The sequence below is a fragment of the Culex quinquefasciatus genome, chromosome 3, assembly GCF_015732765.1.
Source record: "Culex quinquefasciatus strain JHB chromosome 3, VPISU_Cqui_1.0_pri_paternal, whole genome shotgun sequence".
Lineage (NCBI taxonomy): Eukaryota > Metazoa > Arthropoda > Insecta > Diptera > Culicidae > Culex > Culex quinquefasciatus.
The window spans coordinates 83284735-83428913 of record NC_051863.1 but is presented as its reverse complement, the minus strand read 5'-3'; the positions used below and the strand labels follow the sequence as shown (position 1 = coordinate 83428913).

General features: G+C 37.4%; 3 protein-coding genes across 5 annotated transcripts; 1 reads left to right on the top strand and 2 right to left on the bottom strand.

Moving 5' to 3' along the window:
* Positions 1–11156: 11156 nt before the first annotated feature.
* On the bottom strand, positions 11157–12245 carry LOC119770094. The gene is made up of 2 exons (XM_038264321.1): positions 12126–12245; positions 11157–12061 (listed from the first exon to the last, which is right to left on the bottom strand). The coding sequence occupies exons 1-2, from the start codon at positions 12201–12203 to the stop codon at positions 11477–11479; spliced, it is 663 nt and encodes a 220-aa protein (XP_038120249.1). The 5' UTR covers positions 12204–12245; the 3' UTR covers positions 11157–11476.
* Positions 12246–29375: 17130 nt separating this feature from the next.
* On the bottom strand, positions 29376–51943 carry LOC6034023 (mitogen-activated protein kinase kinase kinase 11). 3 transcript variants are annotated; one of them, XM_038264295.1, is made up of 11 exons: positions 51009–51943; positions 49385–49547; positions 49142–49308; positions 48810–48985; positions 48538–48558; positions 45153–45350; positions 44936–45083; positions 41912–42094; positions 36160–36631; positions 35729–36084; positions 29376–32488 (listed from the first exon to the last, which is right to left on the bottom strand). In XM_038264295.1, exons 1-11 carry the CDS (start codon positions 51691–51693, stop codon positions 31539–31541), a joined length of 3519 nt encoding a protein of 1172 aa, XP_038120223.1. In that variant the 5' UTR covers positions 51694–51943; the 3' UTR covers positions 29376–31538. The 3 variants fall into 3 exon arrangements, with proteins under 3 accessions (XP_038120223.1, XP_038120225.1, XP_038120224.1); XM_038264297.1 differs by lacking the exon at positions 41912–42094; XM_038264296.1 differs by lacking the exon at positions 48538–48558 and having other exon boundaries at positions 29377–32488.
* A 1767-nt stretch (positions 51944–53710) lies between these two features.
* Positions 53711–135983, top strand: LOC6034019. The gene is given in 19 exon segments (XM_038266161.1): positions 53711–54518; positions 64678–64857; positions 64926–64983; positions 78416–78546; positions 82348–83073; positions 83192–83313; positions 107749–107879; positions 107944–108506; positions 110883–111089; positions 131641–131785; positions 131788–131826; positions 131887–132101; positions 132162–132461; positions 132526–132940; positions 132943–133170; positions 133173–133400; positions 133464–133595; positions 133658–133839; positions 134762–135983. Coding segments are annotated over 19 exon segments (4236 nt in total). The 5' UTR covers positions 53711–54464; the 3' UTR covers positions 134942–135983.
* Positions 135984–144179: the final 8196 nt, after the last annotated feature.

Below are 144179 nucleotides of genomic sequence, written 5' to 3'. Positions count from 1 at the left end.
TCCACACAGGCACCGCACTACTGATGCCATTATTTAATTATAGTGACCAATCACCCCATGCACTCGAACAGCGACATAAAAGAGACGGAAAATAACACGAAAAACAGGACTGCGTGTCCACACAGGCACCGCACTACTGATGCCATTATTTAATTATAATGACCAATCACCCCATGCACTCGAACAGCGACACAAAAGAGACGGAAAATAACACGAAAAACAGGACTGCGTGTCCACACAGGCACCGCACTACTGATGCCATTATTTAATTATAATGACCAATCACCCCATGCACTCGAACAGCGACATAAAAGAGACGGAAAATAACACGAAAAAACAGGACTGCGTGTCCACACAGGCACCGCACTACTGATGCCATTATTTAATTATAATGACCAATCACCCCATGCACTCGAACAGCGACATAAAAGAGCAGGAAAATAACACGAAAAAACAGGACTGCGTGTCCACACAGGCACCGCACTACTGATGCCATTATTTAATTATAGTGACCAATCACCCCATGCACTCGAACAGCGACATAAAAGAGACGGAAAATAACACGAAAAAACAGGACTGAGCGTCCACACAGGCACCGCACTACTGATGCCATTATTTAATTATAGTGACCAATCACCCCATGCACTCGAACAGCGACATAAAAGAGACGGAAAATAACACGAAAAAACAGGACTGCGTGTCCACACAGGCACCGCACTACTGATGCCATTATTTAATTATAGTGACCAATCACCCCATGCACTCGAACAGCGACATAAAAGAGACGGAAAATAACACGAAAAAACAGGACTGCGTGTCCACACAGGCACCGCACTACTGATGCCATTATTTAATTATAGTGACCAATCACCCCATGCACTCGAACAGCGACATAAAAGAGACGGAAAATAACACGAAAAAACAGGACTGAGCGTCCACACAGGCACCGCACTACTGATGCCATTATTTAATTATAGTGACCAACATAAAAAAAAAAAAAAAAAAAAAAAAAAAAAAAAAACAAAATATATATTAAAAAGATAAATTTAATATTAAAAATATAGATACATTGAAAAAATAAAATATAATTTAAATTTTAATATTTATTTTTAGGTGAGAATATTTATGAAATAGTTGTGTTTGATATAAATAAAAATATTAATATCATATAAACCATTGTTTTCTTCTGCCTGCATATCTCTTGGATAATACCTAATTTGATCTTTGATTATTCTTAAGTATAAGTAATTTTCGATCCCTCACTTTTCTAGAAAATACCTCAAATTTAGGTATTTATGCCTAGAAATAAGGAATAATCATGGTCCGCCATCTTGGATTATACCTAAATATTAGTAATTTTGGATCCCTTTTCCAGAAAATACCTCAAATTTAGGTATTTATACCTAGAAATAAGGAATAATCATGGTCCGCCATCTTGGATTATACCTAAATATCAGTAATTTTGGATCCCTTACTTTTCCAGAAAATACCTCAAATTTAGGTATATATACCTAGAAATAAGGAATAATCATGGTCCGCCATCTTGGATTATACCTGCATGTCAGTAATTTTGGATCCCTCACTTTTCCAGAAAATACCTCAAATTTAGGTATTTATTCCTAAAAATTAGGAATAATTATGGTCCGCCATCTTGGATTATACCTGAATATCAGTAATTTTGGATCCCTCACTTTTCCAGAAAATACCTTAAATTTAGGTATTTATACCTAGAAATAAGGAATAATCATGGTCCGCCATCTTGGATTATACCTAAATATCAGTAATTTTGGATCCCTCACTTTTCCAGAAAATACTTCAAATTTAGGTATTTATTCCTAAAATTAGGAATAATTATGGTCCGCCATCTTGGATTAAACCTGAATATCAGTAATTTTGGATCCCTCACTTTTCCAGAAAATACCTCAAATTTAGGTATTTATGCCTAGAAATAAGGAATAATCATGGTCCACCATCTTGGATTATACCTAAATATTAGTAATTTTGGATCCCTCACTTTTCCAGAAAATACCTCAAATTTAGGTATTTATACCTAGAAATAAGGAATAATCATGGTCCGCCATCTTGGATTATACCTAAATATCAGTAATTTTGGATCCCTCACTTTTCCAGAAAATACCTCAAATTAAGGTATATATACCTAGAAATAAGGAATAATTATGGTCCGCCATCTTGGATTATACCTGAATATAAGTAATTTTGGATCCCTCACTTTTCCAGAAAATACCTCAAATTTAGGTATTTATACCTAGAAATTAGGAATAATCATGGTCCGCCATCTTGGATTATACCTAAATATCAGTAATTTTGGATCCATCTTGGATTATACCTGAATATCAGTAATTTTGGATCCCTCACTTTTCCAGAAAATACCTTAAATTTAGGTATTTATACCTAGAAATAAGGAATAATCATGGTCCGCCATCTTGGATTATACCTAAATATCAGTAATTTTGGATCCCTCACTTTTTCTGAAAATACTTCAAATTTAGGTATTTATTCCTAAAAATTAGGAATAATTATGGCCCGCCATCTTGGATTAAACCTGAATATCAGTAATTTTCCAGAAAATACCTCAAATTTAGGTATTTATACCTAGAAATAAGAAATAATCATGATCCGCCATCTTGGATTATACCTGAATGTCAGTAATTTTGGATCCCTCACTTTTCCAGAAAATACCTCAAATTTAGGTATTTATACCTAAAAATTAGGAATAATTATGATCCGCCATCTTGGATTATACCTAAATATCAGTAATTTTGGATCCCTCACTTTTCCAGAAAATACCTCAAATTTAGGTATATATACCTAGAAATAAGGAATAATCATGGTCCGCCATCTTGGATTATACCTAAATATTAGTAATTTTGGATCCCTCACTTTTTCTGAAAATACCTCAAATTTAGGTATTGATTCCTAAAAATTAGGAATAATAATGGTCCGCCATCTTGGATTATACCTAAATATTAGTAATTTTGGTTCCCTCACTTTTCCAGAAAATACCTAAAATTAAGGTATTTTGGTTCTACAATTATACCTAAAATATAGGAATTCTCGTACTAAAACGCTATTAGTAATTTTATTACTAATAGCCGATTAGTAATAAAATACCTTATTGCAGTCAGGTTCGATTATACCTAAAAATTAGGAATTTATACCTAATGTCCGTTTTGCGTGTGGGTCCTGCCTCGGTGGAGTCGCTGGTAGGCAGTTGGGCTCACAATCCAAAGGTCGTCAGTTCGAATCCCGGGGTGGATGGAAGCTAAGGTGTAAAAAGAGGTTTGCAATTGCCTCAACAATCAATCCTTCGGACACCTAGTTTCGAGTAGGAATCTCGTAATCGAGAACGCCAAGGCAGTAGAGCGAATAATTTGATTTGATTTGAATGAAGAAAAATCAAAGTGTCTCATTGTTACCCATGGGCTGAAAAGAGAGGGGAGCAATGAGACAGCTCTGGATTCTGGGTGTAGGGTACGTTATCCATTAGTAGACCCCTTTACCACTGGAGGGGTTTTGATGAAAAATTCAATAAAATCACAATTTCAAGCATGTTGTTGTCTACAAATCTTTAATTTGGGATGTTCAGCATCATTTAAAACAATGTTGTCTGACATTGAATTGCCCTTTTCACCTAAATAAGTGTTTTGAGTTCGACATCTGTCAAATCAGCCATGGTCACTAGCATTTTCACAACAAAACTGCATTTAGATTTTATGATTGAATTAACTATCCAATCATTGTTTGACTGATTACTACACCCAAACGAAAAATATATCTCAAAATCTGCAACAGTGAATTTGCTGCAGAAAATGTTATATTTTATTACATTTGTTGCAGCAAGCCCATAGATCATTTTTGCCCGCGTGTAAACACGTCAGCGATCTGCAGTTCTCACCAACACATAGAATGCTGGCGCGTCCCCGAGCAACAATCTAGAGAGAACATTATGTTCGCGCTCTGTCCCTCACCATTTATCAAGCGTCCATGGCGCGGTGGTAGCGTGTCGGATCAGCAACCTAGAAGTTGATGGTTCAATCCTCGTTCTGTTAAGATTTTTTTTTCTGCAATACAATCAATCTGCCGTCGGTAATGTCAATAATTGTCGGTAACGGGCAAAAATGTCATACCCCTATATCGCAAAAAATGCATGAGGACAGTTTTCATGCAGATTCTGATATACTTTCATGCCGCCATGCATCAAAATCATGCGATCGCCGTTTGGGTGTAAACTACAGCAAGTCGAAATAATGTAAGTTTAAGGAACTTCACGAAGAACTGCTCATTTTCATCCATTTATGTAAATAATATAGAAAATAATTGCATCAAAATTACTTTTTTTTAAATTATTTTTATGTTTACAGTGGTTTTTGAAACGTTTTCTCTGATCTTTTTCAGAAATAAATGTGTTTAAATATCTGTTAGTTTTTGTTGTTGTTTAAAGCCAAATTTGTTAACAAAACATATTTATTTATGATGAAAAGTGAGCAAAATCAATCTTTTATTCATTATATCTATCATTATACCTACACCATGCATCAAAACATCAAATATCGGTTAAATTTGGTCGACCCCCGGGTCTTTTGTGGTCTCTGTTGCAAGTTTCTGCTCATTTCTAGGTTATGTGTGGTGAGTCACCCAAAACATCTTTTACGCAAATGGACCGACGTTTTACTTCCCCATCCGATAGAAGACCAGGAGGATAAGGCGGGAATCGAACCCGCGCACCATAGCAACATAGGGATCGGCAGCCGAAGCCGCTAACCACCGCGCCACGAGGCCCTCCTCATGCCCTATGAAATGGCGAAAGAAATTTGGAGCAATATTAGTTTTTGTGTTAATGACCTATGTGCGAAAATGTAATTTTTAGTCATAATTTACTATTACACAGTTACACCCAAGAATCAAACATTTATGAATAAAAATATTGGTATCATTGTACCCCGTGTCTCATTGATAACTACTCTACCATACTCTAGAAAATTTAATATAAAATAGGTAAACGCCTTCTATCGGATGTGGAAGTAAAACGTCGGTCCATTTGCGCAAAAAAGATTTTGGGTGACTCACCACACATAACCTTCGGACGCCTAGAAATGAGCAGAAACTTGCAACAGAGACCACAAAAGACCCGGGGGGTCGTTAAAGTGGATTGCTCTGCTTTGCTTAGGTAAACTATTGTTTCCTTATTTATTCAAAAAAAAAAAGAAATTATTCAATGATTTGACGCATTTGTGCTTAAGAAAGAGTAATGTTTTCATAGAAAATTGATGTGCACAGTTCATTTTTATAATGTACGATTCAAATGAATCGATTACATTATTATTACTTTATCTTTTTGAAAATTCACTGGCACCTAAAATTCAAACTCAACTGTGAACTAGCCAATTGTTCAGATGTAAATAAACCAAGTGCATGCGCTTCGTTCAAAATCATTTTGTTCAGTGCGTTGAATTTGTCAGTTGGTAACGTAAGATGGGGTAACTTACGTTAGATCATTTATTGCGAACGCATTAAAAATCAACTGATTTTTACAATTATTTTAACCAATTTAGAATTAGTCATATTAATTTTTTCATGGATTGTTTAATCCAGATTTGTATTGAATTGTGAATGGCTTTTTAAAAATGTGTTCATCATCCACAACTGTATTTTTTAAAGCTTTGAATGTATGTAAACATGCTACACGCTCAAAGCAATCACACTCAACTGTGCCGGTCTCGTACACGATTGAATCGCAGTAGCCACATCAACTCGTCATCATACTACATCGATGGGTGAAGTTGGGAAAGTAGTTTCTCCTCTGACCAACATGGGCGGAACTATTGCTCCAGCTGAAAATATGCAATTTTCGTTACTCGCCGTTTGCAGTTGACAAGGAGGGGTTTCCATTTTGGTCCTGCTAATTTTATCGCACTAAAATATGCAGCTTAGATGCGCGTGCGATAGTGGAAAACGGGACTCGGTTGAGGTTTGCCCACGCGTGAGTGCCCGCTGCACGTGTCGACCACACATGGACGAATAAATTTGCATTGCGTTACAGCAGCATCAAGAGTATTTTCATGGAATATTTGTTTCTGCGAGCGGCCATGTAAAATTGGTCGAGTTGATTCAGAACGAATGCTTTCGGTGCAACGATTAGGATGAAGCTAATTTTGCATTGCGATAGCTAATAAACGTTAAACAAGTGTTTCTGCTTTGTGTTATGATTTGGTACGAGTGGAGCACAGAAAATGATAGACCGATGTACATTTGAACCATTAATCAATCACTGAAGATTAGCTTGATGATGATTTAAAAAAAGTATTAACTCGGAACTATTACTGTTTCAAGGACTACGGAATTTTGTTAGTCAAAAACATTTTTCTTTTTTAACTTAAAATCATTTCTAGCTTCAGGCAGAGGAGAATGTAAGTTCCACTCTTCCTTTTGGAAGATTTGCCAATTATTCCGAATGTCCTCGTGGGTCAAAAAGGGTAGAACGAAATATATTTAGAAAGCCCGTGGGGAAATTAGTTTTTCGTTGGCTCTAATCGATACCAAACCAGTTTGGCTAATTGGAACCTCCATTCATTATGCCCGCTCTCTTTTAAGAATCTGAAGAACCACGTAGTCTAACGAATGCTATACACAGATAAAAAAGAAACAGAACTCGATCTCTGAACTACGTTTGCATTCTAATATCGACCAAAGTGCCAAGAAAACGTCTGTAATGTGTAAAGTCAATTCCCTGTCCGAACCTTAATACCGTACGCAAAAAGATTAAATTTTCATAAAAATATAAACAACACAATAAGCAGGGACCATACAACGCAGACAGGATAATGCTGCCGGTTATGGAATGGCTTTAGGGAAAATGTGATAATAAATATATAGCATTGCTGCAGGCAACAGCCTGGGCTCCTTTTCGGGGTTTCCTCTTTTTCACACAGACCAATTTTCGATGGAAAGAGTGTTTGTTTGGTTTACCACCGGCGGCAGTGTTCACGCGTTGAGGAACTCACATATTTTAAAATTATCTGGGACAGGAAATTATTTATTTAGTACCGCCCCTGGGCATTCGTCCTTCCCCAACGCCTTCAAGTTTTAAGCGAGTTTCGGAGGTACCTACCATTAAGCACTGTGACTTTAATCAATTATTGATTGACCGTGATGCCGTTTTATGCATAATTGTCCCATGTCAGATTCGACCGCATTTGGCTTTTGAGTTCTAAATAGAACTAGCCAACAAAAACTGACAACATTTTGGCGTTTTTTTCCGACAAAATTACTTGATGATATATTATATATACGAATATAGAAGTATGGAGTTTTTTTTAAAGGTCCAATAAACCAAATTTTCATTTTTTGCTTTTTGGGTGTTTTTTATACCCCTGACTCAAGGCGGTTTCAAAAACACCCAAAAAGCAAAAACTGGATATTTGGTTTATTGGACCTTTAAAAAAACTCCAGAAGTGATGTCCAGCAATAAACTATAACCTATACCATTCTTCATTATGAAAAGAAAAATACTGCATTATTTTTCACATCGATAAAGTTTATATTAAGAGGCAGTATTTGTAGATTTTCCTCGGTTTGTTCTAGAGGTCGTATCGATGTGCTCCAATTTGGAAAAAAAAAAACTTTTAGCGTTTGTTTTTCTATACATGAGATGAACTCATGCCAAATATGAGCCCTCTACGACAAAGGGAAGTGGGGTAAAACGGGCATTGAAGTTTGAGGTCCAAAAAACATGAAATATAATAAAAACTGCGATTGGCCAAAAAGTTAATTCCGTAGGCTTATAGGGGAACTATACCCTTTTCAAGTCTATTCTATTATCGGCCTATCAGCATTTCGATCATGAATTACAACTTTCATAAAGTGTTTTTGACTGTTCCATAGTAATAAATAGCTCAAATAGAAGTGAGCAAGCAACTCTTCATTGTTGATACATCTGAAAATGTTGATTTAATAGCGGAAAACGGCACGGGTGGTGAAGGCTGTTGCAAAAAGATATTGGGGTTTTAAAAAAAATAATTTTTAACCGTTAATTTTCAAAAGCTAAGAGAAAAAGTCAAACCAATCTTAGATGTATATAGCACATTTTACAGTGCTTCAAAAGACCGTTTCAATGCATCTAATAGAGTTGGAATCGATCAAGTTTTACTCAAGTGGGAGAAATTTTATGATTTTTCATGTTTTTTGGACCTATAACTTCAATGCCCGTTCCCACTTCCCTTTGCCGTAGAAGGCTCATATTTGGAATGAGATCATCTCATGTATAGACAAACAAACGCTGAAAGTTTCATCTAAATCGGAGCACCTCGATACCTCGATAGCACCTTGTTCAAGGTATCCCGAACGTAGTTAGAGGTTTGTTAAATATTTACTTGTTGCCCAAGAATATGCAAAATAGTTGCAGCTGTCGTAATGCTTATGCACCCTTTTTAAACTACAGTTTAAAATGTATGCAGTATGCAAGGACGTATGTTGGAAACTTAGTTGGAAACTCAAACCGTACCAAATCTCAATACAGTAAACCGGAAAAAGTTTTCATATAATTTTGAATAGTTTAAAAAGTTACTTAACCATAATTAAGAACATGTTGATCAATAGTGTTGACAAAGAACTTTATCCTAAGGTTTCTATACGTGGTGTCAATCCAAAATTTTCGCAAAGCGAAAACGCTGGTTGGTTGAACAAACGTTTCCCAGTCAGTCAATCGTCAATTATTTTAGGCAATAATTAATAAATCGATTACTGCGTTGCAAATTGTTTCGTTCTGCTGCGAAAACCTGTTTTTGGAAATTTAGAAACTATTTTGCAATCAATTAGAGCCTTGAATAGGGCAGTTTAAATGTTTGCTGTTAATTTACTTTGATGCGTGCCGATTGCTTGCAAAAGCCTTGCAAAAACATCTCCGCAGGGAAAGTCGATTGATTTCACCTTGATTTCTATTTCAGCTTCACTTGCAATTTCCGTCCCCTTAGTTCGATAGGAAGTTGATATCATGTCTTAAAACATTTAAAATCAAACAGGGTCACGAAATTGATCACAAAAGAGTTGTCTTGTATAATTTATAAGGAAATCATGGGGAAATTTGGACCGGACATAGTAATCAAAAATTTCAACAATTATCTTGCAAAGCTCCTTGTCATACTGGTCATGTGTAACATAACCACCTGCACCTTTTTTTATATTCTCAAAGTGTCATGATTTTCTCGATAAAGGAGCGGCCGTGGCTGACTGGTTACGGTGTTCGCTTTGTAAGCGAATGGTTCTGGGTTCGATGCCCGTCTGCTCCCAACGAGAAAGTTAAGAACACAGAATTAGAAATGATGAATATGAACGAAAATCAAAGTCACTCGAGGTGGGGTTCGATCCCCCGTCCTTTGGGTTGGTAAGCAAAAATGCTAACCACTAGGCCATGACGACTTGGTAAGCTAGAACTGGAGTTAGGAATACAGTTACAGAGAGCGAATTGTGGCGCTATAACCACGGCAAATAGTGTCCAGGGCATTCGTGGAAATACAATGTCCCTTCCCGGAGGGTCCCGGAGTATCAAACCTTCTTAGCATGGTGCTTCTAACGAATACAACCAAATCTGGCGCACTACAAATGTTAATAAATGACAAGAATAGTGCTAGGCGTCATCTAACCTAAGGCACTCTCCAGGATCCCTTCGAAAGATTGGCTGCGCCTAGGGTCTGATTAGATTAGATTAGATTAGAAAGTGTCATGATTTTCTCGATAAAAATAATTTCGAATAGGAAAACAGTATGGGAGCGTTCTTTTATTACGTAACGCAGTTAAGGAGGGAGGGAGGGGGCTCCGGCGTCTGTTACGAAATGTTATGAAAAATAGGGGGTGATGAAAACGCAATACTGTGATATAAGCACTCATAAAAATTTAAACTAGACCTTGTGTTACGTGTTACAGGGGGATCACTCATCTGTTACGATTTGTTACGAAGGGGGTCAACAATCTCAAATTTTGCGTTAATTTTGCGAAGGTTAAATAAGTTTGTAAATAATAAATATTATTTGTTTTTGAAACATAATTTTAAAAAACTCCAGAATAATATGCATTTTCAGTAGAACAAATTTAAAATAAAATGTGAAGGAGCGGCCGTGGCTGACTGGTTAAGGTGTTCGCTTTGTAAGCGAAAGGTCCTGAGTTCGATGCCCATCTGCTCCCAACGAGAAAGTATAGGAAATATAAATCTTGAAACTCTGAACATGAACGAAAAATCAAAGTCGCTCGAGTCGGGGTTCGATTCCCCGTCCTTTGGATCGGTAAGCAAAAAATGCTAACCACTAGGACATCGCGACTTGGTGAGCTACGACTGGAATTAGGAATACTGTTACTATCAACTATATACGCGCTGCTTCCTTGTCCATTTGACAAGGGTTCGGAAGTTCTAAATAACGTTTGAATCCGATTGGTGCAAACGTTCTTCAGGGCGGGGCTTGTCGATAAAGCTGAAGTACCTCGCGTTCGGCTAGCCAGCGTAGAAATGGGTCACCGACACCTTCCAAATGCCTATGCGAGTTATTTGCATGTGTAGAATGTAGATCTAAAAATACATGGAAACAACTCAATTTGTAAGAAGCGGCCGCGTGGTCCCGTTTGGTTGGTTGCACACACACACACACACACACACACACACACACACACACACACACACACACACACACACACACACACACACACACACACACACACACACACACACACAACAAATTTAAAATAAAATGTGAAAACTTTGGTTCGGGCTTCGAATTCAGTTTAAAATGCAATATGAATCGATAATTTTATAAAACAAAACTCTCGTTTTGACGATTTTTTTGTGGCAAAATTCTGACTTTTTAACAAATTTACCTAAAATTTATATGTAATTTTTAAAAGCTCATAAAATTAGTTGACCTCATAAAAACATTGAATTTTTTCTTTAAAACTATACCAGCAACCTTAGTGATGGTAAAAATTAAATTTGAACACTTTGTATTTAATCCGGCCTTTTCTCGTGTTGCTCCAGATGTGTAGATATATTGGTCTTTTAGATGGTTTGGTCTTTTTTAGAAAAATGTTGTCAAAAATTGACCTAATCTTTTACATGAAAACTAAAAAAAATATTATGAGAAACACACATTTAACTGTCTTAGATTTTTATTTGAGTAAATACCTTTTAAGATTTAAAGATATACACTAATTGATCATTTTTTCTCTCTTATTTCTCTCTATCTATCGCCTGCTCCCTTTCTCTCTGTCTATATCTTTCTCTTTCTATCTCTTGCTCTGGCTGTCTCTTTCTCTTATAACTCGCTCTCTACGATACTCTTTCTCTTCATGCTCTAACGTCTCTTCCTCTTCCAGTTCTGTTCGTGAAATTCAGTTCCGCAAACCTTTTATTGCATACTTTGACCTTTGCTGTGTAGCACTTCCGGCAGAGGTTAAACTTAAATCAACGCTAAAGTTACTGGTATTGTTTCTTGTTTGGAGTCGGCAAATTAAAAACGTCATTCAACAGGACTCGTGCCACGGAACCTCTGCGAGCAGTACCTTCCGAGTTCATCACTGCAGGGGTGGTTGTCGTCGCAGCTTCACCCGTAGGTGGTACTTCCAGACCTTGTCCCATGGCGACCTCCTTCTCAACCGACATCGACTGACCTTCTCCTGCTTCTCGCATCTCCATCCCTCCAACGACCAAGTCCGCAGTTTCCACAGATATGAACGATCGCAATCTCTCAAGCGATTCGTTTCCCTGCTCTGCTAGCTCAGTCAGCAGATTCTCCAGCGAAGGCTTTCCAGGCATTTCTTCAAGCTGGTCAATGAGCTGCTTGTAAGCTTCGAGCTGTACCTTGATGGTGCTAAACAGGACGGACACAGAATCCGTTACCCATGGTTCCACCTTGATTACAAACGGCCTCGGTACCAACTGTGCCTCGCTCCGTCTGGCACGTTGGATGTCGGTTAGCAGTCCCTCCCAGACAGGAACGACATGACTCACGGCACCAATAATTCGATCAACATCCGGAAGTTGAAGGTTTGGGTTGCTTAGCTGGGTTTGGGAGGGAATCAGGTTGATCAAAATCGATGAACAGTTAAATAAACCCGATACTTGCCTCGATCGTCATTTCTTGCAGCAGTGATGCAGCGTACGCGAATAGTTTAGCAGAATCATGAATTCCGTAATTTACCATCTTGAACTGTTGCAGTTCTCTGCACAAGCGCTGGCGGAAACTGACAAGTTGGCGCAAATTTGAGGCCGGTTGTAAAATTTGACGTTTTGCTTTCTAACACGCTTATTTGACATAGCTAATTCATGAGTAATTTTAACTCAAAATTCGTCAAAGCCGGACCTATCGAGAAATTAAAAGTGAGAGTGTGTGCGTGCAACATGGAGTTAAACTTTTCAAAGTGCCACGGTAATCTCAGCAACTTCACAGAAAGTTTAACTTCATGTTGCACACACTCTCATTTTTAATTTCTCGATAGGATGTAACAAAATGAGTTAATTTTGCCGACCTTTCCCCAGTCAGTTCAAAGATCAAAGAATTGGGTACTAAAGCCCTATGTAAATTTTTGTGTACAACGGTAAAAAACACGATTAAAAACCATTTCTGGCCACTTTTTTTCATTTTAATACAAAAAAATATTGACAAGACAACATTTTTTCGATGGATCAACTATGCACTATGGTACATTGGGTGGCCAAGTTTCAAAAAAGTGACCTTCTCCAAATATTTTTTGGTATTTTTTTCTCGAAAGTAAACATTCTAACTAAGAAAAATCCAAATTTTCAAAGCTCAAAGTTTGTTCATTACGGAGATACGCAAGCTGAAAGTCGAAAAATGGAGTAAAAAACTAGCGTTTTTCGTAAAAAAGGCTGATTGTTTAATTTTAACATAGCTCAGCCATTTTCAATTTTTTATTAGGACAATTATACATCGTTGGAAAGGTAATGAGATAAGCTTTGAAACTATTTATAGATAAAATGTTGTTTCCAAACCAAAGTTTTCATCGAATAACTGGAGCATTTTTTTGACAAAACTTATTTTTTTTTGTGTTTGTTAATCGAGTACTTTTTTTGCTAACCGATGCTAAACATGAAACTAAGATCATTTGAAAGATTGGATCATAATCTAACATTGCTGAAATTTCCAGCCTGCGATTTTTTGCGTTTTCGGAGATATGCTATTTTGAACATTTACGTTTTATCAAAATTTGCTGCAATCTACATATGCGCCCGTTTATTTCACTTGCTTTGCTACCTACTTCGTGGGCATCGTCGCTTCAAAATTCAATACCTAGTTTCAAGAAGTTCGAAATGACTTTATTGGAATTTTCTGTTCCCTACATTTAAAATTGACTACCTTAGTAAAAATAAGGTATTCGTACCGAACTTTCTCAAGCGAAACTGGAGAATATCAGTTTGATACCGAAAAAAGTATTCAGCAAAATATTGACTTAGCATGATGAATTTCTGCGATCAATCCATGAAACTGATCCACATTTAAGTTCTATGTTGGTTAGTACAAAACATCATAAAAGTACCTTTAACATATCCTGAAGCCGTCAGAAACTCTATAATCAAATGAATTTTCATGAACAAGAACACTAGGATTAGTAAGAATATGTTTTGTATTTTATCGTTTTAATTCATAATTAATATTTTGAATGAAATTAATTTTTCTGTTATTTGATTTAACAATTAAAATTTTCGCAATTTTTGCCCGTAAGGGTGGGGGCGGTGGGTCTCAAGTTATATGGCATGGACTCACAAAAAGAAACACACAGCAGTAAATAATAAATATTTTACTTAAATGGATTTATTACGCTTAACAAAAATTTGTTGGAGAGGAGGAGGGGAGGGGGGGGGGTGAAAGAAAATGGAGGGAGGGGTTGTGTCCTTAAAGTGGAGATGTATTAGCTTATTCATAATTTAATAATATAAACTTGCAATAAAATATACACGCAATTCTTTTGTACTTGCAAATGTTTGAAAAGACTATTTATTATAAACAATCCACTATTGAAAAACATGAAAAGTCATAAAAATCGACGTATATCATTTCAATACCATACAATTACCCAAATTTGTATGAAAAAAACATTTAAAAAGCAAAAAAATAATTTGGCCGCCTGTTTGTATGGAGTTGGCCCATAGTGCTATGGTCCCCTTGGAACGAGCTGTCAAGTAGGAGCTTTTCTGTCAAGAAGGACCACGAGGCTAATTTTTCAAAATTGATTTAAAAATCCATTTTAAACTCTTTGTAGTCGTACAAAGGGTCATTGTACTCAGAAAAATAAGCTTTATCGCTGTAAACAATTCATTTTAGGACCCAATTATCTGAGATCCGGCCTCCAAAAGTAAACAAAAAGCACTTAAATACTCATAACTTTTGATAAGGTTTTCAGATCTTCAATCGTTTGAAAGAACTTTCAAATACCTTTCTAAAAATGTACAAGAAGACGGGGTTTCTTACAAAAACCACCCTTTTTACAATATTCCGGACCTTGGCCAAAATCGTTTTTTTAGCATATCTTTTGAAGGACTTTACTCGATTCAACCAGTCCGGAGATAATTGAGTGTATATATATATATTTTTTTTTTCGGTGCACGGATTCACATCCAGACACACACATATGAACTCGTGAAGGTGGGTCTACGAGGTCTATTTATGAAGTTCATTAAATTCTTTCGTTTCATCTCCTTTGTAGTAAGCATAAAGGTTATCTGAACATTAGTTCATAAATCTGGGAATCAAATCTGACATCCATTTCATCTAACAACTCTTAGGTTAAAAATGTCAGATCCTTCAATGTTTGGCCAAAATCACAACCCAAATATCCTATGCTTAGTAATTCGTCAAGCCAGCGACGTTAATCATCATTAATAGACGTATCCAGTTTGAAATGGCCGCTAGGTGGCCAATGGTGTTAGAAATGACAGCTTCCATGTATTTGAATATGCGAGCTCAGGAAAACTCAATTTTTAAGCAATAAATTGATTATGTATGATAAAAGTATTGATTGATTAGGTGCACAAAATGTGTCTAGAATATTATTAAAATAAAAACTGTTCGAAAAATTTGCAATTGAGATAAGTACACCATTCGATTCAGCAGGAATTTTGGGCACCAAAAATATATAGTTTTCATATGTTAAGTATTTTATTTTAGAAGAAAATTAACAAAAAGTATGAAAATCGAGACATTTAGTATGGAAGCTGTCAAATCTCTCACCATCAAAAAGCAGCGTTGAGCTTTCGCTGGATTTGTCTATAACAAACGAGCACTTGATACAACTCTAGATAAGCAAACGCACACGGAAAACAATACGAAACTGAGAAAACTGACATATCGTCGTCATCATTACCAGACGCGTTTGTTTCGCCGAGAAAAGCTCACTTCTCAAATTATGCCCTACCCCATGCCATGCCTCCTAATTTCCCTTTGGTTCCTGTTCCTTTGCTGCTGGCGGCGTCCTCCTCCATCCTCCATCTCATCATCGTCTTCATGCCGAGAAATGTGGCTTGCCCTAATGACGTTGAATGATTGTGCTAATAACTTTGCTGGCACTCTAACGCAGCCGGCAGCAGACGAAACTAACATTCAACTGCGAAGCATGACGGGAGTAAATTCTTTCTTTGCGCCCTAAATGTTTAATGACACAGAATAAATTCGATCATTACATAATTGAAATATCCACATCCGGCGGGTTCGTGGCTTTCAGCAAATGACACTGATACATACGACCGCGGGCAGGGACGGCGTAATTGAGTACCAAAGCCCTATGTAAATTTTTATGTACAACGGTAAAAAACACGATTAAAAACCATTTCTGACCACTTTTTTCATGTTAATACAAAAAAAATTGACTAGACAACATTTTTTCGATGGATCAACTATGGTCCCCTTGGAACGAGCTGCCAAGTAGGAACTTTTCTGTCAAGAAGGACCGCGAAGTTAGTTTTTCCAAATTGATTTAAAATCCATTTTAAACTCTTTGTGGTCGTACAAAGGGTCATTGTACTCAGAAAAATAAGCTTTATCGTTGTAAACAATAATATCAGCAATCTAAGCTTCATTTAAGACCCAATTTATGACAGTCAACGGATTTTCAACCCTCTTCGCGGATTTTTAACAGGCCGGAATTTTTGTTAGGAATATTTCGCATAATACGAATTTGTACGGAATTTTAACAACTATTTAAGCATTAAATTGCTTTTTTTATTTGGTCAAAGCATTTGTTAACTTGACATTTTTATTTAACTGTGAGTTTGATTTAAAAAGGGAGTAGAGCGTCCAATTTCCCGTCCCGAGAAAAAATTTCCCGGGAATTCCCGGGATTTCAAAAAAAAATATTTCCCGTTTCCCGGGAAATTTGTAAATTTTCCGGGAATTCCCGAAAATCAAGCGGAAGTATACATTTCTTAAATTTTTTGAACTTTTTTTTGAAAATGCTCTGAAAAAATAATAAATGAACAAACTTAACATGATTTTGTTAAATTAAATGTTTTGTTTGGTTTATATATAATTTATCAGATTATCAGAAATTATGACATCAGAATTATTTCTGATAATACTAATCTTTAAGGCAACTGGGAATAGATCTTGTTTAAAGAGTATTAAATTATTACAAATTTAATTATTATTGAATTTCAACAGATTGATGTAATTTAATCAAAACAATATTAACTCCTTACCTCCAACTTAAAATTGAGATTTTTTTACGTTTTTGTTTACCATGATCAAATGAGATGAAAATCGAATTTGTGCATGAAGAATTAATTCAATTGGTTGAATACCTAGTACTAAATCAATTACAATTTGAAGTAAAAGAATTATAGAGCACCGGTGCAACTAGAGGTGTTAGAGGGTTGAATGTGAAAAATAGAAGACGTGGATTGATGTTAGTTTATCGTGTAATTTAATTTATGCAACATGATAATACAAAAAAAAATCATTGATAAATTACTCTATTGTTTGTTCTCAAAAAATGCTAGAATGTATTCAAAGTTTGCTAAAATATTTGAAAACATTGGGATGTTTGGAGTAAAACCAACACTAACAAGCTTTACCATTTGTTCAAGAGCTGAAACAAGTATTTGTCATGAAAAACATGATTTCTGCATGTTTTTTCTCATTTCAATAAACTGGTCACAGAGACATGTTTAAAATTTCTCATCAAAAAATACCAAAATACATTTTCTTGTAGTTGAATGATGTTTGAAAACCAAGACCATAACCACTTTCAATAAATTTTAAATTTCCCGGGAATTTCCGGGATTTCCCGGGAGATTAGCTGAAAATTTCCCGTTTCTCGGGAAATTTGTAACCCCGGGAAATTGGACGCTCTAAAACAGGCAGTCAGTTGCAGAATTTGACAGTTTCTCACTCTCTCTGCGGCAAACACTGTATTGTGACTGCAACGGAGAATGAAACACCACGTTATTGCAGAGGGAACGTGAGGGAACTATTTTTGTCTCTTTTGTGCATCGTCGCCTGCACGGCGTTCTGTACCCAGGGTGCAAGGTTCGGTTTAAAACGCGAGGTTCGTGTACGAGTACAGCCCATACACGGTACACTCAACCCCCGGTGGTTGGTCACATTTTCGTTTGACACATTTTTAGTTTGTACCTCGTTGGTTGGTCAAAGTCAAACTAAAAAGTGACGAACAGTCACTTTTTACAGGGCGCTCACGCACACTATCAAAACAAACGTTCAGTAGTGTGTGTGAACTCCATGTAAAAAAGGTGTCAAACTAAAAAGTGACCCCGTTCGTTTGACAACAGTTGGTGTCAAACCATCGGGGTTTGAGTGTATTCGTTGGGAGCACCATGCTAAGAAGGTTTGGTACTCCGTGACCCTCTGGGATGGGACATTGTAATTCCACGAATGCCGCCCTTCCACAGACACTATTTGCCGTGGTTATAGCGCCACAACTCGCTCTCTGTAACAGTATTCCTAATTCCAGTCCAAGCTCACCAAGGCGTCATGGCCTATGGCGTCATGGTCGTCATGGTTAGCATTTTTGCTTACCAATCCAAAGGACGGGGGATCGAACCCCGCCTCGAGCGACTCATCATTTCAAATTTATGCGTTCTTAACTTTCTCGTTGGGAGCAGATGGGCATCGAACGCAGAACCATTCGCTTACAAAGCGAACACCGTAACCAGTCTGCCACGACACCGCTCCCTGTTTTTTGATGTTTTTTTTTTTTTTTTGATGAAAAAAAAACAGAGAATAACACCATCTATGACTGACTAACTAACTAATGAACTCTCTTCCCATATGTTGACATGCCGTTCAAATGTTTCAAGGAGCACTGTAATGTCTTAGCATTTCTGAATGGTTGTTTCATTAAATTCTGTTTGATTTTCAAAAAGCTGCAATATTAAAATAACATCTTTTAAACTGAAAATCAATTAATCCACGTGTAGCTTCAACGAGAATTTATGTTATCCCAAGCACATAAACCGATGTTCAATATTCCAGATTCGTCCGCGAGTTGGTAATCATGTTCCAATATAATGTTTAATAAAGCCTCCCCCCATAATGAGAAACAAACAATATCGCGGCTTGACAAACTGAGCTCATCCAACACGGCGGCACACCCACACACACACGGACCGGGTCCCGCCGTGATCGGATATGTTCACGTCGTACACTCCGTACTCTGACAAATTGCCGACCATATTTCAATCGAACTAAAACACCGAGGATAATTAATATAATCGTTTCGTAATACCACGATGCTCAACAAGTTCAGTGGATGTCACCGACAAGGGGTATCGTTTTTCAAACGGAAATCTGCTGCAAACACCACCTGAAGGGAGGCGAGCCACCAGAACTAGTGGCGGTGTCGAAATGAGGTCCTTAGAGGTGCTCAGGTGATAGAATGGATAACTGAAATTAATTGTTCTGAGGTCTTAATTGTTTTGTTGTATAAAATACATGGAATAAGCAGCCGTATTGATGATTGAAGCTTAAATAGTCTTAAATCCATCGTTTAACCGACTTAATCTTTATATTTTCAATAACAAAATATGAAATTGCAATTAAAAATGTGTATCAATATTAATATGTCAAAAATAAGAAAAAAAATCACATTTTTCAATCATTTGTATGACGTATCATAAGATAGCACAATCATTTTGATGACAAGTTGGTCAATGTCACAAGTCACTTTGCCATCGGATGGGGAAGTAAAACGGTCCCGGCCTTAGTAAATGTTAGGCCGTTAAGTCATTCCATGCTATAAGTACAAACAACACACCAAACCAAGCCTGCTCCGGTGAAATCGCTGGCGGCGGTTGGACTCGCAATCCAAAAGTCGTCAGTTCGAACCCTGATGGGGAGGAAAGTTCCTTAGAGTAAAAAGAGGTTTGGGTGCTCTCCACATTCTAGCCTTTGGACTCCTAGGTTCGAGCAGAAACTTGCAATAAAGATCATAAAAGACCTCCAAAAGTGGATGGTTTGATTTTTTTAGAACCCAGTCACGTTCTAGCAGGATTCTAGCAGAGTGAATACAGAGCTAGATATTCTTACAGCATTCTAGCAGAAACGTTCCACCGTTCTAGCAGGAATATTTCGTGACCGGGAAAAAACAAATTTTAAAAATCTGGGGTGCTATTTCAAAACAACCAAGGCGTTATGGGTTTCCTATGTAGGACCTTTGAAAAAGTAAACGAGAAATGATTTTTTCTGAGTGTCAACATAATTCATCCTGGCTAGAGCGCCCAATTTCCCGTCCCGGGATTTTCCGGAAAAAAATATTTCCCGTTTCCCGGGAAATTTGTAAATTTCCCGGGAATTCCCGAAATACAAGCAGAAGTATACATTTTCCTACCTTTTTGGCATCAATGTTTTGAAATTATACAAAAAATAATAATTTGAGAACCTGATTTGATTTTATTTATTTCCATCTAGGTACTGTTCATATTCAGCAATTCCATTTAAAAAGAGCCTAAACCAAAAAAAAAGTTCTCCGATCGGGCTCAAAAATTTTCTGGGGGTTCCTTGGCCAAAATAATTAGACCCGTATTTTTTTGTTTGGCCATTAGGGTGGCCTACATCGTGCTAGGGTGGTTCGAAAAATGGCAATTTTCGTCATTTTTCGCAAAAACCACTTTTTTCTAAAAATCATATCTCCGCGCCATTTCATCAGATTTTAACTGTCTTAGACGCAAAAGAAAGGTGATGAGTTTGGCTATTTGGGAAAAATAGTAAAAAGTTCCAAAAATCTAGCTTAACTATTGAAAAAGTCGTATGAAAACTTAAAATGGCGTTTTGACCGTGTCTGGACCAAAGAGCCTATGTCTGAAAATATTTTTATCGGATTCCTCGGAAAATTTCACATAACAAAAAATTGGCGATGTCGAACCGTACGTTTCCGAGATAAGATTTTTTGAAAAAAAACTGCGTTTTTCGACGCGCCACGCGCAAAAACGGGAAAATGACGAAATCGGCAAAAAATCAACTTTTTCCACTAAAACTGCGATAACTTTAAAATTTCAGCGATGACCTATAGATGTTATGGTACCAAAAGTTGCGTCTTTCAATTACAAAAATTTTGATACCCAAACATCTATAGGTCATCGCTGAAATTTTAAAGTTATCGCAGTTTTAGTGAAAAAAGTTGATTTTTTGCCGATTTCGTCATTTTCCCGTTTTTGCGCGTGGCGCGTCGAAAAACGCAGTTTTTATTTTCAAAAAATCGTATCTCCAAAACGTACGGTTCGACATCGTCAATTTTTTGATTTGTTATGAGAAATTTTCCGAGGAATCCGATAAAAATATTTTCAGACATAGGCTCTTTGGTCCAGACACGGTCAAAACGCCATTTTAAGTTTTCATACGACTTTTTCAATAGTTAAGCTAGATTTTTGGAACTTCTTACTATTTTTCTCAAATAGCCAAACTCATCACCTTTCTTTTGCGTCTAAGACAGCTTAAATCGGATGAAATGGCGCGGAGGCATGATTTTTCGAAAAAAGTGTTTTTTGCGAAAAATGACGAAAATTGCCATTTTTCGAACCACCCTAGCACGATGTAGGTCACCCTAATGGCCAAACAAAAAAATACGGGTCTAATTATTTTGGCCAAGGAACCCCCAGAAAAATTTTGAGCCCGATCGGAGAACTTTTTTTCGGTTTAGGCTCTTTTCAAATGGAATTGCTGATTGAACTAATCAGCTTTTCTGTAAATTTCATGTCAAGGATTAATTCAGATAATATTTATTTCTGAAGCACCACTAGGAATATTGTTTGCTTATATGTTGGACCACAAAACTTAGCTGTTATGGAATGAATATAAACTATTTTATTTTTGACAACCTTTTTTAATGTTTTTTTTTGTAATATCATTTGAAAATAAGATATTTACATCTTCCGGCCAAGATCAACATTGAGATTTGTTTGACTTTTTTTTATCTTGAACATGTTGGATGGAAATTGTACTGATATAATTAAATTTTTAAAAAAGGTTTGTGTGAGAAGAATTTGTTTCTAAGTCTTCGAGAAATTACAGATTGAAGTTAAAAATTTATGAAACACTCGAGCTACCAAGGGCGTAAGAAGGTTATACATGAAAAAATATTGTTGAATTTCAACCACTTTTAAATACTCAAAATTATTTTGATCTAATTAATTTATTAGGCTGAATACCATATAACTAAAATCATATCACAAAACCATGAAAAACTATTAAAAAACAACTTCGTATCATATGAAAGTTACCCAAAGAATGCAACTATTTTTCAAAAACTCGCTCCAAATATTTGAAAACTTTGAGTTGTGATTTCATGAAATAGTACTTTAAGTTAAAAAGCGCTACAAATTATATTTTTAAGGTAAATTCAATGTTTATTTTTTTTCACAAGTTGAATATTTTGGTTTTATTATTTTAACTTTATGGTCACTGAGACAAATTTTAAAGCTGTTTCATAGTTGTGGAGCATAGATTTTTACTATCCAATCCAATATATCCAAACACTTTGATTTTAAAAAATCCTTCTCAACAAAAATACTATTAATATTTTCTTCATTTGGGACGATTTGTAAGATTTAAAAATTAGAAAGTTTATATATTTTCTCAAAGTTGCATGTTTTTTTTTAAAAGCAGTCAAACCATTGATCAATATTGATTCTCACACTCATTTTGACCATTAAAGTTGCTGTTCTGTACAATTTCGTTGCAAAAGATTAATCAGAAACAGTGTTAGAATATCAAAAAAATCAAACCATCCACATGAACGACCCCTGGGTCTTTTGTGGTCTCTATTGCAAGTTTCTGCTTGAACCTAGGAGTCCGAAGGCTTGAATGGGGAGAGCACCCAAACCTCTTTTTATTCCAAGGAACCTTCCACCCCAGTGTTTGAACTGACGACCTTTGGATTGCGAGTCCAACCGCCGCCAGCGATTCCACCGGAGTAGGCTTGGTTTGGTGTGTTGTTTGTACTTATGGCATGGAGACGACTCCTACACCTGGAATGACTTAACGGCCTAACAACCAAGGCCGGGACCGACATTTTACTTCCTCATCCGATGGAAGGTTGCAGCAGATGGGAATCGAACCCAGAATCATCCGCTTACAATGTGGAGAGCGGGTTAGAATAATTTTCGGTAAATTTCAAATTTCCCGGGAATTCTCAGGATTTCCCGGGAAATTTGTTGAAAATTTCCCGTTTCCCGGGAATTTTGTAACCCCGGGAAATTGGACGCTCTACACACTAAAAAATATTTCCGAATGTTACATCATTTATGATGTAACACTTTTGCACGTCATTTAACATTTAAATTTTAATGCAATTTGATGTAAATTTGCGACAAATTATACGTCAATACATGATTTTACGTTTGATTCAAACGTTTACGTCGAATCTCAAGTTTACATCAACTGAGTTTACATGTGATTCATTTTTTCCGTTTCGAGTAAATTCACATATTTTTTTCTGTGTAGTCCTGCCAACAACTAATATTAAAAGACCAGAGCAGGGCTTGCGAAATTTCGACTTTTTTTGTGGTAGCTGACAGAGCACTCCAATTGTCTTCACCACGACAACCTGATTTTTACATTCTGCTTTCGTTCGTTTCACACACAAAGGAATGAGTGCTACGCAAAGTCACTTACACGATCATTGACTTCCCTCCAGGAGAAAAATCGCATAGAGAGTGGTTGTTTGACATTCTACCGAGATTCCGATCATCTCTCCAATGATAGCAATCATATGATTTCTGTTACCACGCAGCATACACTAGGAAGAGAGAGACAAAAACGAGAGAAAAGAGAGAGCACGTTGTCTCGTTCGGACGGCTGCTTGAGTGGTGCTCATTTTTCGTTCGTTTCGTCTTCGTGTTTACGTTCATCGACCGTCGCCAAGCAATAACGGTCATGATAGGCGTTGTGTGTCAGCGATCAAATATCGTTTTGGGAAATGATCGCTGACAGAAAGTTCTATCGAATATCGAGCAGTCCCGTTCAGTGCTAGATCCCTTTTCAAGCATTGGACCAGAGACAAGCAGAAAAAAAACATACAAAACAAGAGTAGTAAAACTTACCTGCTTAAATAATAGTTTTGTAGTTTATAGTAGACAAACTAAACGAATCTCAATGATGCATTCAAACGGACTATTTCACCAAATGGCACATCCCTACCGAAGCCACGTGTGCCGCACTCCTCAACACATATAGGAAACAGGGACGTTTCTTAGCTAGCATAATGAATTGAGACTACAGCGACTGTTCGTTCGTTGGTGAGGATACACGACACGCGGACTCTAAACGACACGGGAAGAGCACGGCCGAAGCTAAGAGTATAATTAAAGAGAAAATTTATGGGATATAATATATTTTTCAAGAAGAGAAGCATCCTGGGCTATTTGTTGAGGGCGGTGAAAGAAACCAAGAAAATAATTTATCATCAATTTATTTCCTTTTCTTTGCTCAAAGATACACAATCTCGTGATCTCGTCCTTATATGTTTTTAAATCGTTCACTGCAATAAAGTGCCGAAGCAACGCAAAAAATAAAAACGCTATAAACGATTGCTATCTCTCTTCCTCAATAATAAATATAAATTAATTAAAAACCAAAAATGCTACTATCAAACCTTAAACGACTAGAGTAAGTGCCTTTTTTGTTTCATTGACCTCCCGCTTTCTCTTCGCTCGCTTCTAAAGCTTACAGCATTCACCACTATTCTCCACTTAATACTCTTTACAATCGAATTTAATTGGATAAAACTAATTACAAACGGTTCTGTTCTATACGTTCTGTCAGTACAGATGCTTTCTCCAGGCGAGCAAAAGAGAGCCCTCGTATGTGCACTAAGGGTCGACCTAACTAGCTAGAAGTCGACAAATTGCAATAAATCCGGAAGAGCTTTCTGCTGCTCTGCTGCTGTGCTTCGGTTTGTTTCCAACTGCGGCTCTTCTCTGTATCTGCTACTGTCTGCCATTATCGATATAGAGAGCTAACCAGTGCTTTTTTATTGCAGCTTTTGCCGATTTCGACACCGCACGTGGAATTGTTTTAAAGCGCTACTTACGATATTTACAATCAATTACAAATGTAATCTTTGATTTCCTTTGACTTGTGGTTATTGCATAAGTACTAATTCCAATATAGTCGAGAACAAATCGTAATCATAGCATCAAAATAACGTAACTTGCTTCAAATAATTTCACAAATTTATGATTTTTGTTTTCAAATTTGCACATTGCAAGTTATTGTCAATTCCTAGCAGCTGACGGAAAACAATTTCATTCTAATCAAAAGTGAGCTTCCCGGAAATTAATACAACTTGAAAAACTCAAGTGTGTGACCCGATATTTTTACTGCCTTTCGTGATATTTTAACGATCCCTTATTAAAAACGTTAGGCTACATTGTATTTAAAGGTACAGCAATAAAAAATCGAAACAAACTCGGGGCGAAGCATAAATCCGCTTATACCGCTATTAGATCGGGCAATAAAGAAATTTCTCGTTGTACGCATGTGTACCGAAAGGCTCTCGTCCTCCGCGTCAGGGTAAGTGGTCGAATAATTTCACCGACTAGTTTATTAATAATTGCCATTGAAAAATTACATTTCCACTGAAAAAACTTGTGCCATTGATTGTCAACTTTTGAAATATATTTTATAACGTTTATTTTTGTATTTTATCAAACAGGGCACTTTTGGCATTTATACAATTTTGATAATTTTATAATTTTTGTTTCATGAATTCAGTGATGTTTTGCAAATTTTCGGTAATAGCATAAGGGTCATTCCACCTGAAGTGTGCAAGAAAAAATGCAAATTTGAAAATTACCATCTCCGATTCTGCTCAAATTTGGCAGAGCTGTTGAGACTATCAAAACATGCAAAAATCCCGAATTTCATCCAAATCGGATTACCTCCTCCATTTTGGTACCCTCCCAAAAAATCGACTGTTTGGCGATTTTTGAGCGAAACCCCTATTTTCAAACGACGATAACTCAAGAACCACAAATCTTAGAGGGTCGGTCTTAGACTCAATTTTGAAGGAAATTGGACGTAGAATCCATTTCCGTGATCAAAATTTAGATTAAAATATTTGTTCTACCTGTATTGCGCAAATGAAAACTTTATATGGCCGTATCTCAAAACAGCCCTGTTTATTTTTCAAATTTGAACTCACCATCGTATTCCCCGTCCGATTTTACATAAGAATCACTTATCGACAGAAAGGAATATGTTTCGTTCCAGAGATATCGAATTTTAAAGTTTTGAGTATTTGAGATTACCTGTATTTGCTTCATTTGCCGCATCTGCTAGAAGCACTCGGGCGCGTTGATCAATAACTGCTACCTGTTTATTTATTGAAATAAGATTTCATCCCATTAGCAAATTAGGAAAAAAATGAATGTACACCACTGTAGGAAACTGCTGTACACTCAAACCTCGATGGTTTGACACCAACTGTTGTCAGACGAACCCCTTTTTAGTTTGACACCCCTTTTACACGGAGTTCACGCACACTACCAAACGTGTGTTTTGATAGTGTGCGTGAGCGCCGTGTAAAAAGTGACAGTTCGTCACTTTTTAGTTTGACTTTGACCAACCAACGGGGTACAAACAAGTGAATGATGGAAAGAGAGGAATCACAAATCCGTATAAATAATTTCAAGATTTTCAGGTGTTAACCGAAAACGCTAACATAAATTAAAGTGGAAGAATAAGGCTTTAAACTGCTTATTTAATTGTCGGTGTACAGGACGCCGCACTGTTTAATCATTTTCTGACGTACATTCAATTTTGCAGTCCAAACCCAGTCATTGAATTGGAAAAATAAAATTCTTTGTTAAAATTTTCTTTTCTCGATTTGTGTGCACCTACGTCGAAGACCAAGATTGTTTACTTTTTGCTCTTTGGTCTGACAGTCTTGGTCTGACATATTTGGTCTGACAGCTTCATCATGGATTTTGGTCTGGTCTAGGCGAGGGATAGGACACAGCATGTTCCTGGGTACAAACTAAAAAAGTGTCAAACGAAAAAGTGACCAACCATCGGGGGTTGAGTGTATAATCTTAAATTAAAAAAAGTATACTGTGAACTTGTGTGCTAGCCCACAGGTCAGAGCAAGAACGACACGCAATACAGGGCAGATTGGAATTCTCGCAGAGCTAGCAGGAAATAGCAATTGATCATGTAAGTAACACTTTAGAAAAGGTGTACGATACATTATCGTGTTAAAAATTATGAATCAACATGAATAAAACTCTCGTGAAGCTCATATTAAGCAAGAGGATTTCTGGAAAGTATAAAAATGAAAAATGTAAGAAAATCACAAAGATTAATCGGATTTATTATCTGATAAAGATCAAATTAAGTGGTGTTGATTTCGACATCGTCCGAACAATTATCTTTTTTTTTTGTCAATCATTTCGAAATCTTGGAAGACGATTATTGCTGAATGGCACTATTTCGCTCCCGTACATGGCAAAAGTTCTAGAACCCATGAGAATTATTCCATCTACTACAGCCAGCTCTACACACAGCAAAAAATCCGATGGTAAAATCGCATGCAAAAACATGCACATCACCTTCGTCAAAATAAACACTTTATATTGCACGCTGCATGTACAATTTTTGCAAACACAAAAAAAAGTTGCAACCGGCGGGATTCAAACCCAGCACCAACAGTAAGGGCCGGCGCCTTAGCCCACTCGGCCATCAACCGATGGAAAGCTGAAGGGATAAACGCATATTTGACCTTGACATTTCGGTCAAGTAGGTTTCCCATACTGATGGGCTACATATTTCAGGGTGGATTACTACTTTTTTAGCTGTGCATTTGTTCTCGCTTCAAATAAAAGAAGAAATAAAAGAAATAATTTGATAAAGTGGGTAGGAATGAGGAATTAGGAAAAAAATTAAAACAATAGAAAAATGATAATTTTTTTAAACATATATTGTATAAACGTTGTAGCATTTGTAAATAAATATTAAAAGTTCAAATTTCACTTAATATGGTTCAATGACACTGTGATCAGGAAAAACAGTGCATTAAAAGTAACCCAATAAATATTCCTTAAACAAAAAATAGATTGTTCAAGGTATTGATTATCTGAAAATCGTATAAAATTATAAAATTAATTCATCTTACAGAACGGCAGGTAGTAATTATTGATCAGCACGACTGAGTGCTTCTAGCAGATGCGGCGAGTGTAGCTAATTTAGGTAATCTCAAATACTCAAAATTTTAAAATTCGATATCTCTTGAACGAAACATATTCCTTTCTGTCGATAAGTGATTCTTATGTAAAATCGGACGAGGAATACGATGGTGAGGTCAAATTTGAAAAATAAACAGGGCTGTTTTGAGATACGGCCATTTAAAGTTTTCATTTGCGCAATACAGATAGAAAAAATATTTAAATCTAAATTTTGATTACAGAAATGGATTCTACGTCCAATTTCCTTCAAAATTGAGCTTATGACCGACCCTCTAAGATTTGTAGTTCTTGAGATATCGTCGTTTGAAGATAGGGGTTTTGCTCAAAAATCGCCAAAAAGTCGATTTTTTGGGAGGGTACAAAAATGGAGGGGGTCCGATTTGGATGAAATTCGGGATTTTTGCATGTTTTGATAGTCTCAACAGATCTGCCAAATTTGAGCAGAATCGGAGATGGTAATTTTCAAATGCTGTTCCGCTTCAGATGGAATGACCCATAAGTGTATTAATGTATAAAGCATTTTTTGATAGTTTTTTTTCTATACAATTTCGAAAAAATGGGCATGAAACTTGGCATTTTTTTGTTTGACGCTCTCTCTTCCTCGACCTTGACCAGAGACTAGGGACGAATACTTTATATAAAATCTGGACCAGCCTTATGCCATTGCAAAATTCCAAGTTAATGTAACACTTTGGCAGACAAAGGTTAAAACATGTTAAAAATGACATTTTTGAGCAGCATTGTTTTATTGTTGAGGCAATTGCAAACCTCTTTTTACACCTAAGCTTCCATCCACCTCGGGATTCAAATTGACGATCATTGGATTGTGGGTCCAACTACCTACCAACTAATTACTGAGTAGGTTCGGTTTTGACGAAAATTTAGTGATTTAATGTAGAACTCAATCAATTCACAAAAAAGAAATTCCGTGATCTGATTTTAAAAAAATCACTATCAACTGTATCCGATAATAAATCAAATTACAAAAAAATATCGTGATCCTTTAGTAAATTCATCAACAAAATTCTGAGATATTTTATAAATCCCAGGTTCAGCTTTATAACTTGAGGAATCAAGTTTTGCCGTTCTACGCATAATTGTTCCATGCAGCGATGGAATAATCATCATCAAAAGAAAATCATTAGAGGTTCATCAAGAGAAAAAATCCGAAGGGAGCTTGGCTCTCCTCTCTCGCGCACGAAAGATCGGTAAAAGGAATCTAAAAAAAATCATCATCATGATTATTCGGCGGAATATCTTTTTCACTACTACACTAGCAAGTGTAACGTCACACGTCGAAATATGACCTGTCACATTTTGTAGATGGGCAATGTGTGTAAACAAAGTGAATTAAATATTTTTAAGTGATGCTGACAAGGAAATTCACAAAAAAATCATCAGCAGATTGATTTTCTTGGAGAAGTTCGGGAGCGATTTTCTTTTGCGTGATTTGCCTCCTCTCTCTTTCGCGGGTGAGTATAGTTCGCAAACGAAAATGTTTTTTTTTGCGATTATTCCATCCCTGGTCCCATGTCATTTTTGGTCGAATCTGACTTTTTGTCATTTTTAGGTTTAGTTTGACGTTGACGCGTTGTTTAACTGGGCTGCTTTTTAACTGGACGCTCGATAACTGGGCCGTAGCCCAGTTAAAAAGCAGACAAACGTCAAAAAACCAAAACAAACCGGAATGACCGAGGGGTTAAAGGATGCAAAAATCATGTTTAATAAATAAAAAAAAACTATTTTGAAACTTTTATTCAATTTCAAGTCACAATTAAAGAACTATCAAAAGTAAGGTTTGTAACTAAATTTTATTAACTTTTATTTTTATATTTCATCAGGAAAATATTACGCATCGGTGGTCCCCTCGTTATTTTTCTTTCAGCTCAGTTAGCGAGCAGCATTCGGTGACTGGGCTACGTTCTCAGCCCAGTTACCGAACAAGTACTGTATTGTGTCTCGTTTACCTTTTGTATAGCAGGAGGATTACAAATAAGAGTGATAAACTGCTAACTGGGATGATTAGGGACTTATGAGGTGAATAGGGACCCACGGGACAATTATGCGCGGAAACAAAAAAAAAACGCTCGAAAAATTTCAATCGCGTTTTTCTCAGTTGCTCTTTTTTGAACATGGGACAATTATACGTAGAACGGCAGCGCTTCTCCACCAACATTTAATCGTTAGAATTAACTTTAATGGCGTGCATTATTCTTCGAGTTCAATTAATCTACTATGTTTTTTTCAGCAATAAAACTGAAAATCTTTTAGACTTTTTTCATAAAGATTTGTAAAATAACAAAATACAGAGAAAGTTAATAAAAATCAAATATTTAATGCGTTTTACGACCTCGTAACACCTTTCCTCGGCGAATAAGCATTGTTTCCAGCAACGCGTTAGCCATAATGGCACCTACTGTCGTCACTAATGGAACATTTACCTTAGGGAATTGAAAAACACACAACAAACGCGGGATTACGTCCTCGCGTGCGTCTCGTCCTCACGCAACTTGTTGAGTGCGATCCGCGTGGGAAAATTGCTCGAGCTGCAGCCGGTCTCTCTCTCTCTGCAGCGAATGCGATACGTGTTCGCCATACCCAAGTGGGAGCATCAAAATAAGACTCATAAAAAGTGTGCTCGGGGAAGCTTTCTTGCTGCTGCTGCTGCTGCTGCAATCATACACCAAACCGATAACAAACAACACGAGGGGGGAGGGGGATGGCATAACGTGAGCACCATGCTGAAGTGTGTTTGTGAAACTGAAGAGAAAAAGTGAAGAAAAAAACAAGCCACAACTCGGGAACATGTATTGACAGTAAACCCGGGGCGTCGAGGGTCAAATGGTGCTGCGAAAATGTACACTTTCCATTACTTCACGTTCTGCTGCTGAACGGGGTGTGGGCCAAAGGTTGAGAATAACACGTGGCACGCCATTAAACCCGTAAAACAAAAGTGAAACAAGGCTTAAACCTTGCCCGCTCTTCGTCTGAATGCTGATGCCGAGGAGCTGCGAGCAAATTGAACGGAAAGATTCCAAAGTTTTCGAGCGTCGCCACTGTCGGGGAGGCGGCACTTGGCGCGGTGGCATAGTTACAAGAGAGTTTGCCAAATTAATTTATCGATTGGCTGCAAGTCGAAGTATACAAGCATAGATATACGTGGCCCGCCGGTGGCAACCATTAGCAGCTTTCAAAAGCAGCAGCAGCAGCAGCAGCAGCAGAGGCAGAGCAAAGTTCTGTCGGGCATCGATGCAGAAGTTTAAAGTGTCGGATTGAAATAATCCTCTTAAGATAATCCAATGCTTGATTATGAGCAGCAGCTTCTTCTCGGGAGACTTTGGAGATGCAAATTTACCATCTAAAAGGTGGTTATTTATGCTTCGGAAGAGCGCGAAAATGGACCATAAACTAAGCTGCAAAGGCTCCCATTTCCATCATAATGCAAAGACTCGCTCGGTGCAAAGTGCTTCTCGGCTGAGTGTACACAAAGTTATTACACTTTACCTACCTGCCGCTTCAAGAGAAGGAAGCATTCATCGCGTGTCTTCTTCACTGCACTGATTAATTTTCGCTGAGCACGGTTAGCACGGCTGGAAGCTAAAGTTATTCTGATTTTATATGCAATCGTTTTCCGTTAAATACTGCAATAAAAAAATACTTTAAGAACGTAATCTTTTTCCTTCGTCGGTTGCGAAATGGCGTTCCTCTCTGATCTCTTAATCCTCTTATCACTTTCCCATTGTTTTTTGCTCATAAAAAGTGCGCAAGTCAATAAGTGCACCAAAAGGGAGGAGAAAATCAAAAGTTACACCATATAGGTCTTGGCGTACTGCTAGGATTGTCCGGATTCGCTCACATTGGAACGTCGTCCTGTAGCGGCAGAGGATGCTGCCGTCACCGTCGCAGCCCCGGCGGATGACCTCCGCTTGAGTGGAACGTGTGAAACGAGATCCAGTTGCTGCACATGTTGTTGCTGTTGTGGCTCCAGCAGCAGTTCAGGAGTGAACCGAACGCGACTTTGAGATGAAACCGAAGACGAGTTATCTTTTGCACTAAGGTACGAACTGTCATCACTAGTGAGACTATCCGGTGGCGTAGGATTTGCTGTCATTGGCGTGCCACAACTTCCACTTGACCCGGTGCTGTATTTGCTGTGATGCTGCTGCTGTTGAGTATTATTATACTTCTTCAAACTAGACCGTAACTTGACCTGGGAACCTGCCCCAGCAGTCTGTGCTAAGCCACCGTGTTCTAATCCTAAGCTAGCAGGCCGTTCGTGGTTACTAATATTTACATACTCATTGGAGAAATGACCCGAATATCCAATGTTTAGACTAGTTTGCCTCTTAAAGTAGTTTGGAATGTTTTCGTACTCGTGCATACGACTAGGAATCAACGTGCTGTCGGGCACTTTGGCAGCACCGGCAACCTGTTGTTGCTGGCCACTGCCGATGTAGAAATGGTTCAAACCGTAAATCGCATCGTCTACCAACTCCACATCGTCGTCCTGATCAAGATGAAACCCTTGGTTGATAATGCTGGTGGTGGGCGGGTTGGAAACGTTCGATAAAGTTCGCCGATGACCCGCGGCGCTGACACCCATCGCCGGAACACGCGTTGGGACGTTGAACCGGCCACTGCTGCTCGCTCCGTCGTACGCATAATCATGGTAGGACGCACTGTCGTAATGGTGATCCTCGTACACTGGCTCGCCTCCGTAGGACTTGGTTTCTCGCTCGAAAGCAAAGTTAATTTCAGGTCGATACGGGAAATAACTTGAGCCTGCATAAAAAAGACACAATTGAAATAATTCATTAGTTTACATATTTTAACAAAGATCACAATTGACACCTCATCAAGCACATACAGATTGTCAACGTAATACTCCTTAGGGGACTTAGATAACTAAGGGAAAAATACATTAAAACTAAATATTTTTATGAGATACTGTTTAGAATATTCAATGAAAATTGACAATTTTTTGTATTGTGCTCTGGAATAGTTTTGTATTCTCCGGACTTAATTTAATGGAAAAAATAATATTGTGATTGTATCATACATAGATTCTGGCTCCTAAAACCAACTTTATAAATCTTTTTAATTCAAGTGAAGTATTAACTGCAAAAAAACCGAAATATCGTGTTTCAGGCACCTCAATCAGCAAAAAAACATCTCAAAGCCACCTCCGAAACCCGAAATATCTCCGGTGGTCAGGAACCATTTTTCCAAAGCTGATCACATCCTGATAATAGTATAAATTTCCCGTCGAATGCATCTGGGTAGATCGAAATTGGTCAATTTTCGCATAGATAAAGCATTGAGAATTTCCGTGACGTAACAACGCAAGCAGAGCACCCTTTTTGTAAAAGTCTGCTTAACTCTTTTTTCGAAAACCAATGACGGCATTCGATTCAGCAGTCAATTTTACGTTGAACAACACGAACAGGACAGAACTACAGCCTATCCAATAAAATATTTAAAAAAAACTCCACTGTTGTAACGTCACGCTTCATATTTGCTCGTAGAGCACAAACCGAAACGTCAAACCCTAAACCCGAAGTTGATTCTTATGGAAGATTTAACGTATTTTCAGAATATGAAAAAATATTCAGTTGTTTTCATTTCAATTTCTTTTAAAACAGTTGTAAAGTCACGGCAGAATGATGAGATTCAGGCAACTTTTGCTTATTTATCATAAAATTGTAAACAAATCAATAATTTGTTTTGCAAAAAGTTGCTTAAAGTGACTTCTGAATAAGTAGGGGAAATATACCCATTTTAATCACTCTAAGCCGTTCGACCAATTCTCATCACTTTTGCCATTTTCCGCTATAAAATCAACATTTTCAGATGTTTCAACAATCGAGAGTTGCTTGCTCACTTTTATTTGAGCTATTTATTACTTTGGAACAGTCAAAAACACTTTATATAAGCTGTAATTCATGTTCAAAGTGCTGATAGGCCGATAATAGAAATAGGCTGAGAAAGGGTATAGTTCCCCTAAAATGTAACCAAAATGACAATTTCCGCTCGGACGGCTCCAAGAGGCAACCTAGCAACAATTTGTCTTTAAACTCACTTGCGTGCTAGCTTGTCTGCCGCGCGCAAATGGTCTTTTTCGAAAGCCTTTAACTTTTTAGCAAAAAATCCTAAAATGAGGGTGTCGTCGAAATTTTTTTTCCAAATTTAATGAAGATCTTAGTTCCCAGAATTGGTAAAAATTATAAAGTTATTGCGTGTTCCACAGGTAAAAAACTGAAACAAATGCACACATTTTGACGATTTTTCCCATACAAACTTCATAACTGGAGTTTTTTTTAAAAAGGTCCAATAAACTAATTTTTTGCAATTCCGTCTTGAAACTACTTACTTTTCCTGTCATTCTTGAACGACGAAATAGCCTACTTTTCTGTATCAAAAATAACAGAATCGAATAGCAACACTTTTCAAAATAAATGCTGAAAAGTTCTACTTTTCAGCACTCAAATGGGTGCTGAAAAGTTGAACTTTTCAGCTCTTGTTTCGAAAAGTAACACTTTTCAACATTTTTTGATTTAAACGATTTATCGACAAAATACATGAAAATTTGACATAAAATTTCACTCAGTGTGTGTTTTTTGGAATTGCAAAAAATGTTGTATGGAACTCGTTGCAAAACTTGATTTTTTCAGCACTCTTCGTGTTTATCCAACTCGGTGAACCTCGTTGGATAAATGTACGACTCGTGCTGAAAAAATCCTCTTTTTGCAACTTGTTGCATAAACTACTATTCCAGTTTTTACTTTTTGGGTGCTTTTGGAACCGCCTTGAGTCAGGGGTATTAAAAAACACCCAAAAAGCAAAAACTGAAAATTGGGTTTATTGGACCTTTTCAAAAAAAAAAAAAACTCCAGATATATCATGTTCAATTTGTTGAACTTGCTTTTTGCATCCACTGGCTTCTCGATCATTTCGGTTTGTTTTTGTTTTTTGACATTAGTCTGCTTTTTAAGTAGGCTAGGGACAGGGGGGGGGGCAGAATGGGTCACCCTTGGTTTTGGGCTTTAGACTGGATTTAAACCAACTTTATGGCAAAGGTCTAATAAAGGACGTCAAAAAACATCACCACACCGAAAACGACGTTTGAATTCATTGTATTTTTCGAATTATGAGCAAAAATGTAAATTTATTGACAAAACCACGCAAATGTTGTTAATTTCGAGTTTCCTAAATAAGCTTTCTCGAAAGTTAGATTGTTTGAAAAAGTTTGTTCAATGTTTATAATGTTACCAGGAGCTATTACGAAGGTAATCAAACAACAACGGAACCTCAAATCAATTTAGAGGCATGGTGGTGGAAGTGTTAAACTAAAATCCACTTGGGGGCAGAATGGACCACCCTTTTCCTACCTTATAAAAACAATCAAAAGTTATGAAATTTTGGTTAAATGGATTATGTTGCTCCTGGTAGGTTCACAAATCACGTTAAATGCAACATTAGTTGATTTTTTAGTTGTTTTGATGCTTATTTGTAAAAATAGTGTCTTATTTCTACATATTAAAACTATTTTCTATTAGTTTGTTTTCTATTGTTTGTTTTGGTAAAAGACTTTTTTCATAAAAGTAGTCTGACTTCATGGAAACTATGTTAGAGAGGTCCCTTTAATCATTTATTATCTTCCTTCAACGTTTTATTAGACAAAATGGCTTCTGCTCCGCAGGGTGTCCCATTCTGCCCCGCACCCAGGAAAAGTAGCAAAAAAAACTTTTTTTTAAAGTGGCTCAAAAATAGGTTTTTAGCTAAAAAATTTCATCAACCAAGTAAACAACATTGAAGGGAACATCCCAAAGCATAAGCCTACTACTCTGAATTCATAAATTTGTATGTTTTTCTATGGTTTTTGTGGCATTTTACTTAGGCGGGCCATTCTGCCCCCCTGCCCCTGTATAGCCTAGTTGTCGAGTGTACAGAAATAGCAGCCCAGTTATCGAACAATTATTTACTGTAGATACAATGAACGTCGGATGCATCTACATCACTCACCAAAGTATCCCGCGCTGCTTCCGGCGGTGTAAAGTCCGGCGTTGTTCTGCTGCGGATAGTTCACGTAATCTCCGGGTATGTAGAGACCCGCTCTACTCTCGTGTTCCTCCGGCAGTTCGCCGTACTCGATGAAGGAAGTGGTGCTGGATTTTCGCCGCGGTGACGGCGTCGGAGGTTGCGTTCCGGATCCACCACCGCCTCCTCCGCCACTCAGCGATGAGCTCGGCCCGGACGGAGTGTAGTTCGAGCCGAGGCCGCTCGTGGTCGACATCATCGAGGGTAGATAGTGCTGGGGGGAATCGGTAAACCGGAGTGGCCGATCGTCCTGGCGCGGGCTTAGCGATGAAAGGGGTGTTCTGTTTTTTTTTTAATTTGGGGTAAATGGAGGAAGTTAGGGTGGATATAGTGAGATTCGAGTGTTACTTTATTACCTGCTGTGTTTTATCGGACCGTGATAAGTGTTGTGGGTGTATGGAATTGGTTTTTCGTTGCGTACATCGGTGTATTCCTCCTCGACGTTACCATCTATCAGCGGTTGCGGTAATGGAAGTATGGGTAGCTGTTCCGGAGCGAGTCGCAGCTGGTGGTAGGGACTGGGCAGGGATTGATACCCCTCACTCAGGCCCGAAGAGGGATGCAACCGTGGATGGAGAGGCGTTACGTTCGATATCCGGACGTCGTATCCGGAGGCGACTCCCGCCAACATCGAAGCAATATTGTACAACACTAACTCTATGATCGACAACTTTGGCTTGCGCTGTCCCTCGGAAGCATACAGCGTTGGCATCGGGATCGTGCTCGGAAGGCCACTGAACCGCGTCAGACTAGTGCAAAGGGGCGTATTCAGCGAGGAGTCGCCGGCCACCGTAAGATTAGACGGGTACCACTCGTCCGTGTCATAATCTAAATTGAACGCGGTTCCACAAACATAACAATTTTTACTGACCATTATCTTATTCAATGTTTCTACTGGGTTAATTGGTTGTTAATAGTCAAATACATTGAGAAATAGAAAGGGAAGCGTTGGTAGTCACAATTGTTACAAAGCACAAGTATCTACAACAAACTAATAGCAAACACAGTGGTGAGAAATAAGGTCACTAAACGTTTCTACAAGCACTGCTAAGGGGAAGATTTATTACTAGAGGGCAGAAGCTCTGCTAATTGGAAAGTTACCATGCTGTGATTGTGTTAATTAGACAGTAATTTGAAAGGTACGCCAGACTGAGCTGCTGATGGCCATTTGTTGGGAGCATAATTTACTCTTCTTTTATTATTAAGGAGCGGGAACGTCGGCATTTTTGTAACAAATCTGTATCGCGCAAATCTTTCCAAAGTTTGTTTGGATTTGCAGCAAAACAGTTGAAAAATCTATTCTGAAAATAATAATGTTCACATGTTTTCATACTAGGTATATTTGTACAAGAAATAGCAACCACACGGAAAGGGAATACATCACCAAATCAGCAGAGAGATTTTCCTGGTTTGATTTTGCTGATATTTGCCAAAAATTTCCATTGAAAAAAATCGCTAATTCTAGCGAAACTGATTCCCCAATAAGCGATTTTTTTTACTAAACCAGGAAATTACTGGTTCGGTCAAATATGACCGGTTTCCAAACAAGCGAATAAATTTAACGATTCCAGGTAAATTTTCTGCAGGCTGAGAAAATAGCGTCTTTTTTCGCTAGTTTTAGCGAACTTTCTCGCGTTTTCGCGATGGATCCCCTTTCCGCTGCAGTAAAATTGTATGAAAACTGATACATAACACAAATTTCTTTCAAATTAAAGGTCATTAAGGCTGTAAGAGTGTTCATTCCTGATCGGTCATACGTCGGCTGTTTTTTTAGAGAGCAAAACATACATAAAATATTGATTCATAATAATTCGTAACCAATCAAAGTATGGTTTTCTTTTTTTCATAAAATTATTTTTATTAGGTCCTTTTCGGTTAGGATTAGGACCGAGTCGGCATTTTTGGGCTCTATATCAAAAGCCATCATTAACAGTCACTGATTCAAGAGTGAATGACACCAGCTACCTTAAGGCCGTGGATGGTGTCTTTTACGCAATGACTGTCAATGATGGTTATGAATTCAGGGTCCAGAACAAGTAAATTGTAATGAAAAAAATAATCACGATATGTAAAATGCTTCTACAAACAACAGAAAGAAAACCACTTTTTGATTGATACAAAATGGCCGATCGGGAATGTTACCCTTTAGAGCCTTAAATGAAACATAATGGCTGGCAAAATCTGTTCTAAAATTTAAAAAGTGCATATGAAAAAGAATAAACTGTTTTGAGGGGTTGGGAACCAAAAGCATGATTTGAAAACATATTTTTTTGCAATTCCGTCTTGAAACTTCCTACTTTTCCTGTCATGCTCGCGTGACGAAACAGCCTACTTTTATCTACTAAAAATAACAGAATCGAATAGAAACACATTTCAAAACAAATGCTGAAAAGTTCTACTTTTCAGCACTCAAATGGGTGCTGAAAAGTTGAACTTTTCAGCACTTGTTTCGAAAAGTAACACTTTTCAACATTTTTTTGATTTAAACGATTTATTGACAAAATACATGAAAATTTGACATCAAATTTCACTCACTGTGTGTTTTTTGGAATTGCAAAAAATGTTGTATGGAACTCGTTGCAAAATTTGATTTTTTCAGCACTCTTCGTATTTATCCAACTCGGTGAACCTCGTTGGATAAATGTACGACTCGTGCTGAAAAAATCCTCTTTTTGCAACTTGTTGCATAAACTACTATTTTGCAATTCCGTCGTGAAACTATTTACTTTTCCTGTCATTTTTTAACGACGAAATAGCCTACTTTTCTGTACCAAAAATAACAGAATCGAATAGCAACACTTTTCAAAATAAATGCTGAAAAGTTCTACTTTTCAGCACTCAAATGGGTGCTGAAAAGTTGAACTTTTCAGTACTTGTTTCGAAAAGTAACACTTTTCAACATTTTTTTATTTGAACGATTTATTGACAAAATACATTTTGGAATTGCAAAAAATGTTGTATGGAACTCGTTGCAAAACTTGATTTTTTCAGCACTCTTCGTATTTATCCAACTCGGTGAACCTCGTTGGATAAATGTACGACTCGTGCTGAAAAAATCCTCTTTTTGCAACTTGTTGCATAAACTACTATTATGTATTCAAAGACGTTTTTAGACAAAGGCTTTTTGATTCCGAGATCTTAAAAAAGCGATGTTATTATTGCTTCAAAGCCTAAAGAAAGAGGGATAGCTGAAATTGGTAAGAGACTTATCACAGCTATTTAAAAAATAAAGTCGGTTTATATTGATGATTAACAAAAATGCGACCGCAATTATCAAATGATTTTTTTTTCTTTTTTTCGATAAACGATTATATGTTGCTAAACTTGAAGTCGAAATTTTATTTATTAACTAAATTATGTTGCTCCATTGAAAAAAAAATATTTTATAGATTTTCATTCGATGTTACACAAAATATATCCAGAGTTTCTTTAAACATATGAAACTATTGTGTTTCAGGGGCCAGGGCCTTAAAAAAATATTCAAGATATTTATCTATATAATGTTTTAAAACACGTGAGATGGCCACCAGCAAGTGCGTTGCAATAATTTGAGTAGAAACAGAAAATCAAACATACATATAAAAACGGCTACGGCAGAAAAATGAAGCTTAACTCACCAGAAATAAAAGGATAACATTTACTCAAGATAGATACTTCTATTTTCTTCATCAAACAGAAAGAAATTCAAACAAACAAGGAGTAAACAACGAAATAAATAAAAGTACGATTTGCCATTTTCAATTGCTTTTGTTTATTGTATATGAAATTATAATCAGAGTTTTGTTTCTCGCAAAATGGGTGGATTTATTACCGAGAACTAGGGATTAAACATATAATAAAACCAAAATAAAATCAAGCTTACTTGTGAAATAAAATTTAAAACATATCCTAGTATTAACTAAAACTTAATGACGTTCACAATGCTACGGTAAAACTTCAAATAATAAATAGGGGAAATCAATCAATCTAATCCATCGACATAGTGCAACAATCTTTTTTTTTATTTGCTTTCAATTTTGTCAAGATTAACCAGATTTAGCGATGATTCACGAACAGAATTCTTTTTTGCTGAATGAGACTTCTTTCGAATAGCAGATCTTCAGTTTTGCCTAAGCTTCACTTCTTTGCGGTTAGAAACGCTGCTACCAAATTGTGGGACATTTGTTTTGGAAATTGAAAAAGGTATGGCATTCCGTTATCCAACACCAAGTTAATTCCATTGTTCTGAAACCGCAAGATTAAACGAAACACTATAGTGGAAGGGGTGGCCTGAAACTTAGGTTACTTTTCTCGTTAACCTGCTCTGTTATTTACAAGGATTGCTTTGTTTTTGTTTTAAGCGGATGGATCTATCCGTTTTTTTTAATATCGTACCGCGGCACAATGGATATCAACCGGTTGGCTCGTGTTTATTAGAGATTACTGAGACTGATTAGCGGATCAGGATCCTGGATTAAGTTACTTTTGATTGGAAGCTGTTTTAATAGTTTTCTTCAACCACTTATAACCGAATATTGACCGGACCCAAAAAAAAACGCAGGGAACTTGTAAACATGAAACACTCAGAAACAGAACTGTTGCTGGGTAACTTTCGCAACCACTCCATCTCTGAGCGTGACAGATGGAAAATAGTGAATAATCGCAGTACCAGAAAACGTTCGGATTTGGGACCAGAATGATTTTTTTTAAACGAGTCTGTTTGATTTGAAGAAGTTTGTTAGATAATGGCAACATTGTTAACCAGTGATCGGCTTGACATTTGAAAAGTGAACGCCGGCAAGTGTAAAACTATTTAATCTACCTAATAGATACATATAGCTATACATAAATGCATCGAGGTATTCAAGGGAAAATGTAGTGCGGATAATGCTGGGAATTCACTTCGTCGCTGTTCATTTCATCCAAAGGCTTCTGTGTGATGACGACCTTCATCAATCAACAAAATTAAACAAAATAAAATTTAGAATTTTTAAAACTAAAAAGGAATATTGATTCGAGATCGTCATCAAACAAAAGCCATTATTTGTCGACTATGCAATTTAGTACGAAATAGTGGTGGTCTGTGTGTGAGAAATAATCTAGGCCAAAGTGCAGCGGAAGTTTGCTGACTTATGACTCGAACGAGTCATTGTTCTCAACTATTAAATAGTTTTTTTGTTCGTCTTATCCTGCCATATGGCGATTCGTTCTCAATCACATTACTCTCTGTTTCGGCCAGTAGTAATCGCTCACGTTCACTCTGGTTTCCGGCGTTTCGTTTCAGATAAATACTATTTGTGTGCTGGACCAGTTTGCGCGTTTTAATCTTTCCTCCCTTTTCCTTCTTGGAGCCAAACAGCTTGGTAAGCTTGAACTTGCGCTTGGTTCGGTCTAGCTTGCTCCGGAAGGAGTTGGACCTCGAGGAAGTGTTCGAGTCATAGTCCTGCATGGCCGTGCTATAGTCACTATAGATTTCCGACGGACGGAACAATGGCGTCTGCGGGCACAAGTGCTCGTAGTCACTTTTGACGTCCACCTCGGTTCGGAATGTAACGGAACTCTTCCGGGACGAACCCACCTCGTTGCTGGACTCACTGAGCTCCATGGTGGAGAAACTTTCGTGCAAGTCACTGTGCACATCGGTACTGGTACTCTGACTATCGTCCACGCTCACCGATTTGGACTGTGATACCAAGAAGCACTGGCGTTTGAATTTGGACTCTCCGGAACCGAACCGGTGGAATTTATATGCGGAATCTTCGACGATTGTCGAATCGGAACGACTGCTGGCATACATCGTAAGGTTATCACTGGACTTTGAGCTACTTATACAAGAAATGGGCTCGTCCAGTTCGCTCTCTCTTGAGAAAATATTGTCCAAACTTTGCTGCATTGCATGATAAAAGGCACGATCGTATATAACTTCATTCTGGTCAGATTGCTCTGGAACGACGCTGGTACCTTGATTATCACTATCAAAACTACGATTACGCTTATCACTAATACGGCTCGAGATAGACGAATTGGTACTATTATTACTAACGTAGTTTTTAAGATTAAGAGTACAGGAAGTGGCTTGCTGATAGTGTTTACTATTGTTGATGGTGCTAAGCCCATCGTGACTTTTACCTAGTATTTCATTACGCGACGAGCTCGCGGACATCGCCATCGTGCGGGATTTGTCCAGATTGGGGGCACTCTTACTGAAATGAGGCGTCCGAACCGTCGTGCGCAGTGCCGGCAAGTGACCTCGCTCGCGCTGATGCAGGGTCGATGGTCCCCAGGTTTTACCCTTGATACCATCGGCCGGAACTGTATTGGTTGATTCAAAAGTCAGTTGTTGTGCAATGATTTGTTTTGTGTGTTTTTTTTTTTTTGCATGATAAATGAAATGGATGAACACCCTCATGATTGTGTGCAACGTTTTCGTTTGAAACACTTTGCTGTGATATTTTTGTTTTGTTATTTCAAATAATAAACTCACTTCTAATGAAAATTAAAACACTAATAAAAAATGTACTTGTGGAGCAAAACAAAAAAAAATACAAAAGTAGATCTTATCGAGGAAACGAGGAACTAGAACATGAATGAGAGTATGTCAAAATTGACGAAATTATTTACGGGACAGACTTGCTTTGAGCGACAGTGTAGTGTGTCATTGGACAATTATATGTACTCGAATGGGTTCACAGTAGGCCGTCCCAAAAAAATGAAAAGTTGTCAAATCTTCGGTGCTCACCCCTAGAATGATAGATTAGGATGTCACTAACAATGTTTTCATACAACAAAAAAATCCCAAAAATGGTTTACAACTCGCGCGCGGAATGAAAAAAGTGCATTTTTCGAGTATTTTTCAGAAATGCGAGTAACAATCATACTAAAGTCATTCAAATTTGGTCGCCTTAGGCTTCAAGTTATAGTGTAATGTCCCCTGAACAAATTCCTGTACAGACATAGTCCATAAAAGCTTGTGTTTGGGCATGGCAGGGCGTTTTAGGAGGAAAAAATTGTATTTTTCAGCCAAAAAAAATCAAAAATCACTGCCCAAAACGAGCCATCAAATTTTGCAGCTAAAACTAATGTATTCAGCTTATAGAAAATTTTACGGAGATCATTTTGCTTTTTTTAACATTCAATTTACGTCAACGCAAAGCCGAGATATTTGCATTTTAGTGAACAAAAAGTGACAAATTTTCAAAATTCTTGGTATATAAGCGTTTTTAGCATAAAACATTGGCTACTATGATTACAAACGGGAAGGCTTATATTTTAGAAATTTTTATTTTGCTCGCTCAAAAACGATATTTGTTAATAAAGTTTCATGAAAAAACATGAGATTTTCTCATAATGTGACGTAAACGACAAATAATCATAAATCAAAATTAATTTTATTAAAGTTCATATCTCCAAGCTGTGAACGTGATTTTTTTATGTATGCACATTCAAATGAAACAATTTCATTTATAAAAAAAACTTATTTTTTCAAAAAAAGTTACCCATTAGAGCTTTATTTGTTCATATCGAGAAGAACACAGAACAGTACTTATAAATATGTCGTTTACGTCACATTGTGAGAAAATCTCATGTTTTTTCATCAAATATTAATAACAAATATCGTTTTTGAGCGAGCAAAATAAAAATTTCCAAAATATATGCCTAACCGTTTGTAAAAGCTGAATGCATTAGTTTTGGCTGCAAAATTTTTTGGCAAAAAATACAATTTTTTCTTCCTAAAACGCCCTGCCATGCCCAAACACAAGCTTTTATGGACTATGTCTGTATAGGAATTTGTTCAGGGGACATTACACTATAACTTGAAGCCCAAGGCGACCAAATTTGAATGACTTTAGTATGATTGTTACTCGCATTTCTGAAAATACTCGAAATGCACTTTTTTCATTAAAGCTCCGCGCGCGAGTTGTAAACCATTTTTGGATTTTTTTGTTGTATGAAAACATTGTTCCTGACATTCTAATCTATCATTCTAGGGGTGAGCACCGAAGATTTGACAACTTTTAATTTTTTTTGGGACGGCCTAGTTCACAGGGTTTGAGAAAATGAATGTTACAAAGTTTGATGAAGAGTTTTGGAAAAAATGGCAGTGGTCTTACTGTTAGAACCACTTAATTTAAAAGTTTTTCGTTTAATAATCATCCACAAAAAGTACCAGCACAGTGTTTAGCGTATGAAACTTTACCTGCAATTGAAATTGAAACTCCTCACGTTAATCAAGAATTGTTTTTTGGAGCTTAATTATTCCTTGAAAATAAGATTGAACCACCTTATTTCAACTAAGCCAAAAGATTTTGTGCTTAGCATAGGAATTTTATTCTATGAAAATGAATCTGATGTTAGTGATTGACGTGAAATTTTGAAATCCGTTCTAGTTTTTCAATATGTTGTAAACTAAGACAAAACAGACAATACAACGCTCTATTGGAAAGTTATTATGGATTTGAAAATCTACGCTGTGCTGGCGTGCTACCTGATTGTAGATAAAGGCTACATAAACAATTGAAACCTATTCTATTTTTACCAATATAACTACTATTCCAAGGTAATTGATTGTAGATAGGCCTTTACAGTTGTTCATATTCGCTAAAATGTATGTCGGATTTCAACATTAAAATGCAAATGCATCATCAAACTTTGTAATATTTGAACGAGAATATAAACTTTTAATTACCAAAGAAATGTTGGATTAAAACATTCTAGTTCCTCTCACTACACTCAGTGTCGGACAGTACAATAATTAAGCTAATAAACATCAGCCGAAGAAGAGAATTTAAATCTATCAATTTTACCACAAAATCAAAATAGCACGACACTCTCTTGAAACTTTAGTGAGTTGAATAAATCTTTAAAAGATCAAATATCGCAAAAGCATGCACGAAAATTTGGCAATGGAATGGCCACTGGTCTGCAATATGGACCATCACTGGCGCGCAAACAATAGAAAAATGTGTTTATCTAAGTACTAGAAAATGCTTTGCAAAAAATAGTGAGTGTGTATATATTCCAAAATCACTTTGAACTAACTGTTTGAATTTTCAAAAGGGAATTACTTCATAAAAAAAATATTTGGCACCGAATTAAGATACCAAACTTTCGTGAAGTTTGAAATGTCATAGAAAACGAACAAACTTTACTCACGTGCTATGGCTCTCAGTCTGGTGGCCGGCGAGCCCGGTGGAGTGTCCGTGCGCTGCCGGGGCTCGTCCCGAATAGTCGTGTGCTGCACCGTGATGGTGTGACGAAAGTCCAACGGAAAGGATATCTGGCCCGGTTCTCGCTTCAGCAACTGAAAGCAAATTAAAACACTTTGCTGTATTGCGCACCGATCCAAACCTTAACCTTTCGTGAAACCTACCCTCAGTTTGCTCTTGCTGAACTTTCCCTTGCGCTTTTTGGGAGTCGGCGTGTTCTGCGTGATGATGATGTTCAGCTCACGACCCAGCAGCTCGATTTCGCGCTCGTTGAGCTCTTTTTCACGCTTCTCGAGATCTTCTTCCTTGCAGCGCTGCTGACGCTGCACGCGGCTGAGCTCTTCCTCTTTGTTGCGTAGTTGCTAGAGGGGGTGATAGAACGGGAAACAAGAACTTATCAATACAGTTTGTTGACAGTGAAATCTTTTTGCAATCCAGTACAAAACCAAAATGAAAAATTATTTAAAATAATTGAAACAAAAAAGATATTAGGTTATGATGCAAACCATTCAACACTCAAACCAAACCAAACACGTAAAATTAAGACCATTACACTGCCCATGTTCGCATAAATGTCCCTTATCCAAAAACAGCAAGCTGAGAAAAACGCATTTGAAGTTTGTCCCACCCATAAGGCTGCGTGTTAAGTTTTCACAAAAAAAAATGGATTTCCTCATCATTTCCAGAACAAGGTACTGGATATTATTGGCTCTCCTGAAAGATCACACGATTTTGAAGAAAACTGCATAAATAACTCAAAAACGATGAAAATTCATAACTAATCTAAATCTAATCTAATCGAACACAAGCGCAGCCAGTCCGAGGAAAGCATCCTGGAAGAACTTGTGGGAATATTACACCTCAAGTCCGTTCTTGTCAATATTAATGATTACAGTACATCCAAGTTACCCCGAAAATGTATAGCAAAAATTAAAACAGCCAGGCCTACTACGTTGCAATAACCGCAGAGACAGATTCTTAGAACGGATCACATTTCACAGAATCATCAGGGGAGGAAGGATTCTTGGACATACCGTACCAAACGCTCCGAATCAGTTGTGGAGTGGTGTGTAAGTTTAAATTTGACAGATGATAATATTTAGCGGCGGGGGAGGGGAGGGTGAGGAAATGAGGATAGGAGAAAGGGAAGGTGGGAAAGGGATAATATGGATATATCATTTGATCAATAGAATATTATATAAAACAAGGGAATAAAATCATCTATCAAAAAATGATAGATAAAATGGATAGATCTCACCAAATCAAGATTCAACAGCTCCAGCAGGGTTTGAACTTATCATCAAATCGACGTCGTCTTGCTATCTTGTCGCACCCGCCATTTCGACGTTCCGAGAAAAACGCGTTTTATAAACAAAAACGAAAGCACGCAATGTAAACAATAACAAACACGTTTTGTTTGGCTGACCATTATGTGCATTGTCCAGAAGTATGCTTGAAGTTGGTTGCTGGAGTTCCGAGTTATGATTACAAATGTTTACGGTTGTCTAACTTGTACGTGTGTCAAACGTGTTCTGACCTGAAATCCCTTTGGCCAGTTGTTGCACTTACATTAATTTTCAGGGAGTGACAAGATAGCACGACACGATTGAAACTACTTTCATATGTAAAGTGACAAAAAAAGTGCACGGGGTTTTTTCGGATTTCGTTGAATATCTCAGGATTGAAATCGAATTTTGGGGATCTGTGAAGGTCAAAAGGTGAGGCATTGTGAGCTGCACAAAATGGCGTTCTTAACTCAAAAAGAAAATCAAATTATTCGCTCTACAGCATTACCTTGGCGTTCTCGATTGCGAGATTCCTACTCGAAACTAAGTGTTCGAAGGCTTGATTGTTGAGGCAATTGCAAACCTCTTTTTACACCTTAGCTTCCATCCACCTCGGGATTTGAACTGACGACCTTTGGATTGTTAGTCCAACTGCCTACCAGCGACTCCACCGAGACAGGACCCAGGGAGACGACTCCTGCACCTGGACTAAGCTAACGACCTAACCTTTTTAGGTTAGTCTTGGGCCAACATTTACTTCCCGTCCGACGGAAGGCGTGATCAGACAAATCTCGTCTCGAAAAATGCCACCGGGACCTTCTGGGATCAAACCCAGGCCGACTGGGTGAGAGGCAACCACGCTTACCCCTACACCACGGGTCCCGACTGTTCTTAACTCAATTTGGCCCCAAAATGCACGTACGACAAGTTATCACGACGGCGACGAAATGCCACTTAAATCGTAATTCTTCTAAGACTTCTGGACTTGAACAGTAAAGTAGCGGGCAGCAACAATCAAGGTTTCAGTTCTTCCAGCAGCTATCCTGGTACTGCTCGACCGGCAGCAAAGACATAAGACGCCGCGAGTTGGTACTGATCACCACACGATGCATTTAGTCTGCTACTGCAGGCCGGATTGGTAGATTGGAACAGGAGCATGATGACCACTTCATAAAGCGCTCCAGCTGTTGCTGATGAAAAGCATCAAGCCGACGAGAAGTTGAAATCTGGGTTGTTATATTCCACTGACACTACCTCAACCGCTACCACCATTAAAATTGTACAGGAACTCCGGTTTAAAAATTGAAATCGAACGTTTTTAAAAATTCAAATTCCAAAAATATGACAGCGGAAAAAAACATACGTCTGTGTCTCAAAAACGATGAAAATGCATATGGGACATTTATGCGAACAGTACACGTTTGAAAAAACTAAAAACTTAAGAGTTTATAAATGCGTGAATCCGAACAAAAAATTTCATTGTTTTCCTACATATGTGCTGAACTGCTTATTGTAATGATCTTATTGGTTAATACAAACTTAATGAAATTGGACAAGTGCAATTCATGACCGTCTGTGGGGAGAACTTTTTCTAGTAGATTATGCTAACAAATTTTGTAGTTTAAGAATAAAACAAGGTTGCATAACTTTTTTTTGTTGAATCAGCCTATCTTTAGGATAATCAGAACAAATTATATACCTCAAGCAATCGATTGATGGCAAAAATCATGTTTTTTGACAGTTGTTTAAAATTGATGTAAAAATATATTGATATGTAACATGTGCAAGTAGCAAATTCTTTGATATATGTTTGAGTTATTTAGATATTATGAAATGCACTGTTGTATCAGAAATCTTTCATGATAGTTTTGTCATCAGTTTCTTTTGAATTTCACTTTTTTACTTAAAAAAAAAAGAGATGATTTCAAATGTTCAACAACCATCAAATAGCAACATTCCAAAATAAAACTTGGTTTTGTTGTGTAGTGCAGAAAAAGTTTAGAAAAAGCTGGATTTGTCAAAGTAGAAAGTTTTTAAATTTCTTATTTTCATTAGATTTTTTTTATCACGAGATTTTTAGAAAACCATTAAAAGTCGAGCATTCGACTATTTTTGCGTTTAAATTCTGTAATTTCATTTCTCAAGCATTTTGAAATTGTTCAGTTCGTCATAAATCTTACAATATTACTGTCACTCACAAAACTCAAAACAAAAGAAACATAAATTATGTTTGAAAACTCAAGGTAGTGATTCTAGATCTTACCTCCTCAAAAGGTTTAAAGGCCTTTAACAGGAAATGGCGGATAAATGAATAAAGGAGAAAAAAAAATATATAAACAGAGTAAACGAAACTAATCTGCCGTAAATTAAACAACAACCGAATTGATGAGCTAAACTCGCGAAAGTTATGCTCTAGTCTTGCGACAATTGAGACAATAAACCGCCCATTTAAGCCTAATAACCGATTAACGAGAAAAGTTTTTCTCACCCCCCCTTTTCACTTGCCTACAAGAGAAGGATAGTCCCCGCACTCACCTTTTCCTTTTTACGCAGTTCCTGAAGCACTTCGGCAATCTCCTCTTTCCAGCCGGCTTGCATCGTGTGGAATGATTCGTGAGGTGTTTGCGCAAATCCAGACCGTGCGATAATATCTAAATCTTTCTCGATATCCCTGAACGAGGGTCGCCGATGAGGATCCAATTCCCAGCAGGCTAATTAGATGACCGAAGGGGTGGGAACAGAGTAGAAGAAAAAAGAAAGCAAAGAAAGTGATTTATTGACGGGGAAAATAATTTCACTTTCGCAAACTATAAACGTTTGCCACGTGGATGGGGCGGGCGGCAAACAAACACGGAGTCGCTACTCACACTTCATCAGCTTTCCCCACGCCTCGGGACAAGTCTTGGGTATTGGCAGGGCTAGAGTGTTGACGGCCACGCCGTACGCGACCGACAGTGAGTCAAATCCCTTGTATGGCGTCTCGCCGGTAAGCAATTCCCACAGCAGCACACCGTAACTCCACACGTCCGAGGCTCTGAGGAAGAAAACAGAAAAATAATCCGTTAATGATCCCCGCTCGAATCTGACCCTTTCTCATTTCTGCAACTTACTTTGAGTATGTGGCATCCCGAATGACCTCCGGTGGCATCCAGGCGTAGGTTCCTGCGGCGGACATCCTTTCGGTTTTGTAGGCCTCACGTGCGAGACCGAAATCTGTTATCTTGAGAACTTTGTTCTTCAAATCATCACTCGATACCGGTTCACTAATCAGTACTGTAAAAAAAATGTTTTTTTAAAGCGAATTAAACCCTATTCAAATAATAGTCGGGAATGCATGACTAAAAAATATTTCGGAATAACCAAATACATACAAAAGAAACACGGAAAATTTGATCAATTTTTTTCAAGAGTTCACAAAATAAAAAAAATAAGGCTTTGTTGGTAACATTTTAAACATAAATTTTCTTCGCTTGCATTATCATTGTCATATTGTACAAGAATGCGTACAGATGGAAACTATTTTTTAAATTGAAAAATTACTTATTTATAGCAAAAAACATCTGTCAAGTCAAAGTTGTTAAGCCGCTGAGATAACCGCAATAGCGTTGGATAACGTAATTCAACAGGTTCTTCAGCAACGTTAATCAAAGTCTTTTTGCCTTCCTCACCTTACTGAGGAAAGGCTATAAAATCAAAATGTTGATGGGGGATCAAGTTACCCCTAAAATGAAAATTCCGGTTTAATAGTAGTTTATGCAACAAGAAAAAAAGAAGTTTTTTTCAGCACGAGTCGTACATTTATCCAACGAGGTTCACCGAGTTGGATAAATACGAAGAGTGCTGAAAAAATCAAGTTTTGCAACGAGTTCCATACAACATTTTTTGCAATTCCAAAAAACGCACACTGAGTGAAATTTTATGTCAAATTTTCATGTATTTTGTCAATAAATCGTTTAAATAATTTTTTTTTTTGAAAAGTGTTACTTTTCGAAACAAGTGCTGAAAAGTGTTGCTATTCGATTCTGTTATTTTTGGTACAGAAAAGTAGGCTATTTCGTCGTTCAAGAATGACAGGAAAAGTAAATAGTTTCACGACGGAATTGCAAAAAATATATTGTTCAACCGCTTGGCATAACTCAAAGAGCTCCTTCGATCAAATATTCAGCGTCAATTAAAAATTTATTCAGCATGTTTCTATTGAACAATTGCAAAATAATGTCGCTATCGGTATAATTATCGTTTTGTAGTGTTCTCAAAATACAGATAATTTTTAAGTAAAATGACGAATAAACCTTCCTTAACAGGAATGTGAACTTAAAGTATTCCGGTAATTTCGTGAAATTGTTACGTTTTCTCCTGAAATCTTCCCTCATGTGCTATCTTATTCATCGGCAGCTATTTCTTCGCGGTATTTCTGTTAATTCCAACAAAAGTCCTTTCCTAAACACAGATTCAAGAAAATCAATTGCCCACTTAACAAGTTAATGGGACGATATATATTGCGTATTAGCATACAGGTCTGCACTATTATGATTGGACTTATTATTTATGATGTTTTATAATTAGAATGGACCGAACGTTATAGTTTTATTTAGAGACGATGTATCGATACACTCCTGTACTGACTAGATACGAACCCCAGCATGTTTCGTACAACAATCTATAGAGTGCACGGATGCATCGAATTTAAAACATTGAATTAGGCCAAAGTAAACTAAATTCACCATTACTTACCATTTGAGCTCTTCAAATCTCTGTGGATTACAGAAATAGGAGCCTCGCAGTGCAGATATTTCATTCCGCGAGCAATTTGCACTGCCCAATCCACAAGAACGTTCGGTGGAATCTTGCGGCCGGCCAGTATCCGATTCAGCGATCCTCCGCGCGCGTATTCCATTACGAGACAAAGAATTGGCGGCTCGAGGCACACCCCACGCAGCGTAACAATGTTTGGATGCTTCAAGGACCAGAAGAGCTTCGCCTCCTGCAGTACATTTTCGCGAGCTTCGTTGATGTCCTCATCCTGCCGCGAAGCTTTCACTGCCACTTCCTCTCCATTAAGGAAAGCACGATGAACTCTACTAAAGCCGCCAACACCAATTACCTCCTTGAGGCTTAACTCCTCGAACTTTATTTCCACTGGCTGTACGTTCAACACCGCTGGATCTTCATTCGTGACGAAATTAGATGGGAAAATCCCAACTCTGTCGCCAATTTTACCCGTCCACCAACCCTCATCACCCGATATATTGCTATCCATTGAGAGCACAAAAACGATCTGTCCGACTCGCAGCGAGAGCTCATCGTCGCCCTGCGCTTGGTAGTCGTATTTTGCAGTCCACAATGGTGACATTGTGGCCGGATCTCGTAGCAGGTTCTGGTGAATTCGCCTGGCCCTGCCAATATTATCAACATTCATTCGATTTTTTTTCTTCTTCTTTTCGTGTGGCACCCAATCAAAACAACGAAAACATCATCACTGGAACTTTTGCGACACGATTCGTAGAAAAATCGTCTCTATTCGATTTCCGCGATCCCAAGCACTTAAAGTATGTCGTTGCACAATATTTATTGCCGAAAGAAGCAAAAATCAGCACTATTTTCGATAAAAAACTACATCATTCGCAACATTTTTTTCTTGTTTTCAGCAACCATATTTGACACCAGAGTTGCCAGTTGTGTTTTGTGAATGAGTAGTACCAGATTGTCATCTAATCAAAAAACTTATTTTTATTTAAATTTAAAAACTTTTTTTAAATCAAAAGTGCGTTCTAATTATAAGAAAATATGGGTAGTGTACTTAATTCGAAATCAATAAATTTATCACAATTTTGCTCAGCAATATCTAGTGCCTCATGCAATTTTAGGAAGCAAACAAAATCTCTAGCAGCACTGCATGTTTGACAAAGAGCCATCTCGAGAATGAGAGACAAAAATATCGATAGGTGTCGCTTCAGTTTTCGGTTTGAGTCTTGGATTGTTCTGCAACGCCATCTGTAGATTTAGATAGTTTCGAATCCGATAAGGGAGCGTTCTTTTATTACGTAACGCAGAAGGGGGGAGGGGGGGGTCGTAGGCCGTGTTACGCTCCATACAAAATTTTTAATATTTGTATGGAAATTTTGTTACGAGGGGGGGGGGGAGGGGGTCTAAAAGTCCAATTTTTCGCGTTACGTAATAAAAGAACGCTCCTTAACAACTCTGGTTGGTTTTCAAAAGGACACAATCATTTGAAATTTGTAACATTGTTTCAATTAGCCACTTAATGGCTGAATGATTGTTAGGAACAAGTTCGGTAGCCAACGGGATTTGGTATGACAGCATGACAACCTGGTCACGATGCAGTTCTTGCAACTGGATTAAGTGTGAAGAAACTATGCAATTCTCGTTACAGTTTAGATTCTAGTTAGACTTAAACGGGAAATTCATGCAAGATCGCCTTAAGACGGTATCCCAGACATGCAGATTACAATTAAGTGAAATTTATACCACTGTCAGTGTTTATACTATCGGTTATCTATAACAAAACAGAAACGATTTAGTAAGAAAGAACAAACCTACAGCTGTCAAGTTTTTTGTAAACTTGTGTATTTTTCGGACATTAAACATAAAAAAAGGACGAAATGTGATTACAAAGAATTTTAATGTTATTACCATTTTTTAATAGGTCCTATAAAAATGTGATGTACAAGGTCCTTTAAGGACCTTTAAAAAACTCTGGATTCCAATAGTATTAAAAAGGTACACCTCCAACGAAGATATACGGATCCTTTTACCGATCCGTTGTGTGTGTGTGCGTGTGTGTGAGTGTGTGTCTTTTCATTGAAGAATAGACACAACACGCGGTTTGCAAATAAACCCGCGCACGCTCTCTCTCTCTCTCTCTCTCGCGATCTCTCCTCATTCGGCTGGCACAGATCCTTTTTGTGTCACCCATACTGCAAAAGCGGCTTTCAAGAGAGAGAGAGAGAGCAAAGCAACAACATTGACACAAACACATGATCGCAAAATACGCTACACACCATTCAGCATCCGAATCCGTCCACCAGACGATGCCAATCGAGAGGGGACTCATGATTTCAATGAGGATAAATGTATCCGGCGAGAGAACGCGCGAGAGTATCCCCGAGATAAAAAAGGACCATTCTCTCGCAGGGTGGCTACCCAAACAATCGTTGAGAAGCCTTAGATACAAACTTAAATTGGCCATTTGTATCGCAGATCTAAGTTTACTTAAGTGTTTACAAGTACTTTGAGATAATTTTGATAATGATTCTATTTGTTTTTATTTGATTGATTGTTTGAGTCTTGGTTTGAGTATTATCTTTGTAAGGTTGCCACCCTGTCCGGGAAGAGACTCCAAGGCTCCCCCACATTCACACACACACACACACATGCACATACGCGGACTGGCCTCTGCCTGCCTAGAAGCATCCTGTGTACGTAAAGGTCCATCCGAGAGCAGAGTATTGATCTGGAAAGCTTTTGGGAACGTCATGATTTTTCCTAGCAGATAACGACGGCAATGCAGAAAAGCAATCTATCAAAGTGTTCTGCAGCCTCGGGTCACCGTTAGAACAGCATCCAGCGGCCGAACCGAGATCCGGGTCGCGATCAAAGTTTCGATCCAGAAATCGGGAAATCGGGCGTTTAAAACTTTGCGAAACCCTCCACCTCAGAAATCAGTTCCTCCGCGCGAGTGTGCCAAGTGTGATTGTTGTTGGGGGTGCAAAAGAAAAATCTATCCTACGAAAGGTGGAAAGCTGAAGAAAAGTCGCCTCAGTCAGCAGACGGGCCTGGTTGTAGTGGTGGTTCTCCATTGCAAAAATAAATGTGAGCTCCAGATGAAATGATGATGGATGCTGCTGCCAGCGTTGGATGTGGCCAAATGGCAGCCGTGGGTGTTTTCCGAAAGTGCTTTTGCTAAAATGCCAACGAGTGTAAAAGATGTGCGATGAAAATTGATACCCCCACGATTTGTGATAGCAATACAAAGGAAAAATAAAAGTTAAGGTACAAGGTCTAGCTCGGTTCTAAAGTTTTAGCCTCAACTTATGCCAGATAGGTGTAATATTTAACAAGTGAGGGGAAAGTGTTTATGTAAGGAAAGCAACAAAAGAAAAAATCAATAGAAGATTCGTACCTATGAGGTGAAACGGTAATAAGGATTGCCTTGTTTGCCTGCTAAGAATGCAACAAAGGACAGCTGTGGCAGGTCCGCAGACCTCGTCGTCCTCAGGAAAGGTTAGTATTGGAGAGCTGTTGCTAGTTCATATCTCTGCTCAGCATCATAAACTCTCTATCTGCCACGCGAGGGATTAACCCGTACAAGCTAAACGTCTGAATGGAAGAATCGAAAAATCTTTAAAACTGCCGTATTTTTGACCTGTTTGACCAAATCCTTGACATCCGGTAGTCAAAAGAACGGGAAAGATCTCTAGTTTTCGATTCCGGGGAGAAATCCGAGTTTGGACCATTTTCACCGGAGTTATTCCGGATCGTAGTGGGGTACCTTTTTGACTGGCCGGCCGCATCCATACAGAAAATTAATTAAAATTGACAAAACTTACATACATACACAATATAGTAGATCCACTGGTAGATCACTGGATTGAATACGTTAGGATGGACTGAGGTTTATGCGATACTAAATCAGTGCTCAGGCAAATCTCCAAAATTTGGATGCGAAATTAATTTAATTCAAACTTCTAGACAGCGTTTTCAATCGAAATCATGCAATAACTTTATTAATTAACCTTTTGGCGGCGATTGCAAATGGGAAGGTAGTTCACGATTAGGGTGTTTTAAAAAATCTAACTATCCAGGAATATTTTTAGGTTTTAAAGTTGCACCTGTTTTACCTTAAAATGGCTGTAACTTTTGACCCTTAAGTCCAGAATCGATTTCTCAACATCAAAAAGGTTTGGTGAACTCTAATAGTGCTCAGAAAAACACTTTGCTCCAAAACATTATCCTGAAGTTTTACATCAAAAAAACTTATTTCTGAGAGTTTGTTTGATGCTGATGATCCAGAGGTGACTTTTTTTGACAAAAAGAATGCTTGGACAAACAAAAAAAAAGGCGATTCGCTTTTCTTTTTAACATTCCAACGCCCAAGGCTCCAAAAAAAGTTGGAACGGTAACTTCAACTCGTTGGTTCTCGGGCATAACTCAACCAATCAAGATGATTCTTCTTTCCAGCGATTTGTTAGAATGTCTAGATGATTCTAGAATTTTGCAGAACTTAATTTGATCAAATCTGTAGTTTTTCATCAAAAAAACTTATTTCTGAGAGTTTGTTTGATGCTGATGATCCAGAGGTGACTTTTTTGACAAAAAGAATGCTTGGACAAACAAAAAAAAAGGCGATTCGCTTTTCTTTTTAACATTCCAACGCCCAAGGCTCCAAAAAAAGTTGGAACGGTAACTTCAACTCGTTGGTTCTCGGGCATAACTCAACCAATCAAGATGATTCTTCTTTCCAGCGATTTTTTTCGCGCGTAAAAAAAAAGTTGCAAAGAATTCCGCGGAGGCAGTCGTTTTAAAAAAGGTGGAACGATGTTTTCTGTCGCAGAAATTACAGATTTGTTCAAACCAAGGTTTGCCAAATTTAAGGATCATCTAGACATTCCTACAAATCACTGGAAACAAGAATCGTTCCGATTGGTTGAGTAATGCCCGAGAACCAGCGAGTTGAAGCTACCGTTCCACCTTTTTTGGGAGGCTTGGGCGTCCGTGTAAGTTGGACATGCGTTGGGCGTTCTAGTGTTAATGTTTTTTTTGTTTTCTTTACAAGGGAATATAAAAAACACATTATTTAATAAAATGTATGAGCTAAGATCACTCTAGTTGCAAAACGAGTTCAACCATGTTTGCCCAAAACAAAATAAACTGCTTTTGAGCTCAATTGGAGGACTTTTGATAGGGGCAAAGATATGCTTTTAGATGCTTTTAGACAATGCATTTACCACAGTACCGTATTATATTGAGTAATTTAGACATTTTGAAAATTGAATAGAATAAAAAAAGTGGTTGAAATCTCGAGAAGACCTACAAAGAAAAAATGATGGTAATATTCATCAAGAAATGGTGACAGATTTTGTGTCGAAAATAATATTACATCAATAATTGATGGATTTTCATCAGTGTTTGATAAATATTCATCAGGTTCACATTTTTATTCATTTTTATGTAATATTTCTCAAAAAACTCAACTGAACTTTTTTTTCTGTGTAGCCAAGTACATTTTCCATATTATAAAAAAAATGCAATTCGCAATTCGCAATTTTCAGTGTAAGAACGGGCCTTGACCGATCAGTTTTGTGTGATCATTCAATATATTGAGTAAGGACTCGAACCATACTTGTTTGAAGAAAAGGGCGTAGATTTAAACAATAGACAATAAAGGACGCAAACTACATAAAGTTCGATACTGAGAGAATAATTGTAGTTTGAAGGAAAGAAGAGTAGGAGTCGATGAAAATGACATTTTGATAAATAAATAAGTAAATAAGTAAATAAATACGGTCAATGATAAATAGAAGTTAACATTTTTCGCATATTAAGGTGAACTGTTATTGTTAGGGAAAACACGTTTTAGTATTTATTGTGGAATGAGAGCAGAAGAGTAGAAAGATGAGTGAAGCAAAATTAAAGTACCGTAAACTGGGGTCAATCGGGACTTACTTACTTTACTTTACTGGGGTCAATCGGGACAAAAAAAATCAAAACTACTTACAAATTTAAAAGCTTTAAGTGCTCTAAACACTGTTGTCCTTATTCAGACTGTAGTCCCGATTCGCCCCAGATTATGGTACAGTATTTGTTCGCTAACTGAGCTTGTTTAACTGGACTACTTTGGCTGTAGGCCACTTACAAAGCAGACAAACGTAAAATAACCAAACAAACCGGAATAATGAGGGGCCAGTGGATGCAAAAACAAGTTCAGAAAATTAAAAATCATATTTAAGTTTTAATGAAATGTTTGGTAAAAATTAAAGGAAAAATGAAAGGTGAGCTCTGAAAGAAATTTAAGCAAACATCATTTTTACATTTGTAGAGAAAATGTTATGCATCGGTCCCCTCGTCATTTTTCGTTCAGCCCAATTAGCGAGCAGCATTCGGTAACTATGCTACATTATCAGCCAAGTTACCGAACAAGTACTGTTGTTGGAAATGTGCAGAAGAAATACCCCGTGCTGCGATGTTCTAGGTCAGTGTTTCTCAACCGGTGAGGAATTCCCCCCGGGGGGGGGGGGGGGAATTTGGCCGTTCTTGGGGGGGAATGACGATGTAATAGAAATCCAATGCGTATTTGTAAAAAATATAAATCTCTGGTTGTATTTAAATAACCTGTGATGTTCACAATATATTTTAAATATGTTTCTGTGATAAAATTCAACAGCAATTTTTATTTTATTTATCTTTGCAGGTATTTAAAAAATATAGCTAACAAAACCTAAAATTCAAAAAAGTTTACTCCTTGAAATTGTTCTGAATAATACCATCAATTTTTTTAAAATATTTGCATTCTCTCAAACATGAGCAATTTTTGAAGAATGGAATTTCATAAATAATTTTATAAATAATAACATTATTTTAAACATGAGCATATTTTGTTATAAATTTAAAAAATTAGCTATACTATTTTTTTTTAATAAGCTCAAGCTAAATTTCATTTCCTTTCAAATGAGAATGTTATGAAAATATTTTTATTTTATGTCAATTCTGCTTTGGTTTTGTTAAGTTTAGTTTTTTCAACTGGGAAGCTTTTTATAAAATATATTTGTGAAGTTTTGCGTTGATTCGTTTTTTTCGAACATTATTCAAATTAATTCCTGGGAGTTTTTGCATCGTTTTGGGCAAAATTCCATTACTTTGAAAAATAATCGAGCATCAAATATTAGTTTTTGTAAAAACCCGATTTAATCCCACCAGGGGTGAGATAGAGCCTTTCTTACTAAAGAATATAACTTCTCTCAATTCACAACATCGACTTGATACAAAAAATCTTATGATGAAAGCAAGGTATTATTAATGATGTGTTTTCTAAAAGAAATTGAAAACACAATTTTCACTTATCGACTATTTTTAATCGTACAAATTCTTAGCTTCCAATGCGCAAGTGACGACACACACCGCGGTTTTGGTTTTCTAGTTTTTGTACGAGCCCAAAAACCGAACAAAGCAGACGCAAAGCAAAACCGAGTTAACCGCACTGTGGGAAGTTTGCCATTCAGCGTCTACGAAAGTGAGAGAGTCAGAGATAGATATTTTTACAACCGCACCACTACACACTCAATCGCAATACCTTAGGTAGATAGCCATTGGCGTCGCGAGCATTGAAAACTTTGAAAACGATATAAAGCTTAGAAGCTTCGAAAGCTCCTATTGGAATCCAATGAACTCTGTTTAATAAAACGACACGACAAATGAAGCCTACTTAAAGGCGATTTTAGGAGCACACGGGAAACAAATTGATTGTACCCGGATGAATGTCCTATGTCAAAAAGTTTTTGCATTAACATTGGACAGTTATGCAAAAACGGACAGAGCAAAAGAAACCGAAAAGCTACGATATCTTACATGTTGAAGGAAACATCGGTAGACAAGCTACTACGAACGAGTATAAGTCGAGCCGAAACATATGCGCCAGCATTCTCGCGCCAGCATTCGAAGCTCAACTTGACAACTTGGCGACGAGGCGTCGAAAATCGATGCAGTGTGATTTTTTAGCGATTTTTCGGTTTAAAATTCATGCTGAATCGACATATTTACGAAGCTGGAAATGACGTCCTGGCTTAAAGTAAAACCTATACCTTTCTTTAGTAAGAAAGGCAAAAAGTAAATCGTTCTAAAAATTGATCGGGATTGCCGATCGATGTCAAATTTGTTTCAGATGCTCACTAATGGTCTGTACTATGAATGTAGCAAGAAATTTCGAATAAAATCAGAAATGAAAAATGTTGGCGAAGGTCACCAGGTGGGCTTTTACCTTTTTTTAGGGATTTTGTTTCTTATGGTAGGTCAATCAAACGGCTCTAACTCCAGAACCATATTATGAATCTGGATGAACATTTGGGAGGTTGTAGAGCTCGAAAAATGCAATTTTTGAGATAAATAAAAGATATGAAAATGAAAAAATTGGACCATATTTTCATTTGGAAACTGTGTATTTTCTGGAAAAGTCTGGCCGCATCCGAAAACAGATGGATAATTCGAAATTTGCGCGGCAACTCGCCCAGGTTCAGCACACTAGCTTTCATCTGCATTTAGGAGAACCGAAATCGGATTTATGGGAGCTGAGAACGGCGCGACACAAAATTTTGCAAAATTTTACCACATACGAACATCACTCGACCTCCACGGAATTTATTTTCTCAAAATTCGAGGGTTCGAGATAGACGAGTTCTATCAAGGTGAATCGATAGAGCGTCGAAAATCGATGCAGTGTGATTTTTTAGCGATTTTTCGGTTTAAAATTCATGCTGAATCGACATATTTACGAAGCTGGAAATGACGTCCTGGCTTAAAGTAAAACCTATACCTTTCTTTAGTAAGAAAGGCAAAAATATATGAAGTCTATTTTGTCTTTTTCTTTGAATAAAATATCAGTCATGATTTCTGTCTGTGATTGATAAAAACTAAAACTGTTAGTGTTTATAATATTGCAACATACAGGAACATTTATAAAAAGATTATAATAAAAAGATTTTTCGGGAGCTTTTGCATTCCATTAAATATGAACAGATAATGAAAATGCATTTAAAAAATGCTGCAAGTATGTGTAAATTGTTGCGAGTGAAGAAAAAAATGAAATGTTGAGAAAAATTTAAAGTTTCTGCAAACATTAATACCAAAATTATGACATTTGTGCAATGATACCCATTAGTTGGGGGGGGAATGATGTTCCTGAAATTCAGCCAAGGGGGGAATGGATCAATAAAGGTTGAGAACCACTGTTCTAGGTACATCCACAATAGAGCAGTTCTCTACACAGAAAAAAATCAATTCTCGAAACCGTGAAGTCAGTTCACGATTATGAGAACCACGAAGGAATAAATTCACGTTTATGGTGCAAATGCACCATACTCATGAATAAATTCCTTCGTGGATCTCACATTCGTGAACTTAATTCACGATTACGGGAATTGATTTTTTTCTGTGTACGGAATCGGTTTTTTTTTTCTTTAATTTTAATTTTTGTATTTTTAAATCCGGCTGAAACTTTTTTGGTGCCTTCTGTATGCCCAAAGAAGCCATTTTGCATCATTAGTTCGTTCATATAATTTTCCATACAAATTTGGCAGCTGTCCATACAAAAATGATATGTGGAAATTAAAAAATCTGTATCATTGGAAGGAATTTTTTGATCGATTTGATGTCTTCGGCAAAGTTGTAGGTATGGATATGGACTACACTGAAAACAATGATACACAGTAAAAAAAATGGTGATTTTTAATTTCACTTTTTGTCACTAAAACTTGATTTGCAAAAAAACACTATTTTTATTTTTTTTTATTTTTGATATGTTTTAGAGGACAATCAAATGCCAACTTTTCAGAAATTTCCAGAATGGGCAAAAAATCTTTGACCGAGTTATACTTTTTTGAATCAATACAGATTTTAACAAAAAATCGAAATAACGGTCGCAAAAATTTTTCACCTTGAGTTTTCGAAAAATCGAATTTGAAATCAAAAAGATCTTTAGTGATTTTTTTTATAAAGTGCACCGTTTTCAAGTTACATCCATTTTAAGGTAACTTTTTTGAAAATAATCGCAGTTTTTCATTTTTAAAATTAGTACTCATGTTTGCCCACCTTTGAAAATTTTTTATTTGAAAAGCTGAGAAAATTCTCTATATTTTGCTTTATTGAACTTTGTTGATACGACCCTTAGTTGCTGAGATATTGCCATGCAAAGGTTTTTTTATTCTTAACTTATTTTTATTAGGTCCTTTTCGGTGCTTTGACCAGGTTGGGACCGAGGATCAATAAAAACAATATATAATAAAAAACCAAAACAACTCTTTAAATTCCATACTTGGAGATCATGTAACTGACGAGGGTTACTTGGTCCAAGCGGATCTTGCAGGTCTTGAACCTGCCGATGTACTCGGAGAAAATCCCCCACAGCTCAGCCGAACTGTAGAGTACCTCCCCGGCTTCCTCCTCCGTGACTCCACCGTCTCGGGGGCCACCTTGGCTGCTTCCTGCGGGTCGGTGGGCGATCCTTCGATTTTCCGTTCGGAACTGCGCCCGGCAGCGTGAACGCCGGAAACAAAAAATGAGGATAAGGCTTGAATCGAACCCGCATCCCATAGCAACTAAGCGATTGGCAGCCAAAGCCGCCAACCACCGCGCCACGAGGCCCTCCCATTAGATTTTCAAATAAAATCAAATTTCGACGCATTTTGCGCAACTGAAAACTTCACACGCAATTTTCTTAATAAACACGCGATTAAACTCTGAATCGGCTATAACGATTTTTTAAGCTAGCAGTTGCAGAATTCACCACCTACCACGCGATGCATTTTGAGTTAATTGGGTCCTAAAGCCCTACACAGAAAAAAATATGTGAATTTACTCGACACGGAAAAATAGAATCACATGTAAACTCAGTTGATGTAAACTTGAAATTCGATGTAAACTGTTGAATCACACGTAAAATCATGTTTTTACGTATAATTTGTTGCAAATTTACATCAAATTGCATTTGTATTTAAATGTTTAATGACGTGCAAAAGTGTTACATCATAAATGATGTAACAATCAGAAATATTTTTTTGTGTGTATGTACATTTTTATGTAAAGAGCAAAAGTATTTTTTTTCCCATAACTCAACAAAAGAGTATCGGGACCGCATTTACAAAGCGGATTCAGTGGCTGTTTCTTAACTTAATGTTAACTTGTTAAGGTTAATGTCGGGTGTCGGGTCGGGTCTAGCTTGTGTACTTACCCTTTAGTAAGCAATCGAATCCAGAAGGGAAAAGATCACCAGTTTTGTTGATCCGAGCCGGGATTTGATCCCCGACCTTCAGCTTTTCGCGCGTTACCTCTAGGCTACGTAGCTCGATCAAATGTATATGTAGGGGAAGGTGGGGCATGTGTAACAAGTTAGGGAAATGCTCGTTAAAACCCATTTAAAACGTAAATAAATCAGCTGGATTTTTTGATAATCGTTTTATTCCAGGTCTTGACTAAGAATTGGATAGAACAAGTTTCTAAAAATTCCTGTTTAGTATTATAAAAAATGATTTTAAAAATATTGATTTTCCGTACGTTCTACTCAACTAGTGGGGCAAGACGAACAACCCATTGGTACAATTCATGAAAAAACATGTTAATTTGTTAACAATTGAACTGTTATCGCTTAGACACATCAGATAAGAATTTATTTGAAACGTTACTTTCAGTTTTTGATGATATAATAATATTTTACTAATATTTTGATTGTTTTTGCGAAAAAAAATTTCTTGGATGATAAATGGTATTTTTTTATAATATCCCTACATTTGGTACGGATTTTTTTAACAGTTTTTTTAACAGTTGTTAATCAGTATTTATGTAATTTCTTAATAAAATGTGTTGTTGCAGCAATTCGTCATTGTTTCCATACTTAAAATCCATATGGTACACTTGCCCCATCTGCACAAGTTTTTCAGAAGCTCTCAACAAAAATAACCAAAATGATTTATCATACTTCATAATAGGTACAAATCATTGGTAGGTACACTACTGATCTTGGAAAAAATGACAGTTTGATAAAATGGACTTTAAAACGAACCTTAAGTCTTATTTTGTTTTTTTCTAAATGTTATAAGAAAACAAAGGATTTAAAAAAAACATCATTCAATCATGTGTCCAGTGGCGTTTAAGTCGTTTTGGTCGTTATGTGGTAGTAGAATTAACTAATTGCATTGCTAGTAACTATTCATCATATTGGAAATATTGGAAATTGTAAGAATAACGATCATACGAGCGATTGTTCCTGTTGCCCCATACGGTCGTCTTGCCCTACTTTACCCTACATCGGTAAAAACACGATCAAATAACGTATTGTGTTGGTTTGAAAAATTTAGTGGAAAATATAAAAAAAGCAAAGAAATCCACTTTAACGACCCCCGGGCCTTTTGTTGTCTCTGTTGCGAGTTTCTGCTCATCTCTAGGCGTCCGAAGATTATCTGTGGTGAGTCAACCAAAACCTTTTTTACGCAAATGGACCGACGTTTTACTTCCCCATCCGATAAAAGGCAAATCTCGTCTCGAAAAATGCCACCGGGTTCGTCTGGATTTCACCCAGGCCTGCTGGGTTAAGAGGCTACCACGATAACCACTAATACACCGGACCCGGCAAGTGGAAAATAAAAATCAAATGTAAAAAAGAGAGGTTTTCCATACTAATTCCCATACAAAATTAAAATGCATTGCGCAAAGTGTGGACGCAACAGATTGCTCCTAAATTTCGGGGAGTTGTTTAGGGGCATAAAAGCAACCGAAAAAAACATGTTTTCAAAAATCGACCTTCTCGAGCCATCCTAATAAACAGCAGTTGGGTCCTAAAATGAAGCTAAGATTGCTGATATTATTGTTTACAGCGATAAAGCTTATTTTTCTGAGTACAATGACCCTTTGTACGATCACAAAGAGTTTAAAATGGATTTTTAAATCAATTTTGAAAAATTAACCTCGCGGTCCTTCTTGACAGAAAAGCTACTACTTGACAGCTCGTTCCAAGGGGACCATAGTTGATCCATCGAAAAAATGTTGTCGTGTCAAAAAAATTTGTTTTCATTAAAATGAAAAAAGTGATCAGAAATGGTTTTTAACCATGTTTTCTTACCGTTGTACATAAAAATTGACATAGGGCTTTAGTATCCAATTCCCCACGGAAACAGCATGGAAAAAAGTACTCGGTCCAACTTATCACCTTTTATTTGCGTATAAGACAGCTAAAATCGGTTGAAATGGCAGGGAGTTATGATTTTTGAAACAAGTGGTTTTTGCGAAAATCCACGAAAATGGCACTTTTTTGGACCACCCTAACACGGCGTAGGTCACCCTAATGGCCAAACAAAATAATACGGGTCTAATTATTTCGACCAGGGAACCCCCAAAAAAATATTGAGCCCGATTCTAGTACTTTTGTTTTTTTTTTCATTCTATTTTCGTGGGAAATTTCTGTATATATATCCCTGTCACGAAATATTCTAGCAGTGCTGGTTCTGCCAAAATCCTGCTAGAACGGTGGAACATTTCTGCTAGATGGCTGTAAGAATTACCAGCGCTGCTACAATCCTGTAAGAATGTCGTGACTGGGATCTTATTTTACAAATGAAAATGTAAAAAAAAAGTTTAATGGTATAATTTTATTTTATTTTATATTTTTCTTCTCTATTTACAGCAAGTTGTTGAGTTGAACGGATATGTAATAATTTTAGTGGAAAGTCGTGATGGTAAAATTAAGCTGTACGGCAGTCCTGCCGATAAGGACAACCTCGAGGTCGCGGACGAAATATTGGACGTTAACGAACGAAAGCTGGAAGATTCGCCTAGAGCAGAGGTGATCAAACACATACATGAGGTAATCAAAGAAATCCAAATTGATTCAATCGTACTGCGATATCTAATGTCCCATTTTCTCTTTTTCAGTGCATACAATCCTGTATGATAAAACTTCGTGTTAAAAGACGAAGTGATTCGCGATTGGGTAAGTTTGAAAAGCTTTTTGTATTGAAACATAGAGTGCAGCACGAGCGATTAGATATTCATTCTATGTTTTCTCGAGTCTTTCTCAATGCTTTTTCACTGACTGTGAATTGTGGGAATTCGTGCTGGCAGTTAGCACCCAACCTGTAAAGCTGTGTTGAACAGTTGCATGTGTATGTTCTGCTATCAAACACACTTCCAGCAAACTTTGAGCTAGTATTGGAAGCCAGAAACAAGTTTTCCAACAAAGTTAAGGTTGTATTGCAATTAACTCCAGCACGTCTGGGCAGTACAAGAAGCACTACGGTGACTTATACAAGTGAATGGTCAGTGTCAGCCAGAGGCACGTAACCTGCCGTCAGTGGCATGAATTTACCGAGATCGTACGGCCAAACACAAACACATCGAAAAGGCAAAAAAAGAGTTGAGCGTTGAAGTCACATAACACGATGGCAGCTTTATACACTCACTCGCTCGATGGATATTTGAACCGTATAGGTACATATAGCATCGACAAAAGACATCGACGGTCAGGGAAAATTGCATTTTCAGATTGACTCACCTGTCATGGGGGACAAACTTTTCATGGGGCTGAGGGGAAAAAAAAAATAGTTAAGTAACTTTATTTTATAAAATCTGGGGAATCCAATTATTCAGCTAATGGTCGACAAAAATACGATCAAAAATAGTTTTAAATAAATCTTTTTAACAAAATTTGCATGCCCAATTTTCAAAATAACCCAACAAAAAGTATCACAGTCAGATTCATCCATGAGAACAGTCATTTTACTGTAATATATGTGAAAAATATCAACAAATTCATGAAAATATTTTACGTTTAACATAAATGGACCCGCAGTCGAGCAGTTTTTGTTTTCGCTCCATAAGAAATACATTGAAGAAAAACTAACTTAATCCACCTATGTGGTTGGAGCCTTCCTCACAACAATGGCTGTACACAAGTTTCATCTATTTTTTAGATCCGGCTTCAAAAAAGTACATCAATATCACTTAAGTGGCCATATCTCGAGACAGGGTTGCCAGATGTTCAATGTTTTGGACTCGTTGGAAAGGTCTTTTGATAACCTAACCAAAGATGGGTCCGATGATGGACCCGGACATAGTTTACATACATTTAAGTGAAATCCGGCTTCAAAAAAGTATATCAATATCACTTAAGGGACCATCAATAAACCACGTGGACACTTTAGGGGGTATGGCAATTGTCCACGATCCATACAAAAGATTTTTGTATGGACAATTGTCCACAAAGGGGGGGGGGGGGGGTAACAGATTCTCAAAAAAGTGTACACGTGGTTTATGAACGGTCCCTAAGTGGCTATATCTCGAGACAGGGTTGCCAGATCTTCAATGTTTTGGGCTCGTTGGAAAGGTCTTTTGATAACCTAACCAACGATGGGTCGGATGATGGACCCGGACATAGTTTACATACACCCAACCGGAAAACTGTCCTCATGCATTTTTTGCGATATAGGGGTATGACATTTTTGCCCGTTACCGACAATTATCGACATTACCGACGGCAGATTGATTGTATTGCAGAAAAAAAAACCTTAACAGAATGAGGATTGAACCATCAACTTCTAGGTTGCTGATCCGACAGCCTACCACCGCGCCATGGACGCTTGAATGGTGAGGGACAGAGCGCGAACATAATGTTCTCTCTAGATTGTTGCTCGGGGACGCGCCAGCATTCTATGTGTTGGTGAGAACTGTAGATCGCTGACGTGTTTACACGCGGGCAAAAATGATCTATGGGCTTGCTGCAAAAAATGTAATAAAATATAACATTTTCTGCAGCAAATTCACTGTTACAGATTTTGAGATATATTTTTCGTTTGGGTGTACAGTTAAGTGAGATCCAAATATATGTGAAAACACATTTTTATACATAACTTTTGAACTACTTATCGAAACTTCAATCTGTATAAAACTCGATCTATGGGACCCTAAACCAAGTCGAATGCAACCGGTTCGGATCAAATCGGTTCAGCCAGTGCCGAGAAACATGAGCTAGTTTGTTGGTCACATACATACATACACACACATACACACACACATACACACAGACATTTGTTCAGTTTTCGATTCTGAGTCGATATGTATACATGAAGGTGGGTCTACGACGTTTTTATACGAAGTTCATTTTTAGAGCAGGATTATAGCCTTACCTCAGTGAGGAAGGCAAAAAGCAAAAACTGCTCGAATGGAAATGCTCCATTGAGAATGGAGCACCCGCAGTCGAGCAGTTTTTGACAGTTCGCTCCATAAGAAATACATTGTAGAAAAAAGCAAAAACTGCTCGAATGGAAGTGCTCAATTGTTAAAAGTTCACAAGTGCCCATTTTGAATAAAAATGCAATTACAGTCCAGACTCGATTATCCGAAGGCCTCGCATTTCACTTTTGATAATCGAAACGTCGGATAATAGAACCACCGAAATTTTTTTTTCGTTGTCTTGTTTTTTAATGTTAAGCTTGACAAACATGCTATAAAGTGGTTCAGATTTTTTAAATTCAAGATGGCGGCCAAAATGGCGGTGTTCAAATACTGAGAAAATGTATTTTGTATGTCAACAACTGAAATTTGACTAAAATAGGGTCGCAAAACTCTTATTTGTTGTTAAAAGTAATACAATAAAAAAACGATTTTTTTTGTTCGTGATTCGATTATCCGAAGACTCATACAAACCTTCGGATAATCGAGTCTGCAAAAAAAGTTTAACTCGTAAGCGTAAAACAATGTATTCCAAACAGTTTACAAGTGTTTGTACAAGAACAAAATTTTCTTATTTTTTATTAATGCATTTTACCACTTTTGCTGCATAATAAAAAAAAATTCTAAATTTTTTTGTACAAACTTGTTTCTTTCAGGAAATTTATCACTAAGATCTCCTTCCTTTTCTCATTCACAAGAATGGTGGAAAAATTAAAATGGCTTGCATGAAAATTTCTATTTGGGAGTATTTTGAAAAGATGGGGAGAGTCAAAAAAATGTTGCGATTGCGACTCATTCACTACAGTTTTTTTACTACAGAAGAATAAAAGCGGTGAGACGGTAGAGAGATCGAGAAAAAATAATCATTTTGAGCATTTAGATTTTCATGTGTAGGGAAGAGGGGGACTTGATTCTCAATTCTGAATCAACACATGTTTGAAATACAATTTATCACATGTTTGAGGGGACTTAATGGACCAAATTGGCTGAAATTTAGGGTAAAGATTCTTTAAATCACAAATTTCAAACTTATAAATTTACTGAATGACTCCGCTTGCCTAGGTTTCTGTGTTGATGGATAGTATATGAGTGCACACATGATTCAGAATATACATTGTTTATTTGCAGTTCCCAAAATAACAAAAAATATTGGAAGACATTTTATATTGTTTATAGATTGTATTTTTATTATTTATATTTCATTTCAATTTGAAGAACATTTTAATTTGTTTTGTATAGTCAGTATAGTATGTAAAAAATGTATTTACACCCCTTGGGCACTTTGCACATTTTGTGATGGAACATGTAAACCAGTGGTCACCAAACTGCGGCCCGCGGGCAGCATGCGGCTTACCGTAGTCTTCTGTGCGGCCCGCGGGCTGGTTTTATATTATGATAGAATCAGGCCCACTTGGGATTACTCAGATTATGTTCTCAACAAAAATTATGATTAAGAATTCGTTTATAAGAAATCCCATAAAACAATAATTAAAAAAATGACATCCAAATTTAATTTTAATTATGAATACCTACTATATTTATACGGATTTGAAAAGTATTATTCAAGTGTTACCTCATTTTCCAAAAGGATTTATAAAACGTTAAAAGTTTGAAAGTTGAATAAGTAAAAATAGTTAAAACATCCCGTTTCCTTTATTAAAACATAGAATTCAACTGTATTCAAAAAGTAACTTTTATTCCTACAAATACCTCATGAAATGATGATTTCTATAAAAATTTATATAACAAATACTATCAAAAAAAAAAAAGGTGTAAAAAAAGTTTGTACACCTTTCGAATTACTAACATAAAGACAGTTATTTTGTGACAAATCACCATCAATCTAGTGTCCCACCCCCAGCCTTGACTGATTAAAAAAATAATTTGGATTGAATTTGAAGTTTACTAACTACTTATCGTCAGTGGGGGTGACTGTGGGTCAAAAAACGATACACCTCTCGTAATTTCTTGATTACAAAAACAATTTAAATAACATCGAAAATCTTTTATCGTAGAATTGTTTTTAGATAGTTTACTAACATTTTCTCAAAATATGGTGTAATTAGGTAGAGTCAACCTTAAATGGCAATCGTTTGAAAATTGGCCCAAACTCACCCCTTAGAGGGGGTGACATTGGGTCAAATAAAACTAAAATGATGCTCAAATACAAACAGTGTTTCTTGTTCGATGGAATCGTATTGACATGCTACAATGTTTGAAGTAGAGATTATCAAACATTTGGGTACTTTTTGATCAATTTCAACAAAATTTTTAAAAAGTTGAATTTTCGAGAGGTCGAGGAACGAGATTTTCTCAGCAAAGTCATCTTAAGGTTTCACTTACACAACCCTTTTAACAGAATTTAGTTTCTTTGAGGAGTACCTGAGAAATGGTAAAATCTGTAAAAAAATACTTTGACCCAATCTCACCCCCAGACCCAATGTCAGCCCCACTGACGGTAGTATAAAAGTTTATATTACTCTGGAAATTTAATATAAAACTTGTTTAATTCTGCAAACTTTCAATTTATCTAAATGTCAACATATTACCATAGAATTGCTAAATAAACATTTTGGAGTGGATATACTATCGTTTATGTCATTCCAAGTGTAGGAGTCGTCTCCACGCTATAAGTACAAACAACACACCAAACCAAGCCTGCTCCGGTGGAATCGCTGGCAGCGGTTGGACTCGCAATCCAAAGGTCGTCAGTTCGAACCCTGAAGTGGAAGGTTTCTTGGAGTAAAAATAGGTTTGGGTGCTCTCCCCGTTCAAGCCTTTGGACTCATTGTTTCGACCAGACCACCAAAGACCTGGGAGTCGTTAATGTGGATGGTTAGACTTTTTTTTGAGTCTATTCAGCTCGATTTTTCGAAATATTTTTTTGGTAGAAATTTCAAAACGACAACAGTGATGTTTTATAGAACAATTATTTTTATTGTTATTGTTTATTCATGTAATGTCCTATTTCATCTTGATTTAGTATGATAAATTCACAGCTACTGAATCGTTCCGATTTGTTGAGTTATGCACGAAAACCAGCGAGTTGAACGCGTCCGTGTGGATTGATGTGCGTTGGGCGTTCCAGTGTTAACGAACTAACTCGCCGGCGTGCCCTCTTATCAGCGATGATGAAGGAAGAAATTCTTTCAGCGATGAGATTGGCTCAATATTAATATCCCGTGAAGCAAAGTCGTAAATAACACGATTACACGAATAAAACATTTCCGCGGTGACCTCCCATAAGAACAGTAGCAGCAAACAGTCAGTGTATCATGTTTTTCGACCCAAACGCTCACAGCCAACATTGGGTCGGTGTGCTGGCCTGGCTGGCCTACAAACAAATCTCGCTGTACACGACTCGCGAGTGAGTGCTGCTGGCTGCACCTCCTCAGTAAGATAAGTTTGGCGAGCGAATCGAGGCCGCGACACGGGAGCGCGATCTACGGCGGTGAAACTTGAGCGAGCTTTTTTTTATTGTTATTTGGGAGTGCAGCAACTGGTTGCTGATAAAATCCTGCTGGTTTGGATCCGTGATTTGTTTTAGTTTGTCAATTTGCGTGTAAAAACGGTCCTAGTTAGAGGTTGAAAAGCAAGTTAAATCTTTAGAGGAATTTCGAGTTTTTTTTACCTCATCTCGAACGGTAGGTTTTAACTCGTAAAAGCTAATGTGGAAGAACAACAGAAAAGAGAGGTGGTTGTGCGGTCGGTTTACGTGTGTGGAATCTCTCGTAAATAAGAATGTAACTAGTTTTATCTAGCAAAGAAGAGCTTCTTCCTCATCTCCAAGCCTGGTTTATCTGTGTTGCTTTTGGGCTCATGGTTGAGGCGTATAAGCAAGTGGGACGCGCATGGGGTGAACGGAGGAGCAAAGCTCACCAATGACCTCCCCCCGAAAGAAGAAGGAACATCAACACACAACGGCGAGAGGCTGGAAAAGTTAACACACATACTCTCAAGCTCGCAACATCATCATCATCGCCGAGTGGCGCGCGTTCGGTCTGATCTTCAGTGAGTGAGTGCGCGAGAGAAAACGGGCCATTTCTGTAAAAATTGTCGACGTCACTTAATCCGAATATGAGCAGACCCCTCAATGGTGCTGGAGGGCTGTTGTGCGAAAAGTCACACGCGAAAAAGTTAAAAGTTAATTTGGCAAACCAAAGGAAAATTGTCCCACAAATCGTTTATTCAGTGTATCAGTGATCAGCGTGATTTGCAACGAGGTGGAAAGTGTGACTCACTTTGCGAAACACACAACTCGTCGTCGTCACCAATTCCCGATGGATTTCCAGACTACAACCATTCCTAAATGAGAGATACCTAATAGGTACCAAAGGGTGTGATTTGCGTTCGAAGAAAAATGTAAGGAAAATATTTTACCGATGATTAATCGTGAATTTTGCTGTAGTGAGAACGTGTCGCACAGTAAAATAAGCATATTTTAATTACGCTCAACCCAGTCGGTTTTTGTCTGTGTTTGCAGTTTTTTTTGCCTTTTCCAAAAGTAGCATTAGTTTCGTGCGGGCACCTTTTGCTGAGAATTACCGAAAAGGAAACCAAATGTTATGAAATTTTGGTGTGCATCCACGTCAAGTTGCTCAACGGCAAGAAGTGTTGTGTTGTGTTTTTGTTTTCCGACGAATTCCGTATCGTGGTGTTGGTGTTTACGTCTGCTGGGGGGCATCAGAAGCCTCTACGTGCATTGAGTGTGAATTAACGCCCAACAACGAGAGTGTAATCGAAACTAATTGAATGACGATTGGTGGTGTGTTGGGCTTGAAATAATCACCACCGTACTGCAACTACTCTATACAGGTATGCAGCTGCTTCTGTTACTGTTCCTTTCAATGACTTTGAATTAACAGTGATGCTAAATCAATATGATAACACCGATTTCTTAAGCGTAACTCACATTCATAATTAAAATGATTTCCGTTCGACTTAAATCTAACATGATAATATTGAAATAAATTTATGGAAAACGAGAGAAGCTAAAAACATTTTGAAACCATAGCCTAGGCGTCCGAAGGTTATGTGGTGCGAGTCACCCAAAACCTCTTTTACGCAAATGGACCGACGTTTTACTTCCCCATCCAATAGAAGGTATGATCAGGCAAATCTCGTCTCGAAAAATGCCACCGGGTCCGTTTGGGAATGAACCCAGGCCTTACGGGGTGAGAGGCTACCACACTGACCACTAAACCACCGGACCCGGCAGAAAAAAGACAAAAGCCTTACAAATTATTTTCACTGGCTTAATCGACCGAGCCACGTAGCCTAGCGGTAACGCTTCCGCCTCGTAAGCGGTAGATCGGGGTTCAAATCCTGGCTCGGACCAATACAACTGGTGAGCTTAGCTCAGTTGGACCTTATCATGACACCTTAGGGAAGGCGATCTATGGAATGTTGACATTAACCTTAACATGTTAATATTTAGTTAAGAAAAAGCCACTGAAATCGCGTTGTAAATGCGTTCCCGATACTCTTCATAGGCCATGAAAATTTTTTACTATAGTTTTACTTAATCGAACCCACGGCCTATTTGCTAAAAAAGACTTTTCAGTCATTATTTAGGCCGATGCAAATATTAAAAAAAGTTTTTGTCCCTCGGCCCTGGCCGAGTATCAAGGGGGGGGCAAAAAATAAAAAAATATAAAAAATTAAATAACAAGCCATAGTCTTCACATTTAAATGAAAAAAGTGTTTTAAAATGCATTTTACACTAGTTCAGTTGTTTTGCAATCATTAGTTTTCAAAAAAATCTAAGATCTGACAAAAACAAAAATTGTATCGAAAAAAAAGGTTTTGCATCGAAAATTTTCAAAAATCTTAAGATTTTTTAATAAACCCAAACATGCTAAAAATGATTTTAAACGCAGAAGAATGTATTTTAATTTGATTTCAGCTGGTTGCACTTGAATTTTCATTGAAATTTTGAAGTTTATTGTAAAATATTTTTGCCCTGATTTTCGGGCCAATTTTGAAGGGGGTGACAAAACTTTTAACAATATTTGTACCAGCCTTATTGGGAACTTTTAAAACAGTTCAGGTGTTGATCACGCTTGAGCATCCCCAGTCTGCCGTACGTCAGAACGTGCGAGCTACCACAAATACACGTACACACTAACACACTCACACATGCATGCCAACAGAATAAATGACAAGTCGAGTTTTGCACGTCGAATCGAAAGGTCGTGTTTTTGTACCTGTCCGAAACGTCCAGTCGCCGCAAGAAAAGTACAGTCCACTCCTCGAAGGCCAACATGGTCCTTCGAGCCGGATCGCGAGACCCAGTGAATCTCGGCGGAAGCTCTTTCCCTCCTCGGAAAGGGAAAGAGTTTACGAGCATTCGATCGCTGCTGTCGGTCGGGTGTAGTGACGCGCTTTCGGGTAAAAGCGGTTGCTGCGAAAGAATCGAGCATTTGTGGCCGTGTCCGCAAATGTGACGCCGTGTCGTCACAAGTGAACGAGCATCAACTTGGAGAGTCCAGTTGGTGTAGGTGCCCTTACCTCAAAAAGGAAATCGAGCACTCGTCGGTTGACTCCGCGAGTGTGACGCCGTGCCGTCTCGTGAATAGAGCAACAGTTTCAAATTGTTGTTGGCTTCCCTTTGCCTCGGAAAAAGGTTTGTGAATGTGTGCGTTCCGCGGTCGGAACAGAGACGCATTGCTGCTGCATGGAAGCATCGAGTAGCACTGTCCGGAGATCGTCGAAACTGATCCGGAAGTTGTGATCGCGACGGAGTTAGCCTGGAGGTGTTCCGTTTTCGCAGCAGAAGAAGGTGAAATTTGGAAGATTTGGCCTCGGCAGTGTTGTGATTGCAAATGGCGGACGGACGCAAGTGAACATCGTCGCCGTCGCCACCCCCATCGACGCCGCCCCGATTGGAAGCAGGTGCTGAGCAGAAAGCGGAAGGAAAAGGGGAGAAAAGCACAGTTGCATGTGTTGGTGAAGCAGAGAGAGGCAGCACGCGAAACGATGATAAGTGTGCGTGACGTCTTGCAGCGGAGAGCCGATCATCGAAACGAACACCACCAAAGGAGAGTTGAGGACAGATACGTCGACTACGAGTCGGTGGGCAACGTCGTGCCGATGATGCGGAGATCGATGACCGATGTCTTGCCGAAGGTGATGCCGAGCCGAGACGGCTGTCTTGGTGATTGGAGCGCGGTCCTGGAGAGGTCGAGTCTTCAGCGTTGGACGAGGAGGAGAGTGATTGAAATCGGTATTTCAACGCCCGGGAGTATGTTGATCACGCTTGAGCATCCCCAGTCTGCCGTACGTCAGAACGTGCGAGCTACCACAAATACACGTACACACTAACACACTCACACATGCATGCCAACAGAATAAATGACAAGTCGAGTTTTGCACGTCGAATCGAAAGGTCGTGTTTTTGTACCTGTCCGAAACGTCCAGTCGCCGCAAGAAAAGTACAGTCCACTCCTCGAAGGCCAACATCAGGAAACTTATAAAATGTTATTTTTCATGTCAAATACACGTCAAAGGTGCAAAATAAGACATGACAAAACTTTTTTTTTCTTGACTGACTCTTTGAACATGTGGGATTTCTTCAGAAATGAAAATCATTTACAGTATGTAAAAAAAGTATTTACACCCCTTGGGCACTATGCACATTTTGTGATGAAACATGTAAAAAATTTAAAGTTTGACAGGAACCTAGTACTACGTTTTGTTCAGAAACTCAAGCCAGACATTTTGCTACAAAAAGCTTATGAAAAGATGATTTCTATAAAATGTTATATAACAAATACTATTACGAAAATAAAAAAGGTGCAAAAAAAGTTTGTACACCTTTCGAAAAATTAACATAAATAATGTTATTTGTTGACAAATCACCATAAATCCAGTCTCCCAACTCCAAATAGGTATCCTTGACTGATTAAAAAAATAATTTGAATTGAATATAAAGTTTACTAACTACTTAGTATAAAAGTTTATATAACTCTGGAAATTCTATATAAAACTTATCTAAACTTAGTTTTGCAAACTTTTAATTCAACTAAATGGCAATATATTACCATAGAATTGCTAAATAAACATTTTGGAGTGGGTATAACACCGTTTTGGGGGTATTAGTATCGATAGAATAGATTTTTCGTTGGAATTTCGTACCAACCCGGAATTATTTCGTCGGAAATCTGAACCGGTCCACAATTTACAAGTCAACCTATGTAGCATCAGAAAGGGCATAAAATTTCCGATCTTTTGATACCCATACATCCAGGTTTTCTATAAAACCAACGTTTTTAAATACCTAAGCAAAAACGTTGTTATGGTTTCGTTTGAGCAACCTGCCAAAAATGTATGGAATTTCGTAATTTTTGTTCTCGTGGATCAAACTTACTTTTTGCCCAGGTATTTAAACGCGTACTCGTTTATCTAGACTGGGACAGTTAATATGGCTGTTTTCGGCTTAGCAGTCGTTACGACTGCTAAGCCGAAAACAGCCATATTACAGGTATTTAAAAACGTAGGTTTTAAAGAAAACCTTGATGTTTGGGTATCAAAAGATCGGAAATTTTATGTCTTTTCCGATTCCACATAGGTTGACTTGTGAATCGTGGACCGGTTCAGATGCCGGCGGATTTTCCTACGACGTAATTCCGGGTTCCTGTCAAACTTTAAATTTTTTACATGTTTCATCACAAAATGTGCATAGTGCCCAAGGGGTGCAAATACTTTTTTTACATACTGTACATTTCTTTAAATTAAATAACATGATTTAGCTGATATAATCAAATTTTTTGGCATGTTAGATGTTGGATGTAAGGTTATTACTGGATTTTTATGAATAACTAACATTTCAAAAGGGCGTATTATTGAATGTTTGGCCACATTTCAAAAGGGCGTATTATTGAAAATTCATAACTCGGTCCAAGATTTTTTGCACAACCTGGAAATTTCTGAAAAGTTGGCATTTTATGTCCCCTAAAACATATAAAAAAATAAAAAAATTAAAAATAGTGTTTTTTGCAAATCAAGTTTCAGTGACAAAAAGTAAAATTAAAATTCACCAAATTTTTTTTACCCTGTATCATTTTTTTTCAGTGTGGTCCTTATCCATACCTACAACTTTGCGGAAGACACCAAATCGATCAAAAAATTCCTTCAAAAGATACAGATTTTTAAATTTTCATACATCATTTTTGTATGGACAGCTGCCAAATTTGTATGGAAAATTATATGGACTGGCTTCTTTGGGCATACCGAAGGCACCAAAAAAGTTTCAGCCGGATTAAAAAATACAAAAAAAAATCGAATGACCGAAATCTGAGAAAATTGCTCAACATACAAAAATCTTCACTCCAAACCATTAGAACAAAAACATAATCAAGGGTTTTGAAAAGGATTTTTAAAAGAGAATAATATAATTAGACCACCGTCATCAGGGGTGACATTGGGTCTGGGTGGTGAGATTTTATCATACAAATTTCAACATTTTTGTATGATCCAATCTTACCCCACACACCCAATGTCGTCCCGAATGATAGTACTATAATAAAACCGATTCTTTGATCACTCGTACTCATGAAAAATATTTCTCCTGAAGCTTTCAACAGTTATTTGCTGCTCAATTTTCATTATATTTTTTGTTTTGCAATTTTGCAGGTTCTTCTCAATGAAACTTAATTCTGTTTAAAGGAGACATTTCGAGAAAACTTTGCTGAAAAAATCTCGTTCCTAGAACAAATCCTGCCATTTTTGGTATTTTCTTAAATTTAGTTTGACTTCCTTTGAATCTATTTTCACGTTTGAGCATCATGTGGCCGATTTTTCGACTCCTTAGAAAAAATCAATTTTTTTTCTCAGCATTTTGGCTGTAGTGACAAAATCGTAAAACTGGGCTTTTAAAAGGAACACCAAACAATCGCTATAGTTTTACCAGCTTGATTCTTGCCAATTGAAAAATAATCTTTGGCTCTTTGAACTGAACGAATTGGTTGAAATATATGTTTTTTTTACCCAACAAAAGGAACAGATTTATGTAAAACTCCTCGCCCATTCAATGGCTGGCAGACCTTATTTGGTAAATATTTTTGGCGTTTGTGGTAAGAAAACGCATTTAATGAACATTGCAAATAATGAATCATAATAAAATGGAATCTTTGATTCAAAAAATCACATTGTAAATTGAAAAGAGTTACATTTTGTTGCTACACCGCTAAGAATCGGTCATTTTAGTTTCACCTCTAAGAGGTGAGATTGTTCAATTTACAAACGATGGGCATTTGAAGTAGAGTTAATCAAATTTCACCATATTTTGAGAGAATGTTGGTAAACTATCTAAGAACAATTATATCTTAAAACATTTTCGATATCATTTAAATTGTTTTTGTTATTTAGAAATTACGAGAAGTGTATCATTTTTTTACCTGTATTCACCCCCACAAAACCATGAAAACGTAGCAAAAATATAGTTTTTTTTTTGTTGTTTTATGAGACCATTCCATTTTGTTTAGTTGTATTTTCCCTAATGTCATTGCTCTTCTTATATTTCCTCCAGTGATTTACTTGGATGGCTTGCATAAACATTAATGAAAAAAAAAAACTGTGGCACGAGCAAATTCAATATAATAAGCCGGTAACAAATTGGCCAGTGCAAATTATTAACCTACATTGCTTTGTATGTTACCACTTATCTTCATCCCGTGTTTGTTTGTACATGTATCTCCACAATCAACCGAAGAAACACATAACAAACGTGTGGCTCCGCTAACCGTGAGCAAAAAATAATTGTTCAATATAGTTCCACTACACCATAAAGGTGCATTCCAGTTTAATTTTGCAATTTATTTATAAGGAACTATGTACGCTATATTGGGTTTCTTTAATAAATAGTTTTTCTAAATTTTAAAAATCTTTAATCTTTTCACAAAACCGCAAAACATTCGACAAAACACTTGTCCTCCGCGCTCGCACGTATTTCTCGTGTGAACCAAACTCGGATGGAGGCTGTGTGAAATTTGATCCATTCAATAATATCTTCTGCGATTCATTACTGGGAACTTATTTTTTGCGTTTTCTGTCCGCAAAACACTGGCCCTCATGTAAGGTGGTTTAGCCACTACGTGTATGTCGCACATAATCTAGTTTTTTTGCTGTCATCGTGAAAGTTAACCTCTTTTGTCTCGGTTTGACAGATTTTTTTCTCTCATCTTTCCCTTTTCCAGCTGGCGAGTTGGGAAACGCCGTTCAAGATGCATTCGTCATCGCAGTTGAACAGCAAGCTAGAGAAAGGCTGCAGCGGTTGTCAGCCCTCAAACGGATCACACCAGTGGACATGTCCCAACTTTCTATAAAGGTAAGATAAAATACCGGACAACGATGTGGGCTATTTTCTTAACATTGTGTTCTAGATATTACGGGAGAGAATACTGGATATATTTTTGTTTGCAATAAAATGAGTTTCAATTTCTTTTGGTTTGATTTCCAGATGGCTTTATACTTTTATGTATATCTGTCTCACGTTTTGTCTCACATCGCGTCCTGTTTGTTACTGGCCGCTCTTACTGTCTCTTTACCATGTTCACTTTACTCACAAACAAAGTGCGGTCACGCCGGTACGTGACAAAGAAAGGCCTAAGCAGTATGTGCTACCTCCTCCAACTTTATACTTGCTGCGTTGTTCAATGTCTATTATCACAACGGGCTCATAATGAGCATGTGTATTGGCTCTTTAACCTGTCTAGACAACTGTGGGTCGATGTTCATGAGTTCGGTTCACTTTCCTGTCCATGAGACATAGTGTCACTGTGTGGGGAGCGTAGATTTACTTACATATTTCCGTACAGATAAGAATGCATTGTTCAAAGTTATGCAAGGCATCGACCGTGTTTGGTAATATGAAGTAGAGAAACTGATCTTTGGAGACCAACCAACACAGTTTGAATCTTTTAGATGAATAAAATCTCTGTAATAGTAAATACAAGGTTCCATTTGTTTTTATGCAAGATTGTTTGCGAGCGTTTTAATTAAATTAATAAAAAACTACATAACTTAAATTAAGTCCAGATTTATCATGACAGTGTTGCCAGATCATTTGACATTCGCAATCATAAATCATAGAGTAAATAAATTTGGACAAGTTTGTTTGATTTACATTATGGCGTCATCCATAAAGTACGTCACGCTCTTTGGGGGGGGGGGGGCTTCATTTTGTTAGTTCACATAATCTTGGCGCTTCCATGACCAGCCGTAAAGAAACATCAGTTGCCAATAGTATTTCAACAATCAATGACTCTACCTTTGAATTTCCTGCAGATTCCCATGTTTCTGGTGAGGAAGTCAAAGTTGCAATAAAACAAATGAAAAATATGAAAGCTTCTGGCTTTGATAACATTTTTAATCTGGTGTTGAAAAAACAGAGTGATCAGTTCTTTCAACATCTAGCCAATATTTTCAATAAATGTTTGCAACTTTGTTACTTCCCCACCAACTGGAAACTGGGCAAAGTCATACCAATTTTGAAGCCTCAAAAAGATCCAACATCGCCAACAAGTTATCGTCCCATTAGTTTTTTGAGTAGTCTGTCCAAACTCTTTGAGAAGGTCATCTATTCAAGGCTTTTGGATTTTACCAACGATAATAATATAATTTTGAACGAGCAGTTTGGCTTCCGAAAGGGACATAATACTGCTCATCAGCTTACGAGAGGTTCCAAAATCATCAATCAGAACAAGCTTGAGTCTAAATCAACTGCTATGGCTTTGTTGGATGTTGAGAAGGCTTTTGACCAAGGGGCTGGAAACTCTAATATTACTTAGGAATACTAAGTATACTAACGATATTCCAGTATACTTGTTAGTATACTAACCGAAAAGCAATAAACTGTCAGTATACTAAGATACTCTCAGTATATTGGTAAGTATACTGGCGATATGTAAAGGAAATAATAAGTATACTAACATATATTTTGATATACTGGTCAACATAATAATTATAGCTCTAAGAGTTTCCATCCCCTTGCTTTTGACAATGTTTGGCATGATGGTTTGATACATAAACTGTATTTGTACGGTTTTCCAATGTATCTTATCAAAATTATCCAGCACTATCTTTCGGAGAGATCGTTCGGGGTTTTTCTGAATGGGATTGCTTCTGGATTATTCAACATTGATGCTGGGTTCCCGAAGGAAGTATTCTTGGCCCACTTCTGTACAATATTTTTACGTCTGATTTGCCTACTCTTCCTAGTAATGGTGTGTTGTCACTTTTTGCTGATGACACTGCCCTTATTTATAAGGGTAAAATATCAGATATTTAGTTGGCCGTCTTCAGAAGGGTCTTGACGTTCTTTCCGAATACTTTGGCGACTGGAAAATTCGCATAAATACAGCCAAAACTCAAACCATCATTTTTCCTCTTTCCAAATCTGCCAGATATGTCCCAAAGGATGATGTTTTGATTAAAATGAATGATGTTTTGATACCCTGGTCAAAGAAAGTTGTCAACTTAGGTCTCATACTTGACTCGAAACTTTTGTTTCGACAGCATGTAGACAAAATATTGAACAAGTGCAGCATTCTCATCAGGTGCTTGTACCCTTTAATTAACAAAAAATCAAAGCTTTCTTTGAAAAATAAGTTAGCAGTATACAAACAAATAATTTACCCCGTTATTGAGTATGCAGTACCTGTTTGGGAGTGTTGCGCTAGAACTCATAAATTGAAGCTCCAGCGTGTCCAAAACAAGGTAGTCAAAATGGTTTTGAATGTTCCTGGCTGGACAAGATCAAGTGAGCTTTTTGAATTAGCAGAAGTAAAAATGTTGGATCAGAAGATTCAAGAGAAATGTTTGAAATTTAGGGAAAAATGTGCTATTTCTGAATACCCCTTGATTCAAGGATTGGTTTAGTTTATGGTAAGTTTAAGTTAGTTTTAGGTTAGGTTATGTTTTCTTAACATTTTTTTTCCTCATTGTACCTCATGTTACAAAAATGATAAAGTAATAAAAATTAACAGTGTTTAAATCACGAAAAGCAAACTAAAGCTGAAGAGCCACAGCTGACCACTTATTATGTAAACCAAATGTAATTATTATAAAAAAGATTCGATAAAGTATATTTTATTCAAAAAAAATCCAGAGTTATGATTTTATGAATCAATACTTATTTTTTCAAAAAATTCAAATATTGGGCTTAAAAATTTTCGTGTTAGTCTTGATTTAAAAATATAAAATATTGTTTTCGAAAAGATCGGAAAATTTCACGAATGTTTCATATTTTAACATTGTGAATCGGACCATTAGTTGCTGAAATATCGACATTAGAAAATGGTGGATTGTTTAGGTGAGACTTAGAAAACATAAATTTTTCTGTTTTTAAACTTTTGCATGGCAATATCTCAGCAACTAAGGGTCGTATCATCAAAGTTCAAAAAGGAAAAATGTAGAGAATTTTCTCAGCTTTGCAAAAATATTTTTCCAAAAGTGGGCAAACATGTGCATTAATTTAAAAAAAAAATAAAAAGTGCTACTATTTTCAAAAAAGTCACCCAAAAATAGCTATAACTTGAAAACGGTGCACTTTATGAAAATTTCACTAAAGTACTTTTTGATTGCAAATTTGACTTTATATCGAAAAATGTTTGCAACCAATATTTCGATTTTTTGAAAAAATAAGTATGGATTCAAAAAATCATAACTCGGTCGAAGATTTTTTGCAAAACCTGGAAATTTCTGAAAAGTTTGCATTTGATGTCCTCTAAAACATATCAAAAAATAAAAAAAATAAAAAAAGCGTTTTCTTTTGCAAATCATGTTTTAGTGACAAAAAGTTCAATAAAAAATCACCATTTTTTTACCGACTATAGTTTTTTTCAGTTTAGTCTTATCCAAACGTACAACTTTGCCCAAGACACCAAATCAATCAAAAAGTTTCTTCAAAAGATACAGACTTTTGAATTTTAATACATCATTTTTGTATGGACAATTATTTGGACAAACATATGATCAAAATGGCTTCTTTGGGCATAATAAAAACACCGAAAAAGTTTCAGCTGGGTTAAAAAATACAAAAAAATGAATGACCGAAATCTGAGAAAACTACTCTTTTAAAACATTTTCAAATTAATTTTGTTTACTTTCCCTCCTTTTTTATTTCTAGCTGAATCAGCAAAGTCAAGCAAAAGGAGGTACTACACAAGATCTAAGTTTCCTGAAGGAAGCCTCGCCAATATACGTAACGTCACTTTCGAGCAACACCGTTTCCGTAACCAACACCAGCACAACGGTAACGGCAGGAACGAAGTCGAACTGCTCAGCTGGGTCCAATTTACAAAACACTGCAACCAATAACAATAACACGGTGAAACAAATAGGTAATGTAACAGCAACCACCGCGTTGACCGCTCTCACCGCAACTAATCCGGTGGCTGGGTCAACAGCAGCAGCTGTGGCGAAAACTGCTCAAAATGTGATCAACTCCAACGTCGGCCCAAAGCCAACCACTAATCAAATCCAATCAGCTGCACCTCTGTCCTCCAACGTCAGTATCTACACGAATGTTGGTTCCTCGTCGGCGTCCGCCCGTTTGCCGAATGCCTCCTCCGCCGTCGTGACACCTAACGTAGCATCGACGTCCACGTTCCGTGGCACACCGGCAGGGGCCGCAGGGACCATACTCAAACCTAACGAACAGCAACAATTCAATCTGAATAACAACACTAACGCCATCAACAACAATATTGTTAACCTGAACCATAGTCTCCTAAACAACAACAGCATTAATAGCAATATAAGTAAAACTGGTGCTGGTAGCAGTTCTTGTGGTAGTTATTACAGTAATCTAACGAATCCGATCATTACGAACGGTCACGGTCCCAAGCGAGAGGTAATCTCATAATTCCGTATTAACCATCACCTTTACTAACGGCATGCAAAAATGTTGTACAACTTAATGTTTAAACCGTGCACTCTCTTATATATATCTTTCATACCTTCCTCCTCAGCTGGCCACACTCTCCGAGGGTGAACTCGAGCCACAGGAGGAGCCGTATGAGACGAGCAGTAACATATCAAGGGGAGGCACCGAAGTACTACTAGGCGACCAAAGCTTACGACAAGGAAATCAGTAAGTCACCATTCTTATTCAATCTCATATTTATAATTTCCAATAGTAAAGAACCCCAGTGTTTCCAACCCAAGCCACAAGTGTTTGGAGGCATGGCTTCAATGAGAACAAAAATACACCACGGAGTGCCAGATCGTCCATGTGGAACATCACTATTCAGCACACGGGAACATGAATAGATGAGTCGTATATAATGCACTTTTGCCAATGAATTTATCGCCAAAGTGGGAGCCCGGCCCGGAGAACCGTAACGTGTGCCACACACGATGTTTCCGGCGGGGCTGATGTTTATTTCCTGTCTGTCATCGTCGCACCGGCACCGCCGGTGATGTTCTGAATCTTGTACTTGCAGTTCGTAAATGTGTCACACGTATATATATATATATATATATATCGTGTATCATAATGAGTTGTCGTCCACAAGTGGTATTGAATCAGAGCAGGTGGGTGGGACCGAGGATAGTTTATTTAACGCAGCTGCATTGTACCCTAAAGTGTGTGTATCTATGTGAACTCATGGAAAAAAATAGTTATTTTTATGAGTTAGTGTTGGCTCTTACGGCAGTTAATGAAATTCGTTATGGCCAAAGTACTTCCACCCATTGGCCCGTGTCACGTTAATGGACCACATGTGCGTGTAGCACTGCACAAGGCTATAATATGATTTGTATTCACGTAAAAGCTTTGCAATACATTTTGGTCTACTATTTCTGGCTGAAATGCCTTGTTAGTAGGTACGCGAGAATGTACTGTCATAAATTTGGAATCGAAATGCGCAGAATGAAGTTAGTTTTGGAATAAACCATATGACGGTAAACGTGAATAAACGTTGTCGTTATCAATTAGTAATAATTGACCCATGAAATGCACCTGCTGGCCTAAAACTCATTTATTTTTTTTATGGACTCGCCAACCAATAAAAATTATGAATATTTATCACTTTTAATATCTCAACTCATCTTTTTATATTTTTTTTGTTTAAAAGAAATAACTAAATCCTCAAATGGCAAATAAAACTCTAAACCATAGTTCCCAAATGAACCGGTCAGGCTAGGTTCACCTATAAACTTGGTTCGGCTTAAGCCTCCCTTTGTGGTTCAATCCTGGTTCAGTGAACCATGAACCATGGCTTAAGCCAGGCTAACCAGGCTAATAAAAACCATAGGAATAATGCACTGTGTAACAAATCTTATAGTGTAGCAATGTTACAATGTAACATTTATTACACCGTAACATTCGTTACACCGCATAATTCGTTACACCGTAACATTGTTACACCGTAACATTGTTACACCGTAACATTTTTACACCGTAACATTGTTACACCGTAACATTGTTACACCGTATTATGATTACACCGTAACATTGTTGCACCACAAAATTCGTTACACCGTAACATTGTTACACCGCAACATTTATTACACCGTAACATTGTTACACTGTAACATTGTTACACCGTAACATTGTTACACCGTAACATTGTTACACCGTAACATTGTTACACCGTAACATTGTTACACCGTCACATTGTTACACCGTAACATTGTTACACCGTCACATTGTTACACCGTAACATTGTTACACCGTAACATTGTTACACCGTAACATTGTTACACCGTAATATTGTTACACCGTAATATTGCTACACCGTAACATTCATTACACCGTAACATTCTTACACCACAACATTCATTACACCGTAACATTGTTACACCACAACATTCGTTGCATCGTAGCTATCATTACACCGTGACATTCCTTACACCGTAATAATGTTACGGTGTAATACTGTTACGGTGTAACAATGTTACGGTTTGAGCATACTACGGTGTAACAAAGCTTGCCGTTTAGCCTAACATTCTTTGATTAGGTTCAAGCCAGGTTCAAGCCTGGTTCAAGCCAATGGTTCATTTTGGCTAGCCTCGCCTGGTTTGAACCAAATGAACCATGGCTCACGGCACTCATTGAGCCTGAGCCGACGATGCTTGCCGACGTGTGGTGTGAACCTGAACCAGAAAAATGAACCTAGCCTAGCCGATGGCTTAGGCTCGTGGGAACACTGCTAAACTATAACTTTGCAATAAATTCTGAACTAGGCTAACTAGACAAAACTGCTTTTTATCTTGTATGCTTTGTATCTATTATAAAAAAAATCTGAAAATAAAAGAGTTCGTCTATGAAATGTTGAAAAGTTGTAAAAACATTCAATTCCTGTATTTTTGCCTTCCTCACCTTACCGAGAAAAGGCTTTACAATAATGCACTCAATTATCTCCGGACTGGCTGAACCGATTTGGGCCGTTTTGGTCTCATTCGATCCGTCTTGGGGTCCCATAAGATCCTAGTTAATACTACGGTGTTGAGAAAAGTACTTCAAAAGTGATGCTTAAAAACAATTTTGGCTTTAGGTTGGAAAGTTGTTAAAAAGGGTGGATTTTGTAAAAAAAAACCCGTCTCATTATATATTTTTAGAAAGGTTTTTGAAAGATCTTTCTAATGATCCTAGAACGCCGAAGATATCGGATATCGAAAGTTATGACGACTTAAGTTTTATTCATATACTTTTTGTAAAGAATTGGGTAAGGAAGGCTCATGATGTACTGTGGTACGCGCGGTTGGTGCTACCCCGCGCAGTACTAAACCATACTTGTTGTGGTGGCAGTTCTGAAGTCGCTCTTTTTCTCGCATTATTTATGTCTCTCTGTGGTTCCACTATCAAAATTAACCCTTTCAGCTAACTGCGATCGGTGGCGCGAAATGCACCGATGCGCCATGTATGTTCCATGTAGTTTAGAGTAATTATCGTCAGATCCCAATAAAGTGTCCGTTGGAGAAGTTCGGTATGTTTGCGAGTGCAAAATAAAGTTTGTGTTTTACGAACTTCGCGGTGTTTGATTTCCTCCGGAACTCTCCAGAGTGATCCGGCCCCATCCGGTTCTGTACACTTTTTTGAGTTCAGATCTCATATTTTTTTAATAAAAATGAAATCCGGATCAATCATGGTAGGATATTAAAGATACGACATCCCTGTCAGAAGTTATGAGTATATAATGTTTGATTTTGTATTTGTACATATCTGCATAGCTATTTAGAACGCACCAGGTGGATTAAGTAATGTTTTTTTTTATATATTTTTTGTCGCCGCTTGTAGAGGTATGGTTAAGTGACAGTTTGTCAAAAGAAAGTGGACACCAGAAGATACGTGCAAAAGAAGTTTAAATTTTGATTTCAATGCTAAATGCTTGTTTTCATGTACGCAGGATAAGATTATTTTCACCGTATCTTTGTAAACCTCAACCAATCCCGCAATATTGAGATTGTTTCTTTTCCTGATTACTGTATTTTTTTGTAAACAAGCATGGCTGAATGATTCTGAATGTTTGTTTAAGCAAAACATTTTTTGCAGAAAAATTAATTAATATCTAAAAAAATCAATTTTGAAGTGCTCAGTTGGAAATGATAACATCAAAAACTTATTTCCAGAAAAATCAACATACTATCATTGCTAATGCAAGAGTCAATGACATGCTTGATGAATGAAGCAAAAGGGGTAAAACAAGGTGAAATATAACATTACAGAGATGGGATCAAATGCATCGTCTTACGTTGGTTTTTTCAGATTTTTTTTTAAATACATATCATATCTTACTTTTACTAATACATATATAAATTGATTCTTAGCATACACTTTATGTGGTGAATTTTTGTTAATTTTAAATCATTTTCTCATCCCTGAAACTACAAAGCATAGTGTTTTTCTCCACAGCTGTTACACCCTGTACCTACTTTCAAGCTCGCCCGGCTCAAACATCATGCATTTTACATTTCTGCATGTTCTCATTTCGCTTTGAAAGAAGGAATGCAAACATTTCCTCCAATTTAGGACCAACAAAAGGATAAAAAGGCGTTGGCGTGGGTGGAAGATGTGTGTCAAGTCAATTCATTCAATAACACATCATCATCATCATCATCGCCCGAATGACGCTTTGTGGGAGCAAATTTCCATCATGGGAGTTGTCTCAAAAAGATCTGATGGCTGGTGTTGGATGTTAGTTTCTCCATTATTTGGACAGTTGTGTCAAGGTTCTGTGCCTGAACGTTTTTTTCTCACGTGTCGAAACAAAAATGTTTTCTTAGCCAACCTTTAATTGAGGTTTAACCTCAAAAGGAATACTTCCAAAAGTATTACGATTCCAATGTTACAACCATTCTTATGATGAATATTTATGGCACGCTAAATATTTCAGACACTGGAAATTTTCAAAATAAAGTGTTATTTGAATATAAAAAAAAAACAATCAAGTAAAAAACACACTTTTACATGGATTAATATGCTGTGTAAGCAGGGCCAGCCAGGTATTGGTACACGCGAAACGATCAGAATCGCGAAACAATGGGAATCGATGGTCGATTGGATAATTAGCTGGACGGAGAGAGATCAATAAACTGCATCACTTTTAAGGCAACACGTTCGTTGGCCCGTCACGTCGCAGGTCGTCCGTAAAACGTTGGGCAATTTACTCGATTTCCTAACCTAATTTGTTAATTGACTAAATTTTATTTCCTGTTTTTTTTATTGATTCCCACGAACAGCTCGGCAAAATTTTAGATCCACTATCGTTGGGACAAATGTAAGAAATGATCATAACCTGACACTCTTTAAACAAAGCATTTTTCAGAGGCCTCCGAAATTGGGAATGGATAAGAACATAAATTTTTCACTATTTATAAGGATTTTATTTTATAAATTTGGGATCAATTCATCGTTGTCATGCTATCATATCGCACGTAGACATTCAGAGAAAAACGCGTTTTAATGCTTGACCTAGAATTATCTAAAACTAGCGCACGCAATGTGAACAATAACAAACACGTTTTGTTTAGTTGACCATTCCATGCATTGTCCCGAAGTTTGGTCGAATTTGATTGCCGGAGTCCCGAGTTATAATCACAAATCTGTAGTTTAAAAAAAACGGTCCAATAAACCAAATTGCCAGTTTTTGCTTTTTGGGTGTTTTCAAAACTGCCTTGAGTCAGGAGTGTTAAAAAACACCCAAAAAGCAAAAACTGAAAATTTGGTTTATTGGACCTTTTCAAAAAAACAAAAAACTCCAGAAATGTTTATCGTAGTCGGGCATGTACGTGTTTCAAATGCGTTCTGACCTGATATTCTTTAGGCCAGTCGTCGCACTTACAGCAATTTTTAGGGTGTGTCAGGATAGCACAACATGATTGAAACTTCTTTCATATGAAAAGTGACAACAATGTGAAAAATAATAGCTTAATATACGATCATTTCAAATTCGCAAATAATCTTAAACTTCCCTTCCCACGGTGAGGCAGTGAAAGCTGCACAAAATGGTGTTCTGAACTCAATTTGGCCCAAAATGCACGTGCGGCAAGATATAACGACAATGACGAATTGTCTCCAAGAAAATGATGCTAAAAATTGTGTTGTGTTGTAAATGTGTTTTAATGGCTCTCTATGAGATTAGGTTATGTTGAACCAAATTGGCGGAAATTTGAGATGAGCCGTGTGCAGGGTGAAGCCGACATTTAAATTTAGTTTACCAGTAATTTGTTACCAGTAACTTAGATTCCAATCCAACAACTCTGTTCATTAGGGAAGTAATTGCTGTACGAAATGAGTGATGAAATATATTGCGCGTATTCCCGAAAAGGACACGCGGCAAACCAGCCTCGATACGACGCGCCGCACTTTCGGCAAATGCGCGCTGTCAAATCCAATACTGTGCGTTTTGTTTTTGTTGATCTTCTTGTTCGAATTGCATGGCATTGTTGCCGGGTATGTTTTTTATTGCACAAAAAGTGCAGAAAATCGCTGGCTACAACGTCTATGGCACATTCTGAAATGCCGCGTGGCGTGTATCTTTGAAAGAAACGGACAATACTTTACTAGAAAAATCAAATTATTCGCTCTACAGCATTGCCTTGGCGTTCTCGATTGCGAGATTCCTACTCGAAACTAAGTGTCCGAAGGCTTGATTGTTGAGGCAATTGCAAACCTTTTTTACACCTTAGCTTCCATCCACCCCGGGATTCGAACTGACGACCTTTGGATTGCGAGTCCAACTGCCTACCAGTGACTCCACCGAGGCAGAGCCCAGGGGAGACGACTCCTACACATGGACTGAGCTAACGACCTAACCTTTTTTAGATTAGTCCGGGGCCAACATTTACTTCCCGTTCGCGTGATCAGACAAATCTCGTCTCAAAATTTGCCACCGGGACCTTCTGGGATTGAACCCAGGCCGACTGGGTGAGAGGCAACCACGCTTACCCCTACAACACGGGTCCCGGCTAAACATACTTAACTATTATTAATATCAAAAAGGATAGTTAGAAATAATTATTGGCTCAAATTTTACATGAGAGTTTTTTGGTCAAAATTATTAGACCTGAACTTTTTTTGTTTGGTGATTATGGAGGTCCTATCTGATATAGGTTGTTCCAAAAATGGGTGTTTTTGACGATTTTCGCTCACGGTTTCTCTATCATTTTCGTTTACGTTTATTTTTTTCATCAAACTATTTTTATAAGGTCCTTTTCGGTACTGGGACCAGGTTAGGACCAAGTCGGCTTTTGTAATTACATTTTTCTTGAAGCTAAGAGTAATTACAGAGGATCTTGTGTGTAAATGTTAGTGGGAGGGGAGCCGATTACCCGCGGCCTACTCGGGGTTAGTAGGGAAGGGATTGATGTTAAAAGACAAGGCGTGGGAAGGGAAGTTTAAGATTATTTGCGAATTTGAAATGATCGTTTATGAAGCTATGGTTTTTTCACGTCCGTTTGCCTGTGGATCAATATTCCCAAGACACCATTCAATATACTGAACAACGTCATTTGCGAAAGACCCAAAAACACTGACTGCCTCCAGACTTACCTTTCTGTGGCTTTTCAACCTTCTTTATTGCTCAGTATTCTGTTTACTCTATTCTTCACAGAAACTAGCTCTAGCTAGAAACGTTATTGTAGGCTCATCTTTTCTTCCGTGGAAGATCGTTCTCATGTGCTGGTCCTTCCTGCGTCTGTGTTGGTACACACCTATAAGATACGCTTTACTTTTTTTTCATTTCTTGCCTCGGCCTTCCTTGGCCACTTCCCGTGTTCAAATTCTATGGTCCCTCCACACACCCTTCACACACATACGGCAATGGCCGGCCGTGTTGCAGCAGTAACTCTCGCAAACGCAAACAGCTCTAAAAAATACCCTCTCAACCGATGGCGATGGTTTAAGGTTTCTTCGCTGCTGGTGGATTCGCCTCGGCTGAGCCGCCGCCGCCGCCGTTTTGTGTATATGCTAGTGTCTTTCTCGCTTCACTTGGCCCGATGGTTGCTGGCTAAGGCAGGTACATTTTTCCGGCAGACCTGCTCGTCAGTCTTGGAAGAAGAATGAAAGTGAACGGTTGAATTTCTTCACCAAAGTGCTTCTCGTCGTCTCGTGCGATCGTCGTCGTCGTCGGTTAATTAATGCTACTCGTCGTGTGTAATTTTTGCTTCCCGTGAAATGTGCACTTAACTAGCTGTTTTATTTGTGGATTTGTGCGTTTTTTTGGTTAGTCCACGACTAGTCAGGTTTTAGGTTGGTTCAACATTTCGTAGAAGATTTTGTTGTTGCACTTCGGCGGAACCGATGTCCGATCAAGTGCCCAACAAAGCCATTGTCAACACGGAGGGATAGTGTTTCACTGTTTACTTATGCTGTTTACTGAAAGACTTACTTTCACGTGTCATATTTGCCTGCGCGCCAAAGTCGTTCGAGGGTAGCGAAGAATTTCGGAATGCCTTATTGCCGTGCACGATCGTTATGCCGTAGTAAACCCGGTGCGGTGGTGGTTTTGTGCAAAATGTGCAATATAAGTGTGCGATTATGTTTACATGCATGCATTATGACGTGGTGGGCGCAAAGTCGGTGAAATTCAGCGCCCGCCAATTGTTGCCACAAAGCCGAACCGAACCGAGCCGGCATGTTCCGATTGCGCGCGCCAAGAGTCGATAGAGTGCGCGATGCCTCGGACGGTCGGACGGATGATGGTGTAACCCGATACGATACTATGTGCCACTCGAGGGGTTTGAGGTTTGGCTCCGTCCAACGCAGCGTGGAGTGTTCAACACTCACACGAAAAAAAAAATTGATTATGGAATTAGTGAAACAGAACACAAAACAAACTATTTAACGAAATCAATTTTACGCACACTGCCGCGATGGTTTGGCTCTGGTTTGAGTGGGCTTATTGATGGCCACTGGCCAGGCACAAACTGCACGGTCAGGTTGCATGGTACGGTGTGCCAGCACCCGGTGGCGTGCACACCCGAAACCAACGGCCAAAACGAAAACTGAACTTTGTTGGTCGAGCGCATACGTAATTTCAGACGGAACAGAGCGGCCGATTGTTTTGTGCAATCTGGGTAAATTTTGCACTGCCACCGCGCCGAGGCGTGTTGTGCTCTGATTCGTGTCTTCTAATTGAAGGGTGGAACGGAGCCATGGATGTTGTTCAAAAGTTTAGTTGGGGTATTTAATTTTGTAACATTTAACATTACATTACTTTAAATCATCCTGAATGGGCAGTCTATCCTGCTCATTCTTAATGCAAACATTTACTAACGTGAGCGGAACGGACTATGTGTTTACATGTTTTAGTTTGTTTTACACATCAAATCACATTTTATTGGACATCAATAAAATAAGGAAATACCGTATCTTGAAGGACCTTTCAAATAAAAGTCAAGAAATGTACTTGGGTAAAAAAAAACAGTCATTTAATTTACATTTTCATTTTCACAAAATTTAAAAAGGGGAAAACAACCATCTATGAAAACTAATATTTTTTGAATATATTTCGGATTTTTTTGAATATGTTTCAGATTTGATTTTTATTATGTGCAAACAAACTAAACAAAATAAAGTACAGTCTTTTCTTATAACCGGAACAGTTTACATATCGGTCCATGTTCGAAAAACATCGCAAATCAATAATAGAACTTAATATTTCGCTTTTACATACAAAATCAATCATGATTGCTCTAGAGAGTTTTAATTTAATATCATAAATTGGCGGCCTAAATATGATAAAATATCAGATTTTGAAATTTTTAAATTTAGGATCCTTGAACGCTCCAATCGATGGAATTGAATTATAGTGCAAATAAAATTGTAAATTTTGGGTATAAATGGTATGAAGTCATCTTAAGCTACCACACTCACCCACGTTTATCTATTGGAGTAGCAAAATTAACGTTACTTGCGATGGCCCAAAACAGTTAAACACAATATTTACAATTTTAATTGTTCGCAAGAAATTCACTACAATTCAATTATGTCTATTGGAGGGTCTTCAGGAATCCTAAATCTATTATACCTTGACGTAACTGAAGTGTTTACAACTTCGAAAATGTCGAATTGTGTAGCACAAAACACAAAATAAAAAAAACTTAAAAGGATGTGGAAGATTAGCAGTTTTCCAATAAAAACAATGTGTGTTTTATTTGGTTAAAAGTTACAGAATTTAAGGATTTAGAATTTTTAGATCGAAGATGGCGGCCAAAATAGGGGTGATGAAATATTTAAAATAAAGCATTTGGTAATTCAAAAGGCAATCTAACATTCCAATTAAAAAAGTGCGGTCTCGGGTTTCGTATTTTATGTTAAAAGTAAGAAAATTTAAAATAATAATACGATTTTTATTTCTTCATGTTTCAATTATTCGAAGTACAAACCTTCGGATAATCGAATCCTAGTTAAATTCAATTCATGATTGGACTTTCATAGAAATCCAAATGTTAGAACTTATTTATTTTTTCAATTCAATTCATTTTATTTACCGAAATAACAATTTTACAATTTGTGTGAATAACTGGTTCATAGAGATTTGGTGTTCCTTGCAACTATTTCCTTTTCAATAACCGTTTGGTAACAGAAGGTTCTTCAAATGCAATTAAACAAAAACTAGGGAAAATTTGGCCAAAAAACCTAGTGAGATCGAGAAGAACTTATTTAAAAATAAATAAATAATAAAGTTCCAAACCAATGTTTACTTTTTGAAAACTATCAATTTCTTTTTGAAAAAAATTGTTTTTTTTTTCTGCGATCTGAATTCTAAAGCATTCAGTAGAGGTAATACTTTGGATTGCTTCAGTTTACCATTTGCAAAATTTTATAAATTTCAAATCTTTTTAAGAGGACGTTTTTGTAAATATTGCTCGGTTTGTTCTAGAGGTCATATCTAGTTGCTCCGATTTGAATGAAACTTTCAGCGTTTGTTTGTCTGTTCAAGAGATGAACTCATGCCTTATATGAGCCCTCTACGACGAAGGGAGTGGGGTAAAACGGGCTTTGAAGTTTGAGGTCCGAAAAACATGAAAAATCCTAAAATTGCTCCCATTTGCGTAAAACTTGATCAATTCCAACTCTCTTAGATGCATTCAAAAGGTCTTTTGAAGTTCTTCAAAATGAGCCATTGACGACCAGGATTGGTTTAACTCTTGCTCATAGCTTTTGCAAATTGCTGTTAAAAATTGCTTTTTTTAAACCTTAATATCTTTTTGCAACAGCCTCCAACACCCATACTCCTATAGGTCAAAATTTAGGGAATTTCATGGACTATAAGCCATGAGGTATTAACTTTTTGGCCAATCGCAGTTTTTCTCATAGTTTTTTTGATTTTTCTATAGCAATCATTTTACAACGTTAGTTTTTGCCCTGTAGGCTTGCATAGCGGCACTTTTTGGTCTCAATTTGGCATATTCGGATTCCTCGGAAAATTTAACGTTAGTATTGGAACTGTAAATTTATTTTTTGGACCTCAAACTCCGTCCGTTTTACTCCACTTCCCTTTGTCGTAGATGGCTCATATTTGGCATGAGTTCTTCTCATGTATAAACAAACAAACGCTGAATGTTTCATCCAAATCGGAGCACCTCGATACGACCTGTTACACATTGGTGAAAAACTCGCTCTTAAATATCGATTTCAATAATGAATTTATAGTGCCATCTCAATCGAAAAAAAACGAACCCTTATCGTAACCATCTGTTGAAAATTGTTGGTTGAAAAAGAACACCTGTTAACTTTTTGTCGTCCCATCAGAGTCCACGACTATCATCATCTGCGGCGTACGGTATCAGTAATTTTAATTGTTGCTTCACTGATGCTGTTTAAATGCTTCTTCCGTCCCCACCTGCCGCCCGTTGACCGACCTATTCCAACGGTGACTCCATCGCCCTGGAACCGGTTTATGTCCGCGGCGGATCACTCTTCGCATTTTTCTGCTTAGAAATGACGGCCCCGTTGTTGCTTTTCCTCTGGACCAGATTGTCGCTGCCCGTTAACCGGCCACACATTTGTGGCACTTACAGCCAGAAGGCACGCAACATTGGCCCTGGAAGGAGGGAAGGTTTGTAGGGAAGGTGGGAGATATTTTCCGCGACGAAGACATGCTCGCGCGAAAACATAACTTCCTATCAAGTTGACGCATAGTGGGATGAATGGTGGCCGTAAAAAGGATGATTCAATGATTTTGTTGAAATTTACCACTCGAATTGGAAAGGGCACTCAACTCGAAGACTGTTTAAAATGAATTGATCAAAATTATGGAGAAGTGTTTGTTTTTTTTTTTTCAGTTATTCGCAGCCATCCTAAATTGCTGTTTCATTTATAATCTAATAAACTATCTTTAGTTTTATATTTTATTCGCTAATTTTTTTGCAAAAACAATTGCTATGCTACTTATTGATTTTTGGAAACTGCACTTTTTTAACCAACCTTTGTTTTTGTTCTGCGGATTAAATTTTAAAAATCATCCAATTTTTATTTAAACTAGTTAAGTAAATACCGAAAAGTTTACTAGAAAATTGACACCGATTGTTTATGGTTTTATTAGGCCGTTGCAAATATTTTTCAAAGTTTATGTCGCCCCCCTTCAAAATTTGTCCGAAAAATCAGAGGGCAATTTTTTTTCAAAAAACTCCAAAATTTAATGAAAATAGAAGTTAAATCAACTGAAAACAATCAAAAATTCATTTTTTGCAATTCCTTCGTGAAACTACTTACTTTTCCTGTCATTCTTGAACGACGAAATAGCCTACTTTTCTGTACCAAAAATAACAGAATCGAATAGCAACACTTTTCAGCACTTGTTTCGAAAAGTAACACTTTTCAACATTTTTTTGATTTAAACGATTTATTGACAAAATACATGAAAATTTTACATAAAATTTCACTCAGTGTGTGTTTTTTGGAATTGCAAAAAATGTTGTATGGAACTCGTTGCAAAACTTGATTTTTTCAGCACTCTTCGTATTTATCCAACTCGGTGAACCTCGTTGGATAAATGTACGACTCGCTGAAAAAATCCTCTTTTTGCAACTTGTTGCATAAACTACTATTTCAGCTTTTATAATCATATTTAGCTTGTCTGGGCTGAATTAAAAATATTTAGAATTTTTATGAAATTCCAAAGAAGAGAACCGCAACATTTTTTTTTCGCAAAAAAATAAATTTTTTGTCAATACTTAGATATTTTGAAAACTAATGATTGCAAAAAAACACTTGACAGGTATATAATGCATTTTAAAACACTTTTTTCATTCAAACTTGACTTTCTACCGTTTTTTGGAAAAAATAATTCCCACCAATAATTTTTACATCCTGAAATATTAGCAAATATGTTAATGAAAAGGAAAATATAATTAGCATTTTCTACCAACTTTTTGCATCGGATCGGCCATTTCCACTGTGCATCACCGTGGCCGCAGCCACAGTCAGCAGCATTATGTTTGATCGATGGCAGTGTGGACCGGTTTCGGCTGTCGGTTTGTAGTGCAGAGCGTCGCCGTTGACGTGGTCGTTTGTTTACTTGGCCGGACACTGATCGGACACTGCCACACTGGAAATGGCCTCTGCTGTGTGCCGTTTTCAGAGCACTTCCTGAGCGGTTCACAGTCAGACCTTCTGGCAAACATAACAACTTTCTAATACTTCGTTCAAATCTTTCTCCTGACGACAGAGCTAACGAGGAGATTGGACGAATTTTCGGGGGCTACTTTAAAGAAAGTCGAGGGCATGTGACTTATCAACAGTATCGTAAATTGCAAGTGAACTCTATCCCTCTTCTAATTGGCTTGGCTTTCAGAGTCACTCAACCATCGCTCAACGCCGTTTAGTGACCAATGATAAATCAAAGTGAATATACGCTATAAGGGACTTTCTTTCCTTCCCAGTTGAGCGATGATGATTGAGTGGCGGCACCCCCAGTCACTATCAAGTTACTAGTTTTTGCTTCTTCACCATCTACCAGAGAGTGCTGTTAAGTAACAGCCAGTAGTAGCCTACATTGGTGAATTCGCGAAGGAGCACAACAACTCAGCACCACTGTGGTTCAGTGAAACTTTCGATTCCTCGGTGAAGATCACGATGTGCAGCAGTAATGCAATGAAGGATATCGATATGCGTGAATAATTACTTGAAAAAGTTGTGTTGTGACCGGTAAAGGAAGAAACAAATCGGCTTTGGTGCGAAGACAAAGTTTTGCGTGGATGCAGTTTGTTTGGTGAAAAGTTGCTCTCTCGCGTGCCTTGGCACGGCTTCTGGTGCTGGTGCAGCTGCTGCTGTTTGGATGCTGGAAGGTGTTATTGGTGGTTGCTGCTGCGCTGGTGGTGGAAATGATATCGTTGGTGCTGCTGCTGCTGCTCACCTGAGAAACTCGTCGAAGAAGAAAGTCAATGTGCAAAGTGCACAAACGCCAAGAAGGAAAATATTGAATTCCGCGTAGCTGCCAGAGCCGATGAAAGACGGCAAAAACGCAAACATGAGGATTTTGAAAAATTGGTAAATTACAACTCACTTTCCTTCCTTGCAAACATAATCATGCCTGTATCCATTAGCGCGATGCGTTGACTCATTGATTACCACCTCGCCGAAAGGGTGAACACACGACCACTTCGAGTATTTCTCTTGAAAATGATTCAGTTGTCAGGAGACAACGAAGAGTCGTAAATTACGAAAGGTCAAACTGTGATGCAACCGTGTTGATGTGCACAATTGTGCATTTACTACCAAAGAATGAAACCTTGGAAATGTTTATTGCAAATACTTTTAGCTACAAGTTATCGAATATACCAGATGGCATTGCATAATGTAAGCGTTTGGCTTGAAAAATCAGAGGGCAACAATGTTTTTTTTTTGCAAAAAAAACTTCAAAATTTCAATGAACTTTGAGCATAATTGAAACAGTTAAAAAAGATTTTGAAGTTTTGTGAAAATTCGATGCACAAGTCCGCAAAACTATTTAGTGTCGCAAAAAATATTTTTCTCATCAGAATCAGGGCTTAGATTTTTGGACATCTAACGATGATTGTTGGAACCATGGCAAGTAATTTCGACTTTTGCGAAACTAAGTTCGGAAAATGTTGTACAAACCTACATAATAACTTCAAGTGCCGTAATATCAATGAACCATTTCTTCTTCTGTTTAACCAACACTGCTCTGCAAATCAAGAATTTTTCACACACTTCACCACTGCTGCTCCTCCCTTGGCCATGATGAACAAAAGGAAGTCGCTCCGGGCAAACAGTTTTTTCTCTTCTCCAGAATCATCCCATGTCCTTTTCATGTTTCATCATGAAATCTATTCGTTTCGATAGAATGGATTCTTCCGTTCGACGAAATCTCATACCTTTCTTCATTTATTTGCGTGAAACTTTTCTTTTTTTTTTATTTTATCCGGTGGGATTGAAAATCTCGGTATGCGTCGTAAACAAAGGAAAAAACAAACAACCCGGAGGAGCCAGGGCAAATGCATCACGTTGATGGAATGTGTTTTTGAACTGTTGGTGGGTACATGATATTCTATCCAGGTTTTTAAGCGAAGATGGCGCTCGAATGGTGAACGTCCGAAATGTCAAAATCGCGCAGTAGCACCAACATTAGAAAAAAAATATGGCTGTCATGCCATGGCACACTTGTTCCGTAATGTTGGTACCACTGCGTGATTTTGACATTTCGGGCGTTCACCATTCGAACGCCATCTTCGCTTAAAAACCTCGATACAACGCATTAACCCTCTAACGCCCAGAGCTGTTTGCTTATCGTAAAAATAGTAAATGGCTTAATTTTGGTACAATAATCCAGGAAATACTTCACTTTGACCCACACACATCGAATTGGGGCAAAAAAATAGAATTTGAATTGGTGCACCAGAGCACCATCAGGAAGATGAGCAACTTTTTTTTAAACCACAAAATCTCGATTTCTTCAAATCTATTGGTTCATTTGTTTGAAAACGCTTCGAAATGTGTTAAAAACAACTTATTTTTTGCTGTAAGACTATATTTCTGAAGTATTAACCACAAATTCTAAAATCTCTGCATTTTCAAGTTTCTTTGATTGGCTAATTCAAAACCCCACAAACCATTTTCATGAAAAATGAGGAAAATAATAAAACTATTGGCGAGATTATTGGTCTAATAACAATGTTTTGTCTTGTTCATGAATAGTCAAAACGTTTATAAACTTTTGTTTTGATAAAAATAAGCTTTTTCTATAATTTAGAAAAAAGTGCTCCTGAATATTTAGTTGCTCATATGCCTAGGTGGTGCTCTGGTGCACCAAATGAAAAAGGTAGAAAAACACTTAAAACCGGTCCAAACTTACAATGTTATTCACAGGGGTTCTTGTCCAAGATTCAAATGATAGCAAAACATTTTTTGTTTCATAAAATTTTGTGTTTGGTAATTTTTACGGGCTTTCGAAAACAGGTCTTATTTATTTCCCTAAAATTGGCCCATTTTTGTTTACATTTCACACTGTAACTTTGCTTGTGCTTAGCCAAATTTGATGGACTTTGGGGAGATGTTAGTATACATTCTACATGAACACCTGCAACTTAAAGCACCATGAAAAGTTGTGTCAGTTCCGAGATATTTGAGTTCAAAGTTTTGGTGCTCTGGAGTAACCATGGGCGGGAGAGGGTTAAAAGAGGTCATTCTTATTATTGCGATTTTTTTCAAAAATGTATTACTGTCAACACTAAAAAGCCCACGATAAGCCCAAACAGTGTTCAAAATTGTGACGTTTTCATGTCTGATATTCCGAAGGGTAAAGCAGGGTTGGGTCGTTTTTTTCTGCCAAAATCAATACATCAGCGTTTGAAATACTGATCCATCACTATTGTACTATTGTATACACGAAATCAAAGCATGTTTATTCGAAAGCTGTTTTTTAAAGCAAATGCAGTACATAAATGAATTTAAGAGCGAGTCCACGAACAGGGCATACCCTTTTGTATGGGACGTCGTTTGAACCTCACCAATCTGCCTGAAATTTTCAGGGATTGTTTGTACATACAAAACTAGCATCTGGCCAAAATAAAAGCACTCTAGATCAACAGGAAGTGGGGCAAATCGGGACACAAAGTTAAAAGGTTCTAAACCGTCAAAAATCTTAAAAAGGCTATAACTTAGGCAAAATTCAATTTATTTTCAAAATTAATATGCATCTGAAAGGGCATAAAAATGCAACAAAATGCAGGGAGAAGCATCCCAATTAATTAAATGTAAAGGGAGTTATTGGCATTTTAGTGAAAAAATAGCATAAGTTTCAATCCCAAATAAAAAAGTGTTCCATCCAGATATCAACTGCAGCTTGTAGGGGACATCTGGGACTACCATCTGAGACTGAGAACGCTTTGGGTAGGCAGTTTGTCAGATGTCGATGCGAGATGGGTATGCTTTGCTCGTGGACTCGCTCTTAAGATCTGCTGAACACATAGACATTTTTTTTTGTCGTTGCATGTAGCTAATTGTTGTTAATTGACCAATATATTTAAACAATATTGGATGCCATATTTTGTGACTCTATTGTGCAATTGCAACATAAAAAATATTTACATATAATAAATTTAACTTTCGATATTTTTAGTGACACTGTGTCCTACACTTCCAACTATCCCAAAAAAACTGAATAAAACGTCGGTTTCCGTCATAACTTCCGCCGTCTTCTTCTGAATAATGTACAAGACAATTGAACGAAATTAAATTATTCAAACGTAAAGCACTCCTCACTCACCTGTTCACCTTCACCCAACATTTTTGAGGCCCTTAAGTGAAGCGAAAAAAAACATTCCAATCCCCCTAACAGAGCGAAAAGACCTCTTACACCTTGCGTGTGTGTGTGCGCTCACGTGGACTTGCAAATTTTGCGTTTCCATCGAACCTTCGCGTACGTACATAAAAAAAAGTTGTTCAACAATTCATTGAGAGAACCGCGAAGTACCGACTTCAGGCGTTACGGTTCGTCGCAGCTCGCAGCGCCAAATCGTTGGTTTACTACTCCTTCTGCCTCGCGTTGATGGCCGGGGCCGGTGGTTTGCTCGTGATCGAGAGGCAGAAAAGACGTTAAAAATATTTATTTCCCTTCCACGGACTCTTACGATCGTCGTTCGGCACTGGTTCTCCCCGGTGGCACTGAGCAGGGGACGTCTCATCCATCGGGACCGCGACAGCACAATTCCTATGGCGGCCGTAAATGTTTTCGGACCTCACTAGGGTGACGCAAAGATTTAACTCGCATCGAGCTATGTCAAAAATAAAATACCACTAATGATTTTCCTTTTCAGCTGTAATTTCTTTTATTTTTTGTGGAGAAATTTCACAACAGTTCATTTTCCAGTTCTACTTCAATCATTTTCAGTTCTTCAGTAAAGGGTATTGATTTTTACCGTCCAATACTGAAATTCATTTGTGAACAGGAAATTTTAAAATAATATATTTTTTTTGGTACAATAATATTGTTGTTTTTCCATAAAGCATCAGCAGCTTACCTTAGCAACTGCTCTAACACCAATTACACAGTTCAACAAAAAATCAAATGTTTCTTGTCTCTGAGACGAGTATATGTGTTCCTAGTAGAATTTTGCCTGCTGAATCCGAATCTGGGTCCAGAATTGCTCCAAATGGTCCCAATTTTGAGATACACCCGTTTGAAATGTTAGCTTAGGCCAAAATTAGCTACTTTGTCGACTATTTTACAAAAGAACTATTGAATAAACAACTAAACCAATACATGTATCTTATAGTTCACGTTTTCCCCTTTCTGAAACACCCCTGGTTTTTTTAAATTTGATTGTTTCTACGCATATTTATAGACATTTTAAAATTATATTTTCAGTTGGTTCTCATTCAAGTTTTTTCAACTTGCATGCAAGTCAAATTATGCTGGGATATCAATAATAAAAATCAAAAATGCTTTGCAGAACGTTAAATAAGTTTGTCTCGGTAATCTAATTGATCATATTTCTAATTGATCATATTTCAAAATTTGTGCCTTGTGTTTTCTATGACCTTATGAAACAGTAGGACCTTTTACAAAAGTTCTCTACAATTCATGGAGAGGACCCAGTCAACTTTTTTCTTACAATTTCCTCAAAATTAGCTTGATTACTGCTAGATATCGCGATTTGACATGGTTCGCCTTTCTTGTAATTTTGTCCTGAAGATGATTTTCGACATTATCCAATTTGGCTCATTTTACTTTGACCTTACGAGCCCCCTTTTGATCTATTTTTTACCTTGTCACCCTAGTGCTCATTGAAGAAAGAATCACACAAAAGGGAATAGCACAAGAATGACGAAGTAACTTAAGATTCCCATCCAGAGCGGCAGGTAAAAATACAGGTTGATTTGGTATTCCATCCGTGTTTTACAGCCCTCTCCTATTCCCCTCTTGATCTGACCAGAACTTCTTCCAACACTAACACACTAAACCACGCTGAGGCTTCTGGCTTCTGCTGTGGACTCGACGATTGAAGCCAACGCTCCCATCCAAGTGATTCTCGCGACTTTGTCTCTCGCTCTATCTGCCCGTCTGTTGGTCTGTTTGTCTGTGTTTGCGCTTAGACGGATGGATGTTCTGCTTTTTGACGGAAAAATATGATCTTTTTCCTCTTTTAACCACTTCTTCTACGGTCGACCGTGCCCAAGAATGTGGCTTTTGGAAGGAAAGAAACGGCCAAGAACGGAATTGGTGATTCCTCCCCCGTACTCTTGGTCGTTGAAGTCGTACCTTTGACTCAGCACTCACACACGCGCGCGCAGGTCGGCCAAATTTGTAGAGGTTCATTATACAGCTGTTTCATTCAACTTGCCGAGGCTCTCCTGGTGCTTCTCTGCGCTCCAATGCGTAACGTAATTATGATTCAAAAGCATGTCAGTAGTTTTTTTTTTACTTTATTTATAATCCCTCACCTTTCTCCATCCTTCCTTTTGACGGGCAGGCGGGAAGAAGCATTTGGTGTACACACATTGTTGTTCTGGGAAATTCCTGAAAAATAATATTGTAAATCAAAGGTACTATATCTTTTAGACTATCCTTTCTCGGAAAGTTACACGAAATCCCTCGGGACGTGCATCCTATTGTTACTTCATGGGAAAATTTTCATTACTTGTGCGGATAAACCCGGATGGTATAAGAAACCTGATGAGCAATAGGCTAACGAATTAATCACCTTTTTCATTGCTCAGAAATTGAATGATGTCATCCTTTTAAATTCCTAACTGTATCTTATATCATGTATAAGAAAACGACTAACAAAATTTGAAAAATAAGTTTCAAACATATTGCTTAGGTTGATACCAGATTTTTTTTAAATTTTCTTACTTTTAACATTAAACTCGAGTTCTGCGAGTTAAAATTGAATAGTTTATTGCCTATTATATTGAAAAATGCATTTTTTTCAATATTTTAAATCCATTATCTTGGATTTAAAAATTCTTTAACGTAGTTTACTTTTAAGTTTTAACCTCGACAATCAAAAATAAGACGACACAAATTTTCTAGCGATTTAGAAAAATGTTTGCAGTGACCTGAGTGCTTTTTACTCAGTTATCGAAAATATCGTTTCTGTGGGGAACTTTCACCAACCTTTCAATTTAAAATCAAAGAATACATCCATAACATGTTTCGGACATAAATTAGAGTACTGTTTACTCTTTTAGTGGTTCTTGGCAACTTTCAGAAACACAATACTCAAATTCGTCATTTGCGATAACTTTAATTTATCAACAATAACTATGAAAATCTTTTCAAATCTAAATTATAGATCATTTTATAATAACACATTCCGATAGAAATTGAAGTACTTAACAGTTAAAACGCATTTTTGCATTCTTAATTAATTTTTACCCGTTTTAGTTGGATTTAGAAAAAAAAGGTGAGAGAAATTAAAGCCTTTTTTGTAATGGCCTCAACCACGTTTGAAATTTTGAAAAATTTTTGCTAGTGTGAGAAATCATAAAATTTGCATCCCTGTTCATGTTTTGTTTGATTAATGTACATTTTGACAGCAATTCCCCACGAAAACAGCATGGAAAAAACAAAAGTGCTCGGATCATGCTGAAAATTTGTGTAGGTTCCCTGGCCGTATTTTTTTGCTTAGCCATTAGGGTGCCCTATGCCGTGTTCGGGTGGTTCGAAAAATTTCCATTTTCGTCGATTTTCGAAAAAACCGTTTTTTTTTCAAAAAATCACAACTCCGCGCCATTTCAGCCGATTTTTGCTGTCTTACACGCAAATGAAAAGGGATAAGTCGGCCTTTCAAATAAAAATAGTAAGAAGCTTCAAAAATTGAGCCTAACATATGAAAAATGCGTATGAAACTTTAAAATGCCGTTTTGACAGTGTCTGGACCAAAGAGCCTATGTCTGGAATTATTTTTATCGGATTTCTTGAAATTTTACGTGACATACTAAAAAATGGAGTTCCTTAACAGGATTCCAAGATATGATTTTTTGATAAATAAATTCCGGGTTTTTCGACGCGCCGCGCGCAAGAACGGAAAAATAACGAAATCGGCAAAAAATCACATTTTTCTCTAAAACTGCGATAACTTTAAAATTATTTCACGCAATAAAACACGCAACTTTTGGTACCCAAACATGTATAGGTCATCGCTGAAACGTTAATTATTTGCCAATTTCCGTTTGATTTTTTGAAAAAGTGGTTTTTGCGAAAATTGACAAAAATTGCCATATTCAGACCACCCTAACACGGCATAGATCACCCAAATGGCCAATCAAAAAAAAAAAAAAAATAGGGGAGGGTGGGGCAAGACGACCATATGGGGCAAGAGGAACAATCGCTCGTAAGGCCGTAATTTTTACAATTTTGATTATTTCCAGTATGAGGAATTGTTGCTAGCAATGCAATTAGCTGATTCTACTACCATATAACCGCCAAAAAGACGTAAACGCCACGTGGCATAAGATTAAATGATGTTTTTTTCAAAACCTTTGTTTCCTTATAATATTTGTAAAGTACAAAATAAGGTTTAGGGTTCGTTTTAAGGCTCATTTCATCAAAATGCTATTTTTCCTAGATTAGTAGTGTCCCTACCACTGACTTGCACCTATTATAAAGTATGATTCAACTTTTAGTTATTTTTGTTGAGAGCTTTTAAAAAATCTTGTTCAGGTGGGGCAAGTGTACCATATGGATTTTTAGTATGGAAAAAGATACGAATTGCTGCAGCAACATATTTTATTGTGAAAAAAATACATAAAAGTTCTTAAAAACTGATAAACAATTGTTTAAAAAAATTGTCCATACAAAATATAGTGATATTATAACAATTTAGTATTTATCATCTAAGAAATTTTTTGTGTTTCGTTAGAACGGTAAAATTTTTAGTAAAATATTATTTTTCATATTCAAATGAAAGAAACGTTTCAAAAACATCCTAATCTAATGTATCTGAATGATAATAGTTCAATTGTTAGTATATTAGCATGTTTTTCATGCATTGTTCCTCTTGCCCCAACGGGTTGTTCGTCTTGCCCCACTAGTTGAGTAGAACGTACGAAAAATCAAAAAATTTAAAATCAATTTTTTACATTAAAAAACAGATTTTTTTTAAAAACTTGTTCTATCAAAGTCTCAGTCAAGATCTGGAATAAGATGATTCTAAAAGATCCGACAGATTTTTTAACGTTTTTAATGGGTTATAACGAGCATTTCCTTAGCTTGTTACACTTGCCCCACTTTCCCCTACGGGTCTTATTATTTCGGTCAGAGAACCCCCAGAAAAAAAAATTGAGCCTGATCCGAGCACTTTTGTTTTTTTCCATGCTGTTTTAGTGGGGAATTGCTGTTAATGTAAATTGTAAATTATATTGTAAATTTCCAATAAAATACACATAAATTGGAGGTTAAGTAGGTATTTTTAATTGAAAAAATGGTTAATATCCATTAGCAAGATTCCGAGACATGATTTTTTTTGAAAAAAAAATCGGATTGCGGTATATCAACCGTTCTTAAACACTCAATAAAATGAGTTCGCGTAAACGTGAACAGAGTTCATGCCAACGGGAACCAGGAAGAAAACTGTTCACTTTCATGGTGCAATGCACTTTAAAAGTTGAACAGTTTTCTTCCTGGTTCCCGGTGGCATGAACTCTGTTCACGTTTACGCGAAATCATTTTTGTGAGTGAAGTACCATGCTTCTCCATCGAAATGAGTTCCCAGTACATTTTGCTGGAGTCGCATGGTCCATTATCTTGAATGAACGTACCGAAAAAAAAATATCTCAGAATCCTAATAATGGATATTCACCATTTTTGGATATGTTACTTAAAACATCCTGAAAAATCATAGAAAAATATTTTCAGACGTGAGCTCTTTGGTTAGGTTTTTAAAATGTCTTGGTGAGCTAAAGTTGGTTCAGCTGTTCCGGAGATAAGATTTTTGAAAAATGTGGTTTTTGACTATCTTATTTCGGATAGAACCACGATAATCGCCAAGCACTTTTTATCTGGATTCTGCTTGTTGAAGTGGAATCATATTTAATTCGCATTTTTCATTATACAAAAATGTAGCTAACCTATGAAAGCCACTCCAGCTATAAATGTCACACCGGTTTACTTTATTCAAAAAATTAAATAAAATCATTTCAAAAATGTTTCTAAAAACGGATTTTTTATTTACACTACATATTTTTTAGTGATTTCTTTAAAAGTACTTCATATTTTATGTTTATGTATTTTATTTAAAAAAAAAGTTAGTTATCATGGGGTCTCGTGGACATTTCCAGCATACATAACAAAGTGCATGTGATGGGTTCTACACTGAGCATTAGGGTGGGTACGTTTTTCAAAAAGTTCTCGCATCAAGTTTTAGTATGGTTCCCCTTGTAGGGCATGCCCATCGGGACTTTCATGCCAAATATCAGCTCATTTGGTTGTAAACTGGCTGCGCGCATCAGGGTTAAAGTTTACATGGGAATTACTATGGGAAATTGGAACATTTTGTTCAAATGCTCCTACAGGTCTGGGAAAATCACGCGCCAACTTCTGGTATGGTCAGGCCTATGGGTAATGGTCTGGAGAACACTTTTCCCGAAGAGAGCATATGGCTTCGTTGTCCCTAAACCTGGCGCATCGACAAACAATCCGATGTCTCCGGAATCAACGGTTTTCCCTCAAAAAGCATCAAATTTTCCTTAGCATGCTATGAAAGCTTGATGAACACCGCGACGCAAGACAGCTCAGACAGCTACCACGTGGGTGAGAAACGGCTGGAATATTCAATTGTAAACCTTCTTTTAACTAGAAAACGATCATTTCGAGCAGTCCTGATATTATTTAGTCGAGTTCAGAATCTTTGCATAGCAAATTTGTATTTTTTTGCAAATATTTCAACCACGTGGTAGCTGTCTGACATATGGCGTCGCGGTGTTCATCAAACTTTCATAGCATGCTAAGGAAAATGTGATGCTTTTTGAGGGAAAACCGTTGATTCCGGAGACATCGCATTGTTTGTCGATGCGCCAGGTCTAGGGACAACGAATCCATATGCTCTCTTCGGGAAAAGTGTTCTCTAGACCATTCCCCATAGGCCTGACCATACCAGAATTTGGCGCGTGATTTTCCCAGACCTGTAGGAGCGTTTGAACAAAAAGTTCCAATTTCCCATAGTAATTCCCATGTAAACTTTAACCCTGATGCGCGCAGCCAGTTTACAACCAAATGAGCTGATATTTGGCATGAAAGTCCCTATGGGCATGCCCTACAAGGGGAACCATACTAAAACTTGATGCGAGAACTTTTTGAAAAACGTACCCACCCTACTGAGCATAGTACAACTTACTTACAGTGCTTCACTCACATGGTGTCACCGATCGCGCCGTGGTGATTACCAGAGTCGGGCTGTGTCGATCGAAAAACGCCCCTCACTTTGCTTGGCTTAGTTATGTACGACATTCCACTGTTTGAGTTCTACGACTGATACTCCCTCGTTCCCATTGTGATTATGCCTGGCAATGTGTTTTTTCTTCTTGTTTTAGTTAAAATGTCAACCAAAACTAGGTGAAAAGTTTGATCCTAATGTCTGACCGCTTATTTTTGCTTTCTCTCCCACTTTACAGGGTGCGCCGTCGTTCCCGCTCGAGCATTGTTGCGTTGGGCGACGATGATAGCCTGAAGCCTGGCCTGCCCGTTGATGACTATCAGGAGGAGTTTAAAATGTACAATATGATTTCAACGAATCAGGACAACGGTAAGAAATTTGCTATTTGGATGCTGTGATAAATTCTAAACGATGCTTTCTTGGTTTATTTTAGGACCACATCAGGAGAGGGCAGTCGATGTACCTGAATCATTTATTGCGCGCAACAAAACACCACCACGATATCCACCACCACGCAGCACAACACAGGTAAATCATGTTTCCAATGCAATGCCTCAAGTACCGAAACATGTAAACGGAGGAGTCTCCTTGGAGCTGGAACCTCTTGATGGCTTTAGCGATAAGAACTCGTCCTCGCTCGACAGTAGCAATGAGTTCTTCAAGAAAAATTCCAGCAAGGGGCCGTCCTCGCTCGGGTCCGCCTGCGAGTCGATCGGGTTCGATTCGATCAATTATTTGAAAAACTCAAGAGGTTCGTTCAGTACAAGGAGCTCCTCGTCGGGTGATCTCGGTCCGCCCGAGTACGACATCGGTCCGCATCGTGAGCTTCCAGTAGACGTTCCGGATAGTTTTGTTGAAGTAATTAAGGCACCACCCCGCTACCCACCGCCAAAAGCATTGATCATAAAAGAGGTTGTCAAAAAGCAAGAATCATCCTCATCCGACGAATCTATCGATAAGCCAAAACCACAACCGCAGGCACCGACGCGAAATGAGGTATTTTTTCATCATCCATCCATTCATTATTATTATTATTGTTTCCTTTAGTTTTATTACTCTACTTAGTTTGTGTATTGTTTTCCTTCTCATATTATTATTATTACGTTTCCCGCTGTCACACACACCCACCGTCTGTCCTCATCATGTAATCCCAAAAAATGAGCATCCCCAACACTCCCTACGATTCTGTTCTGTTCTCACATTCTTCATCGTCAAGATTCTGCCTACACAACTCGCTTTACTGAAGTGAGAAAAGATCATCATTATTCCCCGTGAGGTTGGAAATCTCCCGTCCTAGCATCGATTCATACATGTGTCACACACGCGACAATCTTCCCGGCCGCATCGTAATACAATACCGAGCATTCTGCGACGTCTCCGCCCATAGGTCCCAGGAGAAGTCAAGATTTATAATAACTGCATCCTACGCCACCCGCCATCAGCGATACAGACAACAGACACATTAAACACCCATTCACAAACATTATTTGCATTGTGTGCACTTCAGCATTCCATTTTTCATGTCATTATTAACTTTTTATAATTTGCCGTTGTTTTTTTTTTTCAATCTTGGCCGCGATATCTACAAGAATGTGTATTCGAGCTAACGCGCGAAAGATTCAAGGAAGGCAAAGATAATATGGTCAATGCTTCGCTATCTAGAATGTAAAATGATACCGTGCACCTTAGATAACTGAACTAGTTATGCAAAACAAAAAAACATTCGGCATAGAATAGGAGTATTACGTCGCTCAGACAAGCTTTACACAGTATAAACGAAGGTGACTTTATAGTTGTCGGCCACTATTGCTAGTACCAACCACTAGTGTCTTCCTTATTTCTACTAGGACTTCGCCGCCCTGGGCTCCCAACTGTATGATAGTATTGCACGGAGCGTCGGCGCCGAATACCCATATTTACACAAAGAATTTTACACAGTATGCTACAATGAATATTTGAAGATGATTGATGATTCTCCAAACTCCCGCAAACGATGCAATTCTCATTCCTTTTTGCATCGGTAGTGTCTTTGTTCTTACTTTTTTAAAAATTAAATCCATGGTTTTAAATCGCTTTACTGCCGTTCTAAGCATAATTGTCCCATGTCATTTTTTTGACGATTTTGACCTTTTGACATTTTTAAGTTTTTTTTTGTCATATACATTTCGAAAAGCCCATAAAATCTAGTACTTTGTTCGGAAACTCATCAAAAACAACACCAAGTCTGTTTGTCCCATCGTTACACTTCTACGCATAATTGTCCCACCAAGTATTTTCTTTCACGGAATCATTAGTTATACGAAGCATTGACTCTTGTTTACATACTGTATAGCAACAGAATTATAAATAATAGTGGTAAACTACTAACTGGGGCGATTGGGGACACATAGGACGAATAAGAACCCACGGGACAATTATGCGTAGAAACACAGAAATCGATCGAAAAATCTCAATCGCGTTTTTCTCAGTTGCACTTTTTTGAACATGGGACAATTATGCGTAGAACGGCAGTTTACCCCACAAAAATGTGCATGCAAACAATATAATAAAGAGACAATAAATGTCTTCATTGGACATCGACTTTATTGTAATTTATCATTTTGATCCCGAATAAAAGTTTTAGAATCGAGTAGAATAGAAAATATTATGAATTTACATGACATAATTATGATCCATCTATGTATTCAGCTACGAAGTTTTGAAAATTGTAAAAGATTACCCAACTTAAGATTCGATTTATGATCATTTTGATAATGATGATGCCTTCTAAAATATAACATTGCGAAAGTTTGGATAGTGAAAAATTGCTAAACACTCAGTGTTGGAAAACCAATCCAACTCAAACATCAAGTGTCGCTTAGAAATTGAAGCTGTAAAAGAGGCGTCGACTTGACCCTGACTGAGCCGACTTAAGCCTGCAACAAGACATTGTTTCGCGAGAAGGTGTTAAGCCAAATTACCATGTCCCTTGTCTAGAAAGATCACCCCAGTCTTCTAGCCAGCTAATCTGCAAACAACTGCAATTGTATCTATTTTCTCCATCTGAAGTATGTCTAGATAGTGCACCTTCCCACAATAGTATCCCGCTGGCAGTAGCTTAGATGTGCAGGCAGGATAATCCTTTTAGTCTCCTACCAACACTGTTCCTATGTAGCCTTCTTAACTGCAACACTGAATGACTAGTTTTGACCTTTTTGCCTGCGGCGAGACGACAAACGTGTCCAATCTTATTAAACGCCGTTCCACGATTTCGTTTTCTTTTTCTTTCTTTCTTTCTTTTCTCTCCTTACGCGCATGTATGTGTCTCTGTGTAACTGTGTATGTGTGCATCCGTATATGTCCGTGTATGTCCTCAATGTTCCCACCAAACAGCAGCTCAATGGGTCTGTAAAACCGATTCCACCCCCACGCGATCATCTGCGAATCGAGAAGGATGGCCGGCTGACGAATCGAGCGCCCGTTCCGGCTCCCCAGGTTCCGGACCGGAAGCTCGTGCCCGTGACACCACCCCAGCTTCCACACGTGGCCCAGGTGGTGGAACCCACGCCCGACCAGCTGGACAGCATCAAAAAGTTCCAGGTTAGTAAAACGGATTTTGTTTTATTAGCTTAAGTGATCGCGAGTTGGAGTGACTCAAAAGGAGCTGTGCTAACCGCTTGTTCGATACTCAATACGAGGTAAAGGATCGTTTTGTAAAAGCCTTTTTCACTTATAGAAGAAACAAAAACACTTTTATTTTTCAAAATAGATTTTTAAATGTGCTGTAGATGCTTAGATGCTCTAGATATGTTTGATATGATTTCAGAATCACTAGCATGGAGCTTGTTTTTTTTTCGTAAAAACTGGACAAATTTTGACAATAAGTTCTATATTCTGTTGTATCTAGCATTACATATTTCGCATCTATTTTTTCAGCAAAGCATTCAATTATAAAAGTTCACATAAAGAGCGGATTAGTCAATTCGAATGAGCGAATCCGAATTCGCTTATTGGAACGACTGACAGCTGTCAAAAGCGTAAAACCAACATAAAACCACGTGCTCGGAAATCGTCAAACAATGGGGTTGAAATGTCAACATCAATCTGACAACTGGTTTTGACGTTTGAGTGATTTTAACCTTCCTAAGGTGTTAGGGTCTATATGACCCAGACGGCTTATAAAATGTGCTGTAACTTTTATTCATTCTAACTTACAGACTTGAAACTTTCTGACTTTTCATAACTTTGTAAAATAAATATTTTGCAACCGGAAGCAACCTCCAGTGCTACCTAGAAAAGGCGCTACTAAAAAACTTACGTTAACGGTGTTAAGGGGTCTATATGACCCCGGAATTGAAAATGCTGGCAATAATCCATTTTGCAACCGATTTTCGTTCTTTTGGACGCAAATGAAAGGTATGGATGTCTAGAAAGGCACCTGTGCTATGCGGACCCGATTTGGCCACTTTGGTTCCTGGGAATCGATTCCAAAGGAACAAATTTTCCCGCAAACCGACTCTAATAAGTTTTATTAGATTTAGCAATGGATTAATGCATAATAAACTATATATAATCTCTAAAAATACGAGTCATACGCTCCGGAACAGGTTGCATGCCATTTGGATCATACCTGACCACTTTGGAACCGGTTCCGGATACCCTGGAAGTGGTCAAATGGCCATTTTGGTAAAAGCCTATCGTGCGACATATCATGGAATTACGAGCCATGCACACTAGAACCAGCAAAAAGCCAATCGGACCATATCTGGCCACTCTGAAACCGGTTCCGGATACCCTGGAAGTGGCCAATGGCCATTTTGGTAATAGCCTATCGTGAGACATATAAAACTTCATGGAATTACATGCCATGCACACTAAAATCAGCAGAAAGCCAATTGGACCATATCTGGTCACTCCGGAACCGGTTCCGGATACCCTGGAAGTGGTCAAATGGCTATTTTGGTAAAAGCCTATCGTGTGACATATCAGACTTCATGGAATTAAAAGCCATGTGGTCTGGAATCAGCAAAAAGCCAATTGAACCATAGCTGGCCACTTCGGAACTGGTTCCGGATACGCTGGATATGACCAGATTGCTATATTGGTAAAAGCCTGTCATGCAACAAACCAAGCTTCATGAAACTACAAACGGTTCAATTGACTTTTTACTGGTTCTAGAGCACATGACTTGTTATTATATGAAGTTTGGTATGCCAAACGATAAGCTTTTACCAGAAAAGCAATCTGGCCACTTCCAGGGTATCCGGAACCGGTTCTGGAGTGGCCAGATTTGGTCCAATTGGCTTTTTGCTGGTGCTAGTGGGCATGGCTTAAAATTCCATGAAGTTTGATATGTTGCACGATAGGTTTTTACCAAAATAGCCATTTGGCCACTTCCAGGGTATCTGGAACAGGTTCCGGAGAGGCCAGATATGGTCTAGTTGGCTTTTTACTGGTTTCAGTGTACATGGCTTGTAATTTCATGAAGTTTGATATGCCGCACGTTAGGATATTAGCAAAATAGCCGTTTGGCCACTTCTAGGGTATCCGGAACCGATTCCGGAGTGGCCAGATATGGTCCAGTTGGATTTTTGCTAGTTCCAGCGTGCATGGCATGTAATTCTATGAAGTTTATATGCCGCACGTTAGGCTTTTACCAAAATAGCCATTTGGCCACTTCCAGGGTATCCGGAACCGGTTCCGGAATGGCCAGACATGGTCCAGTTGGCTTTTTCCTAGTTCAAGTGTGCATGGCTTGTAATTCCATGAAGTTTGATATGTCGCACGATAGGCTTTTACCAGAAAAGCAATCTGCCACTTCCAGGGCATCCAGAACCGGTTCTGGAGTGGCCAGATATGGTCCAATTGGCTTTCTGCTGATTTTAGTGTGCATGGCATGTAATTCCATGAAGTTTGATATGTCGCACGATAGGCTTTTACCAAAATAGCAACCTGGCCACTTTCAGGGTATCCAGAAACGGTTCCGGAGTGGTCAGATATGGTCCAATTGGCTTTTTCCCGTTCCAGTGTACAACATGGCTTGTAACTCCATGAAGTTCATAAACCGGGTGCACAGATCATCAAAAGCAGGAAATTAACTAATTGCATCTGACTAAAATTCATTTTTATTTTGCATATGGAGATTTGTGATGATAGAAAGGTGAGGCACTTAAAACTGCACAAAATACTCAATTCAAATTAAATTGCGTGTGCGGTGAGATTTCGTTTACCAATAAATATTTAAAAGAATTTTTGAGAAAAAATTAACTTTTAAGAAAACTTTGCCCGATGGATGATTTGTTGGCAACTGTACACAGTACATAAAATAATGTAGCCAGATTTTTTTGTATGGACAATTGTCCACGAAAGGGGAAGGGGGGTTAACAGATTCCCAAAAAAGTGTCCACGTGATTTCTGGATGGTCCCTTACATAGGGGAAATTCTCGTATCTTTGGCAGGTTAAGCTCTCGCTCCTAACTCCATCCAATTTGCTGATTTTCACTATTTAAACAACTAATTTTGCAAAACTTTTGGTAGAAACTTGCTTGCTCACTTCTTATTGAGCTATTTATCACTCGATTTCAGTTGAAAACGCTTTTATTTAGCTTTAATTGCATGTCTGACCTGCCAACATTAGAGGCACGCTGGAATTAGATGCTGTTCCCCTACCATGGATAATCAAAAAAAAAATCAAATTATTCGCTCTACAGCATTGCCTTGGCGTTCTCGATTGCGAGATTCCTACTCGAAACTAGGTGTCCGAAGGCTTGATTGTTGAGGCAATTGCAAACCTCTTTTTACAACTTAGCTTCCATCCACCCCGGGATTCGAACTGACGACCTTTGGATTGTTAGTCCAACGGCCTACCAGCGACTCCACCGAGGCAGGACCCAGGGAGACGACTCCTGCACCTGACCTGGACTGAGCTAACGACCTAACCACTAGGTTAGACCGGGACCAACATTTACTTCCCTGTCCGACGGAAGGCGTGATCAGACAAATCTCGTCTCAAAATTTGCCACCGGGACCTTCTGGGATCAAACCCAGGACGACTGGGTGAGAGGCAACCACGCTTACCCCTACACCACGGTCCATGGATAATAAAATGTTGAATTAAATGAAGAAAACGCAACGCAGTTTTAATTTTTTTATTTTTGAATATCTGTAAAAAAATTGTTTAGTAAAAATGGTAAACAAGTAAAAACGGCGAACAAAAATCTAAATTACAGGCTATGGTACTAACATTTGAATATAAAAAAAATTTTAAAATGAATTTAACACCTGCCCAGCTGTTTTGCAATCATTAGTTTTTAAAATGTTCAAGTAATGATATCTTTTTTTCGAAGTTTAAAAAAAAATTGCCCCCTGATTTTTCGAACCGATTTTGAATGGGGGACATAAAATTTGAAGATATTTGCAATGGCCTAAGTGTTTTCTTATTTCCTGATATTATCAATACCAAATGTTATGAAAACTGTTATAAATGGAACTTTGCCTAAACTCCCTTTTGCTAAAAACCACGAAAACAGATACAATTTTATTTCCCTTATTTTACTGATTCTTTTTTTGGTGAACTAAAAATGTTTTTCTTTTGGAGAGATTTTAGCAAATCATTCTGATATTTAAATTTTTAAAGCATCTGCAGAATGCTGAACCGTTAATTCAGATGTTGAAAACTTCATTAAATTTCACAAAATTGAACTCATCTAAAAATTGAATATCTGCACGGAAAAAAATCAATTCTCGAAATCACGAATGCGAGAACCACGAAGGAATATGTTTATGGTGCAAATGCACCATACTCATGAATAAATTCCTTCTCGGTTCTCACATTCGTGAACTTAGTATGTAAAAAAGTATTTACACCCCTTGAGCACTATGCACATTTTGTGATGAAACATGTAAAGAATTTAAAGTTTGACAGGAACCTAGTACTACGTTTTGTTCAGAAACTCATGCCAAACATTTTGCTACAAACAGCTCATGAAAAGATGATTTCTATAAAAAGTTATATAACAAATACTATTACGAAAATAAAAAAGGTGCAAAAAAAGTTTGTACACCTTTCGAAAAATTAACATAAATAATGTTATTTGTTGACAAATCACCATAAATCCAGTCTCCCAACTCCAAATAGGCATCCTTGACTGATTAAAAAATGATTTGGATTGAATATAAAGTTTACTAACTACTTAGTATAAAAGTTTATATAACTCTGGAAATTCTATATAAAACTTATCTAAACTTAATGTCAATATATTACCATAGAATTGCTAAATAAACATTTTGGAGTGGGTATAACACCGTTTTGGGGGTATTTGTATCGATAGAATAGATTTTTCGTTGGAATTTCGTACCAACCCGGAATTACGTCGTCGGAAAATCCGCCGGCATTCGAACCGGTCCATAATTCTTAAGTCAACCTATGTGGCATCGAAAAGGGCATAAAATTTCCGATCTTTTGATACCCATACATCTAGGTTTTCTATAAAACTCACGTTTTTAAATACCTGGGCAAAAAGTAAGTTTGATCCACGAGAACAAAAATTACGAAATTCCATGCATTTTTGACAGATTGCTCAAACAAAACCATAACAACGTTTTTACCTAGGTATTTAAAATCGTGGGTTTTATAGAAAACCTAGATGTATGGGTATCAAAAGATCGGAAATTTTATGCCCTTTCCGATGCCACATACTTAAGAATTGATGCCGGCGGATTTTCCGACCGTAATTCCGGGTTGACGAAATTGATCTATTCTATCGATACAAATACTGTTATACCCACTCCAAATAGTAGTTTATGCAACAAGTTGCAAAAAAAGGAATTTTTCAGCACGAGTCGTACATTTATCCAACGAGGTTCACCGAGTTGGATGAATACGACGAGTGCTGAAAAAATCAAGTTTTGCAGCGAGTTCCATACAACATTTTTTGCAATTTCGAAAAACACTCATCGAATTTTCATGTATTTTGTCAATAAATCGTTTAAATAAAAAAAATGAAAAATGTTACTTTTCGAAACAAGTGCTGAAAAGTTCAACTTTTCAGCATTTATTTTGAAAAGTGTTGCTATTCGATTCTGTTATTTTTGGTACAGAAAAGTAGGCTATTTCGTCGTTCAAGAATGACAGGAAAAGTAAGTAGTTTCACGACGGAATTGCAAAAATGTTTATTAAGCAATTCTATGGTAATATATTGACATTTAGTTGAATTAAAAGTTTGCAAAATTAAGTTTAGATAAGTTTTATATAGAATTTCCAGAGTTATATAAACTTTTATACTAAGTTGTTAGTAAACTTTATATTCAATCCAAATTATTTTATAAATCAGTCAAGGATGCCTATTTGAAGTTGGGAGACTGGATTTATGGTGATTTGTCAACAAATAACATTATTTATGTTAATTTTTCGAAAGGTGTACAAACTTTTTGCACCTTTTTAGTTTCGTAATAGTATTTGTTATATAACTTTTTATAGAAATCATCTTTTCATGAGCTTTTTGTAGCAAAATGTCTGGCATGAGTTTCTGAACAAAACGTAGTACTAGGTTTCTGTCAACATTAAATTGTTTAGATGTTTCATCACAATATGTGCATAGTGCCCAAGGGGTGTAAATACTTTTTTTACATACTGTAATTCACGATTACGAGAATTGATTTTTTTCTGTGTGGTGTCAGCGAGCAATATTTTGTATCTTGAATTAAACTATGGCTAATTCTTCAGGTAACTTTCCTCTACACAAATAATAATTTTTTTCGAGCAGATATTAGAGGACCGTTAAATTCCAACCAAAGAAAATCACTAGCTTGATGATAAAAGTTCTTTTTTTGAGTATTTGAACAGTTCAATTATCTTGTTAAAAATTATTCCAAATTTTCCTAATATTATAGAGTTTTACCAAAATTTCAAAACCCTCAAAAATTCAAAAAAACCTTAACTAACTAAATTAAAGCCCTTATTACGAAAGCCAGAGACTCACCTCGGAAAGTGGTCCCGAATTTGCCAGCACAGTCTGCAGCATTTTGACCAAACAACAAAAGAATTAATTAAACGGCTTATTTTACGGGAACGCGACACTTTCCACGTTAAGTGACTCTGTGAGATAATTCCACGACTTGTTTATCTAATCGTAATACGTAACGAAAAATAGCTTTTTGTGTTCCTTTTCTTTACTCAGAGTGAAATCATCTGTTTTTGACACCGCATTTTAACTAAGTTGCAACTCAATATTTTATTTTAAATTTCGGAGTACGTGATTTTTAAACGCAATTATAACTGAGCACTAAACTTTTCTTTATTAAATCTAAATCTAGCTATTTCGATAAATGTCAATTTACTTTTCACCCTTCCCCAATAACCTTAAAAATAGTTGCAAAGCCATACACCATGGCACCCACCAGGGATAGTAGACCTTTCCATTTTTTCGACAGTTTGCGTCGTTTTTCGCGCGCTGTCGATTGTTTCCCAGCAGATAATGGAAAAGCGTACAAGGAAAACGTATGCAATTAAAATGTACGCGACCCTCTTCGCAAGCATCACCGTGCTGGGGTTTGTTGGTGTGTGTATGTGTGGGTGCATGACGGCAAGAGGGTTGCTATTTGGGGTAGATTAGTATTCTGTTTCACCCCTTGGAAAGGTGTCTTCTCAGGGCTACGTAGAGGGGTGCGTTTGGTGGGCCTACGGCTAGTTATTAGAGGTGTGGTTTAAATAATATTTGTTTTAAAAAACAAATTGTCACTTTATATTTATTTACATACCATGTCACAATTCTTATTATTTTCAATGAAAAGCTTGTTGTTATTTAAAAATATATATTTTATTTATTGTCTATCCTGAAAATCAACTTGGTATTCATTTTTATAATAATGAAGAAAGGCTATAAAAGAAAGGCTATAAAATTACTTGAAAAATGAACTTCTTTATTCGACCTCGTAGACCCACCTTCACGTATACCTATCGACTCAGAATCAAAATCTGAACAAATGTCTGTGCGTGTGTATGTGTGTAAGTCCGTGCACCGAAAAATGTGCACACGATTATCTCCGGACTGGCTGAACCGATTTGGACCGTTTTGGTCTCATTCAATCCTTCTTGGGGTCTCACAAGACCCCAGTTAATATTATGAAGTTTAGAAAAGGACTTCAAAAGTTATGCCAAAAAAACGGTGGTTTTTGTAAGTCATGCTATACATTTTTTAGAAAGGTATTTAAAAGACCTTTCCAACGAGCCCAAAACGTCGAAGATCTGACAACCCTATCAAAAGTTATAACCACTTAAGTGCTATTTATACACTTTTTAGAGAACGTATCTCACATATTTTGATGAAAACGTTGTTCGGATCTACCATGCGACCTATCTTTGGATGGGTAATCACGAGAGCTTTCCAAAAAAGCCAAAACACTGAAAATCTAACAATCATATAAAAAATTATAAGTACTTTAGTGGTTTTATTACACTTTTTTTTTGGCCGGACCTCAGATATACTGATAACTTAAGTGTTATTCATACACTTTTTTGAGGTAGTATTAACTTTATGAATGTTAGGAAGGCAACAACCACCTAAAGGTGGATTAAGTAACGTTTTTAAGTTACATTATCCAAATTTAACTGAGTAAATATTTCACATTAAATAATGTAGATCGATAAATATATTGTTGACGAGAAATTTGAAATGTAATCGCAAACATAGTGATTCTGGCGCTCCCATAACCGTTTACTGTTGAACACCATGTGTTTGGATCCGTCCCACCATGCAAAAAATAAAATCAATTTGAATGAGCACATTTTGTTGAAAATACAATGAAATAATAGAGGTGTTGGCGAAGTCTCAAACATCCCATACATTAAAAACTCTATCGATCAGAATAAAGCTAACAAAATTTTTAAGAGCAATGGCATCGCACTCACAATTACTCTACTGAACGCACCCCCACTCAAAAGCAGAAGTTGCCGTAAAGGTGTGTAAACAAAACAATCTCACCTGTAACGAACACACAAACAAGTGAACACGCACACAATTTAACCAGCTGTGATAGTATAGTGTCTCAGATTAAATCATTCATAAACCAACTGGGCTCATTTCGATATAAACGAAATAACTTCAATTGTTCTTTTGCATTAGTGTACTCAATTTGACCGAGACAAAAGTGGGAGCACAAACAGACACGTGTTTCAGCGGGTCAGCTTGCAGTCCAAAAAGGTGAGCTTATTTTGGTCTCTTCCAAACTGGTACCAACCTATACCTACAACGTTCAGCATAGAGTTGAGGTGGCTCTGACTCAGATGGACTGGACGGCCGACTGTGTGTTTGTTGTCGTCGTCAGGTGTCGGTCACCACCACGACACGGTGGGTTAGACCAGGGGTTCTCAAAGTATTCAGTGGTGTGTTCTTTATTTTCAGTTTGTTTCAAAACGACCGGATCTAGATTTGAGGAAACCAAATCTGCACAAAATTAAAAAAAAGACTTATTTTCAAGAATATTTTCTAATTACAAAGTTTATGTACTTTTTAAAAATGTTACGCTTGATTTTGAAAATTGGAAACATTTTTATTTCGAAAGATTGCAAAATTTTGCAGAGATTTAATTTTTAATTATTGAAAATAGGACCAATAGGGAGTTGTCGATTTAAAATCTATGGCTTTTGGAAAACATTCTTCAAATTTCGCAATTTTTGTTCATCGCAACATAACAAAATACTTCCGAATCTCTGGATATTTAACATTCGAACCAACAGATATCAAAAATAACAGAGAAAAAATAACTTCAAGTGAACACTTTTGCGCGTCTTCAAACATTTAAATTTGAATGCAATTTGATTTAAATTTGGAACAAATCGTCTCTTTGTATTCATATTAATGCATTCTGCTAAAACGCTCAACCAAACCACAAAAAATTGATCTTTGGTATTTTTTGTTGAGAAGTTTTTTCATCAAAGTGTTTGGACAGTAAAGAAAATGAATCCATACTCCACAATAATGAAATTTCTATAAAACTTTTCTTTTTGACCAGCTTGAGAGAGTATGGTTTGACAAATTAAGTTGAAATGAAAAAAAAAAACATGCAGGAATTAAGTTTTTCATAACAAATAAATTTTCTAAAACAAGTCATAATGGTTCCAGTTAATGAACTAGGGGAACAATACCCTTTCTCAGCCTATTTCTATTATCGACCTATCAGCACTTTGATCTTGAATTACAGCTTTCATAAAGTGTTTTTGACTGTTCCAAAGTAATGAATAGGTCAAATAAAAGTGAGCAAGCAACTCTCCATTGTTGAAACATCTGAAAATATTGATTTAATAGCGGAAAACGGAAAAGTGATAAGAATTGGTCGAACGGCTTAGAGTGATTAGAATGGGCATATTTCCCCTAATTTGTTAAGATTTTTAGTTTTCCCTTAAAAATCTAACTTTTCGTGTTTATTTTACTTGAAACAACTCAATGTTTTCAACTATTTGGAGCAAGTTTTTAAAATATGTTTGCACTTTTTGAGCACCCGTAGAACAATGGGTAATTCTCCGCCAACTCACAAAGCAGTTGCCCCGACCCCTCTTCGATTTGCGTGAAACTTTGTCCTAAGGGGTAACTTTTGTCCCTGATCACGAATCCGAGGTTCGTTTTTTGATATCTCGTGACGGAGGGCGGTACCCCTCCGATTTTTGAACATGCGAAAAAAGAGGTGTTTTCAATAATTTGCAGCCGGAAACGATAATGAGATAGAAATTTGGTGTCTAAGGGACTTTTATGTAAAATTAGACGCCCGATTTGATGGCGTACTCAGAATTCCGAAAAAAACGTATTTCTCATCGAAAAAAACACTTAAAAGTTTTAAAAAATCTGCCATTTTCCGTTACTTGACTGTAAAAATTTTTCAAACATGTTATTTTATGGGAAATTTAATGTACTTTTTGAATCTACATTGACCCAGAAGGGTCATTTTTTCATTTAGAACAAAAATTTTCATTTTAAAATTTCGTGTTTTTTTCTAACTTTGCAGGGTTATTTTTTAGAGTGTAACAATGTTCTACAAAGTTTTAGAACAGACAATTACAAAAAAAATGATGTATAGACATAAGGGGTTTGCTTATAAACATCACGAGTTATCGCGATTTTACGAAAAAAAGTTTTGAAAAAGTTGGTCGTCATCGGTCATGGCCGTTCATGGTCACCCGCGACAGACACGGACGACGAAACAAAGAGAAACGCAAAAAGTAACTTTTTTAAAACTTTTTTTTCGTAAAATCGCGATAACTCGTGATGTTTATAAGCAAACCCCTTATGTCTATACATCAAATTTTTTGTAATTGTCTGTTCTAAAACTTTGTAGAACATTGTTACACTCTAAAAAATAACCCTGCAAAGTTAGAAAAAACACGAAATTTTAAAATGAAAATTTTTGTTCTAAATGAAAAAATTACTCCTCTGGGTCAATGTAGATTCAAAAAATACATTAAATTTCCCATAAAATGACATGTTCCAAAAATTTTTACAGTCGAGTAACGGAAAATGGCAGATTTTAAAACTTTTTAGTGTTTTTCGATGAAAAATACGTTTTTTTATTCTGGTACGCCATCAAATTTATCATAAAAGTTACCGGTTGCAAATTATTGAAAAACACCTCTTTTTCGCATGTTCAAAAATGGAAGGGGTTGTACCGCCCCTCCGTCACGAGATATCAAAAAACGGACCTCGGATTCGTGATCAGGGACAAAAGTTACCCCTTAGGACAAAGTTTCACGCAAATCGAAGAGGGGTCGGGGCAACTTTTCCCGATTTCGTGTGAGTTGGTAGAGAATTACCCCAATACAAAGTAGTTTTTAAATGATTTTTTAAATGTTTTTGACACATGGTTTTCAGGTTTATAATTGACTTCGGTTGAACGTTTTTTCTGATAAATTTACATCATTCCACAATCGCTCTTCCATTTTTGCATATTTTACCTTGCCCCCATTGTTGCACCAGTGCTTTTCTTCCAATTATTCTGTAAAAAGATTACCTGAATTGTAATAGTTTATTTTCATTAAGCAAGGTCTATTTCCAGTTGCTTCAGATCTAAATCTTGGGATTAACTTGAGTTTCTTCTTTTATAATTTTTTCCAGAGTATTTAAAAAAATGGTTCCAAAATATTAAGAAATGTTATACATCCACTTGAATTTCGGGGAACGGGAAATTGGACGCTCAAAGTTCAATCCATAGTTTACATGTGATTCATCATTTCCTTGTAGAGTGAATTCACACTTTTTTCTGTCTATGCACAATCTGTGAATCCGGAAACATTTTATTTATAGTTTTATATCGTTATGACGTAATTCAAAACAAAGGACACGCGTTCACGTGAACCCCACATTTTTTAAGCTAGATCAATATCCGGATATTCATTGATCCATGATACCCGGATTGAACCTCTGAACAGTAAATCGAAATGTTTTACTCGGATTTTTTTACTCGACATACCCAAAAGAGTTCTTGAACCTGAATTCAACACGATTTTTAACATAATATTTGTTTTTTTTTGGGCCACGGTTTTAAACGGTGTATGCGGTGAAGCACACAGTATCAATACATAAAATTTTAAAAGAAGCCTCGATTTCATCGAAAATTGTCAAAATATCGCTGAACCAAACATTTTAAATACCTTATAATTTGTAAAGTTGAAATTACAGCATTACAGCATTTTTAATTTGAGCAATTCTGCCAAATCAACTCTGCATTATGTTTTTTTTTACTTGTATGAAAATTTGTCCAAAGGAATCGTCCTTTTGTCCAAATAAACCTTTTACAGCATTACATCAAACAAGCCTTCATACATTAGGGTGCCAGAATAAGGGACTTTTTCAAAACCTCGCTCCACAAACTGATTATTGTTCCTTGAGCTATTTTAGGACTCTTGACCAAATATTAGCAAAACTGGGTAACATTTACCCATTGATACTCGAAGGTGAAGTTTGTATGGGAAAATTCAAAAAAATGTGTGGAAAACTCAACTTTCTTACGGTTTGATCTGCACGGTGCACTACTTCCATCCATGAAAAACTTTTTTTTCATCAGCTTTAGTCGGATTAGTCTTAACCAATTTCGCTTAAAATTTGCACAGATACTTAAAATAAGCCAGAAAACCGATTTGACAAAAACAAAAATTTCAGCGAAAAAAATTTTTTTTGCGGTTTTGGAAATTTAAAAAAAAAAAACAGAAATTTTGAATAAGCCCAAACATGCTGAAATGATTGAAAATAATGGGAATGCGTTTTAAATTGACTCAACTGATTGCACTTGATATTTCATTGAAAAAAACTTCTATGAATATTTGTACCAGCCTTAGTAGACAAAAGGTGACAACTGAATTTAAAATCGAAAAGTTATGTTTTCAAAATTTAGATAAAGGGCAGTTTTTAAGTTGTAGCAATTTTGAGGTTAAATTTTTCAAGTTATAGGCAATTTTATTGTTTCCACCCTTGTCCAACTTGAAAAAATATTTCAAAATCTGAGCAAATTCTCTACAATTTGCTTTCTTGGACGTTGTAATCAATGGACAACGTTTCATACAAATGAAAAAAAACAATTGTATTTTTTTTTTGTTCAATGAAATTCTAAGCATTGTGAATCATCGTGTTCGTTCCGATTTACGTAATCAAATGGCGAGTTGATGATAAATGATATTTAAAACAGATGTTGATCAGAACAAAAATCCTAAATCAAACTTCACTTTGACCACCCCTGTTCCACCTCAACACGCGACTCACAACGCACCCATACGACAACTCCGCCGCCACCGTCGACGACGACCCCCGCTCATACGAGTGAGTGTGTTCTCGCGCGTAGTATTTACATTTTTATTTCACCCCGTTTCCCCCTTTTGTATACCTGTTCCAAAACATCCCAACTAAGCTAGTATTATTGTTGTTGTTGTACCTACATACCTTCCACTCTCGCTGGCTCTGAGCTGCGTGTCCACGGCAGCAGTCAGTCGTCGCGGCACGGCGATTGTCGTCTGGTCACTTTTCTTCCGTCCGTTCGCTGGTCCACAGCCCAACACTCGATATAACTGATGTGACCCGCTGAGCCCGTTGCTCTACGTGTGTGTGTGTTTGTCGGTGTGCGTTTGTGTTTTCGTGAGTTTTGTGGACATTCCTCGAAGAAAGTGTTCGAAATGATTTCGATTCAGGTTTTTTTCCCCCTCGAAAGCTGCGTGTGACCCCGTGGGTGGTTGGCCAAATCCAGCACCCTTCCAAGACCTCGACTTGTCATCAAACGTCCAAGAAGCTCTCTTCCAGAACCTCGCAATGACACTCTAATCAAGGAGGTGTTAATTGAATTAGGAATTACACACTCTTCAAAGCAAGAAAAAAAATCAATCGGCAAGTCAATGACTAGCTGTGCCGACCGTCGAGCAGTGTAATTAAATTATTGATGCGAGAATGAAATCACTTCAAACTTGGAATTCGGCTAATCCAGCCGACTTGTGTGGTTCCTTAGGGTGATTAGCCGAACAAAAAAAAACACCCCCTCAACCCCAATTGGGGCGCCAGCAGCCAACAGTGTTCATCCCCCGCGCCAGTAATCAAATTACGTGCAATACTTGACCAACGCAAAAAAAAAACAACCATGCACTTTACAGTGTGTGGCTTAAATGTAATTTTATGATGCTTCTCGAATGCGTTTAGAACTGACGTCATCGCGGATCGACATTTAGTCGTCGCGGAGCACAATTCTGACCAACACCTCGCTCAACGCACAAACACATGAGGAAACGGGGAATTTTTCAAAGTAGAAGCGGCAGGTTTTAATCGTATTCATCAATGACACCAAAGAGCAGCCCGCGTGAGGCATTGATTTGCGACAAGGTTAAGTCCTGAGTGCGCGAGTGTGTGCTAAGTCACTGCCAAATTTAAGATCCGGAGAGCGCCCGAGCGCACGAGAAGGAGTGATATCGAACTGGAGTTTGTTTTTGTGTGTCAATTTATTTTATAGCTGCAATTAGTGGGATTTATGAACCGTACAGTTGAGGTTTGGTTCAATCAGGGTTTGAGTTGTTTCAATTCCTCAACACTAATTTATGTTTGGATTTGAAAGACTTCTTGCAGGTCATCAAGAATCTGTGGAGATCTCGAAAACTTTTTAATGTTCAACCAGTTTTACAACTGAAATTTAATACATTAAGCATCCTTCGATAAAATTGTTGGATATTTAATTGAATTGTAATTGTAAAACACAAAAAGTTATTCTTTAAGAAAAACGTTACTTAATCCACCCTAAGGTGGTTGGTGCCTTCCTCACAAAAGGGTGCTATCCAAAATAGACACCAAAGGGCGGTGTTTTTCAATGTTTTATCAATTTGACTCATTATTCATACCACAATCTAGTGGTAGTCAGATCTTCATATTGCAGGGCACTCATGTGCTTACAACTTATGATAAGGTAGTCAGATCTCCTATCCAACGTCAAAATATTTGAGATTCGGCCTCCAAAAAGTGCATAAATAACACTTAAGTGTTTATAACTTTTGATAGGGTTGTCAGATATTCAATGTCTTGGATGCGTTGGAAAGCTCTTTCAAATACCTTTCTGAAAATGTATAACATGACGGGTTTTCTTACAAAAACCACCCTTTTTACAATCTTCCGAACTTTAGTCAAAATCGATTTTTAGCATAACTTTTGAAGTACCTAACTAAATTGCATAATTTTGTATAGCGACTTATGGGACCCCAAGACGGATCAAATGAGGCCAAAACGGACAAAATCGGTTCAGCCAGTCTCGAGATAATCGAGTGACAATTTTTTGATCAACATCCCACCACACACACAGATATTTACTCAGAATTTGATTCTGAGTCGATAGGTATACGTGAAGGTGGGTCTAGGAGGTCTAATTGAGAAGTTCAATTTTCGAGTGATTTTATAGCCTTTCCTCAGTAAGGTGAGAAAGGTAAAAAACGAAAAACGAGAGTGCCTTTAATAACAGCGCTGTGAGAAAAACTTTTAATAATATTTCTTATACATATAATATAAAAACAATTATCTTCAAGTTTTTTTTTTTAAATTTTATAAATATAAATATAAATTCTGTGCCCCCAAAAACGCTGCTAGAAATGGTTCTATCTTATTTTCTCCAGAAAAGTTTTTTTTTATGTTAAGTAATGTACTATTTATTTAAAAAAACGTTACTTAATCCACCCTTAGGTGGTTGGCGCCTTCCTCACATTTAAAGGGTGCCATCCAAAATGCAAAAATTGCGTAAATAACACTTAAGTGCTTATAACTTTTGATAGGGTTGTCAGATCTTCAATGTTTTGGACGTGTTAGAAAGTTCTTTTGAATACCCATCCTACGATAGATCGCATGATAGGTCCGGACAACGTTTTCATCAAAATATCTGAGATCCGGCCTCAAAAAAGTGCGTAAATAACACTTAAGTGCTTATAACTTTTGATAGGGTTGTCAGATCTTCAATGTTTTGGACGCGTTGGAAAGCTCTTTTGAATACCTATCCAACGATAGGTCGCATGAGAGATCCGGACAACGTTTTCATCAACTTATCTGAGATCCGGCCTCCAAAAAGCGTATAAATAACACTTAAGTGCTTATAACTTTTGATAGATTTATCAGATCTTCAATGTCTTCGACGCGTTGGAAAGGTCTTTTAAATTCCTTTCTGAAAATGTATAGCATGACGGGTTTTCTTACAAAAACCACCCTTTTTACAATCTTCCGGACTTTTGTTAAAATCGTTTTTTTAGCATAACTTTTGAAGTACTTAACTAAACTACATAATTTTTAATAGCGACTTATGGGACCCCAAGACGGATCGAATGACGCCAAAACGGACAAAATCGGTTCAGCAAATGTCGAGATAATCGAGTGACAATTTTTTGATCAACATCCCACCACACACACAGACATTTGCTCAGAATTTGATTCTGAGTCGATAGGTATACATGAAGGTGGGTCTAGGAGGTCTAATGAAGAAGTTCATTTTTCGAGTGATTTTATAGCCTTTCCTCAGTAACGTGAGGAAGGCAAAAACGATTTTAATATTGAATTAACGTTGAATTAATGTATTATGTCAAATAGCCATTATGCCAAACGGCGTTATGCTAAATGGCATTATGCCTAATGGTCAAATCTACTTTTCTTTGTTTACGGAACTGAAGTTTCCCTTATTCCTTTTTTGCCTTCCTCACTGAGGTAAGGCTATAATCCTGCTCTAAAATTGAACTTTTTTTTATTTGGATGAAACTTGTGTTCCCTATATCAAAAGAAGTAATTTTGTATCATCATTTTGTGAAATTTTCCGATCTCTTCAGTAAATATAATTTCAAATTTTGAGACCAACTCTTTTGAAAAGGTAATATTCCTCATTTGTATGGAAAAAAATGATGCAAACTGACTTCTTTTGACATAGCAAATACAAGAACGAAGTTTCATCCAAATAAAAAAAAAATTAAGGCGGGCGAAATAATTGCGAAACTCAACTTTTTTGTTAAATCTCATTGCTGTCCATGAGTTTTGGGCTGTAAGTTTTGATAAGCGAAACAACAATCTGTATTTGTTTTTTTTTTACAATTTGACATTGGTAAATTCTACTCAAAATATGGTAGACAATTCTAAAAAATGGTAGGAATTTTAGCAATTTTGAGCCAACAAATTCGGATTGTTTATTATCAGATCAAACTTCACACTTAACAAATTTAAACATAAAATAACCAACCATTTTTGGAGGATAGTGTAATTTTTATGTCTAAACATAGATTATTTCGTCGCCGTCGTGCTAACTTGTCGTACGTGCATTTTGGGCCAAATTGAGTTAAACCTCTCCCGCTCATGGTTACTCCAGACACAAATTTTCATGGTGCTTTAAGTTGCAGGTGTTCATGTAGAATGTATACTAACATCTCCCCAAAATTCATCAAAATTGGTTAAGCACAAGCAAAGTTACAGTGTGAAATGTATACAAAAATGGGCCAATTTTAGGAAAATAAATAAGACCTTTTTTCGAAAGCCCGTAAAAATTACCAAACACAAAATTTTATGAAACAAAAAATGTTTTGCTATCATTTGAATCTTGGACAAGAACCCCTGTGAATAACATTGTAAGTTTGGACCGGTTTTAAGTGTTTTTCTACCTTTTTCATTTGGAGCACCAGAGCACCACCTAGGCATATGAGCAACTAAATATTCAGGAGCACTTTTTTCTAAATTATAGAAAAAGCTTATTTTTATCAAAACAAAAGTTTATAAACGTTTTGACTATTCATAAACAAGACAAAACATTGTTATTAGACCGATAGTTTTATCATTTTCCTCATTTTTCATGAAAATGGTTGTTTGTGGGTTTTGAATGAGCCAATCAAAGAAACCTGGAAAAGCAGAGATTTTAGAATTTGTAGTTAATGCTTCAGAAATATGGTCTTAAAGGAAAGCATAAGTAGTTTTTAACACATTTCGAAGCATTTTCAAACAAATGAACCAATAGATTTGAAGAAAACGAGATTATGCGATTTAAAAAAAAGTTGCTTACCTTCCTGATGGTGCTCTGGTGCACCACTTCAAATTCAACTTTTTTGCACCAATTCGATGTTTGTGGGTCAAAGTAAAGTATTTCCTGCATCATTTTACCAAAATTTAGCCATTTACTATTTTTACGATAAGCAAACAGCTCTGGGCGTTAGAGGGTTAAGAACGCCATTTTGTGCCGCACCTTTTGACCTTCACAGATTCCCAAAATTTGATTTCAATCCTGAGATATTCCATAAAAACCGAAAAAAACTCCTTGCATTTTTGTCACGTTTCTTATGAAAGAAGTTTCAATTTTATCGTGCTATCTTGACACAGCCTGAAAATTGATGTAAGTGTGACAACTGGCCAAAGGGATTTCAGGTCAGAACGCGTTTGACACAGATACCAGCTCGACTACCAAATTCAACCAAGCTTCAGGACGATGCACAGAATGGTCAACCAAACAAAACGTGTTTGTTATTGTTTACATTGTGTGCTCTCGTTTGTGTTTATTCAAGGTCAAATATTAAAACCATTTTTTCTCGGAACGTCAAAAAGCGACAAACGACATGATAGCACAGGGGTGACCAAAGTATGGCCCGCGGGCCAAACGTGGCCCGCGAGGTGATATTTTATGGCCCGCGGTCTCATTTTGAATGATCAAGTAAAATGGACCGTTGACCATTTGTAAAATGATTTTATTTTTTTTTTCAAAATGAAACTTTATTTTGAAATTTTAATGCCAATCTTTTTTTTTCTTTGTTAATATAAAACAAAAAATTTATTCTTTTTTTGTTCTTATTTTACGATACAAATATGTTGTTCAAAAATCTTTCTAATTGAAACATTTTCACACGTTTCAATGTGTGTGAAACTAGTAAATATTGTCAAAATGCTCAAACATTTTGGAAATGTTTATGAAACTTTCAAATTTGACTAAGGTATAAAACTGTAATAAAAGAAAAATTATAAGCGTTCCATATTAATTTAAAAGTTATTATGACCAATGAACTGGGCCTCAAATTCACTTTGCACTTAGAAACATTCCACCTTGGGATTCGAACTCATGACAGTTGGATAACGAATCTGATTGACTACCATCTCATTCAGACAGACTAAATTTTGAAATCGGAGGAATAAAGAGGTAGCAAATATAGTTCAAAGCTTTTGTTATTTAAGTGCAATCAGCTGAAATCCATTTTAAATACATTTCTCTGCGTTTTTTAATAATTTTGGGCATGCTTAGGGTTTATTGAAAAAAGCTGTGAATTTTAGTGATCTCTGAATGAACAACAAAAATTTTTTTTGCTGAAATGTTTTTTTTTTCGTCGAATCTTACATATTTTAAAAATCATGGTTGCAAATCAAAATGTGTTTTTATCATTTTTCAACATTTTTTTTTCATTGGAATACTGAATATCCTGGCATCAATAAATTTTATGTATTTCTTTTATTTTTTTGCCTCTCCTCGACCATGGCTAGAGTTGAGGAACAAAATCTTTTTTTAAATGTTTGCATCGGCCTAATTGTTAAATAAAAATCCAACAAATTTCATTTGTTACAGTCAATTTAAAGATAAAATTATGCCTTAACATAAATTGTTCCAATTTGATGTTCCCATTTTCAAAATATAGAGAAAAAAACTTTAAATTTCAATGAAAACACAAGTACATACAACTAAATACATTTTTTCAAATACCGAAAACAATAATAATATCATCAAAACTGAAGAAAAACTGTCATTTTCCGTTTTCTATTATTTTTCAATTACGAATATGTTAACGAAAATGATAAATTTTAAGAATAAATGTAAAATTAGTCTTTTACATTTATAAATCGTGTTTTTTTCATTATATAAAAAAACAAATTTTGTACATATGGCCCGCAAGCTCATTTGAGCTTCAAATTTGGCCCGGCATCCAAAAACTTTGAGCACCCCTGTGATAGCACGACGGCGTCAATTTGGAATATAACGATGCCATTTGATTTTGCTGGGACATTCAAAGCCAAACTTTGTGTTCCTGAGAGCTCTTGAATGCTCAAAACATCAATGGTAAAAATGAGTAATTCCATCTCAACCGTACAGAAACAAGTGCAACATATAAATCTACCTTATTTGTTCAAGCTTGGTTGTGCTTTTCGAAATAAATTTCCAAATTATTCCTATTTCTTTTTTCTTGTTTGGTTCAGAACATCTGAGATAAACGTAGAGAATAATGCATGATTCAGAATAAACCATATCGTTTCAAAAACTGCTAAACAATTGTTGATTCCTATTTCTGGATGTTTTAACAAAATATGTTGCTGCGTATTTAGACAAAGGGATTTAGAACGATATTTGAAACTTCTTGAACACCTCAAGAGACTGCAATGACCAACAGTGTCCAAGTGCCACGAAGACTTTGTAGTAGATAGGGCTGTCCAAGCTATTCGGAAAAAGTGAACAAATCGACTTTAAACCCCTACGATGGTTACCGACTACGGTGGCAACGGAAAAGTTGCCAACGGTAGCAGCGGCAACAACCTGATACACTCCAACTCGTTCTACATGCAGAAACAGGCGAGTTTTACAGAAACTCTGTGAAGCTTTAAAGAGTTTAAAAACCTTTGGAGGGTTGAACACTAATTCAGATATTTTTGTTCTATTTAAACAGGAACAACTCCGCCGTCGACGAGAGGAGGAGGAGCGAATAGCCGCCCAGAATGACTTTCTGCGGAACAGCCTGCGTGGCTCCCAGCGGCTGCGAGCACTGCAAGATAATCCGGTCGCGGCGGACAAGCCCGCCATCGGCGTGGACAACGGGCGTACGCTGATGACGAGGAGCCGGAAAAGATCATCGGTAGGATTGGGACTTGGACAAGTAGATTTTTTTTAGGTATTTAATGAATTGATATTGCAGGATACGCTGAGCTGGTGTCGGCACTGCAGCGATTGCAGGGTCACCTCAACAAGCACGGATTGGCCGCCCTCGCTGGCAGAGTTACGGCCGCCCAGAGTCTGCTGCTTGGGCCGGGTATAGCGCGTGCCCTCGCCGCACGTACGGCCGTCCTCGAAAGGCGGCGACCCAAAGTACAGAACCCCATTTGCTCAAATGCTCAGGCACTGGTCAAGGACGTAAGTTGTTTGGATTTCCACGTGGTCAGCCCTTGAAACTAACCCTATCCTTACTTCCAGTGTGTCGAATCCCTGGCGCAATCCAGTTCGCCGGCCGCAATTGAATTGTGTGATCTACTGTCGACGTACGAGATGGAGGGGTTGCTGCTGGCGCATGATCGTATCGCGTCCACCACCGACCGGACACCGGCGTTCGGCGTTAGTGCGGCCAGCGGTGCAAGTCCCGTGGTGCCATTGCCATTGAACAATAACAATACAATGGCCGGGGTGGTGGCCACTCCGGTCAAACCGACGTCAGTTATGCCATCAATTCCAAATAACACTAGCTTAGTGAACAACAATAACAATAATATAGCCAAGGTACGGTATCCCGGTCGTTGATCCGATCCTAGGTCGGTTAATCAAATGCATCTTCTCTTTGCAGCGCGAACCTATGAGCGTTCCACTGGGTGTGTTACGGGACGGCAGTCAGGACCACATTAGGATAATACAGATCGAGAAATCTTCGGAACCACTGGGAGCGACCGTTCGCAACGAGGGTGAGGCCGTGGTCGTTGGCCGGGTGGTGCGTGGTGGAGCAGCTGAAAAGTCCGGATTGCTGCACGAGGGTGATGAGCTGCTCGAGGTCAACGGGATCGAAATGCGTGGTAAATCCGTTAACGACGTTTGTGCCCTGCTTGGAGCCATGAGTGGAACGTTGACGTTCCTCGTGGTGACCGCCGGGATTCCACCGATGGTTCCGGGAATGCGCGATCCTCCGGTGCTGCATGTGCGAGCCCATTTCGACTACGATCCTGAGGACGATCTGTATATTCCGTGTCGTGAGCTGGGCATCAGCTTTCAAAAGGAGACGTTCTGCATGTGATATCTCGCGATGATCCAAACTGGTGGCAAGCATACCGCGAGGGCGAACAGGACCAAACTCTCGCCGGTCTTATACCGAGTCAGTCGTTCCAACACCAACGAGAGTCGATGAAGCTTGCGATTGCCGGTGAGGTTGGACTCCGAACGAGGAAAGACGCCAACGGAAAAGCGGGCGGTTCGACGCTTCTGTGTGCTCGCAAGGGCCGGAAAAGAAGAAGAAGCCTAGCAGCGAACACGGTTACCCGTTGTACGCAACGGCAACCGCCGAAGATCCGGATCCGGAGGAGATTCTCACCTACGAGGAAGTCGCCCTGTACTATCCACGTGCATCCCACAAACGACCAATTGTGCTGATTGGTCCACCCAACATAGGGCGGCACGAGCTGCGGCAACGACTGATGGCCGACTCCGAACGATTTGCAGCTGCCATACCTCGTAAGTTATTCAAACCTTATCGCTTTGAACATTTTCTCGAATCCAAAACTTTTCCTATTTCAGATACTTCAAGGCCCCAGCGCGAAGGTGAAATACCCGGACAAGACTATCACTTTATCTCAAGGCAACAGTTTGAATCAGATATACTCGCGAGAAAGTTTGTCGAGCACGGCGAATACGAAAAGGCGTATTACGGTTAGCAATGGCACATAAATTCCCCGCAAGCTCAGTTGAATACATAGTTCCTCTCTATTCAGGTACTTCTCTGGAAGCCATCCGTGCCGTTGTGGCCAGTGGAAAGATTTGCGTACTGAACCTGCACCCGCAGAGCCTAAAGCTGCTGCGATCATCCGATCTGAAGCCCTACACCGTGCTGGTTGCGCCACCCAGTTTGGAGAAGCTTCGCCAGAAGCGAATACGAACGGGTGAACCGTACAAGGTAAGTTCTGAGAAACGAAGTTCCGGACGCCGCATAATAGAGCTATCTAAGCCCGATCTCACACACACTAGCACACCATTTGTTTTGCTGGCTGGTACAAAATTTAACTTCACTTTTTTTCGTGTACGTACACGCAATACATGCGCACGTAGATAACTCTATTGCTGCCGATCATTAACCACTCAACTACCCACTGACCTCATGTCCGTTTCCGTGATGTCGTGTACTGGACACCGATAGCCGGTCCAAATGCAACTCATACACTTCAACACCAATCTTGCCTTATCAACTGTTATAAGGCTTTCTAGTCAGAAATTTACCAACACATTCAAAGCATGTTTACATGACAGCTGGACGTTTGTTTGCATCAGGTTTCCTATCTCTTTCTAGCAAATTTTTTTTGTCAAGCGACTTCTAGCTGGTTTATTTGAATGACTGCCCGATATGTCAGCCAACATACTTCGCAGGGCTGTGACAGCTACAGCTCGATCATTGTTTGCATCAGGACACTGTGACGAGGAGTTCGTCATTTTTGAGTAAAATTATATTTTTTTCACTGGGCTTAGAAAGCCTTATCGAGAAATTAAAAGTGAGAGTGTGTGCAACATGGAGTTAAACTTTCTGTGAAGTTGCTGTGAAGATTACCATAGCACTTTGAAAAGTTTAACTCCATGTTGCACGCACACACTCTCACTTTTAATTTCTCGATACATGATACCTGTTACACGTTTATAGAGAAGTATTCTGTTGAGTTATTTTCCACGTTGACATAATTTACATAAGTTTTGGGTGACAAAGACAGTACAGAAACTACGCGTTGTCTAAATTGAAATAACCGACCACCGACCGAAATGAAACTGCGCAGAGTTAAGGGCACGTGATCAACTGTTTCAATTTGCTACTTTTTTTCACTAATTTACAGGAGGAGGAACTGAAGGAAATCATCGCCACGGCACGTGACATGGAGGCGCGGTGGGGCCACTTGTTCGACATGATCATCATCAACAATGATACCGAGCGGGCCTACCATCAACTGCTGGCCGAAATCAACTCCCTCGAGCGGGAACCACAATGGGTGCCAAGTAGCTGGCTACACAACTAACAACTTTACTCAAGTCAGCGATACGTTTTCTACACATAATTCTTTTTCGTTGTTTGTAAAGAAAGAAAAAACCTTTTATCCTTTAAGTCTGATATACTGATTAGTGAGCATGGAAGGTAAATTAACGTAATTTATGTAAGTAGACATCCCCAACATATTCCCCATACAATTGAGAAGGAAACTGCTTCCTTGCATTGCTTGGTTCAGTTGGGGTGATTAAAATGCTGCAAATCAAAACATGTTAAGGAAGACGCAAATAAAGAAACCCCAATTAATAGATATGATAAGAAACGTTGTTATTTTCGTTTTTGAAACAGAGTATAGAAAGTTTATTTTATATTTAGAATTATTGTCTGTATAAAGTACGTAGAACCATTGTTTTATATGTAAATTTTATTTATCTGTCCATATATTTGTACAATTATTGAGAGAAAAACTGAACACAATAAAAGCAATTTCTAAATGTCAAATAAATTTAGCAAAACAAAATAGTCAAACACAGAAAAACCCCTTACATGAAATTCAATAATCTAAAACAAAAATCATTACACAATATTCACTCTTAACAAAAGTCGAAAAAAAAGCGCGAAGTATTCTATAATCAAGTTCGCAAAAATATATGAGAGCATACAAAAATATTCGTGTTCACAACTTACTCTAGAAGAACAAAAGAACAACATAATAGCCGTAACTAGCAGTAACAAATTGAGAAAACAACAGAAGGAACATAGTGAAACTAAAAAAAAACACACACAAAATCCAGCTTAATTCATCCACAAAAAGGGTTTAAATCGATATTTTTGATACGTATTCAAGTAACGTCGAAGATCGTTTGCAGTTAGCTGCCGATTAGTTTGCGACATTAAAGAAAAACATTCTCTCCGGTCCGATAAAACCGCCTTCGAACGTGAAAAAAAAAACAACATAAAAAACAAAAACATATTATTACGCTCAATATTATGCATGTATAGTCGTAATAACGAATAATAAACCACCAGAAAGTCAGAAAAATGATGATAACCTGAAAAATGTGAGTGTTAAATATGTGTTTTATTTATCCGAAAACTGCATTCAGATACCAATGCATTGCCCGATACTTTGGAGTTTCCAAATTTTTTATTGATCTTTTATTGACAAATTTGTTTTTTGATAGCGCTTGTTAATTAATTACAATGTTTCGAAACTACTTTTCAAGTGAGTGGCTAAACAAGTTCAAAAAAAACATGTTGCCGAAAGTTGGAAGCAGTTTTATTTCAAAAGCGCCATGAAAACGTGAGCGAAAGTAAAAAGTTGATTTTGGAGTCTTTCGTGGCGTGGAGTTTTCGGTGGCGTGCCTCCCAATCAACGATGATATAGGAAGGACTGATGGGCAGTACATAAAAACGCTTTTCATTCCGAATAATTATTGTTTTACGACCGCCCGCTCCCGTTGCCAATCATGCACTGACGACGCTGCATTTTCAGAGGTCAATCTCCTCCTCGCAGCACACCAATCACGACAAAAATACGAAAAATGTACATGGACTAGAGGTCGTCCATTAAAAAAAGCGGCTCTTTTGAACGGCTTTTTCGCTCTTTTTCAAAATGTTGATGAACGAGAAGATGCACTTTTAAACCATATGTCTTGACGGTCTTTATGTCAAGATTTCGTTCGAATAATTGATCCAAACCAAACTTTTAAAAATAAATCTAGTATTTTGGAAACATTACCATTAATTTTCAAATTGCGTTTATTTCTGCAAAATTGAACAAATGCTGGTATTTTATTTGGAGAAACTCTTTTGATGTTATGATTCAATCGATAAAGTCTATAAATGCTAAAGTTAAATCGGGCAGGAGAATTTATTTTCTTTTTTTGGTGCCACCAAAAGTGCAACAGTGTCTGCGGCCCATTCTGAAATGCCGCGCGACGTGTACCATACAGAGAAACGGACAATAATACTTTAATGTACGATCAGTTGTACAATGAAACGTTTTTTTCATTTTGTTTAGAAAATAATTTACTTTTGGAATTTCAAAGAAATGCAGCAAACTGAAAATATGAGTTTAAATATTTTTAAGTGGTATTCAGATATTGGCCTCAATGCTATTTAGAATATACCAATATATAATTGGGTACTAAAGCCCTTTGTAATTTTTTATGTACAGCGGTAAAAGACAAGATTTAAAACCATTTCTAATCACTTTTTTTCATTTAAGACCGTTGCAAATATTTTTGAAAGTTGAAGCTCAGATTGCTGATATTATTGTTTACAGCGATACAGCTTATTTTTCTGAGTACAATGACCCTCTGTACGACCACAAAGAGTTTAAAATGGATTTTTTAATCAATTTTGAAAAGAAAACCTCATGGTTCTTTTGACAGAAAAGCTCGTACTTGACAGCTTGTTCCAAGAGAATCATAGTTGATCCATCGAAAAAATGTTGTCTTGTCAAAAAAAATGTGCATCAAAATGAAAAAAAAAAGTGATCAGAAATGGTTTTTAATTGTTTTTTTTTTACCGTTGTACCTAAAACTTGACATAGGGCTTTAGTACCCAATTGTTGTGTAATACGGTAAAAAACACGATTAAAAACCATTTAAGATCACTTTTTTTTATTTTAATGCAAAAAAATTTAACAAGACAACATTTTTTTTCATGGATCAACTGTGTTCACCTTGGAACGAGCTGTCAAGTAGGGCCTTTTCTGTCATGAAGAGCCACTTAGTTAATTTTTAAAATTGATTTAAAAATCCAAATTCAAATCCGAACAAATTCAATTGGTTCCTAAAAATTAACCTTAAATTTGTGATATTATTTTTTACAACGATGACAATGACCCTTTGAACGACCGCATATCTGGAGTTTTTATTATTATTTTTTTTTTTTGAAATGGTCCAATAAACCAAATTTCCAGTTTTTGCTTTTTGGGTGTATTTGAAACCGTTAAATTTATAAGGTTCACTTATGACTTTCAGTGATGTTGTTTATATTGTGAAAAAGTCATATTGTCGTATTGAGAAAAAATCAGTTTTGGTGATTTTCTTGTAGGGGTCTCAAATATAGGAGCGCAAGCGTATTTCAAATTCATCGCAGCAACCGTGTAGATTTCAACTTTCCATTGCTGTCACATTTTTACAAATGTTAAGAAAAATGTCGGTTTCCGTACCAGGTCGCATGGGGGCAAAACGCGGGCGTGTTCACCAGTGGCCACCTGTTTCCGGTTCCGGAGTGACCAGCCTGGGTTAGAGGATATCGGCATTACTACAGATGATTATATTTTGCAATTCCATGGTGTTTGATTTGTCGCACATTCCGGAAGTGTCCTCCAGTGGCCACGGGTAACCGGTTCCGGAGCTTAATGTCCAACATGACGAGTTTCTAGCTAGAACATTATTGGACCGTTTTTACGGTACCCTGGAACCGGTTCCGGATTGGCCACAGTTGGCTGGAACCGATTTCAAACTATCAGGGGCTATATGTAGTGTAGCTATGTGATGATTTACAAAAAAAATCCGGTTGAAAAAATGGGCCCACTGTTGATTTTGTAACAAAAGCTGTAAAAATCATGTTTTAGTATGTTCCACGGGTTCCACTTTGGAAAAATTATCTATACGGGAGATTAAAGTTGAGGTAATAACCCGTCATATGCAACCGGAAGGAATCTGCTAGGTGTTATCGTTTCGGAGATACAGGTCCTCAAATTCGGGTCCTCGAAAATGACTTTTTTCGGTTGTAGTAGGTTCCCGGTGGCCACAGTGACCAAAACCGGGTTTGCCAGCCAGAATCGCAAAGAAGACATCCTAACCTTTTATTTGCGGCCAAGACATCCAAAATCGGTTGAGATTCCGAATTTTGGAAGCCAAAAACATTTCTGGGTCATATAGACCCCAGAACCATAAGTGTATGCATGAAACGAAGGCCATGCCCGGGTAACCTTCATGGAGGTTCTCCTCAGGGCATGCCACGATTAGCGTATGCCTGGGCAGCTGGTTCACCAACGAGGGGGAAACCTGCCCGACGAAACCAAGAACACCCGCTGAGCCTCCGTTTGACGGAACGATACAGCTTGTTGCGAAGGTCGCAGATTCCGGCACTTGTACGGAAGCCAACAAGCCGGCCGCAAAGGTCGCAGAACCGCAGATTCCGTCACCAAAGATCAGTCAGTTAAAACCAACAGCCATCACCAAAAGTCCCAACGATTTTTTTTTTTCAGATTGACAATCAACAATGTTTTTAAATTTTTTGTCGAAGCCTACTCTCTTGCCTTCTCTATAGATTTTCCATTGCGACGATATCTTTCTGCGGCGATTAATTGGAGCGCAGGATTCTAATTTTTCTTGAAATGATTAATCGAGAAATTAAAAGTGAGAGTGTGTGCAACATGGAGTTAAAGTTTCTGTGCAGTTGCTGTGAAGGTTCCCATGGCACTTCGAAAAGTTTAACTCCATGTTGCACGCACACACTCTCACTTTTAATTTCTCGATATGGTAAACTATATAAACAGGAAATGTAGTATAGCGGAGCACATCTAACAAGTAACAAAGCAGGCTTTTGCATTGTTTAGGTTTGTTTTACAGATTTTATATTCTTCGTTTGTTTTATCTAATAATGTATAATTTGTATTGTTTTCAGCGGTTCGAGTAGTATAAAAACATCTCCGTCTAAAAGTGACCGGCTGAAAGATCTTTGGACAACGCGAAATATATAATCTGCATGAGAAGCTTCAAAATCGTTCGCCGTTGTTCGAGGGCCGTTGATCAAGCGGAGTCCGAGATCTTTAATTCATCGGTTTTAAGAGGCAGCTCCACTGAAGAATAAGATTGAACACTTGAATGGAAACTGCTGGTTGTGTCGAGGTGCACCGCCAACAGAACCGCAAAGTTGAACGCATCCGTTGAATTGACGCTTAGCAAGGTGACCATCAAGTCAGTAGCGCAAGTCGGTGGTCCGAAGCGAGCAGAAACTGCAGAAGGATGTGACGAGCTGGTCACGCCCGGACGGCAGAACCTGAGGGCGTACCCATGGACGTCGGCGCCAGTATTGTCCGAAAAGGACCACAGCGGTGTGCGGAAATAAAGGTTTATTCTATAACTCGAAATAACCGTCCTTTTCATTTCTTCTCAGTCACCGGAAGCTCCTCAGGTCGAACAAGCCCCTTAATGTCCTTAACCTACCGAGACCACCCCTTTCTCGCGGAATCAGTTATTGCGCGTATTCCCGAGAACGACACGCGGCAAACCAGCCTCGAAACGACGCGTCGCACTTTCGGCAAATGCGTGCTGTCAAATCCCATATACTGCGCGTTTGATCTTCATCTTCGAATCGCCTGGCATTGTTGCCAGGTATGTTTTATATTGCACCAAAAGAGCAGAAAATCGCTGGCAACAATGTCTATGGCATATCCTGAAATGCTTCGCGGTGTGTACCTTTGAAAGAAAGGGACAATTAGATTTTACGCCGACTCGGTTTTTAGGTTAGAAATTTGACAGCTTGGCTGCACTGTTAACATTTTTTGCCCGTGTGTCTCAGTAAAAATATGTGTGTGTGTGCGCTCGTGACGTCGCGCTGTAAAATCTAATAGTCGTTGAGGACGCCGTAGAGAGCACCGCCGACATTGACCACACGCTGCCCAACATCGTGAAAAAAGTGCACAAAAACATAACCACGGCAGCGGCAGCGGTCGGTTACCTGAGCATCCTGGAAATGGCTGCAAAACCGACGAAGGTTGGGGGTATATTAGAAGGGGGAGTATGGCGGGAGAAAATGTTTAGTTCTCAGGGTTCTTAGAAAGTCGCGGCGAGCGTCACCGGAATAGAAGTTTTGAATGTTATTATAATGATTTGATGGAAATAAATTGTTTAACTTTTAAGCAAATTGAATGTTTACCTTTCTAATAACAAGAGCAAAAAAAAAAGTACCCAAAGCTGCTAGCTTCTCATATTCTCATATTTAAAGTTCATATGGTTTAGTTTACTTATGAAAGCAACAGTTGATCATTAGGGTGTAATACCAAAATCGATTTTCCAGCACAGCATTATTTTAGTTCCTTTTGGGGTCCTAAACAACTCCCCAAAGTTTGGGAACGATTGGTTTAGTCCTCACTTTGCGCAAAGCGAATCAATTTTCCATACAAATTTGTATGGGAAAAATCATTTTTTTGAATTTTGGTATTTAAAAAATCCAAGTTTTACGCTATACTAAAACCGGATTCATATTCGGATGCTCTAGAATGTGCTCTACAACTTTCCCGAAGAGAGTATGGTGCTAACTTGCTCCTGAAAGAAGATACAGCGTCCTCAAAACTCGTCTAAAACGTGTTTTTCGATCAAAAAACACGTTTTAGACGAGTTTTGAACACGCTGTATCTTTTTATAGGAGCAAGTTAGCACCATACTCTCTTCGGGAAAGTTGTAGAGCACATTCCAGAGCATCCGAATATGAATCCGGTTTTGATATAGCGTAAAACGTGGATTTTTTAAATATCATAATTCAAAAAAATGATTTTTCCCATACAAATTTGTATGGAAAATTGATTCGCTTTGCGCAAAGTGGGGACTAAACCAATCGTTACCAAACTTTGGGGAGTTCATAAGGACTCTATAAGGAACCAAAAAGTTGCTGTGCTAGTTAAATTTGGACAACTTTATTTTTTTCCATACAACCATATTACACCCTATTGATCATATATACTGTAACTGAAAATCGCACTTTGCTGAGTTCGTTTTCGCACTTTTTCATACGATTTTTTCAGTTCGACTGTGATTACACTTTTTTGTGTAATCACAGTCGAACTAAAAAATCGTATGAAAAAGTGCGAAAACGAACTCAGCAAAGTGCGATTTTCTGTTACAGTGTATCCAGGTTTTTAAGCGAAAATGCCGTTCGAAAGGTGAACGCCCGAAATGTCAAAATCACGCAGTGGCACCAACATTACGACAAAAGTGTGCCATGGCATGACAGCCACATTTTTTTCTAATGTTTGTGCTACTGCGCGATTTTGACATTTCGGACGTTCACCATTCGAACGCCATCTTCGCTTAAAAACCTCGATATTACATCTATATATACCCTGACTGAAAAGTCCGTCGGACGTCCGTCGTTTGTCGTCCGTGCAATCGTACGACGTCGCACGACAATGTCGCGCGACTTTCGCACGGATGTCAGACTTTTTTGCACCAAAATGTCGTATTTGTCGTACGATCGATAATCGAAATTGTTCGACATTGTCGTACGACATTCGACCGACGTCGCACGGTTTTGTTATTTAGGATGTCGTGCCTTTGTCGTGTGCTGTCATTTTGGTATTTTGAGTTTATTTTCAAAATAAAATTCACTTTGTTTATGTTTTTCATTATTTTTATTCATTTGTATTAGTTTGCACTGGCCTGGCACTTTGTTTTTGAAATATTCACTATCACTGCAGCCATACTTTTCTTAATTTCGCTTAGTGACGGGATTGGCCGTTGCACAAGAAGGAAATACAAACCGACTCCTTTTGGTCCGACGATGGCCAACCACTTTTGGAAAGGTTCTGCTTGTCTACCCTTCCAATGTTCGAGTGCTGCCCCGTGGGAAGTTTGTCCACCTCGATCGCCTTCACCCGGTGGATGTTCTCGGCCGAAAGTATCTCCAGGAAGAAGACTGAGTTTTGATAATTGCACTTTTGATTCCGCTAGAAGTCCAACACCACCAACGCATTTTCATTGTCCTTTTCCTCTTGCTGGTCCACGTCCAGCAAAAAGCACTCTGGAAACTGTTTGTACAGAGCTGGAACGAATAAAATAATTTAAAAAAAAATGCAGGATTCAAGAATTTAAAAATATTAAGACATGACGTGTTTTATAAATATTTTGCATTTCAAAATTTTTATTTTTTTTTGTTTTAAAATTTTAAAGCTGACTTTCATTAGAATTGTTGGGTTTAAAAAAATTAAACATGTTATGTTTGGTTTTATTGTGGGTAGCAGTGAGGTTCTGATGTATCCAATGACAAAAATAAATATTTTCAAAATGCCGTTGCAAATATTTTTCAAAGTTAATATCAAAGTTCATAAATAATATTTATAAAAAAAACCAAAATAGTTGAAATCACAAAATTGTAAAACATAAAAATAGATAATTTTAAAAACTTATTATTTAGTTTATGATTGTATTTTTTAGAATTACAAACCTCAAGATATCAGGAATCAGAAATTTTAAAAATGTTATAATATTAAAATATTAAAACGAAGAATTTTGAAAGTATTAAGACTTTCAGGAATTTTAAAACTTCTAAATTATTTGGAATATTAAAACTTGAAGAATTAAAATACAATTTTCCAGAATATCAGAATGTAAGCACTTGTTTTTAGGATTTTCAAATACTAGATTTTAAGAGTTCTGTAAGGCTGGTACAAATATTTTTAAAAGTTTTTGTCACCCCCTTCAAAATTGGCCCGAAAAATCAGGGGGCAAAAAAAATATTTTTACAATAAACTTCAAAATTTCAATGAACATTCAAGTGCAACCAACTGAAATCAAATTAAAATACATTCTCCTGCGTTTAAAATCATTTTTAGCATGTTTGGGTTTATTAAAAAATCTTAATATTTTTTGAAAATTTTCGATGCAAAATCTTTTTTTTCGATACAATTTTTGTTTTTGTCAGATCTTAGATTTTTTGAAACCTAATGATTGCAAAACAACTGAACTAGTGTAAAATGCATTTTAAAACACTTTTTTCATTTAAATGTGAAGACTATGGCATGTTATTTAAATTTTTATATTTTTTTTATTTTTTTGCCCCCCCCCTTGACCTCGGCCAGGGCCGAGGGACAAAAACTTTTTTAAATATTTGCATCGGCCTAAAGCCAAAAATTTCACAATTTTAGAATCTATGAATGTAGGAATTTAAGAATTTTATTATGTTTGTAGTTTATGTTTATGTTAGTAGCCTAGAGTTTTAGCATTTTTTTAATGCCAGAATATATGTTATCTTGAGAATTTTATTAAAACTAGGCACATTAATTTTTTTCAAATTCTCAAGATTATAAATAGCCTTGAATTTTTTCATTTCAAGATTCAATGGTTTTTTTTTTTAAATTATGCAATTTGAAGAATTTTAAAAGAAGCAAGGAATTGTGTAAATTTAAAAATTTAAGAATGTTGGAATTTTTTAACTTCAAATTTTTATATTTTTTTTGAATTAAAAATAAAAATTTATGGAATTTTAGATTGATAGTTTTAGGAATTTTAGAACCTTCGATTTTTTTTTAA

Bases quoted from the DNA above. Each gene is read 5' to 3' on its own strand.
- LOC119770094 (XM_038264321.1), bottom strand. From the start codon at position 12,203: ATGGTAAATTACGGAATTCATGATTCTGCTAAACTATTCGCGTACGCT. The intron at 12,062-12,125 runs GCAAGTATCGGG...TCCCAAACCCAG, and splicing joins TGCAAGAAATGACGATCGAG to CTAAGCAACCCAAACCTTCA.
- LOC6034023 (XM_038264295.1), bottom strand. From the start codon at position 51,693: ATGAATGTTGATAATATTGGCAGGGCCAGGCGAATTCACCAGAACCTG. The intron at 49,309-49,384 runs GTAAGTTGCAGA...TTTCTTCCTCAG, and splicing joins CGGGATGCCACATACTCAAA to AGCCTCGGACGTGTGGAGTT. The intron at 45,351-48,537 runs GTAAGATCTAGA...CACCCCCTCTAG, and splicing joins CCTTTAAACCTTTTGAGGAG to CAACTACGCAACAAAGAGGA.